The 144,179-nt window shown below is 43.1% G+C and overlaps 2 long non-coding RNA genes across 2 annotated transcripts; one reads left to right on the top strand and one right to left on the bottom strand.

Annotated features, from left to right (window-relative positions):
• The first annotated feature begins 73,296 nt into the window (after positions 1-73,296).
• LOC137334394 (uncharacterized) lies at positions 73,297-142,873 on the top strand. Its single transcript, XR_010966135.1, has 4 exons — positions 73,297-73,486; positions 110,565-110,677; positions 112,354-112,424; positions 142,209-142,873. It is a non-coding gene; the product is annotated as an uncharacterized lncRNA (long non-coding RNA).
• On the bottom strand, positions 100,554-105,475 carry LOC137334393 (uncharacterized). The gene is made up of 3 exons (XR_010966134.1): positions 105,403-105,475; positions 104,583-104,685; positions 100,554-100,930 (listed from the first exon to the last, which is right to left on the bottom strand). It is a non-coding gene; the product is annotated as an uncharacterized lncRNA (long non-coding RNA).
• Positions 142,874-144,179: the final 1,306 nt, after the last annotated feature.

Here is a 144,179-nt window from a genome sequence, read left to right as displayed (position 1 = left end):
GGGAAAGCAAGTAGGCTTTTAGGTTGTTTTGCTAGCATGACAAATTGGGTTTTAGATTGTATAGCTAGAATCATTGAGTACACATAAAGAGGACTATACTTGGGCTATATAATGCTCTGGTACGTCATCACTTGGAGTACTGTGTACCATTTTGGTCCCCACACATGGCGAAGGGTATTGAGGCTCTGGAGAAGATGCAGAGGAGGACAGCCAAAATGATATCTAACTTTAAGGCTCTTAGTTATTAGGATAGGCTCCAAGAGTTAGGGCAATTTACTTTGGAAAAATGGAGGGAATATGATTAAGCTATTTATGGATTCACTATAATCATTTAAAACGGAACTTGAGAGAAGAGATATTTCCGCTAATAAAGGGTAATTTGCTAGTTAGCTAGGATTTTTTAGGAGTTGTGGTTTAGAATGGTGTCCTAGAGCCTTGATTGACTTCTTTATTATTTGTTCTTGGGATGTGGTTGGCACAGGCAAGGCCTCATTTACTGCCCATCCCTAATTGGCTGGAGAAGGTAATGGTTGGTCTTTAGGGAAATGGAGAGGAATTTCCTAAACTGGCTGCAGGTTTTTCTTCCCTCTGGGTTTTTATCTCTCCCAGGAGATTGTATGGTTAGAGGGTGATCCAATCCTGTATGTGGTCAGCTTTTCCTGTCGTTCTTTTCATATGTTCGTATAAATGCAAAGAGATGTTGTTGAAGGAAAAAATGGGGAATGAGAGTGTCCATCTGAGTATAATCCTGCTCTGAGTGAAAGATACCTATTCCCTGGACTCTTAAAGTGTATGCTAGAATGTGATATAATTAATAAACATGGTGTGATTTTACTGGACCTCTTATCCAAAGTGTAGCCTACCACAAAAGCTCCTATTTATTCTGTCAGTGGATGGATGCAGGAATGAATGTTTAGGTTTACATCAGCATTGCTTCTATAATAACAGATACAGCTGCTGATGTGCCGCTAGCGGAACTGTGGAAAGCATTTTCATGGATTATTTCCCACATCTGTGGTATAGGTTTAGAATACTGTCTGACTGGTGTGTAATGTGAAAACTATTTCCTTGATTAGCCTAAGCTGATAACTCATAACTCAGCAGTTCTTTGATGAAGTAACGGAGTGGGTTGATGAGGGTTATGCGGTTGATATTGTGTATATGGACTTTCAAAAGGCGTTTGATAAAGTGCCACATAAGAGACATGTTAGCAAAATTAAAGCCCATGGGATTAAAGGGGCAGCTGCTGCCTGGATACGAATTTGGCTAAGGGACAGAAAGCAGAGAGTAGTGGTGAATAGTTGTTTTTCAGACTAGAGGGAAGTGTGCAGAGGTGTCCCCTAGCAGTCGGTGTTGGGACCACTTCTCTTTTTGATATATATTAATGTCCTGGACCTGAATATACAGGGCATAATTTCAAAGTTTGCAGATAACACGAAACTTGGAAATGTAGTAAACAATGTGGAGGATAGTAACAGACTTCAGGAGGACATAGACAGATTGGTGAAATGGGCAGACACATGGCAGATGAAATTTATTGCAGAGAAGTGTGAAGTGATTCATTTAGGTATGAAGAATGAAGAGAGACAATATAAACTAAATGGTACAACTTTAAAGGGGGTGCAGGGACAAAGAGACCTGGGGATATACATACACAAGTCTTTGAAGGTAGCAGGACAAGTTGAGAAGTCTGTTAAAAAGGCATCCAGGATCCTGGGCTTTATAAATGGAGGCATAGAGTACAAAAGCAAGGAAGTTATGCTAAACCTTTATAAAACATTGGTTAGGCCCCAGCTGGAGTATTGTGTTCAATTCTGGGCACCACACTTTAGGAAGGATGTCAAGGCCTTAGAGAGGGTGCAGAGGAGATTTACTAGAATGGTTCCAGGGATGAAAGACTTCAGTTACGTGGAGAGACTAGAGGATCTGGGGTTGTTCTCCTTGGAGCAGAGAAGGTTAAGGGGAGATTTGATAGAGGTGTTCAAAATCATGAAGGGTTTTGATAGAGTAAATAAGGAGAAACTGTTTCCAGTGGCAGAGGGGTCGGTAACTAGAGTACACAGATTTAAGGTGATTGGCAAAAGAACCAGAGGCAACACGAAGAACATTTTTTTTATGCAGCGAGTTGTTATGATCTGGAATGCACTGACTGAAAGGGTGGTGGAAGCAGATTCAGTAATAACTTTCAAAAGGGAATTGGATAAATATTTGAAGTGGAAAAATTTACAGGGCTTTGGGGAAAGAGCAGGAGAGTGGGACTAATTGGATAGCTCTTTCAAAGAGCTGGCACAGGCACGATGGGCTGAATGGCCCCCTACTGTGCGGTGTCATTTTATGATTCTATGATTCTATGAATGATTTACAGACAGCAGCTCTGTACAGCACTTTGCTTCCACCACAGCTTTACTGAGCTATAGGACGCAGGTTTAATGAGAAATTTGACTGGTTTGATGAGAAATTTGAAGATTTCTTCCCCAGAATCGTGGAACAACTCCCATCAAAAGCAATTGATGCTGGATCGATTAACTCATTCAAAAAGAGGCAGATAATTGTCTGGTTGGGAATGGTTATCAGGATTCATACAGATGGAGATGATCAAATGCTCCACAAGGTACAATGTTTTCTGCACTGCTGGGACAGAGGCTTGGGAGAAGAGGACCTGTAGACGACAGCCATCCATAGTGGAGACATAAGGATGAATAAAAATTCTGGTATTTCATTTGATTACCTATTGAACATCAGGTGGTATTTATGGAGATTTTTTTCCCTGTAGAGGGAGAGTCAATGATTTTGGTGTATATTCTGCATGGTGTTTGGAAAGAGTGGGTCTAATGGGCAAATGCAACCAGAATTTCCATGGAGGTTCTTCCAATCTCCTGCAGTAACCAGTGGAAGATTGGTGGAAGTCCTGGTTATGCTGAATAAGCAAACTATTTTCATTTTCCAAGTAGCAAATGTAACATTTAAGTATCACGCCTTTGTTGCATTATTAATGGACTCATCAACGAGACTGTATAAGACCATTGCATTACAAACATGCCCAGTTAAAACATCAATAACTGTTGGAAGATCAGTTCAGTTGGCAAAAGAATTATATAAAGCAGGTTTCAAAATGCTGTGAATTTCTATTCTTTCAATCCATTTCTCTCTATTACTGATTACTACTGAGTTCCAAATGGATTCCTTTCTATGTGTGATAACCACTCACAAATAATCCATTGCCAGTGCAGACATGCCACTTGCATATTTCAACACTCCAAGATGCCAATTTAGTTATGATTAATGCCACAAGCCTGGATTTTCCCCTGCTGGCAATATCTCTACCTCCTGAATACTTGGTCCATTTTCCACTAGCTTAGAACATTCAAATGACAGCCTGGCAGTGCCTATCAGTGTTTAGACCAGAGCACTACAACCACCCATGGTAAGAAGAAAGTAATTGTAAACAATTTTACAACACCAAGTTATAGTCCAGCAATTTTATTTTAAATTCACAAGCTTTCGGAGGCTTCCTCCTTCCTCAGGTGAACGAAATGAAGGAGGATTTCATTTAGTTCACCTGAGGAAGGAGGAAGCCTCCGAAAGCTTGTGAATTTAAAATAAAATTGCTGGACTATAACTTGGTGTTGTAAAATTGTTTACAATTGTCAACCCCAGTCCATCACCGGCATCTCCACATCAAGAAGAAAGTAGGAAGTCTGCCCGAGGAGCTTAATAGGGATAGGTTACAAACACAGAAATTACTTTGTTCCATCTTCCCTCAAATGCAAGTGGAAAACATGGCTGAACCTTGGTCCCACTAAAGTTAGGATTTCAGTTGTGTCTGAAGTGAGATGAGCCTTATGAGAAAAACACCTTTTAATTGGCCTTATCTCTTCCTATGTTTAAAAATGTTAAATTGTCAGGTTCTGCCAACCCATTCTGGAGTATCCTATTGCACCCCTTTAGCTGTAATGGATCACAACCAGCATTAGTGACAGCGGACTATCAACAACAAAGTATTAACCTTCCCCCTCAGAGCAAAGCTCAGACCTCAAATTCTGTTTGGAATATTGGTATCCGGCAGCTAAATGCAACTAACATTAATCTCGGCCTATTTGTGTCTGGGTGCAAAAGCACTCCCTTTGAATTTATAATAATAATGGGACCTTTGCAATCTGAAGACTACCTTTGTTTGTGTAGTCGATGGGAACTGAGGCTAGAATCCATTTGATAACCTTGTTTTTTAGATGATAATCTCTAACTCTGCGTTGTGCATTCTATGGGTTGTACTGTAAATGAAGTATGAGTCATTCTAAAACCTTGCAATCTGTTTACAAGATTACAGTGTTCAGTGCTGTCCCTCCCAATAACCAGTTCTGCCACGTCAAAAACTGTATTGACTCACTACCTTGTACTTCTTTTCTTTCTCTCAATTTTACCAGGTTCATAGCATGAAAATAGTTCAAAGCAGCTCGTGGCTTTATAATTCAAACCAACATTGGAGGGAGCAAAAATGTAAATAATCTGTCAATAGAACTGTATTAGAACATATAAATGTTCACTCAATAGATGGTTGCTGACTTCATCCTATTCTATTAAATGCTACTACATTAGGAAAAAAGAAGAGGTCAGGGAGAAATCTTTTTTAATTGAAATAGTACTTTGTGTTTTCAGATTAATTACTTAAGGTACTGGAGGTACCTGGATGCACAAAAAAAGCTACTACTTAGACTCTCTCATGTACACTGCAGCAGGCTAGGGGATGTGCCTAGTGAGAATAGGGAGGCTCCCATTCCTTGGGCAAGGAAAATATTTCCTCTCTTTCATTTGTCTATCCTTCCCAAGTACATTAGTTGGATTATACTTACATGTATTATTACACACTAGCAAATTCTTCACCATATTCAGTGTTCTTACATATTTGAAAGTGTGAAACGGATTGACAATCCCCAAGAATGTATGACATGGAATATTGAATCCGATTTAAAAAAACATCACTCTAAGTATGCGTACACAGATTGGTACCTCTGACAGAGAGTAGAGGCATGATTTTAGCGCGGAGCCAGGAAGGGGGCAGGGGTGTGGAATTCCGACAGGAAACCCGGAAGTACCGGTTTTCCGGACGTCGTTACAATTTTGACATAAGGATGTTGTTTTTTTTTTGCCGGTTTCTGCCCGACAGACCAGCCTGGTTGACAGGCTGGCTCTCAGTCAGACGGGAGAAGAGGGAGGAAGAGGACGTAAGTGTTAGATTTGGGGGGGGGGGAATCAGGGGTCACCAGGGGGCTCGGGGGTCACTGGGGCTGGGGATCACCGGGGTGGGAGGGTCAATCATCAGAGGGGGTCAGTCATCCGGTGGGGGGGGGGGGGGGCGGTCAGTCATCGGGGGAGGGGGTCAGTCATCGGGGGGCTGTCAGTCATCGGGGGAGTCAGTCATCAGAGGAGGTCAGTCATCGGGTGGGGGGTCAGTCATCAGGGGGTCCGGAGTCATCACAGGGTCGGAGATCGTAGGGAGGGCATTAGATTGGCAGGGTCATTGGGGGGGTCGCGGGTCACTGGGGTCAGAGGTCACTGGGGCCAGGGTTCATCGGAGGGGGAGGGGGTTTAGTCATCGGGGAGGGGATTTAGTCATCGGGTGGGTGGTCAGTCATCGGGGAGGTTGGGGTCGGGATCATCCCAGGGTCGGAGGTCATGGGGGGGTGGGGGTGGAGATCATTGTGGGGGGGATTGGAGATCGTAGGGTGGGTTGGAGATTGTGGGGGTGGTTGCTGCAGGTAGGCTTGTTGGGCCTAGGGGATCAACTCCTGATCTTCCGGGCCCACCAGCTGTGCTATAAAAATCTGCAGTTTCGGGCCTTCTCACCTCCTCTCGTGTGGCGTGAGGTAGAAGGCCCAGGAATCCCGGCCACCAGGAGCTAAAATCAAAAAGGCTTTGAAAATGGAGGCCCGCAGCGTCCTTAAAAGCTTTTAATACCCGACCCGTCTCCTGAGAGCGGGTTGACCACCCACCCCTCATCCCGCGCCCCCCCCCCCCCCCCCCCGTGAAGTCCCGTGAAATAGGCGGGTTGGGGGCAGGTTTTAGATTTTTGCACTTGCTACTGCCCCCTCACGCCCCCAACCTACCTTTTTTCAGGCTAAAATCATGCCCTAGGTTTGCATTGGTTGATGATAGTTAACTGAGTTATTACATGACAAATTAGAAGGTTGTGCCAAATCTATTTAAACAGTTAGGGACATAGGAACAATAAGAACAGGTGTAGGTCATTCAGTCCCTCATAATTCCATTAACTGTACCTAGTTTTTACCTGAATGTTACTGAACAAAATGAAATTCTAAACATAAAATGTGCATGAGAACTGAATTCAATTTCTATCTGCTGGAGGGTCTACATGAAGTAAAGGATGAATGACAGCATTGTTTTACGAATAAATCAGGCCCAATGTAATAATATATTTATGAGTTAATTCACAGTTTTTCAATCTCTACATTTGTGAATAAAAGGTTTTTTTTAAATTATATTTTATATATTGGTAGATTTAACCGGCTATGATGTAAGGTGTTCATACTGGTACTGTGGCAGAAAGTTGAGAATAGGCTAGACGTGCTCAATAGTCTCAAAAATCCTCTGTGTGTTATTTGTCACAAAACCATCAATACCTTCTGATCTGAGTCACTCCATCAGAGGCAAGTATAAAATAAGAACACATTTTCCAGAAAATTAGGAAAGAAAGCTCACCTTGTATTTAACAATGGTGTTACCTATCAAAATAAAAAAAACACACTGAACCACTTATCCACTATTAGGTGGACATTGCCTTTTTAATGTTACCATTCAGCTGAAGCTTTTGTTGTTTATCATTCGGCTAAGGATAGTCTACAAGAGAAAAGCATGACCAGCATGCATGTATTATTTCATTGATTCTTTCAGTGTGAATGAACACTTTGGACACAGTCACGTGACCGCAGCAGCAGGCTCCAGCAGCAGACTTGGACCAAGGCCAGCGTCATTATGTAGCAATCAAGTTACTGTGGGGGGGGGGGTTTCACAGGAAGCATGCTCTGCTAGAGATAAGATGGGTTTTACAGTGACTGGATCAAACTGGTTTTAACTTGTAGGGTTTAAGTGCACAGGGACTGGGACAAGTCGATTATGTTACACGTGTAAGAAGAAAAGTAGGATAGAAGCTCAAAGAATTTTTTCTCCACGAGGTTGGTTCTAAATGAATAACCGTAGGACTCTTTTACATTCATGAGTATACACATTTGCAAATGCAACACAAATGTAGCAGGAACTAAAATTTTAATAGTTTATACATAGTTTCCCTACTATTCAGACAAAACCAGAAGTGTGAAACACAATAGTAGCCAGTTGGGAATTTTCTGGGTGTTAATGAGCATAAAACTTTGTAAGTTCAAAGGCAGGGGATTACAATGACTTCTCAGATTGGTGGGTATATTTAGAGGATATATAGTACAGAATGATGCATGTAGCTTCAGAATCTCCCTAACTCAGCAACATTGACCAAAGGCCCTTATTTGAACCTTTGATCCTCTGCAATGAAGTCATGGAAGAAACAATGCAAGAGTGGTAAGGGTTGAAAGTTCCACAGTTTTGCTAAAATAAGTTTAAAAGCTGTGAAACAGTATTTGAGTCCAACTCCAGTTTAGTTAGTAACTAAGGATTTGTTAAGAACCTGAAATATTCTGATTAAGTTTCAAATTTCAGCTGAAAAACAACCGAAGTTTGTACTTTAGGAGAACAATGATAATTCAAATATGAAAATAGGATCCATTTGTCACTTTCCCCATGAAAGCGCTATTTCTATCTTCACGCATTATAAATTTCATTTAAAATTTCATTACATTGTTCTGCCGTTTTGTACTTTATTTTCTTCCTCTCGTTAGGCCTACTTACCAATACAGAACCAATTCCAGATAAGGTGTGTCAGTTCACTCTCTATTTTTCTTTCCGTTCCCCTCCACTCTATCCTCCTTAGATGATGGGAGGAATTGCAAAAGACAATCTACATCCTATCACCCTGCAATGTGCTTGTGTGGTCTTGTAAATAAACTTGGGCAGTTTTACCATTGAATTGCCTGTGGACTTGTCAATGTTGTTTGAGGTACAACAAAAATAATGTGCTACAGTATTGACATGTGTACCCTTATCACATAATAGAAGCTGGAGACAATTGGTTAGTTTAATGTTTTTAGTGAACTGAATGTTACGTGTCCATTTATAGATGCATCTTTAACATGGCTATTGTAGTCTTGCCACTGATGTCAATCTAATTTGTTACACTGATGTCAAAATGTTCTTTTTATGCCAAAATAAAATGATCTCCTGCTGTGTAAAGCCACTTTCTAATGTGGATAAATTCCAACAAAAACTTCTTTTGGGTACAAAGTTCAGTTGTTCTAAACCAATTCTTTCAAAGTGTCAGAGATAAAATCTATGGGTTTTTTGTTTTTATTTTTTGCTCCTTACAAGAAGGATCAAGAGATTTGAATCTATAAAGTTTTGATTGATAAATATGCTTCGCTGATTGACCCCAATGATTAAGCCATGTAGTTGCTATTAGCTTTGCAATAAGGAAATCCGGTTTTCTGCAAAACTTATGTGGTTGGCAGTTGTGGTTTTACAATAAACACAGGTTTTTCTTTTCACCTGTTCACAATGTATATTTTAACAGTAACGGATTGAGCCCATCTCACATCCTACCCCTGTGGTTTGAGTGAATTCTTGGGTTTTGCACTAATCTGTGGACCACCAGCCTACTTATTTTTCTAGGAAAGGGTGGAGTGTTGCAATTTGTCAGAAGTAGGTTGAAAGGTTGGAAGTGGTCATAATCTACACTGTACGTGAACAGTGAACATGAAAGAGACAATATTGTATCTGGGTGAGCATTTCAGTGGCGATACAACAGGCCTGTGTATGTTGTTGTTACATTTCACATTCAAGGGTTATGGGTCTATTTCTATCACTAGAAAATATTTGAACTGGATATGTCAAACCATTTACAAGCCACTTCCTCAGATTGGTTTCACTTGTTAGGTAGGTAACATAACTGCATTTGTGATGTTTCCCCAGAAACCTGCTTTACAATGTTGTCCATCAATACCAATAATCCTCATGAACAGCATTAGCTCACATTACTTTCCATGTCGTAGGTGTTCTCTTAATATGAAGATGGAAGTGCAGTTAAATTCAACATCATTTAGCAGTTTAATTATCATTGAACACTGTAACATGAATTTTCAGTGAGTAGAAACATTAACAAAAAACGCAGCAAAAAGCCAACCACTAAACAAGTTTTAGAAATCAATTAGAAAAACAATGAAGAAGCTTGTATTTATTGCTGATATAAAGCTAATTTCAAAATTAGTACATGAGCGGGGCTTCTGCCAAACCTCTGCTAAAGTTACGACGGTGAAGCAAGAAAAGCTCCGATTCACCCCCTCTAGTGTAAGTAAACTATAGCAATGGGCTAAAAGAATGCATTTTAATCAACCTCGCTCTTTAATTGTTTTTGCCCATTTTCTTTTCCAATGGTGCAGCTTGCTTTCATGCATTTGCCTTCAGCTGGGGGGGATGGCATGGTCCAGCTTGGACTGTTATCAATGTTGCTCTATAATCAGTTGTCCATGGGCACTATCTAGGTTGAGCAATTTAGTTGCATAGTGCATTGGTGTACTAACATATCTTACTTTGGAGAGGTAGGAACAGCAAGTCACCAATCTCAGACAGGCCATCAGTGAGAAGCATCAAGGATAGGCTTGGGTCTCCTCTACGGTTTTTCCATGTTTTCTCACTCTGCTCCAAGTGACTGGTTACAGAATGGCATGTGCTTGGAACCAGCTTATTTAGCTAATCTCTTGGGTGGGGAATTGTAAGTGGTGCATGGGTGTGGGTAATTAATACCAGACTAAGACGAAACAATTACCTGAAATGCTGAGAACAACATTGCCAAAGGAAAAGATTCTTTGGAATGTAGTAATTACTGGCCCAATTTACTCATTAGTTCTTACTATAAAATTATGGCAAAGATGATTTCCTCAGGGCTGGATGTATTGGTTAGTCCATCCACAATGGGTGGGGTTTTGTAAGAGGAGAGAAGTAACCTCCATGGATAACACAATGAGGCCCTTTAATGTTGTCCTAGCATATGTTCTTGGTGCTGTGGTTTCCTTCATACCAAAAACCATTTGACCAAATAAAATGACACACCTGAAAGAGATTTGGATTTGGACAATCCTTTCTAGGATGGACCTAAATGCTGTATCATAAACATTTGCATTTGTTGTCACTGGAAAGGTCATTTATTATCTTTTTTGATTAGAGGAAGGTGCCCTGCTGTTCCATGTTCATACTCTCATTGAAGCTACTGGAGGTTTCCCTGAGTCACCTTGGGATTAATGTAGTCCATCTCAAATAGCCCCAAGATCTCCCTATAGGTAGATGATAGTCTTTTATTCCTTTCTAATCATAAAGAACCTATAGAGAACATTTTGCGGGTGATGAAATCCAGATGAATTTCAAGACATGAAATTAATTGAAGTCCATTCCCCAAACATACATGTATCTTTTCCACGTTAGGATCCCTTGCAATTAAATGGTCCAGGGATGAAAAATGGGAGGAAATAACTGGGGCTTCAGCTCATATTGGAATTTACAAAATGGTCCGCAATGTCATTTCTAGTTGGGTAAAATACAAGCAGGTCTGCATAAATTGGATGGCCTCACCATTTCTCTATAATGCAAATAAAATGCTGAAAATGATTGTACTTCTGACATTAGACCACCCATGATTCATTAGATTGCTTATACTTAAAAGTTATTTAGAAAATTTATATGAAGGTACCAGAAGCCTTGGGTACATTTTGAGAGTGCTTATGCCACTGCATGCAGTCAGTGCGATTCAGATAATTGTGGGCACACAACCCACAATTTCAACAGATGGCAAATTGCAGACAGTGAGCCCCTGATTTTCCGATTATGCACTGACTGTGTGAGGCCCTGCCTGCAACATGGGACCCGCCTACATTTCACCCAACATGTATTGCAAATCGTGCCTTTAATAACCCCTGTGTTTTGCTTCTACTATGTTGCTTGCCAGGTTATGCCAAGTATTCATTGAGTAAATAGATACTTTCCTAATATCTGTTCTAACTTCACTCTTCACTAATTGCTACTTAGATCCTTTGGCTCATCTTTCTGTAAGGGTTGAATTTTCTCTGTCTACTCTTTTTAGTGCTCTGGTTAGCATATTCCTATCAAATTCCTGTCTGCTCAATTTCAGTATAGTCATTAACCTGTTTATTTTAAATAAAGTAATGATTTATTGAAATAGAATGAACAATCTGGAATTTTCCAGGGGTGTCATAACTAGAGAGCTAAAAATAGTGCACAGACGAAATATAATTCCTTGTACTTGGAGGGGAGAAGATTTGGCCTTCTGAACTTTGAGCTTTACTATTGGGTATACCAGCTCATTCTAGTACTGATTTGGTAGTAGACACCTTCCTCTTGTCCCCTAAGACTGCCCTAGTTGTCTGCAATTGGAAAAAGTATCAGCAGAAGAGAAAGGAGGTGCAGGAACATGATTCCTTGGCCTGTGAGGAAATTGATCCAATCATAAGAACATAAGAAAATAAGACCATAAGAAATAGGAGCAGGAGTAGGCTATACGGCCCCTCGAGCCTGCTCCGCCATTCAATCAGATCATGGTCGATCATCAATCTCAACTTCATTTTCCTGCCTGATCCCCATATCCCTTGATTCCCCTAGAGTCCAAAAATCTATCTATCTCAGCCATGATTATACCCAATGATTCAGCATCCACAGCCCTCTGGGGTAGAGAATTCCAAAGATTCACAACCCTCTGAGTGAAGAAATTCCTCCTCATCTCAGCCTTAAATGGCCAACTCCTTATCCTGCGACTATGCCCTCTAGTTCTAGACTCTCCAGCCAGGGAAACAACCTCTCAACATCTACCCCATCCAGCCCCCTCAGAATCTTATATGCTTCAATGAAATCTGCTCTCATTCTTCTAAACTCCAGAGAGTATAGGCCCACTCTACTCAACCTCTCCTCATACGACAACCCTCTCATCCCAGGAATTAATCTAGTGAACCTTCGTTGCACTGCCTCTAAGGCAAGTATATCCTTCCTTAGGTATGGAGTCCAAAACTGTACGCAGTATTCAAGGTGAGGTCTCACCAAAGCCCTGTACAATTGTAGTAAGACTTCCTTTCTCTTGTACTCCAACCCCCTTGCAATAAAGGCTAACATGCCATTTGCTTTCCGAATTGCATGCTAACTTTTTGTGTTTCTTGTATCAGGACATCCAAGTCCCTCTGGACGCCAACATTTAATAGTTTCTCACCATTTAAAAAATATTCTGTTTTTCTATTCTTCCTACCAAAGTGAATAACCTCACATTTCCCCACATTATACTCCATCTGCCACTTAACCTCTCTATATCCCTTTGCAGTCTCTTTGCATCCTCCTCGCAGCTTACTTTCCCACCTAGCTTTGTATCGTCAGCAAAACATAGATACATTACACTTGGTCCCTTCATCTAAGTCATTAATATTGATTGTAAATAGCTGAGGCCCAAGCATTGATCCTTGCGGTACCCCACTAGTTATAGCCTGCCAACCTGAAAATGACCCATTTATCCCTATTTTCTGTTTTCTGTCCGTTAACCAATGCTCTATCCATGCTAATGTATTACCCCCAACCCCATGAGCCCTTATCTTGCGTTAATGCCGGCTCTATGCAAGAGCAATCCAGCTAGTCACATTCCCCCGCCTTATCCCTGTAGCCCTGTAAATATCTTCCTTTCGAGTACTTACCCAGTTCCCTTTTGAAGGCCATGATTGAATCTTCCTCCATCACTCCCTCGGACAGTTCATTACAGATCCTAACCACTCGCTGTGTAAAAAAGTTTTTTCTCATGTCACCTTTGGTTCTTTTGCCAATCACCTTAAATCTATGTCCTCTGGTTCTTGACCCTTCCGCCAATGGGAACAGTTTCTCTCTATCTACTCTGTCTAGACCCTTCATGATTTTGAATACCTCTATCAGATCTCCTCGCAACCTTCTCTGTTCCAAGGAGAACAACCGCAGCTTCTCCAGTCTATCAACATAACTAAAGTCCCTCGTCCCTGTTTGCATCCGCATTCTATGAACTCGTCCTCCAAACTACCTTTGCCAATTTGATTTGCCCAGTCTATATGAAGATTAAAGTCCTCCACGATCATTGCATTTCCTTTGTTACAAGCTCCTATTTATTTCATAATTAATATCTGTCCAATAGTATAGCGACTATTAGGGGGCCTATAAACTACTCCCACCAGTGTTTTCTTCCCCTTGTTGTTCCTTATTTCCCCCCATACTGATTCTACTTCCTGATCTTCTGAGCCAAGATCCTTTCTCACCACTGTCCTTATGTTATCCTTTATTATTAGGGCCACACCCCCTCCTTTTCCATTCTGCCTGTCTTTTCTAAACATCATGTACCCTGGAATATTTAGTTTCCAATCTTGGTCACTTTGCAACCATGTCTCCATAATGGCTATTAGATCAAATCCATTTATCTCTATTTGTGCAACTAATTCATCTATCTTGTTACGAATACTCCGTGCATTCAGATAAAGAGTCTTTCATTTTGACTTTTTACCAGTTTTTCCTGCTTTGACCTTACTTGTTGATGCTCTATTATTGGTAAACTCTCTTTCCCTTCCTGCCACACTCTGCTTATCTTTACCCAAATCACTACATTGCTCCGTTGCCTTGACTTTTCTCATTAGATTTCTAAATTTCCCCTCATCTGACCCCTCCCCCCGCCTTTTTAGTTTAAAGCCCTGTCTACAGCTCTAGTTATTCGATTCGCCAGGACGCTGATCCCAGCCCAGTTTATGTGGAGCCCATCCCAAGGGAACAGCTCTCTCTTTCCCCAGTACTGGTGCCAGTGCCCCATGAATTGAAACCCCTGTCTCCCACACCACTCTTTGAGCCACACATTTAACTCTCTGATCTGTTTGTCCCTATGCCAATTTGCACATGGCTCAGGTAGTAATCCAGAAATTATTACCTTTGAGGTTCTGCTTATTAATTTAGACCCTAGCTCCTCAAACTCCCTCAGCAGAACCCCATTCTTAGTTCTACCTATGTCGTTAGTTCCTACGTGGACCAGGACAACTGGATCCTCCCCCTCATGCTCCAAGTTCTTTTCCAGCCGCGAGGAGATATCCTTAACCATGGCACCGGGCAGGCAACATAAGCCTTCAGGACTCTCGGTCGCAGCTGCAGGGAACAATTTCTATCCCCTCACTATGCTATCCCCTACCACTACCACATTCCTTTTTACTCCCCCCCCCCCCTTGAATGTCCCCTTTACCACATTGGGTGGTAAATTTGCCCATCCTCCCTGCAGTCTTTGCTCTCATCCCCACAGGTAGCAAGTACCTCGTACCCGTTGAACAAGGTCAAAGGCCGAGGCTCCTCCATCACTACATCCTGAGTCCCCATACCTGCCTGACTCACAGTCACACCCTCCTGTCCCTGAACAATGAACAAATCTAAACTACTCCCTAATCTAAGGGGTGTGACTGCCTCCTGGATCAAAGTGCCCAGGTAATCTCCCCCTCCCGGATACATCGCAATGCCTGCAGCTCGGACTCCAGCTCAACAACTCGGAGCTGAAGTTCCTCGAGCTGCAGGCCCTTACTGCAGATGTGGTTGTCTGGGATCACACTGCTCTCCACCAACTCCCACATGCTGCAGTTACAACACACCATCACAATACACTGCTTTCGCTTGTCGAAACAGAATTTATTTATTTACTTTATTAGAGTTTTTACTCTCTTGCTAATCTTAGTTTTATTAACTAATTAATTTAAGTTATTGATTTAAGCTCTTAGTTAAACCCTTGCCCTAACTTAGAGAGAAAAAAACAGTAATACTCACTAACTAATCACCTTGCTGATGTCCTGTGACGTCGCTTTTTCCAATTTCTGCCTGTGGTGAGTTGACCTCAACTGTAAAAACCACGTCTCCGCTTTACTGCCCCCTGCTCTCGCCCCGCTCTCGCCCCGCTCCTCGGCCTCCTACCATCGCTTTACTGCCCCCTGCTCTCGCCCCACTCTCGCCCCGCTCTCGCCCCGCTCTCCTGCCTTCTACCATCTCTTTACTGCCCCCTGCTCTCGCCCCGCTCTCGCCCCGCTCTCCAGCCTTCTACCATTGCTTTACTGCCCCCTGCTCTCGCCCCGCTCTCGCCCCGCTCTGCGGCCTCCTACCATCGCTTTACTGCCCCCTGCTCTCGCCCCGCTCTCCGGCCTCCTACCATCGCTTTACTGCCCCCTGCTCTCGCCCCGCTCTCCGGCCTCCTACCATCGCTTTACTGCCCCCTGCTCTCGCCCCGCTCTCGCCCCGCTCTGCGGCCTCCTACCATCGCTTTACTGCCCCCTGCTCTCGCCCCACTCTCGCCCCGCTCTCCGGCCTCCTACCATCGCTTTACTGCCCCCTGTTCTCGCCCCGCTCTCCGGCCTCCTACCATCGCTTTACTGCCCCCTGCTCTCGCCCCGCTCTCGCCCCGCTCTGCGGCCTCCTACCATCGCTTTACTGCCCCCTGCTCTCGCCCCGCTCTCGCCCCGCTCTGCGGCCTCCTACCATCGCTTTACTGCCCCCTGCTCTCGCCCCGCTCTCGCCCCGCTCTGCGGCCTCCTACCATCGCTTTACTGCCCCCTGCTCTCGCCCCACTCTCGCCCTGCTCTCCAGCCTTCTACCATTGCTTTACTGCCCCCTGCTCTCGCCCCATTCTCGCCCCACTCTCCAGCCTTCTACCATTGCTTTACTGCCCCCTGCTCTCGCCCCACTCTCGCCCTGCTCTCCAGCCTTCTACCATTGCTTTACTGCCCCCTGCTCTCGCCCCACTCTCGCCCTGCTCTCCAGCCTTCTACCATTGCTTTACTGCCCCCTGCTCTCGCCCCACTCTCCAGCCTTCTACCATTGCTTTATTGCCCCTGCTCTCGCTCTACTCTCACTCTATTCTCCAGCCTTCTACCATCGCTTTATTGCCCCCTGCTCTCGCCCCGCTCTCCAGCCTTCTACCGTTGCTTTATTGCCCCTGCTCTCGCTCTACTCTCACTCTATTCTCCAGCCTTCTACCATCGCTTTATTGCCCCCTGCTCTCGCCCCGCTCTCACTCTACTTTCCAGCCTTCTACCGTTGCTTTATTGCCCCCTGCTCTCGCCCCGCTCTCGCCCCGCTCTCCAGCCCTCTACCATCGCTTTATTGCCCCCTGCTCTCGCCCCGCTCTCACTCTACTTTCCAGCCTTCTACCGTTGCTTTATTGCCCCCTGCTCTCGCCCCGCTCTCCTGCCTTCTACCGTTGCTTTATTGCCCCCTGCTCTCGCCCCGCTCTCACTCTACTTTCCAGCCTTCTACCATCGCTTTATTGCCCCCTGCTCTCGCCCCGCTCTCGCCCCGCTCTCCAGCCCTCTACCATCGCTTTACTGCCCGCCTGCTCTCGCCCCACTCTCCAGCCTTCTACCGTTGCTTTATTGCCCCCTGCTCTCGCTCTACTCTCACTCTACTCTCCTGCCTTCTACCATCACTTTATTGCCCCCTGCTCTCGCCCCGCTCTCCTGCCTTCTACCGTTGCTTTATTGCCCCTGCTCTCGCTCTACTCTCACTCTACTCTCCTGCCTTCTACCATCACTTTATTGCCCCCTGCTCTCGCCCCGCTCTCACTCTACTTTCCAGCCTTCTACCATCGCTTTATTGCCCCCTGCTCTCGCCCCGCTCTCGCCCCGCTCTCCAGCCCTCTACCATCGCTTTACTGCCCGCCTGCTCTCGCCCCACTCTCCAGCCTTCTACCGTTGCTTTATTGCCCCTGCTCTCGCTCTACTCTCACTCTACTCTCCTGCCTTCTACCATCACTTTATTGCCCCTGCTCTCACTCCGCTCTCACTCTACTCTCCTGCCTTCTACCATCGCTTTATTGCCCCCTGCTCTCACTCCGCTCTCACTCTACTCTCCGGCCTTCGACCATCACTTTATTGCCCCCTGCTCTCGCCCCGCTCTCGCCCTGCTCTCGCCCCGCTCTCGCCCCGCTCTCCTGCCTTCTACCATCACTTTATTGCCCCTGCTCTCGCCCCGCTCTCGTTTTACTCTCCTGCCTTCTACCATCACTTTATTGCCCCTGCTCTCGCCCCGCTCTCGTTTTACTCTCCTGCCTTCTACCATCGCTTTATTGCCCCCTGCTCTCACTCCGCTCTCACTCTACTCTCCTGCCTTCTACCATCGCTTTATTGCCCCCTGCTCTCACTCCGCTCTCACTCTACTCTCCGTCCTCTACCATCACTTTATTGCCTCTCACTCTCGTTCCACTCTCGGTCTTTCTGCCAGCCAGTCACCTACCTGTCCTGTGACATCACTGCTTGTTTTTTTTCCGATCCCGCCGAATTTATCCAATCAAGAAACACAGTCTAGTTTTCATATTGTTCTGCCCTGAAGTTCAGCTATTTCATAAATTTACTTCACACTGTGAGATGGATATTCAATGTAACAACAACAAAAACAACTATTCGATGTAATGCAGATTTATTTTTAAGATGGAGGACTCACTGATACATATTGAGAAAAATATGAGGACATGAAGGTACTTATCACTGCAGACTCTTATGTCCTTTAAATCAGCAAATAAAAAAATCTGAGCATTTTTTGTGGGGCATGCAACTAAGAACTTGTGTGATTGTGTGCCAGTGAAGGCTGAAGAGGTTTGCATAATCCCTGATGTCTCCTCATCTGGAGGTCGACTGCAAGAGCTGTTGGCAGCAGCCTGGGAGGAGGTCAGGTGTTTTCCTCTTGGCTCCAGGTGTTAGGCTCGGCAGCTGAAGAATAGAATAAGAAAATAGGAAAAAAGGGGAAATTACTTTAATGCTCCCACAAAAATAAAATAGCTACTGAATAGGCTCGACTTCATTCTCAAGTGACTTATATACACAGGGCTATGAGGCAACTGAGTGTCTGAGGTATGAAATGAGATAGGCATGTCAAGGTATGTCCTTTGGGACGCTCCAGAATCAGCAGATTCTTAAAGGAAATACTGATATTTCTACAGAAGAATATCAGGATTTACTGCCCATTAAATTCTGTGCAATAAGACCCTGCCAAAATTGAAATAATATTCTTGGGTGTGCTGGTCGCCATAAGATGGATTCTTTCATGTAGAAGTGCACTGCTCTCACTTCCTAGTGAATGAGAATGAGATACATAAAGTGTTGGAGCATGATTGGATCAACTGTATTTCAAGAAACTTAGAGATAATTACAATATGCACTCAAAGAGATTTAAATGTACCATACTGAGAGTAGGAATCATAAAGAAATTAAAACACAGTACAGCTCCAAACACATCTGGGGATAACTTTAACCTAACTCACCAGCTGGGAAACTCATGGGATCTCCATTAACTTCAATGGAGAGTAAAATCAGGTCAGGTGTAAAACCAGCATTGCACTCAATCCTGTCAGTTTCCCGCTGGGCGGGTTAGGTTAAAATTGCCCCCTCTGAGAGTTTGGGTTACTGTCAGCAGAACAAACAAGAACCATGACCTATTCAATAATGATTATTGCTGTCGGTGAAGATGCTTTAACATGCCACTTTAGGGTTAATTTCTGTACAAATATTTTGCTGACAGGGTTTCACAATCCTTGTCAACTGTTGACCCCAGAACAGCCCTGATGATCAGATAAGAATCTTTCTTTGTATAGCCCTAGAAACAGAAGTTCTTGAGCTGAGGTAGAATCAAAGACTAATAGAATATGACAGCATAGAAGGAGGCCATTTGGCCCATCGTGCCTGTGATGGCCCTCTGAAAGAGCTATTTACTTAGTCCCATTCCCTGGCCCTGCTTACAACAATTAATAGCCCTAGTTGCTCGTTTGTTACGTATCAAAAAAGTGTTTGAAAAATAGTCTATGATCTTCATAAAATCTTTAATTGGTCAGTTTGCCTGAAGTAAAGTTTTTTAATCTTGATAAGCTAGAAAGGGGATTTTACATATTATTTTTAAAAGTTTTAATTCGGAAGTCAAAATTTGAAATTAGAAGAAGTTATTTTAATTCAGAAGAAGTTGAAGGGAAAAAAAAGATTGTACATCGTAACGTTGTGTTCAAACTCAGTGGTTGTGGCAGTTTTAAGAACTGTATTACAACAGTATAAGTGTTGCAAGATGTTAGTTGAATGTAGAAGAGGAAGATGAATGAGGAAGGAAGAGGACTACAGATATCTTGCTGAAGGCCTACCACAGAGGCTGAAATCAATATATTGCTGAGAAAGGCAGAACTGTTTACATATAGCAATTAAACTGCTACCAGGTCAAAGAGGTCATAAATTAACGTCGTTCAAGACTTAAAAAAGGAAGAGCACAATTGCTACCAGTTACTTCTCTTTAAATGGTGAAAAGGGTTCACTTTGCTAAGCACATACTGTGGCCCCAAAGCTAAATATTTTTGATATTAAGTTGGACTCAACTAAAGCTGTGATATTGTAATTCTGAACTGAGATATGCTAAATTCAGCACAGTTAATGTTTTGGTAATATAATTCCTAAGAAAAGTTATTGTTCTGTTTGTGGAGATTAAGTTAGCAATTATCTTATCTTCTACACAGAAGTAAAATAATTGATTGCACACTGAACTACCGCATTTGGTCCTTGATATCTTCAGGAGTGCCAAGATTTAAATGGGTCCTTTTAATTGAGCCAAATTAGGTCACATGTAAAAACGACAGACACCAATCTAAATCTCAATCCATTATTTTTAAACTGTTAAATGTCTATAAATGTAATGTGATGTACTTTTATGCTGATATTTGATATCCTTTTTACACTCTGCATAATGTGAAATGTTTAATAGCTTTTGATTTGAAAAAAGGGATAAAAACATGCTTACAAAAATAAGTAGGCAATGTTAATCTCCATTTTCTTCCTTTCTGAGATAAATGCGTCATATTGAAGCAGATCGATTAGTTACCAAATATTTTCCTAGTTGCAGGTTTCTTATTTCATTCACCTATAGTACACGGCCCTCTAAAATATGAACAGGAAAAAATAAATTCATCCAAATATTTCAAATAAAATTTGATAAGTGGCCATTTCTTTGTGAAGCTTATGTATAATCATCCATTGTCTCTCACCTCAGTTGACCCAAGTTCTTTAGTGATGCTGAATGCTATTTGTTATTGATCCTAACTGCTTTCACAGCAGATCTAATGTAAAGCTCTTGTCTCAGCTGCTTCCAGAATGTGGCTCAGATTTCCCTTGGTCCAACTTTCACCAGGATAAAGAATGAGGCATTAGGTAGAGTGAAATACAATTAGCTTCCTAATCTTTCTCTTTTATTCCTCTCCAAAGAAGTGGTGTTGATTAACAGAAGTGATGCAGCGTCTGAATTTTTCATTCTTATGTCAGTCTCTCTATTCTATGCATCTTTTTCTCTAATGATACACTTGCACCTCAATCCACTTGTACTTTCAGCATAAAAAGATCACAATTACAGAACATTTCTATTGAACATCACATTGAGCAAGTGCTGAATGGCCTTTTGTTCTTCCTGTGTACTTATATGTTTTTATATTTCAAATATGAATTAAAAAAAAAAATTCTGTCAGTTTTGCTCTCCTTGCCTCCTTCTCTGCTGAAGACATTGGCCTAGAAACTGGATCGTGCTGTGCCCATTTTACAGGCATAATATGAACACCTAATGGTCCAATAAGGCAGGGCAATGCTGGAAGTGCACCAACCGCCATATTGGATAGTGCTCTTCTGTAGTTGTCCAAGGTGCACCAGAATTATTAAAGACGCTCAATATAATATTTAAATAAGAGTGCTACACTTGTTGTACCATCCTTTTGTGAAATTGGTTTGCTCTAGCGCCTGACTCGCCATGTGGTAAACCCGGTCGACAAATCACTGCACTAACAGGCAGCAAGGACCCTACAGGAGTGCTGCTTAAAGGGCTCATCCACTCATTACTGGTTAGTTGCTGGTTTGTCCTTTAAGGCGGCTTGTTAACTTCTGTGTGCTTTTTTGCCTATTTTCTACATTCCACACATGAATTGTGACTTCTGCGAATAACTTTTTGCTGGTGCTGGACTGATTTGTCTGTCTTCAAAACAATTTTATTGCAGTCATCGGTGGTCTGGTAGGTCTGCCTGTGGGGCTGGAGGATGAGGGGGAACAGTGAAGAAGGTAGGAGAGACCAGGAGAAGCGAAGAGGGAGGAGGAAGCCATACCCACAGTGGGTCTTCAGGTAGCACCTCCCAGACCTCAACTTCACGGACAAGTGATGTGTTAGGGGCCTTCACTTCACCAAGGAGACTGCCACCGAACTATGTCACCTGCCGCAGCCACACCTGGAGCCCCAAACCAGGGCATGGACAGCAGTGCCTGTGGCTGTCAAGGTCACCGTGACGCTTAATGTTTATGCAACGGGGTCTCCCAGGTTGCAACAGGTGACATCAATAACACCTCACAGTTTGCTATTCCCTATTGTATCAGGGAGGCCACCGGAGCTCGCTACACCAGAAGGAACAGCTACATCTCTGTCTCAATGGACAGAGCAAAGCAGAATGAGAGAGCACCACATCTTGCATACATTTTAGGCTTCCCCAGAGTGCAAGATGCTATAGACTGCACCCACATAGCCTTGCATGCTCTGAATGGAAAAGGATTCTTCTCCTTTAATGTCCAGCTTGTTTGCGACCACAGGCAGCGCATCATACAGATCTGTGCCTAGTTCCTTGGCAACAGTCATGATTCATTCATTCTGCGCCAGTCCTCTGGGCAGCTTTTATTCCATCCCCCATTTCCCCAACTCCCTAAACAGGTGTGCAGCCAATAAACAGCACAGGTAGTACTGACTGCACACCTGACTCAGGATAATGAGCTAGCAGCACCAGTCTCATGTGATCCCTGCGGCCACATGAACAGGTGTATTCAGCACACGTCCTGCCCCTGGCGCCCATTTTCAGGCACGATCGAATTTCTAGGCCATTGAGTCCATCCGTTGGCACGGGTTGTCCTCCAGTACCCAACCCGAGTGTTCAACCTTCATGTGTGAGCCTCAGTAGTGATTGTCAGCAGGCTATCCAAGGAAAGTCCAGCCCAGTCCAGCCCAATCCAGGCCTCGCAAAATTCCACATACATGCACCTCCAGTAAGGATTACTGAACATCAGTCAGGCGTGGGAACTTGGCCAATTTGATCCTACCTAACCAAAGGGTACTGAGGCAAATTGTAGTTCCAAATGAGCTAACACAGCACAGTCTGGGGATCCAGCCTGGGATACTCCTCATCTATATGGCTCATTTCCTAAATCAACTGAGTCACTGAGAAGCCCGAAGCCATGTTCAAGAGGTATTTTTTGGCAATCACAAGTCATAAGCCAGGAATCTAGGGCAAAGGTTAGTCCCACTCACCCCAAAGTTAGACACAGAACAATAACTCTTACATTTCACACTGGTTGCGCAAAATCCATCTTTGGGAGATCCAATTAATATTATGTCTTTCCTTATTTTTTTGCTTTTTTAGCACCATTGAATTTCCCTGATAAGGTCACGTCTAAATAATCAGTTGATTGAATAAACCTAACCTGATTTTGTTTAGTTGTTTGAACTACTTCACTGAACAATCCTTCTACACAGAGATATTCAATAGCTGTAAGAATCCATTTTATAAAACATCCTGTCCCACATCCTTTTAGTCTTTTCACAAACATCCTGTTGGTGCTTTTTTTAATTTTTAAGATTTTGTAGAGCTCAGTAGCCTGATAGATTAATATTATGGTCATCTGAGCTTTGCACGCTGTGGTTTAGTTTCAGAGTCCGTTTGTAATCTATATATAAAAGTTTTGCATCTAACACATTTGTCACACTTCAGGCACCACACTTCAAAATGTCTTATTTTGTTACAAATGCAAAACAATCTTTAAAAATGTATCAAAGCAGGAAAAACAAATCCAGTCACTTCCTCCTAGCTTTTTGACCTTGGGGATGAGGCAGGGACTTATTAGCAGCTGACAATCTACAGAGGAGCAATTACACCCGAACTGACCCTAGCATATGCCTATTTACAGCCACGAGTCTCGTGGCCTTAAAGGGACCAGACAGGTTACACGTAGCTCCATCTCGGAGTGAGGGAGAAAGAAAAGAAAAGGAAGGAAGGAAGGAAAGAAAGAAAGAATCATAGTACGTTACAGCACAGAAGAAGGCCATTTGGCCCATCTAGCTTGTGCTGGCTCTTTGAAAGAGCTATCCAATTAGTCCTAATACCCTGCCCTTTCCCCATAGCCCTTCAAGTATTTATCCAATTCCCTTTTGAAAGTTATTACTGAATCTGCTTCCACCACCCTTTCAGGCATTCCAGATCATAACAACTCTGCATAAAAAAATGTTTCCTCATATCGCCTCTGGTTCTTTTGCCAATTACCTTAAATCTGTGTCCTCTGGTTACCGACCCTTCTGCCACTTGAAACAGTTTCTCCTTATTTACTCAATCAAAACCCTTCATGATTTTGAGCACCTCCATCAAATCTCCTCTTAACCTTCTCTGCTCCAAGGAGAACAACCCCAGCTTCTTCAGCCTCCCTACGTAACTGAAGTTCCTCATCCCTGGTACTGTTCTAGTAAATCTCTCCTGCATCCTCTCCAAGGCCTTGACATCGTTCCTAATGTGTGGTGCCCAGAATTGAACGCAATATTCCAGCTGAGGCCTAACCAGTGTTTTATAAAGGTTTAGCATAACTTCCTTGCTTTTGCACTCTATGCCTCTATTAATAAAGCCCAGGATCCCATATGCTTTTTTAACAGCCTTCTCAACTTGTCCTGTCACCTTCAAAGATATGCCTACATACACCCCCGGGTCTCTCTGTTCCTGCACCCCCGTTAAAATTGTACCATTTAGTTTATCTTGCCTTTTCTCATTCTTCTTACCAAAAAGTATCACTTTAAGCTTCTCTGTGTTAAATTTCATCTGCCATGTGTCTGCCCATTTCAACAGTCTGTCTGTGCCCCCCTGAAGTCTGTTACTATCCTCCACATTGTTTATTACATTTCTGAGTTTCGTGCCATCTGCAAACTTTGAAATTATACCCTGTATACCCAAGTCCCAGGTCATTAATATATATCAAAAAGAGCAATGGTCCTAATACCGACTCCCGGGGAGCACCACTGTATACTTCTCTCCAGTCTGAAAAACAACCGTACACCACAACTTTCTGTTTTCTGTCCCTTAGCCAATTTTGTATCCACGTTGCCACTGTCCCTTTAATCCCATGGGCTATAATTTTGCTTACAAGTATATTATGTGGTACTTTATCAAATGCCTTTTGAAAGTCCATGTGCACATCAACTACACTACCCTCATCAACCCTCTCTGTTGCTTCATCAAAGAACTCAATCAAGTTAGTCAAACATGATTTTCCTTTAACAAATCCGTGCTGACTTTCATTTATTAGCCCATACTTTTCCAAGTGCTAATTAATTTTGACCCGGATTATTGTCTCTAAAAGTTTCTCCACCACAACATTAGGCTGACTGGCCTGTAATTGCCAGGTTTATCCCACTCTCATTTTTTGAACAGGGGTTTAACACTTGCAATCCTCCAGTCCTCCAGCATCATCCCCATATCTAAGGAGGATTGGAAGATTGTGGCCAGAGCCTCCGTAATTTCCACCCTTACTTCCTTCAGCAACCTAGAATGTATCTCATCTGGACCGGTGACTTTTCTACTTTGAGTACTGCCAACCTTTTAAGTCCCTCCTCTTTATCTATTTTTATCCTATCCAATATCGCTCTTATCACCTCCTTTACTGCTACAATGGCAGCATCCTCTTCTCCAGTGAAGACCGATGCGAAGTATTTATTTAGTACCTCAGCATTACCCTCTGCCTCCACAAGAAGATCTCCCTTTTTGTTACTAATCAGCCCCACCCTTCCTTTGACTACCCTTTTACTATTTATAAAGACTTCTGGGTTCCCTTTTATGTTAGCCACTAATCTATTCTCATACTCTCTCTTTGCCCCTATTATTCCCTTTTTTAGATCTCCTCTGTACTTTCTATATTTAGCTGTAGTGCTGAAGACTTGTGCTCCAGAACTAGCTGCGCCTCTAGCCAAGCTGTTCCAGTACAGCTACAACACTGGCATCTACCCGACAATGTGGAAAATTGCCCAGGTATGTCCTGTCCACAAAAAGCAGGACAAATCGAATCCGGCCAATTACCGCCCCATCAGTCTACTCTCAATCATCAGCAAAGTGATAGAAGGTGTCGTCGACAGTGCTATCAAGCGGCACTTACTCACCAATAACCTGCTCACCGATGCTCAGTTTGGGTTCCGCCAGGACCACTCGGCTCCAGACCTCATTACAGCCTTGGTCCAAACATGGACAAAAGAGCTGAATTCCAGAAGTGAGGTGAGAGTGACTGCCCTTGACATCAAGGCAGCATTTGACCGAGTGTGGCACCAAGGAGCCCTAGTAAAATTGAAGTCAATGGGAATCAGGGGGAAAACTCTCCAGTGGCTGGAGTCATACCTAGCACAAAGGAAGATGGTAGTGGTTGTTGGAGGCCAATCATCTCAGCCCCAGGACATTGCTGCAGGAGTTCCTCAGGGCAGTGTCCTAGGCCCAACCATCTTCAGCTGCTTCATCAATGACCTTCCCTCCATCATAAGGTCAGAAATGGGGATGTTCGCTGATGACTGCACAGTGTTCAGTTCCATTCGCAACCCCTCAAATAATGAAGCAGTCCGAGCCCGCATGCAGCAAGACCTGGACAACATCCAGGCTTGGGCTCATAAGTGGCAAGTAACATTTGCGCCAGACAAGTGCCAGGCAATGACCATCTCCAACAAGAGAGAGTCTAACCACCTCCCCTTGACATTCAACGGCATTACCATCGCCGAATCCCCCACCATCAACATCCTGGGGGTCACCATTGACCAGAAATTTAACTGGACCAGCCATATAAATACTGTGGCTACGAGAGCAGGTCAGAGGCTGGGTATTCTGCAGCGAGTGACTCACCTCCTGACTCCCCAAAGCCTTTCCACCATCTACAATGCACAAGTCAGGAGTGTGATGGAATACTCTCCACTTGCCTGGATGAGTGCAGCTCCAACAGCACTCAAGAAGCTCGACACCATCGAAGATAAAGCAGCCCGCTTGATTGGCACCCCATCCACCACCCTAAACATTCACTCCCCTCACCACCGGCGCACTGTGGCTGCAGTGTGCACCATCCACAGGATGCACTGCAGCAACTCACCAGGGCTTCTTCGACAGCACCTCCCAAACCCGTGACCTCTACCACCTAGAAGGACAAGAGCAGCAGGTACATGGGAACAACACCACCTGCACGTTCCCCTCCAAGTCACACACCATCCCGACTTGGAAATATATCGCCGTTCCTTCATTGTTGCTGGGTCAAAATCCTGGAACTCCCTTCCTAACAGCACTGTGGGAGAACCGTCACCACACGGACTGCAGCGGTTCAAGAAGGCGGCTCACCACCACCTTCTCAAGGGCAATTAGGGATGGGCAATAAATGCTGGCCTCGCCAGCGACGCCCACATCCCGTGAACTAATAAAAAAAAAGCTTGGTTCTCTACTGTATTATAAACTTTACATTTGTCATAAGCCTCCTCCTTTTTCTGTTTCATTTGAAGCTCTATATCTTTAGTCATCCAGGGAGCTCTAGCTTTGGATGTCCTTTCTTTCCCCCTCGTGGGAATGTTTCTACTCTATACCTGAACTATCTCTTCATTGAAGGCCTCTAATTGTTCAATTACAGTTTTGTCTACCAATTTTCTAACTTACTGAAATTAGCCCTCCTCAATTAAGTATTTTTACACTTGATTGTTACTTGTCCTTTTCCACAACTATTCTAAACCTGATGATATTATGATCACTGTTCCCCAAATGCTCCCCCACTGAAACATGCACCACTTGCCCCAGTTCATTCTCCAGAACTAGATCAAGCACTGCTTCCTTCCTTATTGGGCTGGGAATGTGCTGATCGAGAAAGTTCTCTTGTATACTTTTCAGGAATTTCTCCCCCTCTTTCCCTTTACACTGTTACTATCCCAGTCTATATTAGGGTAATTGAAGTCCCCCATATCACTGCTCTATAGTTCTTGCATCTTTCTGTAACTTGCAAATTTGCTCCTCTGTCTCTTTCCCACTATTTGGTGGCCTATAACATACAGCCATTAGTGTACTAGCTCCTCTATTGTTCCTTAGTTCTAACCAAATAGATTTTGTCTGAAAGAAAGAAAGAAAGAAAATAACTTTATATAGCTCCTTTCATGATCTCAGGATGTCCCAGAGTAAGTACTTTTGAAGTGTAGTAATCATTGTAATGAAGGGAAATGCAACAGGATCCAGACCAGGACACAGGGTGGAACCCTCAGGCATCCTCCACTGAACAAATATGTTTGCTTTTTTTCTCCCCGAGTATCAGCAGCTCGCCAAAGCCGAGGAAATTCCCAATCTGACGCAAGGGGCCATATTTGGGCAGATGGAGGATCCACCCCAAAATAGGTTCCCCCCTACCCCTGCTCAGGTACTTAGTGACTCGGCCCATATCAGTCCTAACCTAATTCCCGGGGATTACACAGCGCGCCTGATAGAATTACGTCAAGAGTGTGGCGGAAAGGCCCCTGGAAGTTTGGGGTCAATACCTCTTCCCCAATGGTTTGGTGAGTAAATGCACTGCCTGATGTGCCATTGAGCCGTACAGACCAGATATATCCATGATTCAATCACAGTTGGTACACTGCTATTGCCCTAGGTGCCCTTGTGCTAGGGGCAGGAGAAAAATCAGGAAAGATTCTCACTCCTGATTGCTGTCTAGTGATTCGAACTGGAAAGTCCACCGTGTGATGTCATCCATGATTGACTAGCCTACCAGTGCTTGTTGTCTGAAGAAGGACCATTTAGGTAATGCCATAGAGGACTACTGGTGCTCCTGAAAATGTACTGCAGCATGAGTTACATCTTCAGAGGACGACAGGACCAAACTGGAGGGGAAGGAACAATAAACTATGGCTGAATGGGTAAATGCACCATTTGGCGTGGGAGTACACCAAAGAACTAGGATGAGTGTACCAAGCAGAAAATAGACCAAAGTTTAGATCTATCTTTTCTTAATTGAGAACTTCTCAATGTAGCTAACCCTTATGTTTAACCCTTATAATGGCATCACCAACTAACACGTTATACCCTGGGATGGCACATTTCTCATTGAATTCTTTGGACAGCCAGCAACGCATAATTTGAAATGGGGCATCCAATTGGGTGAGATCAGTTTAAGGTATATTTTTCAGCCAATCCAAAAAAGATTTAACAAAGTTTGACCTGGTCACACTCAGCGACACGCTAAACTTTCTGACATGTTATTTGTGGGCCATGAGGATGTGAAGAATGCCGAGTTAAACAACAGGTCAGATCGTTTCACCAAGTTGAGTTATCTGAAATTGCTGGAAGGATTAAGAGAGAACAATTTACTCATTCAGAAGTTGATTTGAAATTGAATTGGTTGTGTAATGTAGGATGAGATGGAGTCCTGCATCATTGCACTTTGTAAAATAAGCATTGATTTTGTAATCTATGCTTTATTCAAATTCAGAACTCCATCCTTATGAGTTTGGCAAATACGACACTCATGCTGTACAGCCCATGGTTAACAGTATTTACTTCCTAACCATATGACTGGAGCATTGAGCTCCAAGACTGATTCTCACTTCAATTGGCTACATGAGTTGGGACAAATTTTAACAGTGGTGCCTAAGACGTGTATATTGCAGGTTGGTGCACCCCTAACAGCTGGGCTGAAGGAAGATGTAGATAGTGAGAGGTGAAAGATGGTCAGCACGTATTTCCAGTCAGATCTTAACAAGCAGGGAGCTAGATTAATGGATACATACACACCCACATTCCAGGAGGAAAAGAACATACATTCAAAACTTGGTGATAGATTATTTGGTGCAATTATGCTGATACAGCATGCAATGAGCGATGATTTTACACAGTTTATACAATTCTGACAAAGGGTCGACACCTGAAACACTAACCTGACAAATCAGCCATGTACTTCCATCACCTTCTGCTTTTATTTCAGATTTCTAACATTTGCAGTTTTTGCCTTGTCTCAATTATTTACTTAGCACAATATCTTAGGGTGGTACTTTATTCTGTTGACTTTGTAGTGTTGCTATGTAAATATATGTTTATGCAATGTCATAGAAAAAATAATGATTGTGTTTGCTCCACTAGCAACGGTCTGCAATTGTGTAATAAATACAAGGCAAAAGCTACAAAATAATATGAGTGCTCTTCTTCACCTCACCCCAGTTATATGGAGGCCAAGTCTCACAACAGCCCATTTTCAGCATGAATGGGGTATTAGTGAGACAATTTTTTTTTAAAACCTAGGTGTCACCCTTGGCTCAGTGGTAACACTCTTATCTATGACTTAGAAGGTTGTGAGTATCAGCCTCGTTTCAGAGACTTGAGCACATAATCCAGGCTGACACTTCAGTGCAGATGTTAAACTGAGGCCCTGTCTACCCTCCTAGGTGGATGTAAAAGATTCCATGGTACTATGGGAAGAAGAGCTGGGAGTTCTCCCAGTGTCCTGACAAATATTTATCCTTCAACCAACAAAACTGAAAAAACAGATTATCTTCAATTATCTCATTGCTGTTTGTGAGACCTTGCTGTGTACAAATTGGCTGCCAGGTTTCTCTACATCATAATTGTTCAAAAGAACTTAATTGGCTGTGAAGCGCCTTGGTACATCCTGAGCATGTGAAAGACACCATCTCAATGCAAGTTTGTTTCTTTGTTCGTACTGCTCACTTGCCACCGGACGCCACCCAATGCAATTTTGGCATGGGCCTCGGTTTAGGCGGCCAACGTTCTCACCTGAAATGGGAGTGAGCCTAATGTACATATGTAAATTAGGGTCCTAACAAGTGTTTGGGATCCAGATGCCATCTTGGTCTCCACCCGCGTTTCTATCGCCAATTCCTAAAGCCGCCTGCAAACCATGGGTACAAGTTGGGGGAGGCCATTTCCAGCTATAGTTAAAGGGATCCTCAGCTCCTCTCAGGTAAACCGATGGAAAGTTTTGGGAGCCATTTTGCTTCTATTACATTGTGGTTTTTGGCTATTTAAAAAATGTCAAAGTGAAAAGAGTGGCTGCAGAATGTTTTCGTATCTTAAAGAGCTCCTGGAAATGCACTTTTTTCTTCATGGGGATCTTCTGACAATTCCACTCTGGCTAGAGGATGAGGAGCAGCCTCAGGAGAAAGGAATAATATACAAAAAAACATCAGACAGGAAAAGACCAGCTGGTCCATCTAGCCTGTCCCATACATTTGTAATGCCTTATGCATCATGTCAAGGGACTCCCTACCCCTTAGGTGCCATGTAATCTCCTGGGTGGCGAAAAACTGATCAAAAACCCAAGGTTAACTGGAAGGGAAAAATCTGGAAAATCCCTCTCTGATATGGGTGGAGCTAAGAAATAACAACGGGCAGAAAACACTGGTGGGAGTAGTTTATAGACCCCCTAACAATAGTTATAGTGTTGGACAGAGTATAAATCAGGAAATTAGAGGAGCTTTTAACAAGGGTAATGCAATAATCATGGGGGACTTTAATCTTCATACAGGCTGGGCAATCCAAATTGGCAACGGTAGTTTGGAGGACGAGTTCATGGAATGCATTCGAGACAGTTTCTTAGAACAATATTTCAAGGAGCCAACTAGGGAACATTTTAGATCTAGTGTTGTGTAATGATTCAGGGTTAATTAGCAATCTTATAGTTAAGGATCCTCTGGGGTAGACTTATTATAATATGATAGAATTTCATATTAAGATAAAGAGTGATGTAGTTAAGTCCGAAACTAGGGTCTTAAATTTAAACAAAGCCAATTACGTAGGTATGAGGGGCGAATTGGCTAAGGTAGATTGGGAAATTAGATTAAAAGATATGACGGTAGATTAGCAATGGTGAATATTTAAAGAAATAATTCATAATTTTCAACGAATATATGTTCCATTGAGGAATAAAAACGCCATAGGAAAAGTGATCCATTCGTGGCTAACTAAAGAAGTTAAGGATAGTATTAGATTAAAAGAAGAGGCTTACAATGCTGCCAAAAAGAGTTGTAAACCTGAGAATTGAGAGGGTTTTAGAAATAAGCAAACGATGATCAAGAAATTGATAGAGCGAGAAAATTGAATATAAGAGTAAACTAGCAAGAAATATAAAAACAGATTCTAAGAGCATCTACAAGAATGTAAAAAGGAAGGGAATAAGAAAGGGAAGGTCTGCAGGTTTTATAGCAGGTAGTGTTTTTTTTTTAGTGAACCTAGGTCCCTAGTATAGTTAACATTTTCTAATTTCAACGTAATTTAAAAGGGGTAACTAAGCTAAGGCAAGTCATGGCAGCAGACCTCGCACCCGTGATATGCCCCTCCTGCAAGATGTGGGAAGTCATGGACACTACCAGTGTCCCTGCCGACCATGTGTGCAGGAAGTGTGTCCACCTGCAGCTACTGACCGATCGTATCTCGGAGCTGGAGCTGCGGGTGGATTCACTGTGGAGCATCCGCGATGCAGAGAAACTTGTGGATAGCACGTTTAGCGAGTTGGTCACACCACAGGTAAAGCGTGTACAGGCAGGAAGTGAATGGGTGACCACCAGGCAGAGTAAGAGGTGCAGGCAGGTAGTGCAGGGGTCCCCTGTGGCCATCCCCCTCTCAAACAGGTATACCGTTTTGGATACTGTTGGGGGAGATGGCTCATCAGGGGAAGGTGACAGCGGCCAGGTTCATGGCACCGTGGCTGGCTCTGCTGCACAGGAGGGCAGGAAAAAGAGTGGCAGAGCTATAGTGATAGGGGACTCGATTGTAAGGGGAATAGACAGGCGTTTCTGCGGACGCAACTGAGACTCCAGGATGGTATGTTGCCTCCCTGGTGCAAGGGTCAGGGATGTCTGCATCTGGGCAGGACTGGAACCAATGTCCTAGGGGGAGTGTTTGCTAGTGCTGTTGGGGAGGGTTTAAACTAATGTGGCAGGGGGATGGGAACCGATGCAGGAAGTCAGTGGGAAGTAAAGTGGTGACAGAAACAAAAGGCAGTAAGGGAGAGTGTACAAAACATGACCGGACAGATGGTCTGAGAAAGCAAGGCATAGACCAAGGGAAGTCTAGATTAAACTGCATTTATTTCAATGCAAGAAGTCTGATGGGCAAGGCAGATGAACTCAGGGCATGGATGGGTACATGGGACTGGGATGTTATAGCTATTACTGAAACATGGCTAAGGGAGGGGCAGGACTGGCAGCTCAATGTTCCAGGGTACAGATGCTATAGGAAAGATAGAGCAGGAGGTAAGAGAGGAGGGGGAGTTGCGTTCTTGATTCGGGAGAACATCACGGCAGTAGTGAGAGGGGATATATCCGAGGGTTCGCCCACTGAGTCTATATGGGTAGAACTGAAAAATAAGAAGGGAGAGATCACTTTGATAGGATTGTACTACAGACCCCCAAATAGTCAATGGGAAATTAAGGAGCAAATATGTAAGGAGATTACAGACAGCTGCAAGAAAAATAGGGTGGTAATAGTAGGGGACTTTAATTTTCCCAACATTGACTGGGACAGCCATAGCATTAGGGGCTTGGATGGAGAGAAATTTGTTGAGTGTATTCAGGAGGAATTTCTCATTCAGTATGTGGATGGCCCGACTAGAGAGGGGGCAAAACTTGACCTCCTCTTGGGAAATAAGGAAGGGCAGGTGACAGAAGTGTTAGTGAGGGATCACTTTGGGACCAGTGATCATAATTCCATTAGTTTTAAGATAGCTATGGAGAATGATAGGTCGGGCCCAAAAGTTAAAATTCTAAATTGGGGAAAGGCCAATTTTGATGGTATTAGACAGGAACTTTCAGAAGTTGATTGGGAGAGTCTGTTGGCAGGCAAAGGGACGTTTGGTAAGTGGGAGGCTTTCAAAAGTGTGTTAACCAGGGTTCAGGGTAAGCACATTCCTTATAAAGTGAAGGGCAAGGCTGGTAGAAGTAGGGAACCTTGGATGACTCGGGAGATTGAGGCACTAGTCAAAAAGAAGAAGGAGGCATATGACATGCATAGACAGCTGGGATCAAGTAGATCCCTTGAAGAGTATAGAGATTGGCGGAGTAGAGTTAAGAGAGAAATCAGGAGGGCAAAAAGGGGACATGAGATAGCTTTGGCAGATAAGGCAAAGGAGAATCCAAAGAGCTTCTACAAGTACATAAAGGGCAAAAGAGTAACTAGGGAGAGAGTAGCGCCTCTTAAGGATCAACAAGGTCATCTATGTGCGGAACCACAAGAGATGGGTGAGATCCTGAATGAATATTTCACATCGGTATTTACGGTTGAGAAAGGCATGGATGTTAGGGAACTTGGGGAAATAAATAGTGATGTCTTGAGGAGTGTACATATTACAGAGAGGGAGGTGCTGGAAGTCTTAACGCGCATCAAGGTAGATAAATCTCCGGGACCTGATGAAATGTATCCCAGGACGTTATGGAAGGTTAGGGAGGAAATTGCGGGTCCCCTAGCAGAGATATTTCAATCATCGACAGCTACAGGTGAGGTGCCTGAAGATTGGAGGGTAGCAAATGTTGTGCCTTTGTTTAAGAAGGGCGGCAGGGAAAAGCCTGGGAACTACAGACCGGTGAGCCTGACATCTGTAGTGGGTAAGTTGTTAGAGGGTAGTCTGAAAGACAGGATCTACAGGCATTTGGAGAGGCAGGGACTGATTAGGAACAGTCAGCATGGTTTTGTGAGTGGAAAATCATGTCTCACGAATTTGATTGAATTTTTTGAAGGGGTAACCAAGAAGATAGATGAGTGCTGTGCAGTCGACGTGGTCTACATGGACTTTAGCAAAGCCTTTGACAAGGTACCGCATGGTAGGTTGTTGCATAAGGTTAAATCTCACGGGATCCAAGGTGAGGTAGCCAATTGGATACAAAATTGGATTGACGACAGAGGACAGAGGGTGGTTGTAGAAGTATTCAATTTATATAATGAATGGTGTTTCTTTTTCTAGATATACCAGGGTGCATTTAGCCTTGACTTGACAAAAAAAGCAGTGGTCCAAGTACCGACCCACGGGAAACACCACTGTATACTTTCCTCCAGTCCAAGAAACAACTGTTCACCACTACTCTCTGTTTCCTGCCACTTAGCCAATTTCATATCCATACTGCCACTGTCTCTTTTATTCCATGGGCTTCAATTTTGCTGATGAGTCTATTATGTGGCACTTTATCAAACGCCTTTTGAAAGTCCATATACACCACATCAACCACATTGCCCTCATCAATCCTCTCTGTTACCTCATCAAAAAACTCAATCAAGTTGGTTAACACGATTTGCCTTTAACAAATCCGTGCTGGCTTTCCTTTATTAATCCACACTTGTCCAAATGACTATTAATTTTGTCCCGGATTATTGGTGGTGGAAAAACTTTTAGAACCAAGGTTAAACTGGTTGGCCTGTAGTTGCCGGGTTTATCCTTATAACCATTTTTGAACAAGGTGTAACATTTGCAATTCTCCAGTCCTCTGGTACCACCCCTGTATCTAAGGAAGATTGGAAGATTATGGCCAGCACCTCTGCAATTTCCACCCTTATTTCCCTCAGCAACCTAGGATGCATCCCATCCGGACAGGGTGACGTATCTACTTTAAGTACAGCCAGCCTTTCTAGTATCTCCTCTTTATCAATTTTTAGCCCATCCGGTATCTCAACTACCTCCTCTTTCACTGTGACTTTGGCAGTATCTTCTTTCTTGGTAAAGACAGATGCAAAGTACTCATTTAGTACTTCAGCCATGCCCTTTACCTCCATGCGTAGATCTCCTTTTTGGTCCCTAATCAGCCCTTCCCCTCCTCTTACTAGTATGGGACAACTGAAAAGATGTCTATAAATCATTAGACCAATAAGAAATAATTGCTAAAATGTATTAAGATTCCACTGCCATTATTTGTATTAGTGTCAATATTTACACTAATTACAACAATAATAATAGATATTTTCAGAGGCACGACACAATTCAAAGTGCCTCTATGTTCACATCCAAAGAAAACTTACATCCATTTTCAGTATGTTGCTGCACACAGCCAACATGTTCTGTGTGGAATGTTGGGACAAAAGACTCATTAAAGTGTTGAGAACCTCAGAGCCGCCCGGTCTCTGCCCTCATTTTTGTATTCATTTGACACTCTTCTGGATATTTGATCCATCGAGAGCTGAAATCCTTTCTTAGCTGTTTTTTTTGTAAGTGTGTTCCAATTTAAGATACAGTGGCGTAACACCAGTGACCATTTTAGTATATTGCGCAAATTGGGCTGGCAATGGGTCTACTCTTTAAAAGTTCATGGCCAATGCAGAGAAGCTATAGCTAAAGCAAATAGGGTATTGGGCTGCATTCACAGAACTATCAATTACAAAACAAAACATACTATTTTGTCATTGTACAAGACATTGGTTAGGCCTCAGTTAGAATACTGTGTCCAGTTCTGGTTGCCTCACATGTTGGGTGATATTGAAGCTTTGGAAAAGGTTCAGAGGAGGGCCACAAGAATGATTCCCCCAGAATGGCTAGAGTGGAGATAGCATCATACAAGAGGTAGGTACCAAATAATATAAGTCACGGTCAACAGGTGTCCTGGTCTAATTTTGATTGCCTAGAGGGATCATAAGAACATAGGGAATAGGAGCAGGAGTAGGCCATATGGCTCCTCCAGCCTACTCTGCCATTCAATAAGATCATGGCTGATCTTCTACCTCAATTGAATATAAATTGAATACTTCTAGAAAAAGAGTGGTGGGATTGTAAAGAAAAAGAAACACTCCATGTGAATGTCTGTTCTGTTCTGTCTTGAATTTATACTCAGACATTTAACAATTGGATTTGTTCTATTGTCAGTTTAATGTCAAGAAAAGACAATTTTCCTACAAGCCTTCCATTCAGGGGCCTCTTTCAAACTACTTCAAATAGAAGTTTGTTTCAAAATGTACACAGGTGAGAATTATAAAAGAAATTGAAACATTTTTTTGAGCAACAATCAACAACCTCAATCAGTTGGATAATTATTCTCATCCTCTAGCTGCTTCCCACAGCTGGGCTAAGCATCAGTACAATTGGATTCAGATAGTTATCTCAAACTGCCCTGACATTAAACTTGCTTTGCTCCAGTTCAAGCCTGAGGCAAGTTGGGTTAACACTGTAGCAAACCAAACATTTGAAAGGGCTGAGTTTAATTCATTCTGCCTGGCAGGAACGTGGCGGTAGCAGCCCTAAAATAGGAGTGCTGTGTATGCTGCCCCATTCCCGGTCCATTCCCACTAATCGCCATTTTGCCCGGAGCCATCACAAGCGGGAGCTTCATTAAAGTATGTAAATCGGGATCCTATGACGTTAATAGGTGGGCCTTCCACTTGAACTGCTGCTGTCCTAGTGGTAATGGTGCTCTCTTAATAGTGTTTGGTAGGGAATTCAAGGGTTTTGACTCAGCGACAATGAAGGATTGATGGTATATGTCCAAATCAGGATTGTGTATGACTTGGCAGAAACTTGGAGGTGACGGTGGTAGAGATCATGGGCTCGATGTTAGCAGGGCTGCGGGTTCGTGGCGGGGGGGCTATCGGGCGTGTGGGTAACGCGCCCGGTGAAATTAGTCAGCCACCCGCGCAATCGCAGCCCGATTGGATCCACTTACCTTGTCTTCCGGGTTCCCCACTGCTGATCTGCGCGTTGGGCGGGCTGTGCATGCGCAGTAAGATCTGTCAGTTGGAGGAGCTCTATTTAAAGGGGCAGTCCTCCACTGACAGATGCTGCAACAAATGGAAAAAATTACAACATGGAGCAGCCCAGGGGGAAGGCTGCTCCCAGTTTAATGATGCAGTAGGCAGCGTAAGGCAAACGTGTCGTGAGCATGAAGAGGATGCACAAGGGTGTTTGAGGGTTTGTCATGGTTGTTACTAATATTGAATTTCTGACCAACTCACATTACATATTATATTGGCACCACTACTGCCATGTCTTTGCGAATCTTGTCTGGTTTGTGCAATAATGCCCTTTCCTGAGGATCACTATGAAGACCCACAACTGATGCCACCCATTGTGTCACTGCAGAGTGGGTGTAGGTGTATTTGCAGGGCTCTTTTGTGCAGACGTCGGCAATGTCCCCGGTGGCACCCTGGAAGGATGCGGAGGAGAAGTTGTTGAGGGCAGTGGTGACTTTGACAGCGACAGGTAAGAAGATGGTGCTTGGGCCAGCCAGGAGCAGCTCGGCATGAAGGAGGCTGCAGATTTCCACGACTACATGTCGAGTGACTCTGAGCCTCCGTGTGCACTGCTGCTCAGAGAGGTCCAGGAAGCTGAGCCTCGGTCTGTGGACCCTGTGGCGAGGGTAGTGCCCTCTGCGACGCATCTCTCTCTGCGGTTGCCCTCCCTCCTGCTGTACAGGTGGATGTGTCACAGCACTCTGTTGTGGAGCTCCACGTGTCAGAGATGGCCGGCGTGGATGGCGAGGCTGGTGAGGCTGGTGATGCTGTTCGCCCTCCGAGGAGGTCATGACTGCAGCTACGGCGGCCCCCATCCGGAAGATGTACATCTGAGGGGGTCCGCAAGGTAGGTACATGTCTCTGGACCCCGGGGTAAGTGTGCAAGTTGGTGACTTTGATTGTCAGGAGGAGGGTGGTGGAGGCCAAACTTTGTCCCAAGTGACAGAGTGACCTCCTGCAATGAGTGAGGGTCTCCCCCCCCCCCCCCCCCCCAACCTGTCAAATGGACCTTTGCAGCTGCCACAGGCTGACAGCTGCAACACGTCCATTTGAACTGGGAGTGTTTCCCCCAGTGTGGGAAACAGTCCCAGTTTGCTATAAAATCCCACCCCTCCTCACATAATCCCTTAATCAGGTCAGTTAATGACCTGAACAAGCAAAATAAATACCTTCAAGTGGAGCCCCGCTGGCTTTAATTGCCTGTGGGATTCCCACCACCGGGTGCTGCGCGCGCACGCTGGCGCGTCTGTGGGGAACCCGGAAGTGGGCAGGTTGGAGCCGGGCTCCCGACCCACTCCGGGATTCTCCAATTTTCGGAGCCCCCCCGCCAGGAACGCACCCGATAGCGGGTGCTAAAATGATGCCCCATAAGGCTGGGGTTGTGCTTATCATAATAAGTTTGGTAACAATATTTAAGAGCCGCAGCATCAGCTGTGGCTCAACTGGTAGCACACCCGCCTCGGAGTCAGAAGGTCATGGGTTTAAGTCCCACTCCAGAGACTTGAGCACAAAATCTAAGCTGATACTCCAGTGCAGTACTGAGGGAGTGCTGCATTGTTGGAGGCGCCGTCTTTCATATGAGACATTAAACCGAGGCCCTGTCTGCCCTCTCATGTGGATGTAAAAGATCCCACTGCACTATTTCAAAGAAGAGCAGGGGAGTTATCCCCGTTGTGCTGGCCAATATTTATCCCTCAACCAACATCACTAAAACAAATTATCTGGTCATTATCAAATTGCTGTTTGTGGGAGCTTGCTGTCCGCAAATTGGCTGCTATGTTTGCTATGGTGACTACACTTCAAAAATACTTCATTGGCTGTAAAATGCTTTGGGACACCCTGAAGTCGTGAAAAGCACAATATAAATGCAGGTCTTTTGAGGACAGTCACGTAAGAAAATTTTCAAGGTTGGGCTGACGCTCCTTTATTTGGATAACTTTGAGAAACTTAGAGTTGCCATTGGGTCTATATAGTGATACTGAAAGATTGGCCGTTGAATGTAAGCTAATAAAAGGATTTGACTCACCACGCTGTCATCCTCACTCCCCTCCCACATACGCACACGCAGTTGAGTAAGGATACAAACTAAGTCCTCCTACGCTTTGTGTTACCTCTTATATATCCTGTTAAATACACAAGGAATCCTGCTTGTAAAAGTGAATAGTATTCTATAAACAAACCAAGGCATTTTCCATTAATAGCTTGATGACACACCAATGAATGTTGTATTTCTTCACTGAAATTGATTTGGAGATTGTTGTAAGGCTGTAAAAACAAAACTTATTTCGATTTCTGAATTCATTTTCACAACAGCTATGATGCTACCTAAATCAACACCAAAACTGTAAAATATACCCACTGAATAGGACAATGCTAAATTAATTGATGACAGACAATGATTCCGCGTGACGGTTATTAACTTGAAAGTAAGCTGGAGAACAATGAGGTGTCGATAAGTATGATATAGATTTGTATCATTAATTTTTCATAACTTTACACTTCAAAAAAGTGATATGATAATTCAGGACCTCTACATTGGTTGGTTTGAGTAGTATTAATATTTAAAATTGCAGTTCTTACAAAGCTATAGTCTGAAGTGTGTGAATTTTGCTTGTGTGCTAAATTAAACCCTTCAGAATGTGAGAGAGTTTGGCAGATGCTACTCTCACACTTGGGAGCTTAAAAGGTATTTGTTTATTTAATTGAAAACTAGTAAGCTACAAACCAATGAACATCTTTTTCTTGTTTTATAGGTTTTTGATTTGCATTAAAATGAACCCCCTGTTTGATGGATGGCTAAATGAATATGCAACTGTATGAGGTGTGAGCAGAAAGAGTTGCCCAATAAGTTGCTTCAAGGCACCTTCTCCAGAGGACATCAGTGAGCTATTTATGGCAGCAGTTGGTAAGCAGGGTCAATGCTCTGTACAGTACCGTCAGAACCTGGGATCAGATATAGAAGGAAAAAGCTCACTTATGGGAACCTAGCAAAGAAACACCACCCAACATTATCATGCATATTATCAGTGGCCCAAAGATTGCTTGCCACAAAATTTTGCCAGTTCCACCTGCAGTCCTCACCTATTCCAAGCCCTTACACCACCTTACAGTTTGCTATTTACATCTCATGCAAATCCAAGCACATCTTAAACTTGAAAAATACAGTTGAAAACTTTGCCGCACACATTCTTCAAGGTCATAGCACCGTAAATCATTACAAATCAATCTACATGAAGCACAGTCACTTACTGACCCCAGGTTGGCAAGCAGATTGTGCACATGTCTGTCACTGTGACTTCTCATGGTGACTATACCATGCGATACAACTATTTTTACAGCTGCCCAGCAATAATGCAGTGTTACAAGTGCCCCATTTGCATTGTTTTTGATTTCTAATGAGGCTTGCACACTAAGTGCAGTGCGGGCTGCTTGCTCCTCCAGAAAATACCAGGTAGTGGCGCTTTCGTGTTACTCCGACCTTTCCTCCAACCTTCCCTCTCTCTCCCTGCCCCTCCCAACACCCACCGAGTGCTTAAAATGCCAGTGCATGGGGGTGGAAAATATACCCAAATGTAATTACAATGGATGAACAAGAAAAATTGGGAGACCATGGAATAGAGCAACATAAACAATAAAAGTCATAGGACATATCGCTCACTGTTCTTGGATAACTCATGTTGCATCTCTTTAGTGTCTGACCACTCGAGGGTGGTAAAAGGGTGGCTAAGAGCAATGCGAGATGTGTCCTCAAGTTCAAGGAGTGTTGAGACAGGTGAGAAAAACACAGTGGGGGTAATCTTGACTTTCAGCGATAGTGTAAGATGCTATTGAAGTCAGTAGAAACAAAAATCGGGAGAGGTGTTTAAAGGGCAGTGGATCCAATATTGCACGTTGTACACTGTCGACAAAAGTCAAAATTACCCTCAGTGAGTGCAACCAACTGAGATTAACACCAGAATTTTAAAAATTAATTCTCAGGATGTGGGCTCACTGGCAAGGCCGGCCTTTATTGCCAATCCCTGGTTGCTCTTGAGGAGGTGGTGACAGAAGGGAAAGCAAGCCAAAAGAGACCTAACGGTAAAAGGAGGTCGGTATCTTGATTTCTAGATCTGACACTCAACCTGTAGGGGTGGAGAGTCCACAAAAACATTAAAAACTGCTTTGTAGGTAAAATTGAAATCTCTTAATTGATTGTGACTAAACTACTTCACACAGTGTTTAGTATAGATATGTACTGAGAGAGGACATTGAGATGAAGACACGTTTGATCAGTTTGTCACTCCACCAAACATGTTAACAGTTGTAACCAGTTGAGGCCAGATTTTTTTAACTGGTGATAACATACAAAGGTGCCAAAACAGTGGCAGCAATGACGTACAAGATATAAATCATACAATGAATCCACTGCTGGTAGGGCCACACTGATGACAGATGGTAACATAAACACACTTATTCAAAGTGTAGAGCCTGTGATTTTAAGCATACCTGCGTTAAGCTCAAGTTAAAGTTTAATAATGGTCTGAAAGAGCTTTCTCTTTTTGCTCAGTAATATCTGATATAACAAGTTTTAGATATAAGTTCACATAACATGTGATGTATCATTTGGGTCCATACTTCTGCTTTATGAATATAGCTCCACGTCACTAATTCATGAAAAAGGTTTGGTTGAGGACAGCTCTTCACTATTTGTGATGCTGATTGCAAGTTGGAATACGATACTATTTACATCCATCTTGTGTGGCAAGGGACATTACACGACAGCAAAAAAGAAACATCTGAGCCCTGTAAGGAATCTCCTGTGACTACATTAAATGCTGCAATTTACTTGCTATTCCTAATTGAACAAAGCAAAAATCTCCCAGGTACATAGTTGTATGTGTCAACAAGGTAAGAAAAAAAAAGGCACCGGACTGTTGGGTATTCGTCAGAAAGAAGTGTGAGAAAAGAATAAAGCGATTTATCCATTGACCTGAAAAAAGTATTTCATGCTATTAGTGAACTTTTAAATCTCCAGCTACAAAGAAAGACTGTGAGACCTTTCATCAGAAATAATGCCATAAATCTGTCTAGACTTAATTTCTGCACTTACTAATAACTGCTAAAACTTTAATGCAGACTTCCGCTTTTTACAAGCTGTGATTAATAAGCAAGGCCGTCTTATCTTCCTGGGAAAGTCTAAAGCCCTACCCACTTGGTGGCATGGAACCATGGGAATTCTAGAGCACCTTAACACATAAGTAGAAAAGATGATTTTGTTGAAATAGCTTTAGGTAGAATTAAATTCTCAGGACAGTTTCTGATTTCCTCATTGCAACAATCTGGAATATGAGCTGTGAAAGTGTTCGTTGTTAAAATAATACCAAGAATGCGCCATCTGTACCAAACAGCTGGCTCTGACAACAGGCTGCTCTGTGCCCATCAGCTGTGCGATGCCCTTCACTGTGTGTAGGTGATAGTTTCCATAACAATCGCAATTCTCAGTTTGCATCCATTCAGCTGTTCAACGCTTCTTTTAAGTTTAATGGTGGGTTTACCTACTACAACTGGGATACGTATGGAACCGCATTTAATTAAGAAAGTTAGCTGATATTGGAAAAATTCAGGATGCTGCCCCTATGAATAACACAGGGTCAAAATTCATGTGGCGATGTCTAAACAAGCAGTGAAGTGCGAAAGGGCAATGGCCCTCTTTACCTTAACCAATTGTACTCCTGATCCACAGATCACATGAATACATTTGTAGGGGCTGACCAGATAACTCATAAATGGAGATATTTATTGTATGTCATGGCTGACTTCTAGGATTAGAACTGAAAAATTAATTCAAATATTTCTACAGTTAATGAAAATCGGTTGAGGATGCTTTGTGATATAATTTTGTAATTACGATCACATGTATATGGAAATACAATTTTTAGTTTCAGTGGTGTTTTCTCAAACATTGTAAATGATGCTTTTGTACATATTATAAAGTCAGAATAAACAGAGACACAACATCAGCATTCAGTCCTTTCACCTCTGAGATCTGGGATTGAATCCATACAGATGGGATACACATCTCTCCTCTCTCTGACAGATGTTAAGAGTTCCAAATTAAATGTTCTTCCTTCAATTCCAACTGGACATGAGCCACAGCACAAAACTCACCACAAATTCATCACTGATTGTTAACGATTTAGTAGTCTTGTTTAAACAAGCTATAAAGATAAAGCATAGGAAATAATATTGGGAGGGGGAATCTGATGCCAAGTTTGAGTATCATAGACTTATAAAGTCAAATAATAGTGAATTCCAGTTGAGTCCTTAAACTAATTTATGGGTCCAAAAACTCAGCTGTAGAATTAACTTTTGTTTTCCCTTATATGTGGTATCTACATTTTAACTACTTATATTTTTCACTTAATTTTATCCTGATTTTTCTCCCTCTTAAGGGTATCATGTAAACTTTTTTTCTAGTTGGCAACAGGACATTCTGGGTGCCACAGCTTTTCAATAACGAACTGACAGCAGATATGAATCATGTAGTGAGGCTCTGGTTCCAATACTTTTCAACCTACCCTCTTCTAACCCTCCCCCACCTAAACTAAGGATGAATTTCTTAACTAACAGAATTCACCCAGCACTGAAAGCATCCTTAATTAAAAAAGAATACTGAAACCTGAATCTCCCAGCTGCTGGTCAGGAATTTATCATTCAACTATTTTAGATACCAAGCTGTAGGAACGTACCTCAGAGCAGTTGGTGTGCCAGGTTTCTTGGATGGTAAATGGTGTGTAATACAGGGAACTTAAAGAAAAAAATCTATATTCTAGTTTCAATTTTTCACATTGTAGATTAGCTTCATGCACAGGACCATATGCAAATCCCGTTAGGTTTGTATTACCCTGCTGATCAAAATGGAGTAAATAAATTAATGAACAGATCTTGGTTTTTTGGGTGTTGAGATAGTTCATTCCACATAACTTGTATATAATCATAATTGATGGTCTGTTGGCCAGAAGAGGGTTAAGAATAATACTACTTTTTTGTGTGACCTTTTTGTACTCCTCTAGGTGATAAATGTTAGTATAGTGCAATTAGATTTAGAGTAAAGTTCCTTCTACTCTGCCCTAACAACGTGACTCAGCCTTAATCTCAGAAAAGTAGCCCCGACTGCACACCAATGTGTCATTTCCTACACCAGCCATTCTGTGGCCTCTGAGTAAGACTGCTAATTAGTGCCGAATTAGGAGCAGCTTTGTGATGGGCATCCATGCCGACCACAAACTTGACTCAGATTGTCCAAAGTCATTTCACATAGGCTGCTTACAACCAGCAGGCAGAGAAGACTTCTGTCCAATCAGTTTGGTCCCAGAGATTGTGCCTAACCCACTGCCATGCCCAGTCTCCAGAATATTGCTTTTATAGGGATGGAATTACCACAAAAGTTCCCCAATTCCCCACTGTAAATTCAGCGGAAGATGGGTGAAACCCTAGAAAAATGGCAGGAAACTGGAAATTCCAGAGTTATGGTGGGAAATTATAGAGACGTGCAAAAGCTACAGAGTAGTGATAACTGGGGACTTCAATTATCCTAATATAGACTGGGATAACAATAATAATATAAGGGGCAAAGAGGGGGAGGAATTTTTGAAATGTGTTCTGGATAACTTTCCTAACCAGTACATTTCCGACCCAACGTGGAAGGAAGCGTTGCTGGACTTGGTTCTAGGGAATGAGGCAGGCCAAGTGGAGTAAGTGTCAGTGGGGGAGCATTTAGGGAGCAGTGATCATCGTATCATAAGGTTTAGAATAGCTATGGAAAAGGACACGGACCACTCTAAAGTAAAAATACTCAATGGGATGAGAACAGATCTGGCCCGGGTAAATTAGAGTCAAAGATTGGCAGGCAAAACTGTAATTGAACAGTGGGCGACCTTTAAAGAGGAGATGGTTCAGGTACAGTCTGGGCACATTCCAACGAGGCAGCAAAGTAGGGCAACTAAAGCCCAGAGCTTCCTGCATGACAAAAGAGATTAAATGGAAAAAAGTGACATATGACAGATGTCAGGTTGATAACACAAGTGAGAACCAGGCTGAATATAGAAAATTCAGAGGGGAAGTGAAAAAGGAAATAAGAGGAGCAAAGACAGAGTATGAAAATAGACTGACGGCCAACGTAAGGGAATCCAAAAGTCTTCTACAGGCATGTATACAGTAAACGGGTATAAAGAGGAGTGGTGGGGCTAATTAGGGACCATAAAGGAGATCTACACATGGAGGCAGAGGGCATGGCTGAGGTACTAAATGAGTACTTTGCATCTGTCTTTACCAAGGAAAAAGATGCTATCAGAGTCTCAGTAAAGGAAGATATAGGTGAGATACTGAATGGGCTAAAAATTGATAGAGAAGAGGTACTTGAAAGGCTAGCTGTACTTAAAGTAGATAAGTCACCTGGTCTGGATGGGATGCATCCAAGGTTGCTGAGGGAAGTAAGGGTGGAAATTGCAGAGGTACTGGCCATAATCTTCCAAATGACCGGAGATACGGGGGTGGTGCCAGAGGACTGGAGAATTGCAAATGTTACACCCTTGTTCAAAAAAGGGTGTAAGGATAAACCCAGCAACTATAGGCCAGGCAGTTTAACCTCAGTGGTGGGAAAACTTTTAGAAATGATAATCCAGGACAGAATTAACAGTCACTTGGATGAGTGTGGATTGATTAGGGAAAGCCAGCACGGATTTGTTAAAGGCAAATCATGTTTAACTAACCTGATAGTGTTTTTTGATGAGGTAACAGAGAGGGTAGGTGAGGGCAATGTTGTTAATGTGGTGTATATGGACTTTCAAAAGGCATTTGATAAAGTGCTGCTTGGTAGCCTTATCATCAAGATTGTGGCCCATGGAATAAAAGGGGAAGTAGCAACATGGATACAGAATTGGCTAAGTGACAGGAAACAGAGAGTAGGGGTGAAAGGTTGTTTTTCAGACTGGAGGGAGATGTACAGTGATGTTCCCCAGGGGTCAGTGCTGGGACCATCGCTTTTCTTGATATAAATTAATGACTTGGACTTGGGTGTACAGGGCACAATTTCAAAATTTGCAGATGACACAAAACTTGGAAGGGTAGTAAACAGTGAGGACGATAGAGATAAACTTCAAGAGGATTTAGACAGGCTGGTGGCATGGGCGGACACATGGCAGATTAAATTTAACGCAGAAAAATGCGAAATGATACATTTCGGTAGGAAGAACTAGGAGAGGCAATCTAAACTAGAGGGTACAACTCTAAAAGGGGTACAGGAACAGAGAGATCTGGGGGTATATGTGCACAAATCGTTGAAGGTGGCAGGGTAGGCTGAGAAAGCAGTTAAAAAAGCATATGGGATCCTGGGCTTTATGAATAGAGGCATGGGCCCCGATATTACCAGGGAAGCGGGTTGGCAGCGGGGGGTCGACTGGGCACGTAGGTAACCCGCTCAGTAAAATCGGTGGGTTCCCCACACGATCGCAAGTAAATTGAAGCCACTTACCTTGGCTTCCGGGTTTCCCATTGGAAACCTGCGCAGTGGGCAGACTGCGCACCCACATCACATTGTCAGCTGGAGGAGGCTTATTTAAAGGTGCAGTCCTCCAAGCTGCTCCTGCAGCAAACAGCCAAAATTACAGCATGGAGCAGCCCAGGGGAAAGGCTGCTCCCAGGTTTAATGATGCCTCACTCCAGGTCTTACTGGATGGGGTGAGGAGGAGGAGGGAGATCTTCTACCCGGCGGATGGGAGGAAGCGGCCTGCCTCTGCCACCAAGAAGGCCTGGCTCGAGGTGGCAGAGGAGGTCAGAAGCACCAGCAACATATCCCGCATCTGGATACAATGCAGGAAGTGCTTCAATGACCTAACTAGGTCAGCCAAAGTGAGCACACTTACCCTCATTCTCCTACACTCCGTCTTCCACATCACTACACTGCCAACATTATTCTATCACATCACTCCTCACACCCACTCAAACTTCATTCTCAACTCACCTGCACTTACTCACCTCACCAGTACTCATCCCACCACTACCACTCAACCCAATCCTCATACAATGTCATAGCTCTGTCTCATACTCACCCTCTGATGTATCTCTTTCACGGTCACCCTCACCCAACCTGCCACTACCTCTGCTGCAGCCACAGGGGATGCATCACGTATGATTAGTATGAAGCGTAAGCCAAAGGTTTTGTGAGCACAAAGGGGATGCACAAGGTTGTTTGATGCTTTGTCATGTTTTTTATTAATATTTGGTTTGTTTTCCATTCACAATAAATCTTATTATTATCACCACTACTGCCATGTCTTGCCCATTCTTGACTGGCTTGTGCAATAACTCCCTTTCATGAGGTTCACCATGAACACGCACACTTGATGCCACCCATTGGGTCAGTCTACAGTGGGTGTAGGTGTAGTTGCACGACTATTTTATGCAGAGGGCGGGGGAGGGGGTTGGTGTGGCCGCTGCTCTGTCCAGGTGGTGTGAGGACTGGACTCTTCACACTGTCTGATGTTAGGAGAACCGTTCACACATCAGTGACTCCCTGGCCTCACGAGCAGCCAGGTGAGCTGTTGTTCTGCCCATGGGTTGCTCCTCCTCCTCAGCCTCCTCCTCCTCGGCCTCCTCTTCCTCCTCCTCCTCATCCTATGGGTGGCAGATATGGATGGGGCCTCCTCCAGCGGCACCCCTCTCTGTTGTGCCATGTTGTGCAGGGCACAACAGACGACTATAATGCATCCCACTCTGTCTGGTGCGTATTGAAGCACTCCCCCAGACGATCAAGGCACCTGAAGCGCACCTTGAGCAGCCCTATAGCATGCTCAATTGTAGACCTGGTAGCGATGTGGCTGTCATTATATCGACACTGTTGCTCGGTGGTGGGGTTCCTCAGGTGTCATGAGCCACGTTTCCCTTGTCCCCGAGGAGCCAGCCCTTGCGGGTGTTGGGTGTGGGGAAGAGGGGTGGGATGTTGGACTCCCGGAGGATGAAGGAATTGTGGCAGCTGCCGGGGTATCTGGCGCACACGTGAAGGAATCTCTTGCGGTGGTCACAGATGAGCTGAGTGTTGATGGAGTGATAGCTGTTCCTGTTGATGAACAGTCCTGGCTCGTGTGGAGGTGCTCATATTGCTATATGGGTGCAATCGATTACACCCTGCACCCGTGGGAAGCCAGCCACAGTGTGGAATCCGACTTGCTTCTCCGTCTGGCTGAGGTCATCCATGGGGAAGTTGGTATAGTGTGAGGCCCTGCAAAACAAGCCGTCGGTGACCTGCCTTATGCACTTGTGTGCAGATGACTGAGAGACCCCAGCGATGTCACCGGTGACACCCTGGAAAGATCTGGAGGCGAAGAAGTTGAGGGCAGTGGTGACTTTGACAGCGACAGGTAAGAAGATGCTGCTCGGGCCAGCCGGGAGCAGCTTTGCATGAAGGAGGCTGCAGATGTCCACAACTACCTGACGACTGACTCTGAGCCTCCGTATGCACTGCTTCTCAGAGAGGTCCAGGAAGCTGACCCTCAGTCTGTAGACCCTGTGGCGAGGGTAGTGCCTCCTGCGACGCCGTTCTCTCTGTTGTTGCCCTCCGTGCTGTTGTGCAGGTGCCTGTGGTGCAGCACTGTGTTGTGGAGCTCCACGTGGCGGAGGTGGACGGCGTGCCTGGTGAGGCTGGTGATGTTGCTCGTCCTCGGATGAAGTGATGAATGCAGTCCCCCATCCTGACGGTGTGAGTTTGAGGGGGTGCGCAAAGTAGGTAAATGTGTTTGCACGGCAGAGTTTAGGGTATAAATTAATAATTTTGAGTGTGAAGACAAAGGTGTTGCAGCCAAAACTTTGTCTGAAGTGACAGAGTGCCCTGCTGCAATAAATGAGGTAATCCCCCCACCTGTCAAATAAAATTTTCTGTCAAATAAATCTTGGCATCTCCCACTGGCTGCTGGCTGAAACACGTCTGCTCCTACAGGGAGTGTTTCCCACAGCACGGGAAACACGCTGAGAATCCTTGAAAATTCCACCCCTGCCAAAATCTCCAGTCAATGAGGTCTGTCGAGGACCTCAACTAGGTAAGTAAGTATCTAAATTGTCATCCCGCCGGCTTTAATTGCTGGTGGGAGCCCCGTACGCGGGAGCTGCGCGCGCACCCGAACGCGTCACTGGGGAACCCGGAAGTGGGCGGTTTGGGGCCCGGCTCTGGACCCGCTCCAGGATTCCCCGATTTTACAAGCCCCCCCCTGCCCCCAACGCGCCCGCTCGGCCATCTTAAAATCGACCCCATGGAGTACAAAAGTACGGAAGTCATGATGAACCTTTATAAAACATTGGTTCAGCCACAACTGGAATATTACGTCCAGTTCTGGGCACCGCACTTTAGAGATGGTACAGAAGAGATTTACTAGTATAATTCCAGGGATGAGGGACTTTAGTTACGTGGATAGACTGGAGAAGGTGAGGTTGTTCTCCTGGGAACAGGGACAGCTGCGAGGAGATTTGATAGAGATATTCAAAATCATGAAGGGTCTAGACAGAGTAGAGAGAAACTGTTCCCATTAGTGGAAGGTTCAAGAACCAGAGGACATAGATTTAAGGTGATTGGCAAAAGAACCAAAAGTGACATGAGGAAAAACTTTTTTACACAGCAAGTGGTTAGGATCTGGGATGCACTGCCCGAGGGGGTGGTGGAGGCAGATTCAATCATGGTCTTCAAAAGGGAACTGGATAAGTACTTGAAAGGAATAAATTTGCAGGGCTATGGGGATAGGGCGGGGGAGTGCTGGATTGCTCTAGCAAAGACCCACTCGATGGGCCGAATGGCCTCCTTCTATGCTGTAACCTTTCTATGATTCTATATTGAAAAAGCCCACATGTAAATTCCAGGTAATGGTGTTTATCTCAACTGATGACAGAATTCTTGGTTATTAAATGAACATCTCTATTATACTGTAAACCCATTTAATTACATTGAGCCAGAAATAGCTCCCGAAATCTCGGAGGAGCTCAACAGCGCTCTCCAGTTTTCAATGGTGAATTGAAGGAGCAAGTTCCTGCGTTTGCACATGCGCAGTAAAATGCGGAAATTGTGAACTTGCTGCTAGTGGTTTGCTGGCGATATCACAACTTCGAATTAAAGGGCCATCGCACGCTGCAATCAGAGAAATCGTAGAAAATGCCCAAACTGGCTTACCTGCCCAGCTGGAAAGTAACTAATTATATGCCATCCAACAGGTACACTTAAAAACTAAGTTTTAACAGTCTTAATGACTGACAAACAACTAAATATTATTCCTTATTTTAATATTTTTTGGTCATTTAAAAAAAAGATTTAAATTATTTTTTTACTTTTCCCTTCTGTCTCTTTAATTTAATTCAATTATTTCTTTGTTTTTTTTATAAAAACAATTTAACATTTTTTAATCACAATAACATACAGAATACTAACTTTAAATGAATGAAGTCTGCTTGCCTGCTGGAGCCGGAATCTGTGGGCTTGACTTCTCTTCCTGACAGATTTTGTGGGCGTGTCTTCTCCTCACACACTTTTCCAGCCGCCTGGCAACTCACGCTGCTCAGAGGCTGCGTTGATAACGCACATTTTGTTTAAAGTTCAAATTCAAGCAATTCGACGCCACACAACCCGCTCTGCATGATTTCTGCCCCATTAAATCTCACTTTTCCATGTTCTTTGCTTCTTTGAAATTGTTATTTCCTTCCTAATTAAGTTCAAACTGTTTCTTTATGGGAAGAAATGAAAAAACTAGGCAGTGCTAGAAATGCAGTTTGTTCATCAACATTTGCAAAGTGAAAAGACAGGTTAGTGTTTGGGTGGATACTCAAAAAATTAACTAATCTTTTCTCTTTCCAGATGCTGACGGTCTTGATGTCTATTGCCAGCATTTTGTATCTTTCTCAGTTTTTTCCCCTCAATTTAAAAAAAATAAAAGCTTAAAACTGCAGTGATTCCGATGTAAATACATTGTCCGCATGTTAGAAAAACACCATTTCTTTAAATTTCCTTATGCTTCTGGAGGCAAAGAAATGGATTTCTAATTACATGAGTAATTTGTGAGTCAATACTGTTATTTATGGAATGAACAATCTTTAGAAATAATTCCTTTAGGACTATTCATTCACTGAGTGAAAGGGGAAGAACTGCCTTCACACTCGCTGGATTGGTGTTAACGGAATGCTAAGTTGTGTACTTTCAGAGGTGTTGCCCTTAATGTTCTTTTATGAATAATAAATTAAAAATTTTGATCAATGATCCAATATCCTGACAGTGTTATTAACAGTCTGATTAATTCTCCAAAATGGAATAAAACTAAAATTTGTTGAAGAAAAATTTTATATTTCATGCATAAATATATTTGTGGATTGAATTAATTATCCTTTGTGAATGCAAAAAAAAGTGGTTTTCTATTAAAAATCTGCATTTTTAAGTTTGGCACATTCTGTTGCAGCTCTTTTGTTCAATACTAGATTCTTCTGCAGACTGTGACATATACCAGCATTAATCTATATAATTTTTAAGACTAATATTAATCAATATTGCAGTCACAGGCTAGCAGGTGACATAGTTGCAATCATTGGCCTTTAGCACCTGAACACTAAGCTGACGCCCAGTGTGAAAGACCTTTCCTCAATGGTTATCAAAAGTCATGAATGAATTAACAGTTTCAGTAATGTAGTATATCAGAGAAGTTACAAAATATTGATCAGAAACATCCAATTACTGTGCTGAATTTCTGGTTCTATTTATTGGGGTCTTCAAATCCAATTTATTGAATTGGTTAGAAAGATTTTCACAGCTATATAACTTGGTTAAAGTGATGCATTGTAATCCCCATGGATGAGATGTGAGTTAACATAACCTTATTAATCCAAGTTCAGCCATATTTGGTTCTTCATACATATCCAATTTTGGATCACTGTCATGTCATAGCGATTTCACACTACACATGCGAAACACTCAATTCCTGTCAGATTGGTGCTGATTGTATATCTAATACAAACTGGCCTACCGGGAGACGGTTATATCTGTACATCTAATTGAGGTACTGTGTGTGTAATACTAGCAATATGCTTAAGTGCTGTGCAAATATTCTCTATAAGTCTAGTGGTGAATGTGCATTTGATCTGTGTAATAATCTCTTGGCTTCAGACTTTGTGAAGACGTGAATTTTCCAAAATTGGAATCGTAAAAAGTCCAAAACCTCAACTGTAGTCTCCTGTGAATGTGATTCCACAAGAAAGGGCTGCTTTATTCAATAACTATCTACCTGAGGGATTCTTGGCTGGAAGAATGGAGAAAACAATCCAGTTATGTGGCTCTAAAAACCCTCATCCAAGTCCAGAGAGGAAAAATATTCAAAAACACAAATCAGCTTATGTAGAGGACAGAGGAAATGCTTTCATCAATACTGATTTCAATATAAACAGGAAGTGTACACTCTATCCGGGGCCTTGCAAAAAGCCTGCAGCAAGGAAGTTATCGTTAAATTGGGCTAATTTAAGATATCAATTAGTAAACGTTGGAGACAAATGCTTTCACTTTTCAAAGAATGAGCTACAAATTATAGTAGGAAGCAAGAAGCCAAATTAATTTGACCAAATAGTGTGCATGGTTTTATGGAGGGCCAATTTCCTCTAGAATTGCTCACAGGTTTGTAAAACATAAGGAAATAATGAACAAAACTGCTCCGAGTACATTTTACACTTCGGTCTGAACAGAATTTAAAAGTACCAATGCCAATAATATTTTTAACCAGGACTTAAAGAAGAAAGAGATGACCAGGAAAGTACTTTCAGTAAATACTCCTCACATGTATGTATTCTAAAACAATTATATTAAAAATTCCTACTTCATAGAAAATATTGCTGTTTTGTGGAGATCAGCCCTTTAAGGGCTCCCTTCTCATCAGGCAGCCAGTGAGAGCTACTAGATCATCAGTTAATGGCTTCCTAGAAGATCCCGTGAATTGGCATTTTATATTAATGTGTATCCATCTGCTATTGAATTTTGCTGGCTGGAATCAGCACCCAAGATCAGCTCAGTTTCTGCTACTAGAACTGTCATTAACAGAATGACTCCCTGGTGAGAGGGGAGCTCCAAGATGGACTATTTCTACAGCTTGGGAAACATAACATTTGGCGGGAATTTCAATGGTGTCAGGCTTTTGTTTCACTGTTACAGGAGAATAGCACAACCTGTACATATTCGAGCCTCAGAACACACCAACTCAACTGTTATTCTTGCACGAAGGATAGCACAGATAACATCGATGCTTGAAAATAGGCAGAACAGTCCAGTCTTTGTTTTGTTAATATTGGTGTTGGTCACATCAGTGTCTGGAAAAGGGAACAGATTGACAGAGTGTAGATAATACCACAGGTAATAGTCCCAAACTGCATTAATATCAGTTCCATTTCAGAAATGATGCACATACCAGTCATCCTGGCTGAGGAACATACATCTACTACAGTCTATGTCTGGCAGCAGCAATGAGATGAGATTAAATTTTAGACCATGTATCAGAGCCGCAAATGAGCAAAAATTCTCATTGTTGTACATTATTTACAAGTCTGCATTTATAACTTTCACTGCTGATGTGAGCAAAGGTTATTATCAAGTATATGCAACTAATTGAACGTCCAAGTGTTAATGTGAAGGGAGATAAAAGCAAAGTTTAGCACCTCACTGAAAGAATGGGATTGTAGACACAATCCAGGAAAAACTGACCCGTTCTAGATAAGTGGGTTGGAAATTACAATCATTTGTTAAAACTACTAAGGATGCATGAAAACAACCAATCAGCAAGTAGTCCACAAAAGCTACCAGTAAAAAAGGGAACCAATGAGATTGGTTCAGATAATTTTTGACAATCCTTTCAGACACCATTTTCAACTCTCAACAGCTGGAATACTTAGTACTGGAAAACAAGGGAAGGGAGGAAAGGAAGGAAGGAAATATAGAAAGTAACTGTATTTACATATTGCCTAATCATGTCCTCAGGAAGCATTTTACAACCAATGGATCACTTTTGAGGTGCAGTTGCTTTTGTTATATAAGTTGTTCATCTGTTGTATCTTCCAGTTCTGATGAAGGGCAATGGATGAAACATCAACATTTTTCTTTTCTTTTTAGATGCTGCCTGACTTGATGAGTGTATCCAGCATTGTCTATTTTTGCTTCAGATTTCCAGCACCTGCAGTATTTTTGTTGCCAGTCTCAGCTTTATCCCTCTCTTCCCTTTGATCCAGGCTGGTATAAGGTAGGTATTGTTCACAATCGGTTAAAGCTGACTCTCAAAATAGATTTCAAAGTCTCAAAGCCATAGAATGTAGGAAAGATAATGGAATCCTTACTCAAAGATGTAATAGAAAAACATCTAGAAAGTGAAAATATAATAAAGAATAGTCAGCACGGATTTCAAAAGGGAAGGTCATGCTTGACCAACCTTATTGAATTCTTTGAAGAAGTAACAGAAAGGGTAGACAAGAGTAATGCAGTAGATATAATATATTTGGATTTTCAAAAGACTTCGATAAAGTAGCTCGATGCAGGCTCATGACTAAGGTCATAGCATATGGAGTCAGGGTACAAGTAGCAGAATGGAGAACAAGCTGGCCAGAAAACAGAAAACAGAGAGTAGGGGTTAAAGGTATTTACTCAGACTGGCAAAAGGTCGGAAGTGGTGTTACACAGGGATCGGTGCTGGGACCACTGTTGTTCACCATTTACATAAATGATTTGGACTCATAATCGGAAGTACAATTTCAAAGTTAGCAAATTATACCAAATTGTACAGTTAATACCGAGGAGGACTGCAACAAAATACAGGAGGACATTAGTAAACTTGCAGAATGGGTGTGTAATTGGCAAATGAATTTCAATACAGATAAGTATGAGGTATTATATTTTGGTAGGAAGAATAAGGGGACCAAATACTGCTTGGATAATAAGAGTCTAAATGGGGTAGAGGAGGAGAGGGATCTGGGGTACAGATACACAAATCACTAAGAGTAGCGATGCAGGTTAATAAGATAAAAGCAAACCAAACACTGGGGTTCATTTCTAAAGGGATAGAATTGAAAAACAGAGAAGTTATGTTAAACTTGTACAGAACCTTGGTTAGACCACACTTGGAGTATTGTGAACAGTTCTAGTCTCCATATTATAAAAAGGATATAGAGGCACTGGAGAAGATGTAAAAAAGATTTACTAGGATGATACCAGAACTGAGAGGTTATACCTAGCAGGAAAGATTGAGCAGGCTGGGGCTCTTTTCTCTAGAAAAGAGAAGACTGAGGAGTGAACTGATAGAGATCTTTAAGATTATGAAAGGCTTATTCTAAACCTTTATAAAACACTGGTTAGACCTCACTGGAGTATTGTGTTCAATTCTGGGCACCACAGTTTAGGAAGGATGTCAAGGACTTAGAAAGGGTGCAGAAGAGATTTACCAGAATTGTCCCAAGGATGAGGGACTTCAGTTATGTGGAGAGACTGGAGAAGCTGGAGTTGTTCTCCTTGGAGCAGAGTAGGTTAAGAGGAGGTTTGATAGAGGTGTTCAAAATCATGATCGGTTTTGATAGAATAAATATTGAGAAACTGTTTCCAGTGGCAGAAGGGTCAGTAACCAGAGGACACAAATTTAATGGGCAAAAGCGCCAGAGGCAACATGAGGAAATATTTTTTTGCAGCGAGTTGTAATGCATTGCTGTGAAACGGTGGTGGAAGCAGATTCAATAGTAACTTTCAAAAGGGACTTAGATAAATTCATGAAGGGAAAAAAATTACAGGGCATTAGGGAAAGGGCAGGGGAATGGGACTAATTGGATAGCTCTTTCAAAGAACTGGCACAGGCACCATGGGCCGAATGGCCTCCTCCTGTGCTGTACCTACTATGATACTGATACTCACTTAGGCACCAATAACCGGCTCACCAATGCTCAGTTTGGGTTCTGCCAGGACCACTTAGCTCCAGACTTTACAGCCTTGGTCCAAACATGGACAAAATAATTCCAGAGGTGAGGTGAGAGCAACTGACCTTGACATCAAGACAGCATTTGACCGAGTGTGGCACCAAGGAGCCCCAGTAAAATTGAAGTCAATGAGAATCAGTGGGAAAGCTCTCCAGTGGCTGGACTCATACCTAGCACAAAGGAAGATAGTGGTCATTGTTGGAGGCCAATCATCTCAGCCCCAGGACATCGCTGCAGGAGTTCCTCAGGGCAGTGTAATAGGCCCAACCATCTTCAGCTGCTTCATCAATGACCTTCCCTCCATGATAAGGTCAGAAGTGGGGATGTTCGCTGATGATTGCACAGGGTTCAGTTCCATTCACAGCCCCTCAGATAATGAAGCAGTCCATGACCCATGCAGCAAGACCTGGACAACATCCAGGCTTAGGCTGATAAGTGGCAAGTAATATTCGCGCCAGACAAATAACAGGCAATGACCATCTCCAACAAGAGAGAATCTAATCACCTCCCCTTGACATTCAGCGGCATTACCATCGCCGAATCCCCCACCATCAACATCCTGGGGTTCACCACTGACCAGAAACTTAACTGGACCAGCCACATAAATACTGTGGTTATAAGAGCAGGTCAGAGGCTGGGTATTCTGCGGCGAGTGACTCACCTGGTGACTCCCCAAAGCCTTTTAACCATCTACAAGGCACAAGCCAGGAGTGTGATGGAATACTCTCCACTTGCTTGGGTGAGTGCAGCTCCAACAACACTCTAGAAGCTCGACACCATCCAGGACAAAGCAGCCTGCTTGATTGGCCCCCCCATCCACCACCCTGAACATTCACTCCCTCCACCACCGGCGCACGTGGCTGCAGTGTGCACCATCCACAGGATGCACTGCAGCAACTCACCAGGACTTCTTCGACAGCACCTCCCAAACCTGCGACCTCTACCACCTAGAAGGACAAGGGCAGCAGGCGCATGGGAACACCACCACCTGCACGTTCCCCTCCAAGTCACACACCATCCTAACTTGGAAATATATCGCCATTCCTTTATCATCGCTGGGTCAAAATCCTGGAATTCCCTACCTAACAACGTTGTAGGAGTACCTTCACCACACGGACTGCAGCGGTTCAAGAAGGAGGCTCACCACCACCTTCTCAAGAGCAATTAGGGATAGGTAATAAATGCTGGCCTTGCCAGCGACGCCCACATCCCATAAATGAATGTAAAAAAACTATGATAGGGTAGACGTGGAGATGACGTTTCCAATTGCGGGGGACAACAGAACTAAGGGCCATAAATATGAGATAGTCACTAATAAATCCAATAGGGAATTCAGGAGAAACTTCTTTACTCAGAAATTGGTTGGAATGTGGAATTCACTACCACAAGGAGTAGTTGAGGCAACTAGCATAGATGCATTTAAGGGGAAGCTGGATAAACACTTGAGGGAGAAAGGAATGGAAGGATCTATTGATAGGGTTAGACGAAGTAGGGAGGGAGTAAGCTCACGTGGAGCATTAACACCGGCATGGAACTGTTGGACAGAATGGCCTGTTTCTGTGCTGCACATTCTACGTAATTCTATGTAATGTCAGAATAAGCCATCAGCCGCACAGTGATTAAGCTTTTAAACAAGAATATCATCGTGAACTGAAAAAGTGAGAATGACCAGTTGTCTGTCCTCTATTCCCTATCTGATTAATTATCAGATCAGAAAACCCAGTCTGGTTAATATAGGCCATCTGTCTCCAACACCGTTTTATAAAGAAGAGTGTGAGAAAACTTTCTTTTCACATAGCCAATCCATATCACACATATTTCCGCAGAATTTGAGAAGAAAATAAAAACAAAGCTACAGTATTGGAAGAGTTATGGTTATGGATACTGTGTTCACACCTTCCCCCACACAGAGAAACACAGAAGCAATCACTGAAGACAACATTAGCATTGTTACAACATTGGGAAGCTCTAAAATCCTAATAAAAATATATATGTATGAAGATGCTTACAATCTGAAAGAAGACTGATGGGTCTGTCACAACTCTCAAAAGGGAAGTGTTTTGCCTTTGGCTCAGGTAACCCCTCCCCAGCTGCCACAAGATCTGCCTTGGATTGCTGGCTGAGATCATAAATTCACTATATTGGAGATTGTGAGGAAAAACCTGCATCCGACTACTCCATAATGTTAGCATTTTAAGGCATCAATGTACTGCTACCCTGGCTTTTTTTAAAAAAATAACGTAGCCCCAAAATTCCGGGGCCCAGGGGCAGAAATTGGCCACTATCTGGGCAGGTAGGGTGGAATTTGGGGCAGGACCTAGTTATACCAAGTCCCTGCTCCGTTTTCCACATATCAGAAATTCACTTGGAGTGGGGGTGGGGGGGTGGGGGGGTGGGGGGGAGCGGGAAAATTATGATGCCATGCAAATGAGGAGAAAATGGCATATAAGCATAATGGGTAGATGTTCATCTTCACCACCTGGGTGGTAATCCAACAGAGTGAGTTAGCTCCCTTTCTGGGGCCTGCCAGATTTCCATCCCATTGATTTCAATGGAATGAAGTTCAGGTCAGTTCCATAAAGGGTGGGCGATCGTCTCCGCCAGATTACTGACCAGATAATGAAGGTGAATATACACCCCAATGTATGTCTATGCCATCAATCTATTAATTATTCATCTATATGGGCATGTTATATATCTCAATATTCATTCATCACCAGCTCAGCCAAGCTAATCTTCCAATCTTTCACCAGATCACTTATATTCTTTCTCTCGTTTAGGTTTCCCAGCACCATTTTCTGATTAAGAAGGCCAGGCAGGCATCCAGCTCACAGGTTACCTGGGAAAAGTGGCACTAGAGTAAAGAATAGTTCAGAAATAGGAGGGATCAGACAGGGGGCAAATGCGAGGCAGTCTAAGATGAGTATGGAGTGCAGCGGTTCAAGAAGGCGACTCACCACCACCTTCTCGAGGGCAATTAGGAATGGGCAATAAATGCCGGCCTTGCCAGCGACGCCCACATCCCGTGAACGAATAAAAAAAATTTTTTTAAAATGTACGTAAATGCACGTAACGTGATAAATAAGGTTGGTGAACTGCAGGCTCAAGTCGCCGCATGGGACTATGATATGGTGGCAATAGGAGTGACCTGGCTCAAAGAAGGGGAGGATTGGGTACTTAATATTCCTGGCTACAAGGTATTCAGGAAAGATTGGAGAGGAAACAAAGCTGGGGGGTTGGGGGGGTTGGTGGCTGTGTTGATCAAAGAAACCATTGTAGCACTGGAAAGGGATGATGTAGTTGAGGGGTCAAAGACAGAATCTATTTGGTTAGAATTAAGGAACAATAGAGAAGCTGTTACACTACTGGGTTAATACTATAGGCCACCAAATAGTGGGAAGGTGATAGAGGAGCAAATTTGCAGGCAAATTACAGAAAGATGCAAGAACTATAGAGTAGTGATAATGGGGGACTTCAATTATCCCAATATAGACAGTGTAAAGGGAAAAGAGGGGGAGGAATTCCTGAAATGTGTACAAAAGATCTTTCTGGAACAGTATGTTCCCAGCCCAACCAGGAAGGAAACGGTACTGGATCTAGATATAGAGATTAAAATGAATCAGTAAAAGGAGGCTTATGACGAATGTAAGGTTCATAATACAGTAGAGAACCGGACTGAATTCAGAAAGTACAGAGGAGATTTAAAAAAGAGAATAAGAGGGGCAATGAGAGAGTATGAGAATAGATTAGCGGCTAACATAAAAGGGAACCCAAAAATCTTTTATAAACATATGAATAGTAAAAGGGTAATCAAAGTAAGGGTGGGACCGATTAGGGACAAAAAAGGAGATCTTCTTGTGGAGGCAGAGGTACTAAATGAATACTTCGCATCAGTCTTCACTAGAGAAGAGGATGCTGCCATTGTAGCAGTAAAATAGGAGGCAGTAACAATATTGGATAGGATAAAAATAGATAAAGAGGAGGTACTTAAAAGATTGGCAGTACTCAAAGTACAAAAGTCACCTGGTTCAAATGGGATACATCCTAGGTTACTGAGGGAGGTAATGATAGAAATTGCGGAGGCCCTGGCCACAATCTTCCATTCCTCCTTAGATATGGGGATGGTGCCGGAGGACTGGAGGATTGCAAATCTTACACTCCTGTTCAAACCCGGTAATTAAAGGACAGTCAGCCTAACGTTAGTGGTGGGGAAACATTTAGAGACTTTGGGCCACAAATTACTCATCCGAGGACACAGTATTGCAACGGCGTCCTCTCTGACTGCTGGCGAATCAATGGAGTAAGTTCGCAAATGTGCACCTATGCAGTAAAACCCCGAAATCGCAAACTTGCTCCCATTGGTTCACTGGCGGTTTGACAGTTATGAATTAAAGAGCCACCTACGTCACTATCAAGGAAACATTCATAAACTTACCCACCTGCCTAGCTGGAACGAGGATACTTACGCCACCAAAAGGTACTCTGGAAAATACCAGTACTACACTTCTTTTTGAAAGCACAGTGACTGTTAATGACAGTGAAACAACAAAAATTTACATTTTAAAAATGTGGAATGTCAAATTACTCTTATTTGAATAATTTCTGAACATTAAAAAAAATTAAAATTTAAAATTAAAAAAATTATTTTTTTACTTTTAACTTCTGTAAGTTTCAGTAAATTAAATCATTTCCTTGGCTTTTTATAATAAGGTATGTTACATTTTTATTTACACTAACATAAAGAATGTCACTTTAAATGAACGAGTTTTACTTGCCTGCTTGTAGGCGGGGCTTCCATTCACACAGCCATTTTCTATGCGCATCAGCCCATACTGTTCAAGACTGGGCTGATCTCCCGATTTATTTCCAGCCTCTCAATTCAAGCAATTCCACGCCATGGATATGGGGTAAGTTAAATTTGTTCATTCTATTCGTAGGGGCTGCTGCTGCGGACTTTGACATGCCAGTCACAGCAATTTACGGCCTAATAATCAGGGACAAAATTAATTGGCACTTAGGGCTAATAAATGAAAGTCATCATGAATTTGTTAAAGGAAAATCATGTTTGACTAACTTGATTGAGTTATTTGATGAAGTAATGGAGAGGGTTTATGAGGGTATTGTGGTTGATGTGTATATAGACTTTCAAAAGGCATTTGATAAAGTACCACATAATAGACTTGTTAGCAAAATTGAAGCCCATGGGTTAAATGGACAGTGGCAGCGTGAATACAAAATTGGCTAGGGGATAGAAAGCAGAGTGTAGTGGTGAATGGTTGTTTTTCAGACTGGAGGGAAGTATACAGTGGTGTTCCCCAGGGGTCAGTATTAGGACCACTGCTCTTTTTGGTATATATTAATGACCTGGACTTGGGTATAGAGGGTGTAATTTCAAAGTTTGCAGATGACACGAAACTCGGAAATGTAGTAAACAATGTGGGAGGATAGTAATAGATTTCAGGAGGACATAGACTGGTGAAATGGGAAGACACATGGCACATGAAATTTACTGCTGAGAAGTGTGAAGTGATGCATTTTGGTAGGAAGAATGAGGAGAGGCAATATAAAATAAATGGTACAATTTTAAAGGGGTTGCAGGAACAGAGAGACCTGGGGGTGCACATACACAAATCTTTGAAGGTGGCAGGACAAGTTGAGAAGGCTGTTAAAAAAGCATACGGGATCCTGGGCTTTATTAATAGAGACATAAAGTACAAAAGCAAGGAAGTAATGCTAAACCTTTATAAAACACTGGTTAGGCCTCAGCTGGAGTATTGCATTCAATTCAGGGCACCACACTTTAGGAAGGATGTCAAGGCCTTAGAGAGGGTGCAGAAGAGATTTACTAAAATGGTGCCAGGGATGAGGGACTTCAGATATGAGGGACTGGAGAAGCTGGGGTTGTTCTCCATAGAACAGAGAAGGTTAAGGGGATATTTGATAGAGGTGTTCAAAACAATTAGGAACTATGAGATTTAACTATCAAGGAATATAAAAAGAAATAGTAAAGTAGGCCAGAGACACATAAATAACAAAAGAAAAATCAGAATAGGAATCGGGCCACAAAGGGTGCACAAGATAAACTCACAGGTAATGACAGCGAAATGCCAGAAATATTGAATAGTTACTTTGCCTCTGTATTTACCAGGGAGACTAACAAGATGGGAATGACATTAGAAGAAGACTTCGAAAAAGATATTAAAACATTTAAGATAGAAAGGGGGGAGATAACTGAAAAACTAATCAAACTTAGGGAGGTTAAGACCCTTGGACTGGATGGATTGCATCCGCGAATAGTGAAAGACGTTAGGGAGGAGATAGCAGAGGTACAATGACATATATATAAAAATTCACATGAAAAGGGAATAGCCCCAGAGGACTGGCGGACAGCTAATGTGAATCCTATATTTAAAAAGGGAAATGGAACAATCCAGGGAACTATAGACCAGTTAGCTTAACGTCGGTGGTAGAAAAGATAATGGAATCTTTACTCAATGATGTAATAGAAAAACGTCTAGAGAATGAAAATATAATAAAGTGTCCTCAGCACGGATTTCAAAAGGGAAAGTCATGCTTGACCAATTCTTTGAAGAAGTAACAGAAAGAGTAGACAAGGGTAATACAGTAGATGTAATATATTTGGATTTTCGAAAGGCCTTCAATAAGGTACCGCATTGTACTCAAGGCTAAGATCAGGGCATGTGGAGTCAGGGGACAGTTAGCAGAATGGATAGAAAGTTGGCTACAAAATAGAAAACAGATAGTAGAGGTTATGAGTAGCTACTCAGACTGGCTACAGGTTGGAAGTGGCGTTCTACAGGGATTGGTGCTGGGACCACTGTTGTTCACAATTTACATTAACGATTTGGATTCAGAAATCAGAAGTACAATTTCTTTACCCAAAGAGTGGTAAGAATGTGGAACGTGCTACCATAAGGAGTAGTTGAGGCAATGAGCATAAATGCATTTAAGGGGAAGCTAGATAAGCACCTGAGGGAGAAAGGGATAGAAGGGTATGCTGATAGGGTTAGATGAAGTAGGGAGGGAGGAGGCTCATGTGGAGCATAAATGCTGGCATAGACCATTTGGGCCAATAACCTGTTAATGTGCTATAGTTTTGATGTAACTCGATGTAAAATCATGAACGGTTTTGACAGAGTAAATAAGGAGAAACTGTTTCTAGTGGCAGAAGGGTCGGTAACCAGACGATACAGATTTAAGATGATTGGCAAAATAGCCAGGGGCAAAATGAGGAAACATTTTTTTACCCAGCGAGCTGTAATGATGTGGAATGTACTGCCTGAAGGGGTGGTGGAAGCATATTCAACAGTAACTTTCAAAAGAGAATTGGAGAATGGGACTAATTGGATAGCACAGGCATGATGGGCCAAATGTCCTCCTCCTGTGCTGTACCTACAATGATACAATGATGAACTGCTCTCAAGGTGGTGTGTCATCCTTGTCTGAAGTCGTTCTTCCTCTTATTTTCCCTCCCTAACATGGAAAAGATCCTGGTGTTTGCTTCGGCCCTGAACCGCCTGTCAAGCTTAAGGACTCACTGTGAGAGCACACAGTCTAATGGCGCTCCTATACAGTACACCATTAGGCCAACAAGAACTCCTTTCAACTAATCAATGACATTAATTCTAAAGTAACTTTTAATTCTGCAGAATACTTTGTATGTGCTCTATTTACATTTATACTCCAAATAAATATATAAACATTATCAAAACATCAGTTATGTATTTTAAATTGAGGAGACTACACAGTGAAATCCCTCAACATTTATCGCAGTTGTTCATTTGAATATAGATCAAACATATAACAAATTCTGACAAAATTGAAATGAATCCTACAGTTGATGTTTACAGTTCCTATAAATGTCCATTTTTATCTTATTCATTCATGGGATGTGGGCATCGCTGCCAAGGCCAGCATTTATTGCCCATCCCTAATTGCCCTTGAGAAGGTGGTGGTGAGCTACCTTCTTGAATCGTTACAGTCCATGTGATGATCGTTCTCCCACAGTGCTGTTAGGTAGGGAGTTCCAGGATTTTGACCCAGCGACAATGAAGAACGGCAATATATTTCCAAGTCAGGATGGTGTGTGACTTGGAGGGGAACCTGCAGGTGGTGTTGTTCCCATGTTCCTGCTGCCCTTGTCCTTCTAGGTGGTAGAGGTCACAGGTTTGGGAGGTGCTGTCGAAGAAGCCTTAGCGAGTTGCTGCAGTGCACCCTGTAGATGGCACACACTGCAGCCACGGTGCACCGGTGGTGAAGGGAGTAAATGTTTAGGGTGGTGGATGGAGTGCCAATCAAGCAAGTTGCTTTGTCCTGGATGGTGTCAAGCTTCTTGAGTGTTGTTGGAGCTGCACTCATCCAGGCAAGTGGAGAGTATTCCATCACACTCCTGACTTGTAGATAGTGGAAAGGCTTTGGGGAGTCAGGAGGTGAGTCACTTGCCGCAGAATACCCAGCCTCTGACCTGCTGTTGTAGCCACAGTATTTATGTGGCTGGTCCAGTTAAGTTTCTGGTCAATGGTGACCCCCAGGATGTTGATGGTGGGGGATTCGGCGATGGTAATGCCGTTGAATGTCAAGGGGAGGTGGTGAGATGCTCTCTTGTTGGAGATGGTCATTGCCTGGCACTTGTCTAGCACAAATGTTACTTGCCACTTATGAGCCCAAGCCTGGATGTTGTCCAGGTCTTGCTGCATGTCTTGCTGCTTCATTATCTGAGGGGTTGTGAATGGAACTGAACACTGTGCAATCATCAGCGAACATCCCCATTTCTGACCTTATGATGGAGGGAAGGTCATTGATGAAGCAGTTGAAGATGGGTGGGCCTAGGACACTGCCCTGAGGAACTCCTGCAGCAATGTCCTGGGACTGAGATGATTGGCCTCCAACAACCACTATGATCTTCCTTTGTGCTAGGTATGACTCCAGCCACTGGAGAGTTTTCCCCCTGATTCCCATTGACTTCCATTTTATTCGGGCTCCTTGGTGCCACAATCGGTCAAATGCTGCCTTGATGTCAAGGGCAGTCACTCTCACCTCACCTCTGGAATTCAACTCTTTTGCCCATGTTTGGACCAAAGCTGTAATGAGGTCTGGAGCCGAGTGGTCCTAGCGGTACCCAAATTGAGCATCGATGAGCAGGTTATTGGTGAGTAAGTGCCGCTTGATAGCACTGTCGCCGATACCATCCATCACTTAGCTAATGACTGAGAGTAGACTGATGGGGCGGTAATTGGCCAGATTCGATTTGTCCTGCTTTTTGTGGACAGGACAAAACTGGGCAATTTTCCACATTGTCGGGTAGATGCCAGTGTTGTAGCTGCACTGGAACAGCTTGGCTAGAGGCGCGGCTAGTTCTGGAGCACAAGTCTTCAGCACTACAGCTTGGTTCCTACAATGGATGACATGAAGGAACTATTTGAGATGAACAGCTGAGGAGCATTTACAATTAGTCCTGTGACCTGGTTGATTTGAAACTACCACGCATTATTGGAACAGAACCAAACTTGCTTTCTTTGCAGAAAAGAAGAAGGTACATGATCTAGTACTTAAAATGCTAAATAAAAAAGGTCTGGATAATGTGAATGTAAGCAAATTAGCTAATCTGGACTATGAGCACTAAAATAGGGGACATGAGTATAAAAGTAACAAGTTTCAAGTGGGACTACAAATTAAACCTGATGTTTTGTGGAATAGACTTTGAATGAAGAAATTAATGCTGCTAATGCACAATTAACTCATTTAAAAAAGAACTGGGTAAATGCTTGTTTATGAATGATTGCTCCACCGATGGCTCACTGGAGAAAAGCCCATCCTGTGTGGCAGTCGTTTTAAAGGTTTTACCTTTGGCTGGCTACCCCCTCCCCAGGGAGATTAACTGTGTTGGCAGAACCAGTGATAGGGCAAATTGTATCATGGTCTGTGGGAGAAAAGCCTTAATGGGCCGTATGTGCTTTTTGATTCATACTTTATGTTTTTAATGTGACAACTCTGCTCTATCTATCTATATCTATCTACACATATACACAAAGCAATCTTGTGCAGTAAGTGCTTACAAAGTTTCTTGGTTGCAAAAGAAACTAAGACTGGAAGGTTGTCAAGAGGAAATTAAATAGCAGTTCCGGTGGTTGACATAGCATGATAGCTATCGCCTCCACAGGCAAGAACGAGAAGGATGTGGTTTTCTGGTGGTGAATAGGTAGCTCAGAGGAATACACAACATATGAGCCAACTATGGAGAAGGTGAGTCAGCTGTGAGCTGTCTGTGCCTGACTTCAGTTTAAGCAGCAAACTACTTGAAAACATTTAGATTTATGCCAGATTTGAGGATAAAGGGGGTGAACAAAGTAAGCTGCTATGGCCATTATCCATTAAAGTGAACATATAACATAGAAAACCCGTTATTACATTATTATCAAACCACCTAAAGCCCACTGCACTCTCACTGAGAGCCAAACATTTCTCATGTTGTAACAAGAGCCATGCTATTGCAAATGTAGCATAAAATCAAGCAGGAAATTTTGGAAACGAAAGTCCAGTATCTTTATGAGAAGAGTCAGTGTTATAAGTGAGGGTGGAGTGGATTGTATATAGTTTCAGTATTAACTGTACAAGCAGTTTGCATTACTCAGACACGTTGTTATAACCCACACATTACTCAAGTTCTGTGTGTGCCTTGGCTACTTACCAGTGTGGCCTGATTTAACCCAGGCTGTGGTTCTCTGACAAAATATCCAATAACCCTTTGTTATCTAAACTTTATTCAATTTTTCAAATTATGGAACATAAGGGTTTCATAAAATTGTGCCGTACATTAATCATCAGACTATATGTGGGAAGCGTAATTCCTGAAGAAGGAACAAGAACAACTTGCATTTATATAGTGCCTTTAATGTTATTAAACAGGAGCGTTATAGAACTAAATTTGGCACTGAGCCACATAAAGAGGTATTAGGACAGGTGATCAAATGCTTGGTCAAAGAGGTAGGTTTTAAGGAGTGACTTAAAGGAGGAGAGGGAGGCAGAGAGGTGGAAAGATTTAGGGAGGGAATTTCAGAGCTTAGGGCCTAGACAGCTGAAGGCATGGCCGCTAATGGTGGAGCGAAGGAAATCGGGGATGCACAAGAGGCCAGAATTGGAGGAGCGCAGAGATCTCGGAGGGTTGTAGGGCTGGAGGAGGTTACATAGAAAGGGAGGGGCGAGGCCATGGAGGGATTTGAAAACAAGGATGAGAATTTTAAAATCAAGGTGTTGCCGAACCGGGAGCCAATGTAGGTCAGCGAGCAGAGGGTGATGGGTGAGTGGGACTTGGTGCGAGTTAGGATACAGGTAGCAGAGTTTTGGATGAGCTCAAGTTTACGGAGGGTGGAAGGAGTGAGGCCAGCCAGGAGAGTATTGGAATAGTCGGAAAAAACATCAATTAACAGTTTATCCATGGCATTGTTGTTTGTACGGTGTTGGTGGGGTAGAATGGCTGCCATGTTTGCCTGCATAATAACAGCAAAAGTAATTGAATATTTGAAGTACTTTTAGATATTTCAATATGATAAAGCATTATGTATATTTATGAAAACTATGGTGTAACGGTTTTATATTTGCAATAAATTACAGTCCAATACTGCTTAAAAGCTTACAGTATAATTTTTATAATAGCTAGCACATAAATGAATAATTAATAGATCATCATGTGTACTGGTGAGAATGAGCATGGAATGTATAATTCTACATTTATAGCCCTTTATTATTATCCACAGGCTTTCACAGAAAATCGATGGTGGGGAAATTTGGCCTTTTAAAAGCACTATGGGAAAAATAAACATTATAGAGGAATAGAGTTAAGTGGAGTAAAATAATTTTTCACCAATCATTTCTGATTATATCTCATTTCAATTAAAGCTGCCTGCATGGAAAAAAAATAGATCTACCAGTATCATCCCACCATATGGACTGTTACTTGGCAGCTAAAAACATTCCAACAGAAGGGAGAAATACTAATATGTTTTTTTTTAATGGTGCAATGAATTGTCACAAATTGTGCATGTGTTAATAAGATGATATTTTGATCAGCGCAGAAGTGTTGCCATTCTTTATTCAAATATTAATAGGACTTACAATAAATGAATAGTGCTTGTTTCTGGCAGAGTCTACATTGTAGCTAGTCAAGGGGCTATGTGACAAGAAGTACCTGTTTAGATGGCATGGCTATTCATGGCATGATGCTCTGCCCATGATGCCATAGATTTGAAGTATGTGGATTTAAACCTTCAGTTCCCAGAAGGAGCTCCCTATCCGGGTCAATGGGAGCAAGGTGCTATGTCATTTCTTGTGCTGGATTAAGACTTGCATTGCAAATGGGCTAGGAGGGATCAACAGGTCAGTTGCCCAGGGAATGGTGTGTGGCACGAGGAAGACTGAAGAGATGGAAAAGATAGATTAGCCAGAATTTTTTTTAAGTCTCCTATTGGCATCTTGTAAGTAATAACATTCAAAAGTGTAGTTTGAGGTATGAATATATATTCTAGTCCAGTTTGACTGTTCTAGCAGCTGGGCATTGGACTCCAGTTCAGAGAATTCAATTGGGTATAAGCCCAACTGTATGTGCTAGAATCCCACCTTCCTGACCCATAGCGCAGAACCTACACACATTTCTGGGGTCAGCCTAATTTTAATATTGTGGGTGAGCTCCAGACGTGGAAAATGCTTGAGATTGGGAGTTCACCTATCGGTGATCAGGAAATCACATGTTGCTGCAGGATTTGTAGACTACAGCAGCTTTTCCGATTGGAAATCACTAAGCCCAGAGCAAACGCCATTTCTGGAAGGAGTGGACTAGGCCACAGGTTGGCCTGTTTCTCTGAGGGGGTCACAGGGATTCTTCAGTAAAAGTGAGGCAATGGGGGAGATCCCTCTTTAGCAGCAACTGCCTTAAGCTTCCAAGAAAAGCAGGCCAGGAAAAGTGGGAGGTGTTGAATACTCTAGAAAGAGTGTTGATAAAGTTCAATGACTTTACTAGGTTAGCCAAGATAGGATCTTCAATTAATGCAAAGTACTAAGAAAGTATGACCCTTACAATTTCCTTTCCCTCACACTGTCTTAAAGTGCTTTAAACCATACCAGGAATGACAATGAAGCAATTAGCATATCCTTTACACCCTCAGCCTTCACCTGGCAGTGTTCCTTCACTCACAACATTATATGCATTAGCCCAAAGGAAACTTACCATCTAATGTAGCTAAATTTTGCATGTCATCGTGGGCACTATGAGATGCATGCTGACATGTGGGCAAGTTGCCGGTCATCTTAACTGCAACTTCCCACTATTTTTATTATGCTTGGAGAAGACAGCCCATTACAACCCTAAGAGAACACCCAAAGGAAGAGGAACCTGAAACCACTATCCCCCTATGAGGATAAGTCCTTGAAATCCTGGGAAGAGAGGTCAGAAAGGGTGCCAGAGGAGAGGAAAGAGGAGGTTTGTTGCCAACTGAATAGTTACTATAAACTTCTGCTGTTCTTCCTTCTCATCCTATTTTCTAATTCATTTAACTGCCAGAAAAACACATACTTAAGCTCTCTACCATTTCACATCTACCGAAAGCTCATCTGGATACCACGATACCACCTGCTTCGCTTTTCTCTTTCTTTTGGTGTGCCACGGAAAGTGCGCCAAACTCACTGCATCCAACCATGCCAGAGCTCCACATCACGTGTCATCGCTTGTTCTGTCCTTCTCAGGCAGCAAAGCCATTACACTCACCCTGCAATTTAGAGAATGAGCCAGAGAGGAATGCACTGTGTGAGATACACAGCACGAGTGAGCAGGACCAGGTGGTTGTGGTGGCAGAGGAGGAGGAGGAACCTGTTGTCCGGAGGGTCAGCTTGCATCCCACCTTGGTTGCTAAGCCTGGGGACCTCATGGAATCTGTTTGATAAGGAGAATACTATCTGAACATCAAGCAATGATGCAGTCATGAGGGACTTTGCCAAGCAGCGTGAAGCTCGGGTGAAGAACTCTACTAACTGCATCACAGCTTTGCAGATGGTTTCACCACATTACAGTCCACTGTGAAGAGTGTGGCAACTTCAGGGACCTGTGCATTGGAGCCCTATCCATGCCAGGGCTCTAAGGGCAGTCAGTGCTTCTCATGAATATTTACACTGTTTTCATAGAGGATCCCAGCAGGGAATGGCTTATCTCCTGCTGCTTCAAGAGGCTTGGGGACCAATTAGAGATTACCCTGAGGCAGGACTTCAGTGGTCTTATTGGTGCTATCAGATCTGCTGTTATGCCAAATCAGTGGGCATGATGAGACAATGCCCAGTAACAGGGGCATTGTGGGCATGGATGATGGTGCTAGCTCTCAGAATATCAGCACATCCAGTTTCTCCTACAAGTCCTTACCAATGCCTGAACAGGTGTCAGAAAGCATGCAATCTCAGACTGCCCATTCAGTTGCAGAAGTGTCATAGAAACATAGAAACATAGAAAATAGGAGCAAGAGTAGGCCATTCGGCCCTTCGGGCCTGCTCTGCCGTTCAAAATTATCATGGCTGATCATCTAACTCAGTACCCTGTTCCCGCTTTTTCCCCATATTCCTTGATCCCTTTAGCATTAAGAAATATATCTATCTCCTTCTTGAATATATCTAATGACTTGGCTTCCACTGCCTTCTGTGGTAGAGAATTCCACAGGTTTACCACCCTCGGAGTGAAGAAATTTCTCCTCATCTCGGTTCTAAATGGCATACCCCGTATCCTGAGACTGTGACCCCTGGTTCTGGACTCCCCAGCCATCGGGAACATCCTCCCTACAACTAGTCTGTCTAGTCTTGTTAGAATTTTATATGTTTCGATGAGATCACCTCTCATTCTTCTAAACTCCAATGAATATAGGCCTAGTCGACCCAATCTCTCCTCATACATCAGTCCTGCCATCCCAGAAATCAGTCTGGTAAACCTTCGTTGCACTCCCTCCATGGCAAGGACATCTTTCCTCAGATAAGGAGACCAAAACTGCACACAATACTCCAGATGTGGTCTCACCTAGGCCCTGTATAACTGCAGTAAGACATCTCTGCTCCTGTACTCAAATCCTCTTGCAATGAAGGTCAACATAACATTCGCCTTACTAACTGCTTGCTGCACCTGAATGCTCGCTTTCAGCAACTGGTGTACAAGGACACCCAGGTCTCGTTGCACCTCCCCTTTTCCCAATCTATCACCATTCAGATAATAATCTGTCTTTCTGTTTTTACAACCAAAGTGGATAACCTCACATTTATCCACGTTATACTGCATCTGCCATGTTCTTGCCCACTCATCCAACTTGTCTAAATCACATTGGAGCCTCTTTGCATCCTCCTCACAGCTCACATTCCACCCCAGCTTTGTATCATCTGCAAACTTGGAAATGTTACATCCCGTTCCCTCATCCAAATCATTGATATATATTGTGAATAGCTGGGGCCCAAGCACTGATCCCTGCAGTACCCCACTAGTCACTGCCTACCACCCGGAAAAAGACCTGTTTATTCCTACTCTCTGTTTCCTGTCTGCTAACCAATTCTCAATCCATGCCAGTATATTCCCCCCAATCCCATGTGCTTTAATTTTGCACACTAACCTCTTGTGTGGGACCTTATCAAAAGCCTTCTGAAAATCCAAAAACACCACATCCACTGGTTCTCCCCTATCTATTTTACTAGTTACATCCTCAAAAAACTCCAGTAGATGTGTCACGGCCTGCAGAGGTCCACCTCACAACCCAGCTAAAGGGAGCTAAGAGCCAACAGACTCCTATGGGCAGAAATAAAGGAAGAACTTTCTTATGGACAGACAGCAGCCAGCCACCACACACACTCTTTCTACTGAGGAAGCTTCAATGTGCCAATGGTGTTTTTGATTATCACTCTGGGTTAAACTCGGGGTTAGGAAATACAATAAGTAAGTAAATACTCACCATTAGGTAGTTGCATGGAATTAATGAAGAAGTCTCAAAAATTTACCATCCATTTATCAGAATACCATGAACAATCTGCCCACAATTTACCATCCATTTATCAGAATACCATGAACATGCTGCCCACAATTAACCATTCACTTATTTCAATGTGCCTACGATTCTCTGCTATGCACTGATTGTGTGCAATGCCCTGCCAAAGGCACATGACCTCACAAAATTTACACAATTGGGTTCTGATGAAGAGCTTGCACCTGAAGCACAAATCCTTTCTTTCTATTTACAGGTGCTGACAAACCTTCTATGTAGTTCCAGCACTTTCTGTTTTTTATTTATAATATATGATTATTTTAAGCAATCGCGAGTTAGTGTTCTCCATTGGCCTATAAATGATATGGTGGTAGTTTTTTTTAAGTGTGGCTTTTAGCTCAAAGTAGAGGTTCCCATCTATTATTGCTCAAGAGCAGACCGATTTTCCGAACCACAAGATTGTAGGCCCAGATTGTGGCATATAGGTATGCAAAATATGTTAATTGTGGATAATTTTCAGATACAAATCCTTAAACACATGCCTGCTGTCTTTAGATGAGCAGTTGTAGTGTTTTTCAAATCTATGCAGTTATTACAAAATAGGATGAAGCAAGTGATATTTCATCATTTTCTACTAGGGAAGCTTGTTAATAATTTAAAAAAAGAGAACTGGAACTGAACGGCATCCCACCCTATTTATGTCTATTTTAGCCTGCTAGCATTAATACTATGCTTGGGTGATCACCCAGATTACAAAACAACTAAATTTGTATAGTCTTATTAGGACTGAAAAACGCTTGGAATACATTTGGAAAGGAGCAATCGGCTTTCAAATAGTTTCTAATCAAGCCTAAAAAAAAATTGAGATATTTTCAATGGTGAAAGTTGTGTTCTTATCTTAGCTCCCTCTCTAGTCATAATCCAAACTTTACATGAATAAATTGAGATATGCAATTGGATATGGTAGGGCTGGAGAGTTTTGCTCTGATCTGTTGGTTGTAGCTCTATCCATAACCTACTGCATTTGGTGTTTAAGATGCAGATAGCCCTGTGGTGTAGCTTCACTCGGTTGCTGCCATGAGAACACCCATTGTGTGATGGGAGTAATGATGACTAATGTCCAAGCTGCCTAGATAGCCCCTTGACCCACAAAGTTAAGAAAAAGGGGAAAAAATGGTTAAAATAAAAACCTAGGATTGAAGAAACTAACTTTAAATCGATGCTGTAAGTTGCTGGCTGTCCCTTTAACTAGCAACTGTCAATGTCCAATTTATATTATCATGGTTAGGAAATGACATTGTACCACCTTAAGGGCTGGAAAACAATGTTGGTGTCACTTCTGCATTATTATAATATTACCATGAAGCTCCCGTCTGTCCTCATTCCCACTGGAGCTGCATGTGTTGCAAATTTGGGTCCGTCATAGATGCCTTCTCAAGTTCAGTGGAGTCAGTCACTCTCATAAGTGGATTCCATGGGGATGATATTGGTCAACGGCATTAGCACAAAATGGGCTGATAGCGAATCGGAAGCCTGCTTTACACCGCACACAATTTTATTTTCCTTTGTCAATGGAAAAGAAAATCAGGTAAGGTGGTACAATATCACTTCCAAATCATGTACAATAGCCTTGACCAATTTTACCCTCCACGTTCCTTACAGTCCAGAGTTGACGTATACTTCCCAATATTTACTTGTATGATAGCATAGCCCAGAGGATGTAACCAAAAGCAAAATAGTGCGGATGCTGGAAAACTGAAATAAAAACAGAAAATGCTGGAAAAGCTCAGCAAGTGAGACAGCATCTGTGGAGAAAGAAACAGGGTTAACGTTTCAGGTCGAAGACCTTTCGTCAGAACTGGGATAACTACAAAGGATGTAACAATGTGTCCCCCTTGACAAACAAACTGGATATTGTGTCATTCACAGGTGCCCTCATGTGTCCTGATCCACATTTTTCAGTAGGTGGACTGTTTGCAGTTTAGTGAGATGAGGCTAGAATGAAACATTAAGCTATTTTGTTTCTCAGACAGCAAGTGAACATTCAGAGCAACAGCAGTTATGATCGGACTCACTGAATTCAATCAGTACAACTTGTCTTCTGTAATAATACAAAATAATGAGCATATTGTGCTTCCCTGTATTAGTGGGGCATCATGCTTGACTTAAACAAAACTAACTATCGTCCTGCATCCCAACCTACTGAGTCTGCGCTAGCAGCTCTCTGGTTGAAAGCCTGATTGTCAGTCTGTATGTGTATCATTTTATCTCCTTCTGCTCACAGCCCTGGCAAAGGGCCTTTGCCAGATGACCCTGACCGAGCTCCCAGGACCAGTGATTTCCCAACACAATGGGGGCAATTTTAACCTAATTCATTGGGTGAGAAACCCACTGGATTGAGCATAATGCTAGTTTTACACCTCGCCTAATATTACTCTCCATTGACTTCAATGGAGGGTAAAATCCGGTGGGGTGTAAAACCAGCGTTGCACCCGATTTGCCAATGGGTGGGTTAGGTTAAAATTGCCCCCAATGAGTGTGAAGTGTTTATCAATTATCATGACTGGCTAATGAATTGCTTATTGTCTTCGATCTTTGAGGAAACAACTTCAATGCCCAGCTCATCAGCAATTCCATTTTAAAACGTGTGTGAATACACTTTGTTTTAAAGCCCATCATTTAAATGTAGCCCTTTTCCGAACCATTTCTGTGGAAAAATGGTCAAAAAAATCCCACAGCGTGACAACGCATGACGCAGGAAAGGAGTGGAAACCCAATATTACTGGCACACATGCTGCATAACTGACATGAAAATCAGCCCAGTACACTTTCCATAACTGCTGGCTTTGTCTCATCTAACCAGAGGAATTATTTAATAGGTGACATTATAAATGTGTTTCACTTGGGTAAAATTCAGCAAAATGCTACAAAATGCAGCTAAGCGACAGAACACGTGTTGGCTTTGATGATGTCATTGTATCCAGAATGCACTTTAGACAGAAGCAGCTACTTCCCAGCAGCAATGTGAAAATCCAAATTGAAAGGTTGGATTTTTTCACATCATAACTGGATGCAGATCAGAAAAATTGTAAAAGGTTTGATTTTGAGTAAACATTCTTGACTTTGTCCAATTTTTCTCACAGGCTACAGCTCCCTTTTTGAAATAATACGTACAAAGCAGCCCTTGAACCACAGGGTGGTGTGGCTGCCCCAACTTCCTCTTGGCACCAAAAATTATTTTTTTCTTAACAAAACGATTAACAATAGTAATTGAAGTACATCAACTCTCGCCAATGCTAAAATGCTATTATTGGCCATATTTTTTAGTGAAAAAGTAAAGGTGTATAACGGTGGTAAATGACAGTGCAACAGGTAACAGACTATTTGCATTTAGCGCTGCTTGGAGAATTCAAAAATAGAATCAGGGTAATTAGAAAAAAGAAAATACTTTTTGCTTGATAAAGGGCACTCGTATAGAGTTGTATGGGGGAAAGAAGAACGGATAATCAAAAAGTGAGCATTTAACTCACTTTAGAAATTCAGGAGTGCCCATTTTTGGGCACCTGGGTGGGGGGCGCATAAAGTACATACCCTGTGCCAGAATGGTGAGGTCCAAGGCGCCCAGATATTAGGCCTCAGAACTTATTGTAACAGAGCCGGCACAGCGCAACAGCCCACCGGCGAAGACTAGAGAAAAACCGGCCCACTGCCATTGTCTCATCGGCCCTCAGGTAAGAGATCTGTGACCTGGGGTCAGGAGAGGTGGCGATTGGGAGGGGGATAAAATGTGGGGTCGGGAGGAGTACTTCTGCTCCTTCCAGCTCCACATTCAGGTGAGTTACGTACCTTCTTCGTTCCAGACGATCTCAAGGGCTGGTTTCTGGGTGCAGCCTATGATGGCGCTGGCTACCTCAGGGCAAACCAATCTTGGAGAGGGGACCTCAAGCAGAAGTTAGACCCCTTATTTGCATTTGCAAAGGGACTAACGCATGTTTCAAGTGTGGGTAAAGGACGCCACCTGTTTGTCCTTACCCAATATAGCTGAATGCACTCTTCCGGCCGGAGGTGCGCGCACACATCCTGCCCACCATGTTGGGGCCTTAAGTGTCTGTGCAGCGCCCGAAATACGGGCACAGTGTAATGAAATTTTTAGGCCAGTGAGTTTAACTGATTTCAAAGTATCACCACAATTGTAGAAATACTGAAAAGATAAGCAAACCAGAAGGGCGTGATCAATTCCATGTCATTCTGAATGATCCCCAGTCTTAAAAGTTTTAGTCATGAGAAAAAACAGGAGAAACTTATGCTCTCGGCATTGATGGGAGATGACTGAGAGGTAATTTTATAAAAATGTACCAGATTGTAATTAGTACGGAAATGATAAATCTGGAAATTAACTTTAAATTATGAGAATAGTACAAGAGGTCACTGGTTTAAACTAGCAAGAGGCAAATTTAAGATTGATATCAGGAAGGTTTTCTTTACACAGAATGATGAACACATCGAATGGACTCTTGGTTAGAGTAATGGAGGCAAAAACCCAAGAATCATTTAAGAGCCATTTGGATGTTACAGTGGGGTGATTCTGGATGGATGAGCTGAAATGGCCTGAATGGCCTTCCTCATCTGTAATCTAAAATTTGTGATAGTCAACATCTTAAAATGTGTGATTGGCTTACCATCCTAGAGCCTATGGCCCCTCCTATGATGAACAAAGTGTATATGATGGAATAGACATCATAAAGCAAATAATGGGCTAGAATGGATTTTATTCAGAGGAAAACTCAAAAAATACTTCCACCTCTGAAGCAGGTGTATTATATATCTCTCAAGTTCTGAAATTGCTGCTACAATTATTTGTGTTCCATAAAGACCAAAGAGAGACTTTTCGTTTTTTCAAAGGTAGCATTGTTGTTCGCGTAACAAGCATGACCTTCTAATGTAATGGGTTAAATAAATGTACTTTGTATCTTGAGCATAATGTACGCATAATGTAATGCAAAGATTGTAAGTTTTAATTTGCATGGATTAATTAGGATACATTGAATGACCATCCTCATCTGTATTTATCTGTAATCTTATGAGTACGTCTATTTAAGTCCTAGTATTTTAAAGATAGCTGTGAAAGGCTGAGTAGGTGAATTAAGGGAATGTAAAGGTAAATTATTTCCTTTATACTGGAGTTTATTTCTAGGATATAGACTACATGAGATGTGGCCCTTCTTTAGGGCATCTGAACTACCCCATTATCGACAGATATTCCTATGTCCCCAGTTGGTGCAATGGGGTGAGACATATTCCCATGTGATTTAGGTTCCCCATTGTGCCTCTGAATTTCTGAGGGGCAAGGTAATTGAATCTTCTGTCTTAATACTTACCAATTGAATTTATTTTTTCCACTTTATCTGTAGTGCAACCATTTTAGAAAGGATATAAGAGCCACCGAAAAGGTGAATTGTTGATTCACTAGGATGATACCAAAGATGAGAAGATGCAATTTTGAAAGACTCAAACTAGGCTGTAGGCTGTATTTATTTCAGCAGGGAAGTTTAAATGGGGACCTAATAGAAGTGTTCAAAATTATGCGATGGTGTGAGGGGATAAATAGTGAAAGATTATTTCCACGAGTTGATGAATTGTAACGAGGGGGTAGATTTTTCACCCCAGTGTGAACTTCGGATGTCCAGCCAACGGAACTGCTTGATAGCCCAGCAGGAGGTTCAGTGCATTTTGAGGGGTGGGCCTCGTTAGTATTCAGCTGGTGAGCTGCGGGCAGAAAACGAGCACCTCGAATCATCCGACTGGCTCCAGACTGCAAGAAGGTAGGTCAATGAGGGCACGTCACCTCGGCAGGAGAGACCCAGAGCGGCAGAGGCCCAAGCTGGTTTTGAGGAACCCAGAGGAGCACTCCCATTCCTCACGGCCCCACAAAAATACAGTAAAACTTATCTTTGGGCTCCTCTTTGGCTAGGACACAGGGCAGAGCATGAGTCAAGCAGGCGCCACCCACTGCTGTATTATATTGGTAAACGGAGTCCTATGCACATTATAGGACACTGATTTGCATATTAAAAGGGCCCACCATCTGACTCAGGATCACAAAGTATCACCAAAAGCATAAGGGTCAGGTTAGAAAGAATGCAAAGAACCATTAAGATGTGGGACGCTTTACCACAGTTAACTACTGAAGCCAAGTCAATCAAAACATTTAAAAAAGAATTTGAGGGGAGATTTTCCATTTCAGCACTACTGACGCATACCGGAACATTTATTGGGAAAGTGCAACCGTCCAGTCCAATCATTAATTTTAATGGGCAGAAAATCATGGGCAGGGGTTGTGTGATTTTCTGATATATGCTCCCAGGATGCACTGAAGTGAAATATCTCCCATTAAACAATCACAAGGGGAGATATTCATGGAATCATACAGCACAGAAGGAGGCCATTCGGCCCATCGTGCCTGTACATGGCTCTTTGAAAGAGCAATCCAATTAGTTGCACTCCCCTGCTCTTTCCCCATAGCCCTGCAAATTTTTCCCATTCAAGAATACGTCCCCATTGAAAGATACTATTGAATCTGCTTCCACCAGTGCAATCCAGGTCATATTAACTCGTTGTGTAAAAATGTTTCTCCTCATCTCCCCTCTGGTTTGATTGCCAATTATCTTAACTCCGGTTACCGACCCTCCTGCCTGTGGAAACAATTTCTTCCTATCTGTCAGCTGTGGTTCAGTTGGTAGCAGTCTCGCCCCTGAGTCAGAAGGTTGAGGGTTGAAGTCCCACTCCAGAGACTTGAGCACATAATGCTCCAGTACACTGTTGGAGGTGCCGTCTTTTGGATGAGACATTTAACTGAGGTCCCATCTGCCTCCTCAGCTGGACATAAAAGATCCCATGGCACTACTTGAAGAAGAGCTGGGGAGTTCTCCCTGGTGTCCTGGCCAATATTTATCCCTCAACCAACATCACTAAAAAAACAGATTATCTGGTCATTATCACGTTGCTATTTGTGGGGCCTTGCTGTGCGCAAATTGGCTGCCGAGTTTCCTACATTACAACAGTGATTACACTTCAAAAGTACTTCATTATCTTTAAAGTACTTTGGGATGTCCTGAGGTCACGAAGGGCACTATATGAATGCAAATCTTTATTTGTTTCTATCAAAACCCTTCATAATTTTGAACACCTCTATTAAATCTCCCAGGAGAACAATCCCAGCTTAGTATCATAGTATCATAGTATCATAGTAGATACAGCACAGAAGGAGGCCATTCAGCCCATTGTGTCTGTGCTGAATTTTGGAGCTATCCAATTAGTCCCATTCCCCTGCTCTTTCCCCATAGCACTGTAAATGTTTTCCCTTCAAGTATTTATCCAATTCCCTTTTGAAAGTTACTATTGACTCTGCTTCCCCACCCTTTCATGCAGTGCATTCCAGATCATTACAACTCACAGTTTAAAAAAAACGTTTCCTCATTTCACCTCTAGGTCTTTTGTTGATCACCTTAAATCTGTGTCCTTTGGTTACTGGCCCTTCTGCCACTGGAAACAGTTTCTCCTTATTTACTCTATCAAAACCCTTCATGATTTTGAACACCTCTATCAAATCTCCCCTTAACCTTCTCTGTTCTAAGGAGAACGACCCCAGCTTCTCCAGTCTCTCCATATAACTGAAGTCCCTCGTCCCTGGTATCATTCTAATAAATCTCTTCTGCACCTTCTCTAAGGACTTGGCATCCTTCCTAAAGTGAGGTGCCCAGAATTGAACACAATACTCCAGCTGAGGCCTAACCAGTGTTTTATAAAGATTTAGCATAACTTCCTTGCTTTTATACTCTATGCCTCTATTAATAAAGGCCCGGATCCCATATGCTTTTTTAACAGTCTTCTCAACTTGTCCTGCCACCTTCAAAGATTTGTATATGGGCACCCCCAGATCTCTCTGTTCCTGCACTCCCTTTAAAATTGTACCATTTAGTTTATATTGCCTCTCATCATTCTTCCTACCAAAATGCATCATTTTACACTTCTCTGCGTTAAATTTCATCTGCCATGTGTCTGCCCATTTCACCAGTCTGTCGATGTTCTCCTGAAGTCTGTTCCTATCCCCCACGTTATTTACTACATTTCTGAATTTCATGTCATCTGCAAGCTTTGAAATTGTACCTTCCATACCCAAGTCCAAGTCATTAATATATATCAAAAAGAGCAGTGGTCCTAATACTGACCCCTGGGGAACATCACTGTACACTTCCCTCCAGTCTGAAAAACAACCATTCATCACTACTCTCTGCTTTCTGTCCCCTAGCAAATTTTGTATCCACGCTGCCACTGTCCCTTTAATCCCATGGGCTGTAATTTTGCTAACAAATCTATTATGTGGTACTTTATCAAATGCCTTTTTAAAGTCCATATACACAACATCAACGATGCTACCCACATCAACCCTCTCTGTTATTACATTTCAGGAATTTCTTCCCCTCTTTGCCCTTTACACTGTTACAGTCCCTGTCGATATTGGAATAATTGAAGTTCACCATTATCACTACTCTATAGTTCTTGCATCTTTCTGTAACTTGCCTGCAAATGTTTCCCTCTATCTCCTTCCCACTATTTGGTGGCCTATAGTATACACCCAATAACATAATAGCTCCTCTATTGTTCCTTAATTCTAACCAAATTGATTCTGTCTTTGATCTCTCAACTACATCATCCTTTTCCAGTGCTAAAATAGTTTCTTGATCAATACAGCCATCCCCCCACCCACACTCCTCCTCCTTTCTTTCCTTCCCTATCTTTCCTGAATACCTTGTATCCAGGAATATTAAGTACCCAATCCTACCCTTCTTTAAGCCAGGTCTCTGTTATTGCCACTAGTCCCATATGGCGATTGGTGCCTGCAGCTCACCAACCTTATTTTCCACGCAACGTGCATTTACGCACATGCACTCCAAACTCATCTTAGGCTGCCTCGCATTTGCCCCATGTCTGATCTCTCCTATTTCTGAACTATTCTTTACCTTAGTGCTACTTGTTCCTCCCAGTCCTCTGTGCACCTTGTTTCTCCTCTCTAATGTTTCAGCCTGATGCCCAATCCCCAGCCAAATTATTTTAAACCCTCTCCCACTGCACTAGTTAACCTCCCCGCAAGGACATTGGTCCCAGCTCTTTTGAGGTACAACCTGTCCATCTGAACAAATCCCTTTCTGCCCCAGAATTGGTCACAATGCCCCAGGAAGCTGAAGCCCTCCCTCCTTCACCATTGCTCCAGCCATGCATTAACGTGTCTTATCCTACTATTCCTATACTCACTAGTGCATGGCATTGGGAGTAAGCCAGAGATTACTGCTTTTTAACTTCCTGCCTAGCTCCTGAAACTCTGACTGCTGGACTTCAACCCTTTTCCTTCCTACGTCATTGGTTCCCACATGGACCACGATTTCTGGTTGTTCCCTTTCCCCCCTCAAAATGTTCAGCACCCTCTCAGTGATGTCCTTTACCTTGGCACCAGGGAGGCAACACATTGACCAGAAACTTAACTGGACCAGCCACATAAATACTGTGGCTACAACAGCAGGTCAGAGGCTGGGTATTCTGCGGCGAGTGACTCACCTCCTGACTCACCAAAGCCTTTCCACCATCTACAAGGCACAAGTCAGGACTGTGATGGAATACTCTCCACTTGCCTGGATGAGTGCAGCTCCAACAACACGCAAGAAGCTCGACACCATCAAGGACAAAGCAGCCCGCTTGATTGGCACCCCATCCACCACCCTAAACATTCACTCCCTCCACCACCGGCGCAAAGTGGCTGCAGTGTGTACCATCCACAGGATGCACTGCAGCAACTCGCCAAGGCTTCTTTGACAGCACCTCCCAAACCCACGATCTCTACCACTTAGAAGGACAAGAGCAGCAGGCACATTGGAACAACACCACCTGCACGTTCCCCTCCAAGTCACACACCATCCCGAATGGGAAATAGATCGCCATTCCTTCATCATCGCTGGGTCAAAATCCTGGAACTCCCTACCTAACAGCACTGTGGGAGAACCTTCACCACACGGGCTGCAGTGGTTCAAGAAGGCGGCTCACCACTACCTTCTCAAGGGCAATTAGGGATGGGCAATAAATGCTGGCCTTGCCAGCAACGCCCATATCCCATGAACGAATAAAAAAAGAACACCATGCGGGACTCATGTCGGCAGTTGCAGAAATGCCTGTCTATCCCCCTAACTATCGAATCCCCTATAACAACTGCATTTCTTTGCCCCCTCTGTGCAGCCGTGAGTCCCACAGTGCCGTGGATTTACTCCTGACTGCACTCCCCCATAGTGTCAACCCCCTCACTGGTATTCAACACTGAATACCGGTTTGTGAGTGCCACATTCCCAGGGAACTCCTGCACTGCCTGCCTGTTCCTCCTAGTCTGTCTGCTAGTTACCCACTCCCTCTTTGCTGTAGCTGTGACTATCTCCTGAAACGTGCTATTCATGAAACTCTCAGCTGCCCGTATGCACTGTAGTGACGCCAGCCGCCCCTCAAGCTTAGAAACTCTGAGCTTGAGCTCGAGCAGCTGGCGGCACTTCCTGCACATGTGGTTTTCCAGGACACACAAAGTGTTCTGGAGTTCCCACATGGCACAGGATGTGCATGCAACAGGCCCCAGCTGTCCTGCCATGTTAGCTAATAGTTATTTAAACTGTTTGTTTAGCTTTAAGTCACTTTACTGTTTATCTGACACTAAAACACTAACCACTAAAAGACATTAACCAATGAACTAAATACTTACTGACTTACTCTTGGCGCTCCTCCTTGCCTTGTTTTGATTCCTCGTGTAGTTCCCTTTATGCTCTGTTCAGTCTTTGTCTGTAGTTCTTTGGTTTAAATCATTTAGCACCTCCTTCCCCCCTGCACCAAATTCCCACACTCACCAAATTCCCGGTTGAATGTTCTCACTCGGTTAGCAATTCACTTTGTTAGCAGTTCACTTTCTGTCCTTACCAACCTCTGTGCTTTAGTCTTCTTTAGTCTCTCCACATAAATGAAGTCCCTCATCCCTGATACCATTCTAGTAAATCTCTTCTACACCTTCTCCAAGGCCTTGACATCTTTCCTAAAGTGTGGTGCCCAGAACTGGACACAATGGGCACGATTTTAACAGTGTAAAACGGGTGGGTTGGGGGGCGGAGGGGCATTCAAAATTGCAACCATTTCAGACCTGCCCCCAATCCACCTCCAATCCACCCATTTCCTGTTTCCACCAGGGCGGGATGAGAGGTGGGCGACCAACCCGCTCTCAGGAGGCGGGTCGGGCCTCAAAACATTTCAAGGAGGCTTCGGGCCTCCATTTGCCTCCATTTTCCGATATCAACCGGGGTGTGGGGGGCTGGGATTCGAGAAAGGATGCGAGAAGGCCCGAGACTAACAGGTAAGAGCCTTTCTGGCACAGCTTGTGGGCCCAGAGGAGCAGGAGTACTTCCCCCAGGCCCAACAAGCCTACCAGCAGCGACCCCTCAACAATCGCGGAACCCCAACCCCGATCCCCGATCACACCACCCAATGATCACGGACCCCCAACCCCAATCTCCAATTGCGGACACCCGAACCTGATCCCCCCCAATGATCGCGGACCCCCGCAATGATCCCCAATCCCGACACCCCCCCCCCCCCGTGACTGACCCCCGATCCCTCCCCCATGACTGATGACCCCATGCCAACCTATGCCCTCATGAAAACCTATGCCCCATGCTACCCTATGCCCATGTACCGACCCATGCCCCATGCCAACACACACCAACTCATGCCCACCCATGTCCCCCATGCCCCTCCCCCCATCCATACAAACAAAAACTTACCTGAAAACTTACCTGAAGACGTCCTCTCCCTGGCTGATTTCCCGTTCGACTGAGACCAGTCTGTCAATCAGGCCGGCCAATTGGATGGCAAATCGACAAAATAAAAGGCTTCCTTATGTCAAAATCGTAAGGACGTCCAGGAAACCCATACTTCCGGGCTTCCCATCTGCAAGTTGACCCCCCGCTCCCTTCCTGGCTTGGGGTCAAAATCATGCCCAATATTCCAGCTGAGGCCTAACCAGGGCTGAGTAAAAAGCAGGGAAATGGGATTTGAGTGGATGTCCATCATTATCTGCTTTTGTGCTCACCAGCCCATGATTTTTCAGTCTAGTCATTGCAATGAGCGGAAAGTTGTGGTATGGCAAGTGCAGAAGTGGAAAACCCCAGGCAATAGTTCCAATGGGAGAGCTTTCACTGGCATAATGTGAACGGCTTCTATTCTGAAGTTTCTACGATTTTAGATCCCAAAAGACCCAGGAAAATTTTGGAGGAAATCAGTTAAAAAAATCACTTTTTATTTTGAACGTCACTAAAACTCAAGAAAACAAGCAATGGACTTAAAAGAAAAGGACAGTCAAGCTAAATGACAATCCACAATTTATTTACACAGTTCACGGACCCCACTTTTGTGGAGGTTTCCACCTGACTTTCACTTCACCCCGAGCGTTTTTTCCAAAATAAAAGTAAAATTGACGAGCCTTGCCTGGAATTTCCATGGGGATTCTCCTGGTCTCCTGTCACAACTTCAGTGAAAGGTTGGTGGAAATCCTGGAGAAATGGCCTAAATGGCTGTTTACACCGTTTTTCAGAGGTTCCCAATGATCTTCCGTCAAAGTTACAACAGGAGATGGTGAGAACCCCACGGAAATTCTTCCCCCTATGTTTATTCCAGCCACTTAACTATCACTATTGTGGTGGGGTATTACAAACTGTTGGAGAACTTGCACAGAGAAACAGTTGCAATCTTGCTTTTAGTTGTTCCCATGTGCCTGCTGCTCTTGTTCTTCTAGGTGGTAGAGGTCGCGGGTTTGGGAGGTGCTGTCGAAGAAGCCTTGGCGAGTTGCTGCAGTGCATCCTGTGGATGGTGCACACTGCAGCCACAGTGCGCCGGTGGTGAAGGGAGTGAATGTTTAGGGTGGTGGATGGGGTGCCAATCAAGCGGGCTGCTTTATCTTGGATGGTGTCGAGCTTCTTGAGTGTTGTTGGAGCTGCACTCATCCAGGCAAGTGGAGAGTATTCCATCACACTCCTGACTTGTGCCTTGTAGATAGTGGAAAGGCTTTGGGGAGTCAGGAGGTGAGGCACTCGCCGCAGAATACCCAGCCTCTGACCTGCTCTCGTAGCCACAGTATTTATATGGCTGGTCCAGTTAAGTTTGTGGTCAATGGTGACGCCCAGGATGTTGATGGTGGGGGATTCGGCGATGGTAATGCCGTTGAATGTCAAGCGGAGGTGGTTAGACTCTCTCTTGTTGGAGATGGTCATTGCCTGGCACTTATCTGGCGCGAATGTTACTTGCCACTTATGAGCCCAAGCCTGGATGTTGTCCAGGTCTTGCTGCATGCGGGCTCGGACTGCTTCATTATTTGAGGGGTTGCGAATGGAACTGAACACTGTACAGTCATCAGCGAACATCCCCATTTCTGACCTTATGATGGAGGGAAGGTCATTGATGAAGCAGCTGAAGATGGTTGGGCCTAGGACACTGCCCTGAGGAGCTCCTGCAGCAATGTCCTGGGGCTGAGATGATTGGCCTCCAACAACCACTACCATCTTCCTTTGTGCTAGGTATGACCCCAGCCACTGGAGAGTTTTCCCCCTGATTCCCATTGACTTCCATTTTACTAGGGCTCCTTGGTGCCACACTCGGTCAAATGCTGCCTTGATGTCAAGGGCAGTCATTCTCACCTCACCTCTGGAATTCAGCTCTTTTGTCCATGTTTGGACCAAGGCTGTAATGAGGTCTGGAGCCGAGTGGTCCTGGCGGAACCCAAACTGAGCATCGGTGAGCAGGTTATTGGTGAGTAAGTGCCGCTTGATAGCACTGTCGACGACACCTTCCATCACTTTGCTGATGATTGAGAGTAGACTGATGGGGCGGTAATTGGCCGGATTCGATTTGTCCTGCTTTTTGTGGACAGGACATACCTGGGCAATTTTCCACATTGTCGGGTAGATGCCAGTGTTGTAGCTGTACTGGAACAGCTTGGCTAGAGGCGCAGCTAGTTCTGGAGCACAAGTCTTCAGCACTACAGCTGGGATGTTGTCGGGGCCCATAGCCTTTGCTGTATCCAGTGCACTCAGCCGTTTCTTGATATCACGTGGAGTGAATCGAATTGGCCGAAGACTGGCTTCCATGGTGGTGGGGATATCGGGAGGAGGCCGAGATGGATCATCCACTCGGCACTTCTGGCTGAAGACGGTTGCAAACGCTTCAGCCTTGTCTTTTGCACTCACGTGCTGGACTCCGCCATCATTGAGGATGGGGATGTTTGCAAAGCCTTCTCCTCCCGTTAGTTGTTTAATTGTCCAGCACCATTCACGACTGGATGTGGCAGGACTGCAGAGCTTTGATCTGATCGGTTGGTTGTGGAATCGCTTAGCTCTGTCTATAGCATGTTGCTTCCGCTGTTTAGTCCTGAGTTGTAGCTTCACCAGGTTGGCACCTCATTTTTTGGTACGCCTGGTGCTGCTCCTGGCATGCTCTTCTGCACTCCTCATTGAACCAGGGTTGATCCCCTGGCTTGTTGGTAATGGTAGAGTGAGGAATATGCCGGGCCATGAGGTTACAGATTGTGCTGGAATACAATTCTGCTGCTGCTGATGGCCCACAGCGCCTCATGGATGCCCAGTTTTGAGCTGCCAGATCTGTTCTGAATCTATCCCATTTAGCACGATGGTAGTGCCACACAACCCGTTGGATGGTGTCCTCAGTGCGAAGACGGGACTTCATCTCCACGAGGACTGTGCGGTGGTCACTCCTACCAATACTGTCATGGACAGATGCATTTGCGACAGGTAGATTGGTGAGGACGGGGTCAAGTAAGTTTTTCCCTCGTGTTGGTTCGCTCACCACTTGCCGCAGGCCCAGTCTGGCAGCTATGTCCTTCAGGACTCGGGCAGCTCGGTCAGTAGTGGTGCTTCCGAGCCACTCTTGGTGATGAACATTGAAGTCCCCCACCCAGAGTACATTCTGTGCCCTTGCTACCCTCAGTGCTTCCTCCAAGTGGTGCTCAAAATGGAGGAGGACTGATTCATCGGCTGAGGGAGGGCGGTAGGTGGTAATCAGCAGGAGGTTTCCTTGCCCATGTTTGACCTGATGCCATGAGATTTCATGGGGTCCAGAGTCAATGTTGAGGACTCCCAGGGCCACTCCCTCCTGACTGTATATCACTGTACCACCACCTCTGGTGGGTCTGTCCTGCCGGTGAGACAGGACATACCCAGGGATGGTGATGGAAGAGTCTGGGACGTTGGCTGAAAGGTATGATTCTGTGAGTATGGCTGTGTCAGGCTGTTGCTTGACTAGTCTGTGGGACAGCTCTCCCAATTTTGGCACAAGTCCCCAGATGTTAGTAAGGAGGATCTTGCAGGGTCGACTGGGCTTGGTGTTTTGCCGTTGTCGTGTCTGGTGCCTGGTGGTCCGATGCCGGGTGGTCCGTCCGGTTTTATTCTTATTATGACTTTTCGTAGCTAGATTTTACAACTGAGTGGCTTGCTAGGCCATTTCAGAGGACAATTAAGAATCAACCACATTGCTGTGGGTCTGGAGTCACATATAGGCCAGGCTGGGTGAGAACAGCAGGTTTCCTTCCCTAAACGACATTAGTGAACCAGATGGGTTTTTACGACAATCCGGTACTTTCATGGCCATCATTACTGATACTCGTATTTTAATTCCAGATTTTTAGTTAATTAATTGAATTTAATTAATTAATTGAATTTAAATTCGCCAGCTGCCATGGCGGGATTTGAACTCATGACTCTGGATTTTCGTCCAAGCCTCTGGATTACTAGTCCAGTAACATAACCACTATGCTGCCGTACCAATTACTCATATACTGTATCTCAAAATGTTATTTTCGGAAAGTAATATTGATGATCCCTACGTATTTTAGAATGCAGGACATTTTTATGATTCTCAACTTCTTTAATATGCCGGTGAAATTGAATTATTTTGACACTCATCAGTTTGTACTGTTGCATTAAGTTTTAGTGTGGGCTTTTTGATTGACATCTAAAGTATTATCATATTTGATTTATTGAACGAATAGGGACCCAAATGTCCTCTTGAGCATAGGATCTATTTCAGGGAGTTGTAACTCTCTCAACACCACCAGTACCTGAAGGTTGTTGATATCCATCTATTTTCCAAAAGCAACTCTCTTTATAAAAGGTCATTCAACCCCCACCAGAATTTATTTTCTTTCACATCCTTCCTTTAGGATTCCAAGAAGCTTTTAACTTTGCCATTTCCATACTCCATGTCCATGAAGAAAAGACAAGATCAACATACGATACGAAAAAGCTGTACAATTCACTATCCTACACACATTGATTCAAGAATTTCAGCAATTCCACTGCATCTGGTTCTGGGGAAGGTGGGACCTGTATAAACCAGATGGGTTGCACCTCAACAGATCCGGGACTAATATCCTCGCAGGGGGGTTTGCTACTGCTGTTGGGGAGGGTTTAAACTAGAGTGGCAGGGGGATGGGAACCTGAGCGGGGAGTCAGAAGAGAGTAAAGTTGAAAGCAGCAAGAGAGGGGAGGACCCAGGGGAAATTTACAATACAAATAGTACAAATAGTTGTTCAAGAACAAGTGAAAGGGAAAAGCGTAGAGCAGCAGAAAGAGAGTGTACTTTAGGCACTACAGATAAAATGAAAACTAGAAGGTGTAAAGCGATTTACCCAGCATCAAAGCTGAAGGACAGGTTGGGGTGTGTGGCCCAACTAAGAGTTCTATATAGAAGTTACAACATAGAAGTTACAACATGGAAACAGGCCCTTCGGCCCAACATGTCCATGTCGCCCAGTTTATACCACTAAGCTAGTCCCAATTGCCTGCACTTGGCCCATATCCCTCTATACCCATCTTACCCATGTAACTGTCCAAATGCTTTTTAAAAGACAAAATTGTACCCGCCTCTACTACTGCCTCTGGCAGCTCGTTCCAGACACTCACCACCCTTTGAGTGAAAAAATTGCCCCTCTGGACCCTTTTGTATCTCTCCCCTCTCACCTTAAATCTATGCCCCCTCGTTATAGACTCCCCTACCTTTGGGAAAATATTTTGACTATCGACCTTATCTATGCCCCTCATTATTTTATAGACTTCTATAAGATCACCCCTTAACCTCCTACTCTCCAGGGAAAAAAGTCCCAGTCTGTCTAACCTCTCCCTGTAAGTCAAACCATCAAGTCCCGGTAGCATCCTAGTAAATCTTTTCTGCACTCTTTCTAGTTTAATAATATCCTTTCTATAATAGGGTGACCAGAACTGTACACAGTACTCCAGCACGGAGTATAAGGAGTAAATTAAATGAACTACAGGCACAAATTCAAATTGGAGGGTATGATACGATAGCTATTAATGAGACTTGGCTGCAGGATGGTCAGGATTGGGAACTAAATATACCAGGTTATAAGGTCTACAGGTGAGATAGGGAAAATGGAAGAGGTGGAGGAGTAGCCTTAGTGATTAGAGATGAAATTACTTCAATGATAAAGGAGGATATAACGAGAGGTAAGCAGCCGACGGAAACCTTATGGGTTGAATTGAGAAATAAGAAAGGATCTAAGACTATAGTAGGAATTGTGGAAAGGACCCCTGGCAGCAGCTTTGAAGTGCTAGATTGTATAAATGCAAAGTTTAGACAAGCGTGTAACAAAGGCATAGTGGTCTTAATGGGGGACTTTAACCTTCACATAGATTGGGAAAAGCAGACTAGCAACTGTCAGAAAGGTAGTGAATTTCTTGAGTGTGTCCGGGATAGTTTTCTACAGCAGTATGTCCTAGAGGCAACAAGGGGGCAAGCCATATTAGATTTAGTAATGAGTAATGAACCAGATTTAGTTAACGGCTTAACTGTACGCGAACATCTATCCAATAGCGATCATAACATGATCAAATTCAAGGTAGTGATTGAAAGGGGAAAAAGTGAATCAGCTGCTAAGATTCTAGACTTGGGTAAGGCCGACTTCAATGGGATGAGACAGAGACTGTCCACAGTAAACTGGGCAAATCTGTTAATGGCTAAAACGACTGATGATCAGTGGGAAATATTTAAAGAAATATTTAACGTGATACAGAATCGGTTTATACCCCTGAGGGGCAAGAACTCTACTTGCCAAAATAAACAGCCATGGACAACTAAAGAGGTGAGGGACAGTATAAGACATAAGGAAAGGGCATACAAAAAGGCAAAAAATGGCTCAGATCCTGGCAAATGGGAAAGATACAAAGATCAACGAAGGGTCACAAAACAGATAGTAAGAGCTACAAAAAGAGAGTATGAAAAGAAACTTGCAAGGGATATCAAAACCAATACGAAGAACTTTTATAGTAACATTAGGAAAAAGAGGGTGGTCAGGAGCAGTGTTGGCCCCTTAAAAACTGAAAGTGGGGATATTGTCATTGATAATGGGGAAATGGCGTACATATTGAATAATTACTTTGCGTCAGTATTTACAGTAGAAAAAGAGGATAGCATGCCAGAAATCCCAAGAGAACTAATATTGAATCGGGGACAGGGAATCAATAAAATTAACATAAGTAAAACAACAGTAATGAAGAAAATAATAGCACTAAAGAGTGACAAATCCCCAGGACCAGATGGTTTCCATCCCAGGGTTTTAAAGGAAATAGGTGAGCAGATTGCAGATGCCCTAACTATAATCTTTCAAAGTTCTCTAGATTCAGGGACCGTCCCTCTAGATTGGAAAATTGCACATGTCACTCCGCTTTTTAAGAAAGGAGAGAGAGGGAAACCAGGGAATTATAGACCAGTTAGCCTAACATCTGTTGTTGTGAAAATGCTGGAGTCTGTAATTAAGGATAGGGTGACTGAACACCTCGAAAATTTTCAGTTAATCAGAGAGAGCCAACATGGATTTGTGAAAGGTAGGTCGTGCCTGACAAACCTGATTGAATTTTTTGAAGGGGTGACTAAAGTAGCGGTCAGGGGAATGTCAATGAATGTCATTTATATGGACTTCCAGAAGGCATTTGATAAAGTCCCACATAAGAGACTGTTAGCTAAGATAGAAGCCCATGGAATCGAGGGAAAAGTACGGACTTGGTTAGGAAGTTGGCTGTGCGAAAGGCGACAGAGAGTAGGGATAATGGGTAGGTACTCACATTGGCAGGATGTGACTAGTGGAGTCCCACAGGAATCTCTCTTGGGGCCTCAATTATTCACAATATTTATTAACGACTTAGATGTAGGCATAGAAAGTTTCATATCTAAGTTTGCCGATGACACAAAGATTGGTGGCATTGTAAGCATAGGAACATAGGAACAGGAGTAGGCCATTCAGCCCCTCGTGCCTGTTCCGCCATTTGATAAGATCATGGCTGATCTGTGATCTAACTCCATATACCTGCCTTTGGCCCATATCCCTTAATACCTTTGGTTGCCAAAAAGCTATCTATCTCACATTTAAATTTAGCAATTGAGCTAGTATCAATTGCCGTTTGCGGAAGAGAGTTCCAAACTTCTACCACCCTTTGTGTGTAGAAATGTTTTCTAATCTCGCTCCTGAAAGGTCTGGCTCTACTTTTTATACTGTGCCCCCTACTCCTAGAATCCCCAACCAGCGGAAATAGTTTCTCTCTATCCACCCTATCTGTTCCCTTAATATCTTGTGAACTTCGATCAGATCACCCCTTAACCTTCGAAACTCCAGAGATTACATCCCCAATTTGTGTAATCTCTCCTCGTAACTTAACCCTTGAAGTCCGGGTATCATTCCAGTAAACCTACGCTGCACTCCAAGGTCAATATGTCCTTCCGAAGGTGCGGTGCCCAGAACTGCTCACAGTACTCCAGGTGCGGTCTAACCAGGGTTTTGTATAGCTGCAGCATAACTTCTGCCCCCTTGTACTCTAGTCCTCTAGATATAAAGGCCAGCATTCCATTAGCCTTATTGATTATTTTCTGCACCTGTTCATGACACTTCAGTGATCTATGTACCTGAACCCCTAAGTCCCTTTGGACATCCACTGTTTTTAACTTTTTACTATTTAGAAAGTACCCTGTTCTATCCTTTTTTGATCCAATGTAGTGTAGATGAAAACATAAAATTACAAAGTGATATTGATAGATTAGGTGAATGGGCAAAACTGTGGCAAATGAAATTCAATGTAGGCAAATATGAGGTCATCCACTTTGGGGTTGTATTCTCTAGAGTTTAGAAGGTTAAGGGGCGATCTGATCGAAGTTTGTAAGATATTAAGGGGAACGGATAGGGTGGATAGAGAGAAACTATTTCCGCTGGTTGGGGATTCTAGGAGTAGGAGGCACAGTCTAAAAATTAGAGCCAGACCTTTCAGGAGTGAGATTAGAAAACACTTCTACACACAAAGGGTGGTAGAAGTTTGGAGCTCTCTTCCGCAAACGGCAATTGATACTAGCTCAATTGCTAAATTTAAATCTGAGATAGATAGCTTTTTGCCAACCAAGGGTATTAAGGGATATGGGCCAAAGGCAGGTATATGGAGTTAGATCACAGATCAGCCATGATCTTATCAAATGGCGGAGCGGGCTCGAGTGGCTGAATGGCCTACTCCTGTTCCTATGTTCCTATCTTTGCTAGCAACACAAATATTAGGCTGACTAACAAAAGCATTGATTTGGTTAAGGATTTTACACTGTTCAATTTTATGTGTAGATACATGAAAAGCAAATAATTATATCCAAAAAGTACATATTAGATCATCAAATTTCACATGCAATTGTATTTTAATGTGGTGTGCTCCATACCCTTACTTGTTGAACTGAACTAGCAAAGCACATTGCTATAGTTACACAGGAAATTCTACAGGTAAAGGCAAATAATAAACCAAGTTATATTTTATCTCAACAGTATTATTTTTTTCCCAAACTGAAGTAAACAACACACTATGCAGAAAAATGATCTGCAATGTATTCAGAAAAATATTGACAGCGATGACAAACGTGAAGGCATCTGTGCAATGCATTGTGGGTAAAAATGCTTTTTCTACTTCGTTCTTAGCCATCACTCCTAAATTTTGCACTGTCCACAGCTGGATTACCAAACTTTTGATCCTTCATACCTTCTTATTGATTAAGTAGCTTGTTAACTACTTCAGAAATATTAAGATGTCCCATGGCTTGCTGATTTTTGGCATTCCTAAAATTGCACTATAAAAAACTGCCTGCTTCAAAGCCGTGTTCACCCATCAATTTGTAAATAGGTCGTAAAAAAAACTGTTACTAACCCCTATTTTAAATTAAAATATAGCTCTACATGCCCATGAAGTCGATGTACCATTGGGACGGGCTCCACCAGAACCGGAATGGGACCAGTGTCCTAGTGGAAGTGATAAATGGGGCTGTCGATAAGACTTTAAACTAGTAAGACGGGGGTGGGGGGAGGAATCTGGTGAAGATAACATAAGTCTGAAGAAAAAAGAAATAGGAAATGAGAGTACAGTTCAGACCAAGGTAAGGAATAAGGGTAACATAAATGGTCAGGGAACAAATACAGTTATAGATCATGAGTGCAAAATAACTGTTCAAAATAAAGTGAGGGGAACAATTATTAAAAACAAATTAAATTGCCTGTACAGCAATGTGCACAGCATCGGAAACAAAATGGGGGAATGGAGGCAATAATTTATAACGAGGAGCCAGATGTAATAGGGATAACTGAAACATGGCTGCATAAAGAACAGGACTGGCAGTTAAATATTGCAGGAGATAATGTATTTAGAAAGGATGGAGAAGGAAGAAGGGGGTAGGGTTGGGGGTGGGGGGGTAGCTGTACTAATTAGAGACACTATAATGGCCATAGAAAAAAGGGAAATAAGTAACATTAAGATAGAAACAGAATCCAAATGGATTGAGACAAAGGATAAGAAGGGATTGGTCATGTTAATAGGGATATTCTACAGATCACCTAATAGTGGAAGGGAAGTGGAGGATGAAATATGTCGACAGATCTATGAAATGAGTAAAAAACATTGAATAACAATCATGAGAGATTTCAACTACCCCCAAATAAACTGGCAAAAACAGGTAGGGAAAGGAGAAAAGGGAATGGAGTTTTTACAGTGTTTACATGACTCCTTTCTTACCCAGTGTTTGAGAAGCCCAACAAAAGAGGAATCACTGCTTGATCTAGTAATGGGAAATGAACCAGAACAGATATGAGAAGTAAGCATTGGCGAACATCTAGGCAATAGCGATCATAACATAATAAGGTTTAAAATAATGATTGAGAGAGACATAAGTAAGACAAAGACCAAAGTAATAGATTGGAAAAAAAAGTTATTTGATGGGGATGAGAATGGAACTATAGAAGGTAAACTGGAAAAAAAGTTGGCAGACAAAGAGATAGAAGAGCAGTGGATAATAGAGTCATAGAGTCATAGAGTTATACAGCACGGATAGAGGCCCTTCGGCCCATCGTGTCCGCGCCGGCCATCAAGCCCTGTCTAATCTAATCCCATATTCCAGCATTTGGTCCGTAGCCTTGTATGCTATGGCATTTCAAGTGCTCATCCAAATGCTTCTTGAATGTTGTGAGGGTTCCTGCCTCCACAACCCTTTCAGGCAGTGAGTTCCAGACTCCAACCACCCTCTGGGTGAAAAAGTTCTTTCTCAAATCCCCTCTAAACCTCCTGCCTTTTACCTTGAATCTATGCCCCCTTGTTATAGAACCCTCAACGAAGGGAAAAAGCTCCTTAGTATCCATCCTATCTGTGCCCCTCATAATTTTGTACACCTCAATCATGTCCCCCCTCAGCCTCCTCTGCTCCAAGGAAAACAAACCCAATCTTCCCAGTCTCTCTTCATAGCTGAAGCGCTCCAGCCCTGGTAACATCCTGGTGAATCTCCTCTGCACCCTCTCCAAAGCGATCACATCCTTCCTGTAGTGTGGCGACCAGAACTGCACACAGTACTCCAGCTGTGGCCTAACCAGTGTTTTATACAGCTCCATCATAACCTCCTTGCTCTTATATTCTATTTAAAATGGTGATCAATAGAGCTCAGGAGAAATATATTCCTCTAAAAAACAAGAACAAATGGGCCAATAATGAAACAACATAGATGAATAAAAAGATAATGGTAAAATTGAAACTAAAGAAAAAGGTATGCTCTAAGTACATAGACAATAAAGGAGTGGATGACAAATGGGAATATGAAGAGGTTAGGAAAGAAGTGGAAAAAAATTAGAAAAGCAAAAAGGAACTATGAAATTAAATTATCAAGGAATATAAAAAGAAATAGTAAAATAGTCTACAGACATGTAAATAACAAAAGAAAAATCAGAATAGGAATCGGGCCACCAGGGGATGCACAAGATAAACTCACAGGTAATGACAGCGAAATGGCAGAAATATTGAATAGCTACTTTGCCTCAGTATTGACCAGGGAGTCTAACAAAGTGGGAATGACATTAGAAGAAGAGATCAAAAAATATATAAAAACATTTAAGATAGAAAGAGGGGAGATAATTGTTAAACTAATCAAACTTAGAGAGGATGAAACCCCTGGTCCGGATGGACTGCATCTGCGAATATTAAAAGAAGTTATGGAGGAGATAGCAGAGGCACTATTACGTATATATAAAAAATCATTAGAAAAGGGAATAGTGCCAGAAGACTGGTGGACAGCTATGTGATTTCTATATTTAAAAAGGGAGATAGAACAAGTCCAAGAAACTATAGACCAGTTAGTTTAACATCAGTAGTAGGAAAGATATAATAAAGAATAGTCAGCACAGATTTCAGAAGGGAAAGTCATGCTTGACCAAATTTATTGAATTCTTTGAAGAAGTAACAGAAAGAGTAGACAAGGGTAATGCAGTAGATTTTTGATGCAATAGATGTAATATATTTAGATTTTCAAAAGATCTTCGATAATGTACCGCATTGTAGACTCATGACTACGGTCAGAGCATATGGAGTCGTGGGCAAAAGGTAGCAGAATGAATAGCAAGTTGGCTACAAAACAGAAAACAGGAACAGAAAAGGGAGTAGGGGTTAAGGGTAGATACTCAGACTGGCAAAAGGTGGAAAGTGGTTTTCCACAGGGATCGGTGCTGGGACCACTGTTGTTCAGAATTTACATTAACGATTTGGATTCGGGAATTGGAAGTAAAATTTCAAAATTTGCAGACGGCACCAAATTGGGGGGTGGAGTTAATACAAAGGAAAAATGCGTCAAAATGCAAGAGGACATTAATAAACTTGCAAAATGGGTATGTAATTGGCAAATGAATTTCAATATAGATAAGTGTGAGGTTCTGCATTTTGGTAGGAAGATAAAGGGGGCCACTTACTGCTTGGAAAGTAAGAGTCTAATTGGGATAGAGGAGCAAATTGATCGAGGGATACAGATACACAAATCACTGAAAGTAGTGATAGAGGTTAATAAGGCCATAAAAAAGGCAAATCAAGTACTGGGGTTCATTTCTAGAGGGATAGAATTGAAAATCAGTGAAGTTATGTTGAACTTATATAGAACCTTGGTTAGACCACACTTGGAGTACTGCACACAGTTCTGGTCCCCATATTATAGAAAGGATATAAAGGCATTGGAGAGGGTGCAAAAAAGATTCACAAGGATGATACCAGAAATGAGAGGATATACTTATCAGGAAAGGTTGAACAGTCTGGGGCTCTTGACTCTAGAAAAGAGAAGGCTGAGGGGTGACCTGATAGAGGTCTTTAAGGTAATGATCGGGTTTGATAGGATAGACATAGAGAAAATGTTTCCACTTGTGGAGGAGTACAAAACTAGAGGTCAGAAATATAAAGTAACACTAATAAAGCGAATAGGGAATTCGGGAGAAACCTCTTTACCCAAAGTATGGTAAGAATGTGGAACGTGCTACCACAAGGAGTAGTTGAGGCGAATAGCATAGATGCATTTAAGGAGAAACTAGATAACACATGAGGGAGAAAGGAATAGAAGGGTATGCTGATAGGGTTAGATGAAGTAGCAAGGGAGGAGGCTCGCGTGAAGCATAAATGCCAGCATAGTCCAGCTGGGCCGAATGGCCTGTTTCTGTGCTGTAGTTTCGATGTAACTCGATATTGTAGCACAATTGAATTTATTTCCATATGTCTATGTTTTTTTCCTTTTCTCATTATGGGAAAATCTGTTAATAATAGAATTTTCATACTGCATATTTAAACTTGTCTACACTACATTTCCTTATCATGCGTTGACAGAAAAAGCTGTAAAGTATTTTAGCTTTATTGTACGTGTTGTATTGACTTCGAACTGCAATTCCTTGGGGTGTGGTTAGATTTGTCAATCAAAACAACATGGAAACCATATGGTACAGGTTGCCTTCTTTGTAATCACACACATGCCTTTAATCACTTTATATAGCATCTGTTCTTAGGTTCCTGAATCCACACCCCAAATGCCTGTGCGAACAAATAATAAAATTACGGTTACCATAGTTACATGTTTTCCCCCAAAGGGAGTGTATTATTATGTTAAATGGGAGATTAATCTATTGGTGCAAATAAAGCTCCTTATGTCCCATCTATAATCAACAAAGTCCTCATTTTGAAAGAATGATCAATTTTCACAAGATACAGATAAAACAAAGGACGTAAAAGAAATTCTTTGCATTTTGAGAAATTCTCATTATGTTTTGTCTATAGGGAGGTGTGAGTCTATCTTCTTAAAAGGATCAATTAATCTTGTAGGTTTTAGTTTAAGACAGATGCTTGTCTTAAATTACTAACATCAGGCTGAAAATGAATGCAGACATGTCCAAGCAAGGCTTTCTCCTTTCAGCCTAAGATTATTTCACAATGCAATCAAAAAAACACCTGGACAAAAGTTGGTTGCATAATTCTGTTGCTTAGTGACAGAAATGTGTGTTTCTCCTACACTCACAGAAAACTGTGTAAAGATAGATTAAAGCACTCCTGTGGTCTGGCAACTGTAGAAATAAAAGTCATAATTCCACAGTTGCCAGGACAACAGCCAGCCTTCTAGCACAATTTCTCCACAAGACAGCCTATCCAGTAATTGAAGATTCATGCAACTGCTCTACCATTTGTGTGCTCTGCAGTAATGTTACACTTGTGTGCTGTCCTGGAAGATTGATGTGACACTGGAACCAATGACAGTCGACTGCAAACAATTCTTATTAGCTCCGTGATCCACTAGTGAACAAATACTGTTTAGAGCCAAAATGTCCCTATGAATTCAATACTCCATCTCCATTAAAATAGTGGCAGTCATTTCTGGAGCAGTGTGAGAGGCAATTCGTCTAACTGGGACTATTAGAGTGTCTGTAAATAAAATAATTAATGAGTTCAGAGAACCAAGGTTAATAGGGCCAAAGTAAGTTTCACTTCATTCCTCAGAACTGCTCAATGTTGCTTGTACCAGTGACAAGAGGAAGGAAAAGCAAGATGAGATTGCCCATTCAGTTGAGTAACGAACCATTTAGATAAGAACAAGAGCATCGAAACTCTGCATTCAGCAAATTAGTTTGGCATCAAAACAGATCTTGTGCCATGTTTGAGTCATAGACTTCAAACTCTGATGGATATGCTGGACTGCAGTTGTGTTATGCTGGTCTAGGCTTTCGACACACCTTCCTTTTTTGATTCGGACAGATCTCCAGCAGGAAGGGGTTTCCGTTCACCCTGAGTAGCCCCGCTGACCCCAGAGTTGGGGTTATTTACATACAGGAAGCGGGTTCCCTGGACTTTGCCGCGAAGTCATGCCACTCTGGGGGTTTGCTGCAGTGGGAAGAGGAGGTGAAGAGCAAGCTGTCTGTTCAAAATAAAAATGCTTTATTTATGGGACTTGTGTATGGCAGCATTTGCCCTGGGGTCTCCTCTGCTGATCTCTGAACCCTGGACACTTGAGCCCAACAGGCTCCTGCATCCAGCATTCCAGGAGTGCAAATGGTGCGAAAAACAGCAATCTGCTCTGATGTGATTGACCCCCAGAGAACAGCAGGGAGGCCAAGATAAAGCAGAGTGTGCACCTAAGTTGAGGTGGAAAGCCTAGGCCGCCATCCATAAAAACATCCATATATAGTGACCTCAGAGGTTGCATTTGAAACAACTCTGTGCCAACCAAATTTCTGCTAGCTCCTCCTTAAAGTGAAGGGCCAGGACAACCGGGGGAGGGGGAGTGGGAAACAAGTGACAAGATGGCAGATAATAAAGCAATGTCTGGCAGTATTTTTGTAGAGGGGCAGGGAGAGCAATTATGCTCATCCTAGCCCCAAAACATGCTCCAAAAACTATTCAACAATGGTTTTGCAAGCAGCCACCAGCAATCTCTTTAAGGGAGCCTGGTTTGGCCACATTCTGCACTGTGTCAGTAGGCAGGGCTTGCGCAGTGTGGGTGCTGCGTGTTCACTGATGAAAATGGCTTCTGGGTCCTGTCTGTGCCATAAGACCCCAATTTGCATATAGCAATGAGGCTCCCGCCTGTTTCCAGTGGAAGCCCTGGCTGCTTGTTTCAAGGCCCGGAATAAAGTGGCAGCCAAGTTTTTTTTTTAACGATTTTAGTCTCATTATTGCCTCACTCCTGCCAGAAAATGGGGCGTGAGAGGGACCAAAGTCGACCCTCATTGATTAGGAACTTCAGGGAAGACAAAAACTGACAAATCCGCTGACAATGGAAGATGAACAGAAAGGAAACCAATATCATGTTGTATATCTATATAAGAACACCTGAAAAAATAGCCTCCTGACAATTCTCATATGTGAGATAAAATGGGTTCACTGGACACTTTGAACATGGGTGAGAAGTCGGCTGGTGGAATTTAAATGAGGCTCGACCGTTAAGATCGTCTGGATCTCATTCTGTCGCGGGGACGTGGGAAATTAACTCGCCTGTTCGGTTTACCCACCGGAAACCTGCCTGGAAGTTAAAATCCAGGCCCTGGTCTTATCTGATCATTGAGTTATTCTCATTTAAATAATCCATCATATTACTTTCTGAAGGCTGTATAATGAGAGTAAATAGAGCTGATCCCAAATGTTGTAACAATAGGATGAATTGCACACAATTTTAGTGAAAAAGCAGATGTGAATAAAAAACTATGTCTACATGTTCATTACCATTGAAAGAAAGAAAGAAAGAACTTGTATTAATATAGCACCTTTTGTGTCCTCCAGTTGTCCCAAAGCACCTCACAGCCAATGAAGTACTTTTGAAGTGTAGTCACTGTTGTAATGCAGGCAAATGCAGCAGCCAATTTGCACACAGCAAGGCCCGATAATCAGCAGTGAGATAAATGACCAGATAATCTGCTTTGTTGGTGTTGGTTGAGGGATAAATGTTGGCAAAGACAACAGGAGAACTCCCCTAGTCGTTTTTGAATAGTGCTATGCCAACCCGAGATTGCAGACGAGGCCCCAGTTTAGCATTTCATCCGTAAGATGAGACCTCCAACAGTGCAGCACTCCCTCAGTACTGCACTCAAGTGTCAGCCTAGATCATGTGCTTAAGTCTCTGGAACTATCTGGTGGCTTGAATCCACAACCTTCTGACTCAAAAGTGAGAGTACCAGCACTGAGCCAAGGCTGACAGAAAATATAGTCCTTGGTGTTTTGAAATTTAATGACAATAAATGGTTCATGACACAAAATTAAATCTTATTTAAGTTTTTCTTATTCATAATATGATTCCTTTAGGTTATGTAATAGAAACTTACGTAGGAACTAAATAATACGACTTTGGAATATTACTGGAGTGTGTTGAACCTACAAGGCCCATTGTTCAATCCTCTGTAGTAGTTTACATTGGATCTGAGCTGGTTTAACTGTAATAAGTCTCATCAGTTTTCAGCTAGCAGCTGGAAAAAGTGTCATCACCGATTTTAAAAATTACGACCGCCCCACTTATTGATCCACAGAGTCGCATTGCCAGGGAAGTCCATGAACTCGTTCATCTTGCCCTCTCAACCACTCATTGGGGGTGAATTACTCTACAAGGAAAAGGGAAATTAGGGAAGCAATTAATAAAACGCTATTTTGAAAGTAAACTTATCAGACACTCTAAACAAAGAGTTATTCAAATTTTTAAAGAAAAAAATTGGTTCAAAATGATCAAATGCAAAGCTATTGCACCCTTTTCAGTCCAAATGTATGATTTGACCCAAATATAATCACTAGTATTCTGACAGCCTCCAATGGGCAAATATTGGTAATGCATGACCATTGTAAAAATGCAGAGTAACACTTTTTTCCCCTTCCTTTATGCTTGCCTTTTGGTTGGAAAAATTCCTTACTCTCGTCAATGGTAGCCTGTTAAAACTTGACTTATTCTAATAAAATTCCTCGTTTCCTCTCACAGGAACTGTTCATCACTACAGGGTTTTCTTTGGCTAAAAACACAGCTTAGTCTAGACTACGGATTCTCTATAGCTGATGCCAATTCCATTGTAAAAATTGGCTCACTGCAGGAGTGTTGTGGTAGGGCAAGAGATGCCATTTGGTTTTTCTATCCCCCAGGTCATGTGTTCCACCTGCACATGATATCCAGTAGAGTTAAACAGAGGAAGTTCAATTCAAATTCAGGTTTGGATATGGATTTAGGTAGCTCAGACCCCCAGGTCATGGATTTGTTTCAAATCTTTTCTTTTAAAGGGTGAAAATATTTATCGTGTGGGCTTTATTATTCAACCTATGAGATTAGACCTATCATCAGGTCCACTGATTAAATTAAATTCTGCTTTTATTACATGGGAGTTTTATCGATGCTTTGGGGATCACATTCCGTGATTCTGTAGGTTTTCTCTGCAGGTTGAAAACCAAAGGCCTTTCCCATCAATACTGTATTTTCATGGAACTACTTTTATTCTTTTCCATGACTATCACAGAACATGCTAAACATTTAAACTGAACATCATTGCTTCTCCTTTTTCCAGGCCCTGCAGAACATTACACACTAAACAAACATTCCCTCAGTGATTGTAACATCACCACTGAAGCCTAAAGACTTAATGGCGACATTAACAGATGAGCACTTAAAACATTCGTATTCTGTCCACTGTTTTAATGCAGGCACAAACCTGTTTATTTTAAATGGATTAAGTCTTCTGTTAAAATAACGGATAGAAGAATGAAAAAAGATCTTCATTTTTAGAGCACCTTATCACATCTCTCAGGAATAACCCAAAGCTCTTCACATAAACTAATTACCTTTCTTTTGAGTGTAATGACTGTGTTAAGCAGACAAACGTGGCAGTCATTTTGAACACAAGATCCCACAAACAATAATGATATGGATGACAAATTAATCTATCTTTAGTGGCTAGGGGAAGAATGTTGGCTAGGACACTGGGATAATTCATGGAAACATAGAATCATACAGCAAAGAAGGAGGCCATTCGGCCCATCGTGCCTGTGCAGGCTCTTTGAACGAGCTATCCAATTAGCCCCACTCCCTTGCTCTTTCCCCATAGCCCTGCAAATTTTTCCTTTTCAAGTATTTATTCAATTCCCTTTTGAATGTTAATATTGAATCTGCTTCCATCACCTTTTCAGGCAGTGCATTCCAGATCATAACAACTCTGCGTAAAATGATTTCTCCTCATCTCCCCTCTGGTTCTTTTGCCAATTACCTTAAATCTGTGTCCTCTAGTTACCGACCCTCCTGCCAGTGGAAACAGTTTCTCGCTATGTACTCTTATCAAAATCCTTCAAAATTTTGAACACCTCCATTAAATCTCCCCTTAATCGTCTCTGCTCTAAAGAAAACAATCCCAGCTTCTCTAATCTCTCCACATATCTGAAGTCCCTCATCCCTGGTACCATTCTAGTAAATCTCCTCTGCACCCTCTCCAAGGCCTTGACATCCTTCCTAAAGTGAGGTACCCAGAATTGGACACAATACTCCAGTTGAGGCCTAACTAGTGATTTACAAAGGTCTAGCATAACTTCCTTGCTTTTGTACTCTTATGGGGCAAATTTTAATCCCCAAGAATGGGTGGGTTGTGGGCGGGTGGGGAGTAAAAATACTCTGTTTTCAGAGCAGGACAGCATCCCAGCTCCAACACACCTGCTTCTGGGTTTAACCCAGGCAAATTTGTCCCAGGAAGTCCAGCCCCCACTTAAATCCGGCAGGGCGATACTTAAAAGGGCAATGTACCTCATTGAGAAACTTGAGGTACTTAATATCTTGTGTATTGGAATAATAAAATGAATTTAGCCTTACCTGTTCTGGTTTCCCATCGCTTCCCATTCACGTCAGGTGAAGGTAGGTGGGAAGGCTGGATCCATGAGGTGAGTGCCTTTATTGCATTATTTGTGGACCCAGAGGAGCAGGAGTGCTTCATCCAGGTCCAACAAGCTCACCTGGCTGAAAGGACCCAGCGATCGGCTAACCCCTCCTCCCATAATGCCCCCCCAGCAAGGAAGACATCCCCTCCTCCTCCCACCACGATGGTGGACCCCACCTGCCTCCAACTCTTCACCCGATCTCCGATTTTCTTCTCAGCCCCCCAATCTCTTCCTCGGCCCCCTCAATCTCTTCCTCGGCCCCTCCCTGAGCCTCTCCCGGCCTCCCCACCCATCCTCTCCCCGCCACTCCCCCCCCACCCCGGATCCTCCCCCAGCCTGTCAATCAGGCTGGCTGCCGGGCTGGAAACCCGGACGTGCCATTGATGGTCTCATTAAGGTCATGATCTGCAATCACGACCTGCCCACTTACCTTCCGGGTTTCACACCCGGAAAACATACCCCTCACAGCTCCCTTCCCGGCTCTCAGGTACCATTTACCCATTTGCCTTTATTTATAAAGCCAAGGATCCCATATGCTTTTTTAACAGCCTTATCATCTTCTCCTGCCACCTTCAAAGGTTTCTGTACCTAAACCCCAAGGTTTCTTTGTTCCTGCACCCCCTTTAAAATTGTACCATTCTGCTTATATTCCTTGCTATTCTTTGAATAGTGTCATGGGACCTTTAATATTCACCTGAAGAAGAAGATGGGACCTCAGCTTAATGCTTCATTCAAAGGATGACACCTCCGACAATCTAGCTCTCTTTCCATACTGCGCTGAAGTGTTACCCTAGGTTGTGACAGTATCACAGGCACGTGTAGGATGATTTCCAACCTGCTATCTGAAAGCTAGTGGCACACTGGAGTGGCCTAGCATGACATTCCCTGTGATTTCTTTCTCCTTTCAGGTTGAGAAATGCCATGGCAACCCCTAAAGGTATCCCTTAAAAACCTCACTGGCAATCTTCTAACCTGTGGCTAGATAACGCAGTCAAAAAAAATCCCTAGCTGAAACAGAACAGTAAAATTAAACTGACTAAATTAATGTGTGAATGTTTGGTCTGCTAATATCACCAATAAAAATATCTAGGATTAGGGGACCTATAATAATCTAATACTGCCCCTGAAATCACACAGTGACAACTAATATATTTTGTGATGTCTCCTTTGACGTTAAGTACATGGAACATAACCTGTTGGTGCAGGGAGCTTGCTTTAATAATAATTCTTTCTTAATTGTTTCTTATACAGAAAATCCATATTTTTTGTTTAAACCATTGTCTTACCCAGAACTAGATACTACATTTAGCATCATCCTACCTAGATACTATACTTATTCACTCCTGAGATACTTACAGTTTTGTCATGTGTACGTCTGGTTTGCCAACTGGACGCTCTCATATCCACCTGTAGGTCCCGGACAACCATCATCTATACTGGATTCCAGCCAATGCAGCTGCTGATTTAGAAAATCCATGAAAAAGTATAGTCATACGAGGGGAATTGCTGAAGCAACTGACAACTGATTTAGACATAGTTTCCTATAATGCGCCATTTGTTGTACAGGCTGATCCTTACCTATACTTTAAAATGCACAGATCACTGGTCATGGTGAAAACCAGGTGCAGCGTCTGAGCCAGAAAAGGCTCTTGTGAAATAAAGTTCCCTCATTTGGAAATACAATCTCTGACTTCTCTTTGATGATGTAAAGAATTACGCAGGTAAAACTGGCTCTTTTAGCGGTTGCAATATGGCACCACATATTCACAGACTGAGTAATACAATACAGTGCATACATAGATTGGAGACTAGAACAGTATATGCATAGATTCAGAAATACAACTCAGTTAATGCACAGTCCGGGAAATATAACACAGTACGTGCATAGATTGGAGAATGCCGCACATTGGATATGCAGACTGGGAAATGCAATGCAGTTGATGCACAGACTGGGATTATAACACAGTCCATGCATAGACTGAGGAATACAACACAATACATGAAGAGGACACAGAAGAACAGTACAGTGTGCACAAGCTCGAAACTAGGGCAATGTTCACACAAGCCAAGGAGCAGAGCACCACAGTGGATATTTCTAATCCATATAGATTTGAATGGGAACAGTCAGATTTTTTATCAACGTGTTATTTCAGACAGATTTTAATATCTGATTTACCTGGATGGGAAGCAAACAAAACTCGTCTCATCTGAGAACAGATTCTCATAGCAGAACCCCCTGGGACTCAGAATCCTGGCTGTGTGGCGGGGACAAAGATATTATCCATCACTATAATGCTGATCCATTGCTTTTAAAGCTGGGACATGCATTTTGAAATGTCAGAAATGAGATGTGGTTTTAGCAGCAGACAATGATTTATTCCCCACTAACAGGAAGGTAACATGATATTCAGTCAACTATTAGCGCAGAAAATCTACGGATAATTGATTCTTTACACAAATGAAACCATCTAGATTTGTTTGAAGGCTGATTTCCAGCAGTCAGTCATCTGTGAAGTGTAAGATAACCATCACAAAGCCCCCTGGTTACAGTGTTATGTGGATGGATTATGAAATGTGATATGGCATCCTTAATCAAACTGCTTGTTTAATCATTTCAAAAATATCTCCTCGGCAAAACCTTTGGACAGTTTTTAAGCTGATCAGCTCAAGGGCGCGGTTCAATGGCCATTTCCGTGGAAAACCACAATTTGTATTTACACTGTTAACGTTGAGATTGCTATCAACGCAGGAAATCCTGTTTTGTCAAAAAAACATTTGTCTACATAAAAGTATCCAACATGCTGCGTAGTTTCTAGGAAGAGGAATTAATACGTAACAGTAGGATTCTTTCAGGGAAAGGAAGTGCTACGTGATTCATGCCTGTAACCCTTGGAATTAGTGCAACTTTCTTGCAATTGTAATCTATTAGGGTGCCATCAGCTTTATTTTACATTGCAGTCTACTTCATTTCTTGGGTCATGAAAATATCTATATTTGATATCTTTTGCTCAGATGAAGATATCAGCAATTAAGATCTTTGGCTCATATCTAATTTCTACAGAGAGAAAACAGTGCAGTTCTCCTTGGGTTTTCCCAAGTGTCATAATATTAGAATATGTCCAATTTGTAACTATGTGAATTGGCAAAAGTAAGAATCTATTTATTGCTCAGCTCAAGTCCTGGTTTAAGAACAAATGTGGCTTGTGTGGTGCAAATGATAGAGAAATTCTGCATACAAGAGTTTTAAAATAGCATCAAACCAAAAAGCATTCTGCTGGCAGGAATCATTGGTTACTCCTTACTCTCTTAAAGAGAGCTCGGGTTTTAGCTATATATTAATATGGGCAATTCTGAAGTATCATCTCCACCAAGAATGGATTTGCTCCCATCTGGGAAAGTAAGATATATAGAAATCCCCATGTAAGAATAAATCACATACAGATTTTTTACCCCCCTCAAGACAATTTAGTGCCAAGTGATGATTTCTGGATCTAACAGCAGTGGTAGAAAGGTTAAATCTCAGTGAGAATCCTTTTGGTTAAAAGCAGTTTTTGTGTCAGAAAATCCTACTTATTCCTAAGAAGAATTGAATGAATTTCAACTGAAGTAGGATTCAAATGATGTCACATCCTATGGGAACATAAAGAATGCACTGCGTGAAGTTAGCCTGTCCTGGGGTTTAAATGTCAAATGTCTGCAGATTTGTTCATGGTACATCAGCACTGTTTACACTGATCGTGCTCAGAAGACTTTATTTCTAAAGAATAGCGATTGTGTGTCCTTGTAGCTTTTACAGTGGCTGGTTTTCATGCTCACGCTCGCCAGTCTGAACATAATCCATACAAGTTAAAAAGATCTTTGTCTCAAAATGCAGCTGGGCCGAACTAAACATCTTTCCGTGGGTGGATTTGCTAACTGATCTGTCACGGTCTGATGTGGTTACAGTTGGTCTGCTGGATACAAGCTATAACTCATTACTGTTAAACAAAAGATAAGTGCTTTGTACATTAAACATACCAGGCAATAGCTGCTTTGTTGATCTACATCGATTGGATTTGCAAACTGACAGATATCAAACCTACACGTCATTCTGTTCTTGACCTGATAGGTTAGAGGTCAACTGCCATTCTTCTTTTAGCTGGTTATATAGAAACCAAAGTCCTATCATTTGTGTCTTGTGAATTTCTCAAACTCCTTGCAAGTTCCCATACATTCCCATTCCATGATTTTTCAATCCCCAAAGAGTTGTATAGCGGTACTGTACATTCCCATGCAAAATGTCTACATTCCTCACTTGTGGAAACAATAAGCTGTCAATGGAAACATCTGGGATTATTAGTAGGAATTCCCTGATAGAGTAATACAAATGCTAAAAAAAAAGCCTTTTCAAATACTGCAGTGCATCTAAACGCAATATCAGATGCTGTCGAGAATGTTTCCATCACCAATGAACAGCTATAAATTCATTTTAGTTTTAACAGTCTGATGCACCAACGGAGTGTGTGATAGCTTCCAAAGAAGCGCCCAGCGACCAGTGAGTACCTCCGTCTCCATGGAAGCACAGATTCCAGCTCTGGTGGAGCTAAGGGAGAGAATAGAGAGCAGCCTGCATAATGGCTTCCAGAACATGGCAGCCGTGATACATGCCACTGTCTCTCTCAGGCCTTTCGGGATCAGGTTGGGGGGCCTGAAAATCTGCCGGTGGTCTGATCCTGTTAGAAGCAGTGAGAAGTCCAGGGGCATGATTTTGACCTGGAGTGGGGAATAGTTCAGATGGGTAGATTGTTGAGTGGGAAACCCGGAGGTGAAGTGTGTACATCGGAATCTGCGATCGCAACTCAATTGAAGGCAATTAATTTTTGCTTCTGGGTTTCCCGCACGACAACCAGCCAGACTGACAAGCCGGCTGGCTGTCGGGCGGGAAGGCCGGGGATTGGAGAGGAGGGAGGGAGAGATCATGGGCCGTGGAGGAGTTTGGGGGGGGGGAGGGTCTGATGCCAGGAGGAGATCGTAGGTGTGGGGGGTGGGGGGGGGGGGAGAGGAGTCTGGTGCTGGGAGGAGATGGGGGAGGGGGCGGTCTGATGCTGGAGGTGGAAATCGTGGGGTGGGGGTGGGGGGTGCTGTGGAGGACTTTGGGGTGGGGGGGATTGTGGTGGAGATCAAAGGCAGATGGAGCAACAACTATATGAAGATATTTGCCTAGCTCTCTCCAAAGCAGCTATCATATGACTGACATTCTCACTCCACCTTCCTATATAATAGTTTCATCCCATAATCAATACAAATCCTTCCAGTCAAACCTATTCCCAAATCTTCAGGGAATGAGTCGGAGGTTGGGGGGGGTTTGGGTACGGGGGGGGGCTCGGCCGATCGCGGGGGTCCGATCGTAATACGTAAGCTGGTTGGGCTTGGAGGAAGCACTCCTGCTCCTCCTGGCCCACAAGCAGTGCAATAAAGGCACTTACCTCCTGGACCGGCCCTCCTCGTCTCCTTTCACCTGGTGAGATTCAAGAGCCCTGGGAAAGCCGTCCTGGAGGCGTAAAATTTAAAGGTGAGTAACATTAAATAATAAAAAACCTACTTTTGCTATTTCCCCGCTAACGACACGCCCGCAGGGGCTAATTGGGAATGCGACATCCGCCATTCGGCTGCGTGCGTACATCCAAACGCGCCCATGTTAAACTCGTTCTTGGGGATTAAAACTCCCCCCAAGGTGTCTGTAGGCAGAATGACAAAAAAAAATTATACTGCAGAAAGGGTTTCCCCGCTTCAGAAACCGCTGCTCAAACTCTCCAGACTCTTCAGGCTCAAAAACTCCTCACTTCCGCCTGACTCAACTGATCCAGGCAACAGCTGCGACTTATAATTACCCTGAGTGGGTTGCGAGTGCAATATTAGGAAATTTAGTGCAGCAGCACCGGCTCTCATTCCATATATTTAAATGAGGGCATTCGGGAAGGGCAAAAAAGCGTGAGGGATCTTGGGGAAGCAAGTTAATGGTGGAAGCACCTTCTGCCCAATTTTTCTGCCACAAAAATTTACTTGCCATGATTATATGCCAGAAATATGTTAAAAATAGCGAGGAAATTCATTCCACAGTATTAGCCAATTGCTCAAACCAGTATTTCTGGAAACGTCAGGGGCACTTCCATTGGTGTTTCAAATGAAATATTGTGTGAGGATGGCCTGCAGATAAGTTATAACTTTTAAGAGTTAAATTATTGCTTTTGACATTGTCATTGCTATTGACCTGTAAAACAGGCTTACTACAAGTTTGCTAGCAGTACAGACATTTTTCTACATGTAATTTTTAACATTCAGTGATTTGCCTTAAAGTGATACTACCTCTTTGTGCAATTTTAAAGCATTTCAACCTGAATATGTTATTAGAATATGCTTTCAGTTTTACTATTAAATATCTTGAAGAATGATAAGATCAGGTCAAAGGAGAAAGATCGACTTGATGTTGCCCACCCACCTTTATAAGGTTGCATATTTCTTCAGTTCCAAATGCTAAGTTCCTTGGTTCGATGATTACATCTGCTTGATTCTAAGGTAATCCAGCGGTGAAGGAGGTTATGGAAATGTGGGATCTTCTAGCAAGCTCTAACAAACCATTGGAAACTTTAGTGTTCTTCAAAGCCCATTTTCACCCATGGTAGAATATTGACAGGCTCCAGAAGGTAAATCAATCTCTTACCCCTGGACTTACTGCAGCTCAAAGGCATGCAGGCCAGTGGTCTCAATGATGATGCCTACTCAATGCCAGAGTTCACACAATGCAACATCAAGCAGATCTTTGGCCAGGCCATCAGTCCTTTATGAGATTACAACAATGGCAACATTACAAGGTTTGGTGATGCTTATACCCAATACTATTGGCGGGAGCAGATACACTTCACAACCAAAAGTCTGCATGGATTACCATGTTTCATGTATTGCTTCTCCCATATGCCATTTAAACCTTGAACTCTGCGACTTATGTCCAAAATTCTAAACATCACTTGCTGAACCAGGCTTGCTGGAACATGCAGTCAGCTATGGGGAATCTGTAACTTGCCTGTTGCTACCTCAACACAATTTCTTTCAGGTTTTTATGTTCTCAACCACAACCTAGATTAATTTTGTGACACACCTGTCCTTGTGACAGATCTCTCGAAGTATGTGCCATTACTATGTCACCGAAAAATACTAGAAAACATCTTTTAAGTATAAGGAAGGTAAAGCATTGGAATTTTTTTAGAAGGAATTAACCACAAAAAATATTTACCTTGGCGTTCAACATACCTTAACATAAGATACTCAACCATTGTTGTGCAATTATGTGATTTATCTTAGCTGAGAGAGGAAATACCTCGCTCGAACTCGGATGGGCATGACTAGGTTTTTTCCACTAGTGCTTTGTCAAAGACGGATAACAAGAGAGCTTCAGGGCATAAACACAGTGGCAGGTAAGAGATAAATTCCTTGATGAATACAAGTAAAATCATGTTATACTAAACACTGCAGCTGTACTGCTGCATGTCATTAGCCACCTTTGTGTGTTGGAGGGGACTCTCCATTCTTACCTCTCCCAGAAAACATGTGCAAGGAGTCACGTTTTGGAAATTTTGTCACTCATATTACAACCAGAGTTAAAAAAGAATTGACATAAATAAAAGTGCAAGAATAGGTACAACATTAATGTGAAACATGAAATTAATTTTTAAAACCAGCCAGCACTTAGAAAGCTGAGGACATTACATCACACAAACAGCAAAACCACTGCTTGCCCCATCACACAGATCATCAAGTGTTGCCAGGTATCACAAGATAAATAGAGAACAGGGAAACCATTCAACCCATCTAATTTAGTCCATCCAGAAAGACCCTACAGTCCCCCATTATTGCATCCAATTATTTATAAATGATTCTGGGATTTTGCTTCCTCTACTTACCAATCTCAAGTGTTAGTCACTCTTTGTGTGAAGATGATCCTCCTGACAATAGTCCTTTTACTAGTTTGATCCTGTGTCGTCTTGTCTATTCTCATGGTTTATTTCGAATTCATTTCCTGGATCTATCTTTTCCATACTGTTTATATTATACATCTCCACATACCTCCTGTCAAGGCTGAAAAGTCCACATTTCTCCAATTTATCCTCATAACTCAATCCTCTGACAGCAGGGATGAGTCTCATGGCTCATCTCTGACCTGCCTCCAGTGTTTGATTGTTTCCCTTGTGTCTCAGTGGACACGGTACTCAGAGTGTGGTCTGACCAGGGTACTATAAAGTGACCTACTCTCACTTGTACTCTGCGGTTTTGTCTATATAATGTGGACATTCTATTTACTTTGTTGATTCCTACTCCAGAGTGGTTGGACTTGCTGAGCATTGAGTCTATTAAGGACTCCCTAGATCTGTTTCAACTTTGTCCTTAGCTGTTTCAACACAATTCATGGGGAGTACTTGTGTCACATTTTTACTGTTATCTTCCTATGTGCAGTATTTCATACTTGTCTGTGTTAAATGTCATTTGACATTGTACTGCCAACTTACATGTTTTTGTCGGACTCTTTTTGTAGTTCCTGAACTGCCCCCTCAGAATCAACTGCCTCTTCTAATCTGCAAATTTGACCAATTTCACTGAGTTTCTGAATCTAAATTGTTGATGTGAATTAGAAATGGGAGGGGCCTCAACATCAATCCCTAGGGCACTTCTCTCTGCACTTATCCCACTCCCACCCCAACATAATATTTCGAACAGTACCCACTGCATTTTCCCTTCATACAATTACTTATCTATTCCCAAGTGTTATGTTGAATCTCCACTGGCTATCATGCAGAACTTTGTCAAATGCTTTTTGAAAGTGTGGGTACACCCCATCATAGGAATTTCCACACTCCATTTAGGATATCACTTCCTTAAAAAAGTTGGCCAGCCAGGATCTTCCCCTCCTGAATCGATGTTTCCTGTTGTTTATTAAATTAGTAACGTATAGGTAATCTTCAAGTTTACCCCAGATAATTGATTTCATTATTTTACCTGGCATTGAAGTAAGACTAATGGGTCTATAATTATCTGTATCTGCTTTGTCACCAGTTTTGAAAATGAGTAACAAATTAACCGTTTTCCAATCTATTAGGACCTCCCCAGTGTCCAGTAACACCATCCTGATGACTGCCAGCACGTCACAAATCTCCTCCCTGTTCTGTGGCAAGTACCATCTATCCTTCTGGATTTATTTAGTTTGAGACCGTTTAGGGTTTCTATTTTATTGCTATTGAAGTCATTAATTCTAATTGGATTATCATTACTATGAAGGACATGCTGCTCACATATACTTCGGAGTGGTTATTCAGATAAACATTTAATATACTAACTATCTCGTGCTCATTCTTAGTTTCAGCCCTGTTTGCATCTTTTAGGATTTTCAACTTTTCTCTGACTGTCTTCTTACTGTTATAATACTGAGAGAATTTCTTACTGTTATATTTTTCCAGGTGCTTCTTTGCCCCTCTGACCATCCATTTAACCCGTTTCTTTACTCATCCCTCTGCCTTTCTTCCTACAGGATTTGTAGAGGGTGCCCTTCCCCCTTATTTTGTTCCAGATTAATTTGCTAATTCATTTAAAGTAATGCTTTTTTAGTCTACACTTGCTGCTCCAAGGTATCGTTTATCCTGCATGCTCAGCATTACGGAAGCGAACTTGAACCTCATTGCATACGTTTGCTGGGTGGAAAATGGGCCACGGAGGTCCAATTTAGGGGGTCAACCTCCCGTGCCCAAATAGAGTCAGAAACACGTCTGACGCCAGGCTGGTTTGGGAGCTCTAGAAGCGTCCCTGGCATCAGCATAAAAGATGCGTTAAGCTCCTTGAATGTGCTAATAAGGGGCCCAGCACTTGTTTTAGGACCCCTTTCCCAAAATTGGTCAAAAACTAGGTGGAACTTACATCATGCAAGCTCTGACTACTTTTTGAGTTGTACAGCAGCCTAACCAACGGTCCTTAAAGGGGCTACTGGAGGCCGCCGATGACCAGGTAAGTTTCAACTTTTGAACTTATCTTAATGTGGAGCCAGGAGAAGTAGGATCGCCTTCCCCCGCTCAGAACCTACCTGAGGGCCGCTGCTGTTGTCGCAGCAACCTGAAATTCATCTCCGCTTTGCCGGCAGGTTGCCTGGGGATGTGCAGTAAGTGCCCGCAGCTCTCCGGACTTATTAAAATGAGGCCTGAGGCCTGAGGCCAAATATTGATCAAGCCTCAGGCCTACCTGTACTGGAGCAGTGAGTGATCCCTGCTGTCAGTTCTCGCCGAACAAATTTCTATCCTATACCTTTAAAGGCGTTCCATTTGACCACTACTGAAGAATTATTGAATCGCCCTAGTCAATTTGTTGAAGCTGCTCGCTCATTTCTTTGAACTTAGCCCTTTTAAAATTATATATTTGGTTGTTGGTCCTTGTTATTCCTGATTCTCATATCAAATCAAACTTGATCGTTCTGTGGTCACTGTTCCCCAAGTGTGCTACAACTTCCACGTCCTGTATGTTGTCTGGGTCACTTACCATTATCAAATCAAGATGTGCATTACTTCTTACATCTTCCCTGATGAGTCATTTACCTGTCATGCATTACATTTATCAACTTATATCCTTACAAGACTACCATTCAACCTGGGTGGCCAGCTAATGGGGGTATTGCGAAACATCTTTAGCAACTCTGTTCAATTATTCTTGCTCTAAATCCTTTTTCATGAAAAAGTCAGCAATCCACCCAGTACCGTCAGAATTACACTTCCAATCCTCCCATTACACTATTTAGATTTTGTTCTTCTTATCTCCAACCTTTTTTAAAAATCTCCTTATCCATGCTTCTACAAATTCCAGACACCCCACCTCCACCCCATGCACCTCACACTCCAAATATGATTGTTAATAATTATTTCCCTAATTAAAAAAAACAGGTTATCTGTTGGAGGTGTCAACACTGTGGAGTCATTTTCCAAAGTACTCTACATTGTTAACAGCTCTTTACTGATTGAAAGACTCTATCTACTGGATGGCTAACATATAACCTTCTGTATCTTTCATTATGTTCAGATTTCCCTGAAAACTCAAACTGTGTTACATTGGAAGCTGTATGAGAGAGAATTCAAATATCTCAATAAATTAGATAGTTTTATGCAGTTAATTAACTATCAGGGATATATAAAATACAAATTACAGCTGAAAACAAAAAATTATCAATCTCTTTCTGTACCTCTTCTCCTGGCAATCGTGTTAACTAAAATGCAATGCTGATTGTATAATTTGTCTGTGATGCACACTTAAATATTTTTATATTGAGCAATGTTCTTTATGCTAGAATGTACACAGGCAAGAAAATAGGGTGTCATTTTAACTTTCGGCGATGGTGTAACATAGGCGATATTGGATTTGTCATTCATTATACACCCCGCCTGGTTTTGCTTCCCAGTGTAGTCAATGAAAAGGAAAATCGGGAGAGATGTATAATGGGCAGCTGATCCAACATCACCTAGAGTTAAAAGAACTCCCTCAGAGTTCAAAAAGGCGGAATTGAAATTTTCTTGACAAAAATTTTGTACTAGGACCTTGATTGAACTGTAGTAAATCACACATCGTTGATATTCTGAACGCACGGTGACAAAAATCATCAGGTACTCCAAGAATAGTCCGAAACTAGGGTCTTAAATTTAAACAAAGCCAATTACGTAGGTATGAGGTATGAGTTGGCTATGGTTGATTGGGAAATTAGATTAAAAGATATGACGGTAAATAAGCAATGGTGAACATTTAAAGAAATAATTCATAATTCTCAACGAATATACATTCCTTTGACGAATAAAAACTCCACAGGAAAAATTATCCAACTGTGGCTAACTAGAGAAGTTAAGGACAGTGTTATATCAAAAGAAGGGGCTTACAATGTTGCCAAAAAGAGTAGTAAGCCTGAGGATTGGGAGGGTTTTAGAAATCACCAAAGGATGATCAAGAAATTGAGAAAGAGGGAGAAAATAGAACATGAGAGTAAACCAGCAAGAAATATAAGAACAGATTCTAAGAGCATCCACAAGGAAAAAGGAAGAGATTAGCGAAAGTAAACGTGGGTCCCTTAGAGGCAGAGACAGAAATAATATGAAATTATAATGGGGAATAAGGAAATGGCAGAGACGTTAACCAAATATTTTGTATCTGTCTTCACAGTAGAAGACACAAAAAACGTACCGGAAATAGTGAGGAACCAAAGGTCTAATGAGAGTGAGAAACTTAAAGTAATTAAGATTAGTAAAGAAAAAGTACTGGAGAAATTAATGGGACTAAAAGCTGACAAATCCTCTGGACTTGATGGCCTACATCCTAGGGTTTTAAAAGAGGTGGCTGCAGAGATAGTGGATGCATTGGTTTTGATCTTCCAGAATTCCCCAGATTCTAGAACAGTTCCTGTGGATTGGAAGGTAGCAGATATAAACCCACTATCCAAGAAAGGAAGAAGAGAGAAAATAGGGAACTATAGGCCAGTTAGCCTGACATCAGTTGTAGGGAAAATGCTAGAATCTATTATTAAGGATGTAGTAACAGGGAACAGAGTCAACAAGGTTTTATGAAAGGGAAATCGTAGTATATTTGGATTTTCAAAAGGCATGGATAAGATGCCACACAAGTGGTTGTTAGACAAGATTAGGGCTCATGGGATTGAGGGTAATACATTAGCATGGATTGAGGAATGGTTAATGGACATCAAACAGAGAGTAGGAATAAATGGGTCATTTTTAGGTTGGCAGGCTGTAACTAGTGGGGTGCTGCAAGGATCAGTGCTTGGGCCTCAGCTATTTACAATCTATATCAATGACTTAGATGAGGGGACTGAGTGTAATGTATCCAAGTTTGCTGATGATACAAAGCTAGGTGGAAAAGTAAGCTGTGAGGAGGATGCAAAGAAGCTGCAAAGGGATATAGACTGGTTAAGTGATTGGGCAAGAAGGTGGCAGATGGAGTAAAATGTGGGGAAATGTGAAATTATCCACTTCAGTAGGAAGAATAGAAAAGCAGAATATTTTTTAAAAGGTGAGAGACTAAGAAATGTTGGTAGTCAGAGGGATTTTGGTGTCCTAGTACACGAATCACAAAACGTTAACATGCAGGTACAGCAAGCAATTAGGGAGGCAAATGGTCTGTTAGCCTTAATTGCAAGGGGTTGGAGTATAAGAGTAAGGAGGTCTTGCTGCAATTATATAGGGCTCTGGTGGGACCACACCTGGAGTACTGTGTACAGTTTTGGTTTCCTTACCTAAGGAACAATATACTTGCAACGTAGGTTCATTAAATTGATTCCTGGGATGAGAGGGTTATCCCCTGAGGAGAGATTAAGTAGAATGGGCCTATATTTTCTGTAGTTTAGAAGAATGAGAGGTGATCTCATTGAAACGTATAAAATTCTTAGAGAGCTTGATAGGGTAGATGCTGAGAGGCTGTTTCCCCTGGCTGGAGAGCCTAGAACTAGAGGTCATAGTCTCAGTATAAAGGGTGGGCCATGTAGGACCGAGATGAGGAAAAATTTCTTCACTCAGCGGGTTGTGAATCTTTGGAATTCTCTAGCCCTGAGAGTTGTGGGTGCTCAGTCATTGAGTATATTCAAGACTGAGATCGATGGATATTTGGACACTAAGGGAATCAAGGGATATGGTGATAGGGCGGGAAAGTGGAGTTGAGGTTGATGATCAGCCACGATCTTATTGAATGGCGGAGCAGGCTCGAGGGGCTGCATGGCCTATTCCTGCTCCTATTTCTTATGTTCTTATGAACGACACTGACTGTACCTTTGCTGTCAGTTTCATTCTGCCTCAGTTGCTGGATCATAGTCTGGGTCGTGATATGTAAAGTTCAAATGGGAATAGTTGTTACTGAGGCTCCAGAGCATGTGTGAAACGACTCCATATGGCTCATAGATCATTCTCTTCTGAGCCAAGAAGCACATGATATACTCATCAAAATGTTCTTTCTTCTTATCCATGCTCCTTATTGGGACTGAAATTGCTGGAATAGACTTAAAGAGATGGTGCACCTACCGTAAGGAGATTGGGTAAGAAATATCGCCATTAAGCGTTCAAAATGAAATGATGAAGCTCTGTAAGATGTATAGAAGCGTTGAATTAAATAAACCAGCAACAATTCAAATAAAAGGGATAAAGTAAAATAGAAAGGGAGAGTGACAATTGATGTTTTTTTAGCAGATATAGCGAGAACAGAGACCATGGGAACTGTTCCCCGATTAGTCTGGACCAGAGTATTGTCTATGGATCAGTAATTGTGAGGTAATGGAAAGTAATCTTTAGACACTTGCTGCTCTTAGACTAGTGACCCAGTTCTACAACATTTTATTTCTGATTCCTCCAGTTCCTATTTTGTTTTCTTCCTTTTATTGCCTCATTCCTTGCCCTCCTTTCCTCTTCCAACTAATTCCTTGTTGCCTACACAGATTAGTAAGTAAGCTTGTAATGTAGTTGGCGGCGATGGGACTGGCAGCACATCACACTCAGTGAGGAGTGTGACACAGAGAGGAAGAAAGAAACAGAAAGAGAGCACGAGCTCTCAGATACAGTGAGTACAGCGACCATGGGAACCGTTGCCAGGTTAGTCTGGACCAGAGTATTGTCCACGGATCAGTAATTTTGAGGTAATGGAAAGTAATCTTTAGTCACTGCTGCTCTTAGACTACTTTCAGCTGGTCTGCGCATAGTGTTTTGAAAGCAAAGAACAGGAATAAATGAGGTAGCAGTAAGGTTTGGAAAAACAATCCAAAGGAGTAGGACAGTGCAAATTTTTAAAGTTGCAATTATTTTTTTTCATTGAGAAATGAAAGGAGATAATGGGCTCGATTTTCAGACCTCCAAGCGGGGGAGGGCTCCGAAAATCGGGGATTCCCGGGGCGGGTCTGGAGCCCGGCTCCAACCCGCCCACTTCCGGTTTCCCCAGTGACGCGATTAGATGCGCGCGCAGCACCTGCATGCGGGACTCCCACCGGCAATTAAAGCCGGCGGGATGCCACTTAAACTAATTAAGTAGATACTTCAGGTTGTTAGCAGACCTGTTTGACATGATATTTTAGGAGGGGTGGGATTTTCAACTCAACTGAGACTATTTCCCGTACTGGGGGAAACACTCTCAGTTCAAATGGACGTGTTGCAGCCACCAGCCTGTGGCAGCTGCAAAGGTCCATTTGACAGGTTTGTGGGGAGTGGGGGGAGACCCTCACTCATTGCAGGAGGACACTCTGTCACTTTGGACAAAGTTTGGCCTCCACCACCCTCCTCCTAACAATAAAATTCACAAACTTGGAACCTCAACCCCGGTGTCAGACACATTTACCTACCTTGCGGACCCCCTCAAACGTACATCTTCCGGATGGGGACCGCCGTAGCTGCAGTCATGACCTCCTCGGAGGACGAACAGCATCACCAGCCTCGCCGGCCACGCCATCCACCTCTGACACGTGGAGCTCCACAACACAGTGCTGTGACACATCCACCTGCACATCAGGAGGGAGGGCAACCACAAAGAAAGATGCGTCGCAGAAGGCACTACCCTCGCCACAGGGTCTACAGACCAAGGCTCAGCTTCCTGGACCTCTCTGAGCAGCAGTGCACACGGAGGCTCAGAGTCACTCGACATGTAGTCGTGGACATCTGCAGCCTCCTTCATGCCGAGCTGCTCCCGGCTGACCCGAGCACCATCTTCTTACCTGTCGCTGTCAAAGTCACCACTGCCCTCAACAACTTCTCCTCCGCATCCTCGCAGGGTCCCACCGGGGACATCACCGACATCTCTCAGTCGTCTGCACAAAAGAGCCCTGCAAATACACCTCCACCCACTCTGCAGTGACACAATGGGTGGCATCAGTTGTGGGTCTTCATAGTGATCCTCAGGAGCGGGCATTATTGCACAAACCAGACAAGATTTGCAAAGGCATGGCAGTAGTGGTGACAATATAATATGTAATGTGAGTTGATCAGAAATTAAATATAAGTAAAAACCATGACAAACCCTCAAACACCCTTGTGCATCCCCTTCATGCTCACGACACGTTTGCCTTACGCTTCCTACTGCACATCTGTGATGCATGCCCTGTGGCTGCAGCACAGGTAGTGGCAGGTTGAGTGAGGCTGACCGTGAAAGAGATGCATGAGAGGGTGAGTATGAGACAGAGCCATGAGATTGTATGAGGATTGGGTTGAGTGGTAGTGGTGGGATGAGTACTGGCAAGGTGAGTAAGTGCAGTTAAGATGAGGATGAGCTTTGAGTGGGTGTGAGGAGTGATATGATAGAGTTGTGTTGGCAGTGCAGAAGGAGATGTGGGGTGGGGCCGGTGATGTGGCAGACGGAGTGTAAGGGAATGAGTAAGTGTACTCACTTCGGCTGACCTACTTAGGTCATTGAAGCGCCTCCTGCACTGTATGCAGGTGCGCGATATGTTGGTGGTGCTGGTGACCTCCTCTGCCACCTCGATCCAGGCCTTCCTGGTGGCAGAGGCAGGCCACTTCCTCCCGTCCGCCGGGGAGAAGATCTCTGTCCTCCCCCTCCTCCTCACCCCATCCAGTAAGACCTGGAGTGAGGCATCATTAAACCTGGGAGCAGCCTTCCCCCTGGGCTGCTCCATGCTGTAATTTTGCCTATTTTCTGCAGCATCAGTCAGTGGATGATAAATAGGGCTCCTCCAACTGACAGCCTATGATGCGGCTGTGCAGTCCGCCCTCTGCGCAGCTTTCCAGCAGAGAAACCCGGAAGCAAAGGTAAGTACCTTCAATCAGGCTGCGATCGCATACGGAGCACCCCGAATTCACTGGGCGCGTTACTCACACGCCCAGTCGACCCCCCCGCTGCCAAGCTGCCTCCCTCCTAAAATGGGGCCAATATGTTTAAATCCTACAATAAAGTGTGTTCATTCAACACTACCCTCCTCCACCAGTGTCCTTAAGGGGTTGGCCAGCAAGCTATTAACCTAGTAGATGCTAGATTTTAGTAGTAATTGGGTACGATTTTCATGACCTTTTTCTCCCTGGGGAATGCTCATTTCCTGGTTGCAAAAGTCAGGGAAAAAGGGTGGGCAGTCAATTTGCTGAATTTCCCTCCTCTTTATATTGTCCCAGGATTTCTGGGGATTCCCAAAAGCAGGGTGCTTGCAACTGAGTCAGCACCTGCCAACATGTAAATGAGACAGGAAGGGGCGTCGCCAGTCTCACACTTCACTTTGCTTCACGTCAGCCCGTTGAGTGCCCAATAATGGGCGGTGGGGGGGCGCCTGAAGAAATCGGGCACTGCAGCTAGTGCTGCGACCCCGGCAGGTCAATGAAACAGAATGAAAACAAAAATTATTTATGTCAAATCCCACTCCACCCCTAGAAAGATCTTAGGATCTCTGGGCCTTTGATTGATGTTCTCCTGCAGTAGCCAGCTGGGGTAGACTGGCCTTATGGGAAATCGGGAGATTTCCCAAGTGCCCCTATGAATGGATCCATAGGTGCCCCCCCCTCTCTTTTTCTGTGAAAATCCCCTCAGAGGCCTCCAGCTATGGTAGAACCTCTTTCTCCTTTTGCCAGTGCTGAGCCAGGTGGCAAGCCTGCACAGGAGGTGGGAAACAGCAGTGCTCTTGCGTCTGGACATTTGCAGTGCACCTCAGATGTGCTGCTCCTGTCTAGTGCTGGGGCAGAAGGGATCCAGGAAAATCAGCCCTAACGTTTCTGTTAAACTTTACCTATATTACTCTCCCCTTACCTCTTTATTTTGGTTAGTCCTATAAAGGGGTTGACCCACTTTCCTTTATCAGTTCTGATGTAGGGTCTCTACCTGAAGCAGTAATCTATTTTTCCCCTTCTCAGGTACTGATATATTCCCAGCAATTTTCTGGGTTTTTTTTCCAGACTTTCATAATTTGTGGCTTCATTTTTTATCTCTAGCAGAAAAAAACTGCCAGAGTCTTCCAGAGAACCCAATTTAAACCTTGAAATAGGACAAGATACTGTCCTCATTATCAAACCCTTTGAGTATCTTAGCACATTTCTGTACTACTTAACCTGTATCACTTCACTCCATTTGCTACATGCAAAGACTTTTTCTGACAAACAGTGGAAAACCAAATCTTGGATCAAGCACAATTTGCTTTGTGTTTATGCTTCCATTTTGGCCAAGAACAATTTAGCACAGTTTAGTGCCGTGCATTCCTCCTGTAATAACACATTTAGCACACTAAACTGCATACAAGTGATGTGCAAGCTTGATTGGATGCTCATTAAATGAAAGACTTTGGAAAAATTGAGAGATCAGACTGAGTATAGCTCAAGGAGCCAGAGCCTGACCTCCTGAAAGATTAAATGTCACATAACATACTGAAATATTTTTGGAAGAAACAACCCGCACACCCAAGAAAGAGAATTGAAAGTAACATTACCCCACAGGCCAAGAAGAACGGGCCTTTCCCCACTCCAATTTTCTCCTCTCTTTTCTCTCCTGAAGGCGTTGATGCCTATTGGGGTACAGTTCCACAGGTGCCATCCAGTACTTCACCCTAGTGACTGTTGTTCATGTGTGAGCCTACATAGTGAGTGTTGGCAAGCTATTTAATTGTGTTTAGGGGCGGAGTTGGAAGACAAGAATGATTCCAGGGATGAGGGACTTTAGTTACGTGGATAGACTGGAGAAGCTGTGGTTGTTCTCCTTGGAAAAGAGACAGTTGCCAGGAGATTTGATAGAGGTATTCAAAATCATGAAAGGTCTACACAGAATAGATAGAGAGGAACTGTTCCCATTGGCAGAACGGTCAAGAACCAGAGGACATAGATTTAAGGTGATTGGCAAAAGAACCAAAGGTGACATGAGGAAAATCTTTTTTACACAGCAAGTGATTAAGATCTGGAATGCACTGCCCGAGGGGATGGTGGAGGCAGATTCAATCATGGCCTTCAAAAGGGAACTGGATAAGTACTTGAAAGGAAAAAAATTGCAGGACTACGGGGATAGTGGGACTAGCTGGATTGCTCTTGCATAGAGCCGACGCCAACTCGATGGACTGAATGGCCTCCTTCCGTGCTGTAACCTTTCTATGATTCTATGTATCACAACTAAGCCCGGTTCTGTCCTCACCTAATGTCCGCACATGCACAAGATCCAGCAAAAGTTAGTGAATAACAAAAAGGAAGAGGAATTACTGCCACACCGTCCAAGAGCAACTAACTCAGCAAGCACAGACCAGGAATCAAATCTGGGACCTCTGGTCCATATGATTCAGTTCTTTTACCAATTGAACCATTGTGCAAACCCAAAGACTGTAGTTGACTGCCTTGTGCTGTTCAGTGATACCTTCAAAATAAGAGGGTAACTACCAAGTAAGGCCCATGAGAGAAACTGGGGCAGACCAGACCCTACCAATTTGACCTCACTGCTTCAAAGAACAAGGTCATCTATATTTCAATTGTCATAGTGACTCCTAGGATAGCAGGATAATGGCCAACAAGGTAACGGTCAGCAATCATTCATGTTTTACTTTAATGTGAGTGAAGCCAATTGTTGACAAAACAAATCTAATCTAATCATAAAATAAAAAATCTGTCCCATGCATTGTGAAAGTTAATCAATAATGCTTTTCTTAATGTATTTAGTGACATAAGTCTAGATGGAAATTCCATTGAGGTGCATAATAAGGCGGCAATTAAATCAAGCCAATTAAGGCAGCAATCAATATTAATGTAAATATTAAACATATCTGGCCATATAATTAGGACATACATTGAGAAAGAGAGAATATTGTTAAACATGGAAAATCTAAGATGACATGTGGCTGTAAAACAAGAATATACAATTAGGTATTGACGAGGTCCAGTAACTGAGATTGTCTATGAGAATCCAAGGTCCACTAACATTTCACGTTAATATTTATTAATCAGTTCCTTGAAACACAATACAATGCTCAATTCAGGAATTAAAATGTATTATGCTTTCATATCGCACCAGTCATAAAAACATCAGTGTTGCATCATGGTCTTGGGCTTGGATGGTAAGTAGCTCCTATGAGGGGTCAAAGGGTAAATAGTGCCTTCTGGGGCTCGAAGGATAAATAATGGCTTCTGGAAGGTAAATAGCACCTCCTGCGTTAGCTGCCAGGTTCCTCATCCTGAGCTAGCCTGTCTCAGTTTGATTGACAGCCCCTGGGTTCCTCATTTGTGACTGTGATCAATGAATTGAATGTTAATGAAAAATATAAATTAAGTCCATCAAAGATTTCTAGAGAAGAGACCCTAATAAATCCTTTAGAAAGAATTTTTTAAAATGCGGAAAGTTGAATCTGTTTGTGCTTGACGTGACTCCACTGTAAGACAGTGCCATGAATTGTTAGTATCAAAGTAACCTGTCACTGTCATTCAACTAATTCCCAGGGTTACGGTTAAGATCCTCAATGTGTAGGCCAAAGAGGTATTCCTTCTTGCCTAATCCCTCAGAGACCCTTACAATCAATCATCACTGTTCTGGCGTGCCAATACCAAAGAGCTGATTGGGATCAAATGGTCAGATGAGTGATGAGCGCCTAGAAAGCCATGTACACTAACCCCCGTACCCTGCAGGGCAGTCTGCAATCAATAAAAATACTTTTGTTTCTTCAAATGCAGAACCAGAGGCAAAGGGCATTCTTCAGCTATGTGCTGTTCCCCTTTAAACAGTTTAATTTCCATTAAGACCAGGCTTCAGCTGGAGTTACTGACTCAAGGCATTTGCTCCAAACCAAACCATGGGTGGGGGTGGGGGGGAGGAAATAGCACTTCGAGCACATTTTGATCTGACATACATCCTCATTATTGTATTCAGAGCTGAAAATACTGTGCCTTTGCTTGGTGTATTATCACAGCACTGATAGGAGACAATACAGTGCCAATAAACTGATACGAAAATAGGTCTGCGTTAGCACAGATTGTATTTCCTGCCACATACATATTATTGGTTAAAACTTCCATACAAACCACTTGTGAGGGGAAAAAAAATCAGTTTCAAAAAATAGAATAGGTTCCATTTTCATGCTGCCCATTAGCACGTGTTCATTTGCACAGGATTCGTGGTACTCTTAAATCCCAGCTTGTCCACAGTGATTGCCATATCATGGACATATCCAATAAAAATGAAAACATTTGGAGGCCTGTGTGATATTGCCCTAAATTAGACATTGGCCTTTCTAGGACCAGAGTTCAAATTCAGCCCCCTTTCATAGGATCAAGACCTCCTCTATCTTCAGTTCCTAGTGGGTTTGGGCTCACAGGACAAAACTGGCCCCTAATTTTGGCACTGAATTGACATTTCCACTTAGAGATGCCACAGGATGGCAGGTGTGATAAAAGAAAAACGTCATCCTTGCGCAATAAGGGGTCCTCTTCTGAAGTTGAAGTTGAGGCACGTTGTAGAGCAGAGGTGGGGCAGCTTTGCTCTGCATCTAACTGTGCTATATCTGACTTCAAAGTGATTGATGCTAATACTGGGTGGGGGCAATTTTAACTCAAGTCGCCCGTAGGGAGACTGATGAGATCGGGTGCAATGCTGGCAGCCGTCATCGTCATTTTTTACCAGCCCATGAACTACCAAATTTTTTAAAATTTCAATTTCACAACTTGCCATTGTGCGATTTAAACTCACAACTTCTGGGTTGCTAGTTCCACTACCATAGCCATTAGGCTATTATACTGTTTGAAACTAGTCAGCACTAAATTTAAGGCAGGCAACTCTCGCTCTCTGTGTCTGTTTTTATTTTCAGCTTTGTCCAGACAGTTTTTTCATTTTTTGGCTAGATGGGAAGTCAAAGGCTTCACCCTTGACCCTCCTGCAGCTTGCCTTGCTCCGGGGATTTGCCATTCGAACTGCCAATTAAACCTGCCATGGCCTCCTAGGACTGGACTTCTCGCAGCTGACTTCCACTGAGCTCACATGAATGAAGCCATTCTAATATATTATTTGTGAATCTTTACTGGAATGGCTATAACAAACCTCCATTGTCTCAAGCTGATGCGGGGAGCACCATTCCAGATAGGCACTTCATCTGAATCTACTCTGCATTCCTGAAAGCTGTGAGCTGTGGATTTAACTTCTTGTGAGACAAATTTAACTTAACAGCACATTTTAACGTAAACTTTTCCTAAATTCCTCCTCAGCCAAATAGCCAAAAATCCTGAAATGTGACAGCATCCAAAATCGAAAAGTGTTCCATTCCATTTCCCAGTGCGAATATTCCTTTGATGAGCAGAAAATTTACAAAATACTCCCCAGATGGGATACATAACCTTACAGAATATATTATATAATACGATACATGATGTAATAGCATCATCTCTGAAATATTTCCAACAGAGTTGACATCACATCGAAAAACAGGCACCATTGCTGTCACAGTGACATCACTAGAACCTTTCTACATTCGTGCATCAATTCAGTTCCAATATAAAAGGAAAATTTATATCCAACTCTTAGCATTTTAATTTGAATAGGGTACGGTAGCATAGTGGTTATGTTACTAGACGAGCAATCCAGACGCCTGGACTAATAATCTAGAGTCATGAGTTCAAATCCCACCACAGCAGCTGGGGAATTTAAATTCAATTAATTAAATAAAATCTGGAATTAAAATAAAACTAGTATCATTAATGGTGGCCATGAAACTACCGGATTGTCGTAAAAACACATCTGGTTCACTAATGTCCTTTAGGGAAGGAAACCTGCCGTCCTTACCCGGTCTGGCCGATATGTGACTCCAGACCCACAGCAATGTGGTTGATTCTTAATTGCCCTCTGAAATGGCCTAGCAAGCCACTCGGTTGTAAAATCTCGCTACGAAAAGTCATAATAAGAATAAAACCGGAGGGACCACCCGGCATCGGACCACTAGGCACCGGACACGACAAAGGCAAACCAAGCCCAGTCGACCCTGCAAAGTCCTCCTCACTAACATCTGGGGACTTGTGCCAAAATTGGGAGAGCTGTCCCACAGACTAGTCAAGCAACAGCCTGACATAGCCACAGTCACAGAATCAAACCTTACAGCCAACGTCCCAGACTCTTCCATCACCATCCCTGGGTATGACCCATCCCACCGGCAGGACAGACCGACCAGAGGTGGCAGTACAGTGATATACAGTCAGGAGGGAGTGGCCCTGGGAGTCCTCAACATTGACTCTGGACCCCATGAAATCTCCTGGCACCAGGTCAAACATAGGGAAGGAAACCTCCTGCTGATTACCACCTACCGCCCTCCCTCAGCCGATGAATAAGTCCTCCTCCATTTTGAACACCACTTGGAGGAAGCATTGAGGGTAGCAAAGGCACAGAGTGTACTCTGGGTGGGAGACTTCAATGTCCATCACCAAGAGTGGCTCGGTAGCACCACTACTGACCGAGCTGGCCGAGTCCTGAAGGACATAGCTGCCAGACTGGGCCTGCAGCAGGTGGTGAGCGAACCAACACGAGGGAAAAACTTACTTACTTGACCAATCTACCTGTCGCAAATGCATCTGTCCGTGACAGATCTTGGTAGGAGTGACCACCGCACAGTTCTCGTGGAGACGAAGTCCCGTCTTCACACTGAGGACACCATCCAACGTGTTGTGTGGCACTACCACCGTGCTAAATGGGATAGATTCAGAACAGATCTGGCAGCTCAAAACTGGGCATCCATGAGGCGCTGCGAGCCATCAGCAGCAGCAGAATTGTATTCCAGCACAATCTGTAACCTCATGGCCCGGCATATTCCTCACGACTACCATTATCAACAAGCCAGGGGATCAACCCTGGTTCAATGAGGAGTGTATAAGAGCACGCCAGGAGCAGCACCAGGCATACCTAAAAATGAGGTGCCAACCTGGTGAAGCTACAACTCAGGACTACATGCATGCTAAACAGTGGAAGCAACATGCTATAGACAGAGCGAAGCGATTCCACAACCAACGGATCAGATCAAAGCTCGACAGTCCTGCTACATCCAGTCGTGAATGGTGGTGGACAATTAAACAACTAACGGGAGGAGGAGGCTCTGCAAACATCCCCATCCTCAATGCTGGCGGAGTCCAGCACGTGAGTACAAAAGACAATGGTTGAAGCGTTTGCAACCATCTTCAGCCAGAAGTGCCGAGTGGATGATCCATCTCGGCCTCCTCCCGATATCCCCACCATAACAGAAGCCAGTCTTCAGCCAATTCGATTCACTCCACACAATATCAAGAAACGGCTCAGTGCACTGCATACAGCAAAGGCTATGGGCCCTGACAACATCCCGGCTGTAGTGCTGAAGACTTGTGCTCCAGAACTAGCTGCGCCTCTAGCCAAGCTGTTCCAGTACAGCTACAACACTGGCATCAACCCGACAATGTGGAAAATTGCCCAGGTATGTCCTGTCCACAAAAAGCAGGACAAATCCAATCCGCCCAATTACCGCCCCATCAGTCTACTCTCAATCATCAGCAAAGTGATGGAAGGTGTCGTCAAAAGTGCTATCAAGCACTGTTGACGACACCAATAACCTGCTCACCGATGCTCAGTTTGGGTTCCGCCATGACCACTCAGCTCCAGACATCATTACAGCTTTGGTCCACACCTGGACAAAAGAGCTGAATTCCAGAGGGGAGGTGAGAGTGACTGCCCTTGATATCAAGGCAGCATTTGACAGAGTGTGGCACCAAGGAGCCCTAGTAAAATGGAAGTCAATGGGAATCAGGGGGAAATCTCTCCAGTGGCTGGAGTCATATCTAGCACAAAGGAAGATGGTAGTGGTTGTTGGAGGCCAATCATCTCAGCCCCAGGACATTGCTGCAGGAGTTCCTCAGGGCAGTGTCCTAGGCCCAACCATCTTAAGCTGCTTCATCAATGACCTTCCCTCCATCATAAGGTCAGAAATGGGGATGTTCGCTGATGATTGCACAGTGTTCAGTTCCATTCGCAACCCCTCAAATAATGAAGCAGTCCGAGCCCGCATGCAGCAAGACCTGGACAACATCCAGGCTTGGGCTCATAAGTGGCAAGTAACATTCGCGCCAGACAAGTGCCAGGCAATGACCATCTCCATCAAGAGAGAGTCTAACCACCTCCCCTTGACATTCAACGGCATTACCATCGCCGAATCCCCCACCATCAACAACCTGGGGGTCACCATTGACCAGAAACTTAACTGGACCAGCCATATCAATACTGTGGCTACAAGAGCAGGTCAGAGGCTGGGTATTCTGCGGCGAGTGACTCACCTGACTCCCCAAAGCCTTTCCACCATCTACAAGGCACAAGTCAGGAGTGTGATGGAATACTCTCCACTTGCCTGGATGAGTGCAGCTCCAACAACACTCAAGAAGCTCGACACCATCCAGGACAAAGCAGCCCACTTGATTGGCACCCCATCCACCACCCTAAACATTCACTCCCTTCACCACCGACGCACTGTGGCTGCAGTGTGTACCATCCACAGGATGCACTGCAGCAACTCGCCAAGGCTTCTTCGACAGCACCTCTCAAACCCGCAACCTCTACCACCTAGAAGGATAAGAGCAGCAGGCACATGGGAATACCACCACCTGCACGTTCCCCTCCAAGTCACACACCATCCCGACTTGGAAATATATCGCCGTTCCTTCATCGTCGCTGGGTCAAAATCCTGGAACTCCCTTCCTAACAGCACTGTGAGAGAACCTTCACCACACAGACTGCAGCGGTTCAAGAAGGCGGCTCACCACCACCTTCTCTCGGGCAATTAGGGATGGGCAATAAATGCTGGCCTCACCAGCAACGCCCACATCCCATGAACGAATAAAAAAAAGCAACTTGTGGCATAAATAGCACATGTGATATAGCATGTGGAATATAATTTACCATCATTTAATCCTTGCTTTGTCACTCATGAATTATCATTTAACAAATTGAGTTACATCCTATAAATACCCTTACCCTTTGTCTTCTATTTTCACCTCTGAAAGTGAAATAAAAGGTTTGTCAATTTATTCTGGATCACTTAAAAAATCTCAACGCTTTGGTCATACACTTTCTCATTCATATGAACAGGACATTAACCACATCAGCATAAGCTGACAGGTAACTCAAATCTGGCGTGCACAGTTTGTATCGGAATCCCTCATATACAGTGGAAATGGGATATATGTTCCAGGAAGTTTAAGGGGCCATTTCCTTTCTGTTTGCTGAAAATAAGAAAAAAAATTCTCAAATATAGTTCTAAGGCCAATTGGAACCTGGCCCATTTGTGGTCAGGGCCTGCAAGTCCATAGGAATGTTAGCAGTGGCGCAGAGCTGAGAGGCTTGTTCAGAGGCGGAACTACTTTATTTTTAAAATCAGTTGAAGCTTGAGGGATTATACTAATAGCGACAGTGGAACAGAGAGGAAATCCTATGTGGGTGCAATTTAATTCCAGTGTTATTTTAGTGTACTGTTATATAATAGCACATTACTTTTACCATAGCTGCATTAAAAGTAACCAATGGGCTTTCACAGCACATCTGTGGTATGAATGCGAGCTATTACTCTGGGTCTTTTATACGATGCAGCTGCCTGGTGGAAGGTCCATTGCACGATATGGGATGCTCCCAGCAGCGACTTTTTAATTTCTTCACATGCCATCAATAAAATGTAGTGGGCCTTTGGTGTTGTTTGATTATATGTCTGTTAAATAAAGAGAAGTTTTCTGTTAAAAAGAAATCTATTTCAGTTTTCTTTCTGCTTCTTGTTAAATTGAAAACATATGACACATCCATGGCTCAGCATTATGTGTGGGTTTGTGCTTTCATCCCACTTGTGAGTAAGACCCACGTAACTCATTGGTGACTACTAAGTACGTTACATGTGGTTGATTTTGTTTTGGTCTAAGATTTCATACATGACTATCAAGTGGGGGTAGAAACTAACTAATGCAAGGCCATACACTGCATAGTTATCTGAATGTTATCCTCACATCTCTTTTAAATGCCAGTATTCCAGGAATTTTATCGTAAGGATACTAGTTGAGCTAATCATAGGGAAATCAATAATTTAATGAAAGTCATAACCGATACCATATTTGACTGGATATAAGATACAATTCCTATTCCCATTTCCATGGGAAAGTGACTCTTAGTCATTATTACACGGCTTCGGCACTGCAATTGGAAAGCAGCTGTTTGTTAACAGTGGGTCAGTGAAGCTCCATCATCAACCCCTTTGGAATATCCTTTATCTGAGATGGTCTTGCATTGTAATATGGAAACTGCTGACTGCCAATGACTTCATGTGGGCTTGCTTGGAAGTCATCTTGTTTCTCCCGCAGCCAAATAGCTAGTCTTTCAACCGCTATATCTCCATTAATACATTCCACCATTATGCTGATCACAAAGCAAAATCTGTGTACCAGGTACACCTAATGCTAAAATGATTATAAGATTTACACTTGGCAGGTTTATCAGAGAAGTGCACATCAATTTTGATTTTCATGACATCAAACTTTTTGTTGGTTAAACTTCAAAGTTTGTGGAGGAAGAATACATATAATTAGTGTGGAGTGAGATGAAGCAGGGCAGGTTAGACCTTAAGCAGGGCTTGTCAGAACTGAAAGGAAGGAACGCCCTATGCTGATTCATTGCTGTCTCATAAAACAGGTGCTGATGTTTGGCAAAGATAAATGTAAGAAAACACCAAGGTATGTCATCTAAACCAAATAAAGTTAAATATTAGGTTTTTCACAATTTCTGTTCTTGTACTTTTCCATACAGTGTATTGTTTAAGAATCAAAGGCAACAAGGTTACAGACTCCCTTTAAATAAAAATGTCACTGACTCAAAGTCAGCAATTATCATTTTATGTTGAAACACGCTCCACCTTGAAAACGAATGTAAAAACAACCAAGAATGTTGATCATAGATGATAATTAGATCTTTTAAATTTGTAAAAATACAGTATGACTCAATACAGGATTGTAATTCTACTGTTGCAGGTACACGTGCAAGTCTTAACTCAGCCAAAATTCAAACTGCAAGTCATTAGGCCTTTCATTAGAGGCCACAGAGAGCTGCTTGGGACTATAAACAAAAGGCTCAAGGATCAAGAGAAGTATTTCCTGCTGTCTGCCTAATGGGGTGCAGGCCCTAGGCTTCAGGCATCTCTTGCTGGCTGTCAAACAGTCTGCTTAGCTGATAATTTGCAGCATTCAATTCTAACTAATATATAGGAGATTGCCACTTAGAATACTTGGATGCATAAAAAGGCCCTGCAAACTACAAATAGAAACCAGATAAAGGGGAAATCCCATGCTCCAGATCTTTGACCACCCGGTGCGGTGGTGGTGGGGGGGTGGGGCGGGCACGTCGGAGGACCTCCTCGAGGGTCTGCTCCTAGGCCTGGCCAAGGTGGCCATTTACAGGTCCAGGTTGGACGTGGCCCATAGAGGTGGTTGCTTTGGATGCCTGCCTCTCTTCCACAGCCTTGTCTGCGCTCGGGTGGCCCTGGGGAAGGAGCATGCGGTGTCCGCTTGAGGCCTTCCGCGACTGGTGGGCACCGCAGGAACTGGAGTGTGTACTGAACACAGACAATAATATTATTTAAGTTATAAGTGTCCTTTGTTTCATGGTTTAGTCCTTTGTTAGTTGTGCCCCTCTAAAAGGGAGCACTTTTGCTTGGTTTTTGTTCAATGACACTGGGGCAACCCAGTGTCTCCTTATAGGTTCACTAGAAAAGGTATACTTTTGAAGCTTTAGAAAGAAAAGATAAAGGGAAATTCCACAATAGTCAACAAGTTAAAGAGACAGAATAGCATTCGGTTTCTTCTTGGTTGAACATGCCTTGAATCTTTAAATCCATCCACAAACAGACCTAAGCATCATTCTCTTGTACATATCCAGGCCTTCATCATAAAAGTCAACATATTTCAGGTAAACTCATCACAAAAGGGTGACATTAACACTACAAAAATAAAACAGACCTATTTGTACATCTGTAAAATTATATTATAGTCTGGTGCTCCAAGGGCCCTGTACCTAGCAAGAGAACTCATGGTTTGCTCTATTCACACAATACCAAAACATTTTAAATCTTGGGAATTCCAGCACCCACGACTTCGACTCCACGCACGGATATGACAATTTAACAGAAACAAAATGGAACATTTCACACTTTTTTCAGGTGGACCAACCTATTTTCCTGAAACACTGGACTTGAACATTTTAGAAATCTTTTTAAGACATACTGGCCTAGATTTCTGGCTGATTTCTCAATGGATCTGGGATGTAGAAAGGCTTTGGGATGCAACTCTCCTACTGCATCCCCCATTTCCCAGGTGCATTAAAAACAACATATTTACTTTTATGCATGTTGTTTGTACACTGGATGCAAGGAACATCCATTAGGCCCAGGTGGCAGGCATTCTACCGTCAAAGGAGAAACATTTTTATTCTGCCAGGACCAGTGCAACCAGAGTATTACGTTGCATAGGCTGAAGAGAAGCCGTAAAGTTAAAGACAACATTTTTCAATCTTGGAAGTAAGATGGAGGCAGTTTGCATCTCCAACGGAGACCTGCCACAGCAAAACCCTGCCCCCCAATTTGGTGCAATTCCCTGGCAAAGGCAAGGGAGTCCGCCTCCAAAATGTAAATGATCTCAAAGCGGAACGATCAGCCAAGGTCAGAGGCATATCTCTGTGGCCAGCAGAAGCCCTGCTACCACCCTCTTCCTCTCAACCCCCAGTTGAAGGAGAGTACAAGATCCCGTCCACTGATTTTCCCAGATGTAAGAGTACATTGCAGCAAGTTACACCTGAACAAATGTCTTTTGATCTTGGACCATGCATCAAAGGGAGGAATCCTTTAGCTCATGTACAAGTAATAACCGATTTTATCAACACACTGCACCAGACTAATAACAATACATTTCATCTGATTTCATTCTGCTCAAAGTTATCTTCCAAATACAGTTCCCAAATTGCTATTCGTTGGCGTCAGTAAGGGTAATCCTCATGAACGCTGATCACATGATAAAATTGAGCCGATGATATAACAAAGGTGAATGAAATCAGAAGCGGACTGACCATACGGGAAATCGGGAGATTTCCCTGAGTGCCCCCATGAATTGTTCCATTGCTCTGTATTATCAGTGACCCCCTTTTACTGTGAGAATCCATGCCTTTTCAGGAGAGCCAGTCTGCCCTTGAATGAAATAGTTACAATTGGATCACAGTAATAACTAGCATGTTTGCAAATCTTAATTGATTATAGTTCTCAGTAGAATCACAGGCTCCAAATCGATCATACACTCATCATTCTTCTTAAACAGACAACAGCTATTACCATTACTGTGTGTCCAGAGTCTAAAACAAGATTAGCAAAGGAAATACAGTGCAGAACTTGTCACCATGATAGTGATGCAGAAACATGCCAGATTGTTCACCTTGTCAAGCAGAAGAATTCCAATTTTACTTTGTACATAGAAAAGAGTATTTAGATAGAGCTAGGAATTGAAATCCTGTCAACTAACAATCTTTTTATGTTTGTTAAGCGATCAAGTAAAGCAGAAATACCATTAGCTCTTGTGCGGAGATCAAAAGGCGACTTTGTATCATTACATTTTACCAGTTAAATTGTACCTACAGGACAGCAATTGCTCACCTGCATGTAAAGCAACTGTGAATCGAAGGAGGGACTGAGATACAACACTTGCACATACTGTACTCAGCTAACAGAACATTCTATTATTCAAATATTCCATTCATTGAGGTTGTATGGTGGTTTTGCCTCTCTGAAATGTTGCAGTCATATGGATATATTACTGTATGCACTGCTGTGAAATGTGTGCGGTCTATTTTTATTTCTACCCGCTGAGCAAATGTGTTTGAATGCAACACTTTTGAAATTAATTTTCAGTTTTCACTATACCGAATGAAGGTGCTTTGACAGTTCATGCGGCCATTTGTGACTCCTCATATCTGGAGCATGCTTTTGCAATGCTGGTGACATTACCATAACACCAGTATATTGTGAAACTCCATCTGTCATTCATGTCAATGAGAAGTGGAGTTAATTGAAAACATTTAAATATTGGAATTCCCAATAGTATTTAACACTTTGAAGTCAGCAAGTGATTGGAGGTTTCAGTGTCTCCAACAATTTTCTTTCATTGAGTCGATCAGTAAGCTCTTGTGAGGTGCAGAAGAAGTGAGGGGCACTGCACTGCCATCACACGCTTTGTCAAGCACTTGTGCACAGTCAACGGGGCCGACTTTCACTTTGGGGCAGCCAAACAGCAGAGCGTTCACCTGCCCAAGTGATTGAGGAGGCCTGGACCATTTTGAACTTGGGCCTCATTTAAATCTCACTGGCGAGATCCACTTCCTGAATGGGCATCCTGCTACAGCTCACTGGATCTGGACCAGTGCAAAAGCAGGTGGCTCGAACGCAGCGATAGCCTGCAGGTATGTCCTGGGGATAGGGAGGTGAATGCAAGGGTGGGGGAAGGACAACCCAGGCTGGCAGCGACCTGCAGTATTTTTGTGGAGCACACCTCCTCCTCTTGGTTCCACAACAATATAACCCAGAAACTTTTCTAGACCGTATTTGGTGCGGCCAGCAGTAGTCAATTTAAGGACAGTTGGTTTGGCTGCTCAACGCCGGGACACATGGGCGGAGAGTGCCCTGCAAATTTTTCCTTTTCAAGTATTATCCAATTCGCTTTTGAAAGTTGTAATGAATCCTACCAGGAAACCTCTACTGTATTAACTACACGTATCCTTCACCCACCAGTCAATGGAAAAGAAAATCGGACACGGTGCAAAATGAGCTGTCAATTTGCTTTCAGCCCGTTTCGCTCCACTGGCACAGATCAATTTCATCCTCATTACGTCTTGCTGCATTTCAATTGGAATCAAGTCTTAGAATTGTCCTTGAGTCACGCACAGATTGTGTTAGCTAAGATACTTTCCACTGACTGGAACACAAATATCTATTAAAATGGAGCTGATGAACCACAAAAACTGTGTAGAACTGGTAATTTTCAGTCTGTGACTATCTTAAACATGTCTGGCAACTTCTAGTGGAGTGGATTCACGTATGAAGCGGAAGTGCAGCAAAGTCTGCTAGATGAATTCATGTGAACCGCAGTCAACCTATAATATATGGAGTTGGTAACGCTGTTGCATCCCAGTCCATTGACATCAATGAGTAAAGCTGTAACAGTAATGGCAACGCCTGTTGTTACTTTCTCCAGATGTGCATAGAAACATAGGAATATAGAAAACAGGAGCAAGAGTAGGCCATTCGGCCCTTCGGGCCTGCTCCGCCATTCAAAATGATCATGGCTGATTGTCTAACTCAGTACCCTGTTCCCGCTTTTTCCTCATATCCCTTGATCCCTTTAGCATTGAGAAATATATCTATCTCCTTCTTCAATACATCTAATGACTTGGCCTCCACTGCCTTCTGTGGTAGAGAATTTCACAGGTTCATCACCCTCTGAGTGAAGAAATTTCTCCTCATCTCGGTTCTAAATGGCATAAGCCATATCCTGAATCTGTGACCCCTGGTTCTGGACTCCCCAGCCATCGGGAACATCCTCCCTGCATCTAGTCTGTCTAGTCCTGTTAGCATTTTATATGTTGCTTCGATGAGATCACCTCTCATTCTTCTAAACTCTAGTGAATATAGGCCTAGTCGACCCAATCTCTCCTCATACATCAGTCCTGCCATCCCAGGAATCAGTCTGGTAAACCTTCATTGCACTCCCTCCATGGCAAGGACATCCTTCCTCAGATAAGGAGACCAAAACTGCACACAATACTCCAGATGTGGTCTCACCAAGGCCCTGTATAACTGCAGTAAGACATCCCTGCTCCTGTACTCAAATCCTCTTGCAACGAAGGCCAACATGTCATTCGCCTTCCTAACTGCTTGCTGCACCTGAATGCTCGCTTTCAGCGACTGGAGTACAAGGACACCCAGGTCCCATTGCATCTCCCCATTTCCCAATCTATCACCATTCAGATAATAATCTGCCTTTCTGTTTTTACAACCAAAGTGGATAACCTCTCATTTATCCACGTTATACTGCATCTGCCATGTTCTTGCCCACTCACCCAACTTGTCTAAATCATATTGGAGCCTCTTTGCATCCTCCTCACAGCTCACATTCCACCCCTGCTTTGTGTCATCTGCAAACATAGAAATGTTACATTTAGTTTCCTCATCCAAATCATTGATATATATTGTGAATAGCTGGGGCCCAAGCACTGATCCCTGCGGTACCCCACTAGTCACTGCCTGCCACCCAGAAAAAGACTTGTTTATTCCTAATCTCTGTTTCCTATCTGTCAACCAATTCTCAATCCATGCCAGTATATACCCCCAATCCCATGTGCTTTAATTTTGCACACTAACCTCTTGTGTGGGACCTTATCAAAAGCCTTCTGAAAATCCAAGTACACCACATCCACTGGTTCTCCCCTATCTATTCTACTAGTTACATCCTCAAAAAACTCCAGTAAACTTGTTAAGCATGATTTCCCTTTCATAAACCAATGCTGACTTTGTCCAATCCCGTTAATGCCTTCCAAGTGTTCTGTTATCACATCTTTTATAATAGACTCTAGCATTTGAATCATCGACAGCTACAGGTGAGGTGCCTGAAGATTGGAGGGTAGCAAATGTTGTGCCTTTGTTTAAGAAGGGTGGCAGGGAAAAGCCTGGGAACTACAGACCGGTGAGCCTGACATCTGTAGTGGGTAAATTGTTAGAGGGTATTCTGAGAGACAGGATCTACAGGCATTTGGAGAGGCAGGGACTGATTAGGAACAGTCAGCATGGTTTTGTGAGAGGAAAATCATGTCTCACGAATTTGATTGAGTTTTTTGAAGGGGTAACCAAGAAGATAGATGAGGGCTGTGCAGTAGATGTGGTCTACATGGACTTTAGCAAAGCCTTTGACAAGGTACTGCATGGTAGGTTGTTACATAAGGTTAAATCTCACGGGATCCAAGGTGAGGTAGCCAATTGGATACAAAATTGGATTGACGACAGAAGACAGAGGGTGGTTGTAGAGGGTTGTTTTCAAACTGGAGGCCTGTGACCAGCGGTGTGCCTCAGGGATCGGTGCTGGGTCCGCTGTTATTTGTTATTTATATTAATGATTTGGATGAGAATTTAGGAGGCATGGTTAGTAAGTTTGCAGATGACACCAAGATTGGTGGCATTGTGGACAGTGAAGAAGGTTATCTAGGATTGCAACGGGATCTTGATAAATTGGGCCAGTGGGCCGATGAATGGCAGATGGAGTTTAATTTAGATAAACGTGAGGTGATGCATTTTGGTAGATCGAATCGGGCCAGGACCTACTCCGTTAATGGTAGGGCGTTGGGGAGAGTTATAGAACAAAGAGATCTAGGAGTACAGGTTCATAGCTCCTTGAAAGTGGAGTCACAGGTGGATAGGGTGGTGAAGAAGGCATTCAGCATGCTTGGTTTCATTGGTCAGAACATTGAATACAGGAGTTGGAATGTCTTGTTGAAGTTGTACAAGACATTAGTTAGGCCACACTTGGAATACTGTGTACAGTTCTGGTCACCCTATTATAGAAAGGATATTATTAAACTAGAAAGAGTGCAGAAAAGATTTACCAGGATGCTACCAGGACTTGATGGCTTGACTTATAGGGAGAGGTTGGAAATAACTGAGACTTTTTTCCCTGGAGAGTAGGAGGTTTAGGGGTGATCTTATAGAAGTCTATAAAATAATGAGGGGCATAGATGAGGTAGATAGTCAAAATCTTTTCCCAAAGGTAGGGGAGTCTATAACGAGGGGACATAGATTTAAGGTGAGAGGGGAGAGATACAAAAGGGTCCAGAGGGGCAATTTTTTCACTCAAAGGGTGGTGAGTGTCTGGAACGAGCTGCCAGAGGCAGTAGTAGAGGCGGGTACAATTTTGTCTTTTAAAAAGCATTTGGACAGTTACATGGGTAAGATGGGTATAGAGGGATATGGGCCAAGTGCAGGCAATTGGGACTAGCTTAGTGGTATAAACTGGGCGACATGGACATGTTGGGCCGAAGGGCCTGTTTCCATGTTGTAAACTTCTATGATTCTATGATTCTATGATTTTCCCCACTACTGATGTTAGGCTAACTGGTCTGTTATTCCCTGTTTTTTCTCTCCCTCCTTTTTGAAATAGTGGGGTTACATTTGCCACCCTCCAATCTGTAGGAACTGTTCCAGAGTCTATAGAATTTTGGAAGATGATCACCAATGCATCCATTATTTCCAGGGCCACTTCCTTTAGTACTCTGGGACGTAGATTATCAGGCCCTGTGGATTTGTCAACCTTTACCCCATTAATTTCCCTAGCACTATTTTTTTACTAATATTGGTTTCCTTCAGTTCCTCCCTCGCACTAGACCTTTGGTTCCCTAACATTTCTGGGAGGTTATTTGTGTCCTCCTTTGTGAAGACAGAACCAAAGTATGTGTTTAATTGTTCTGCCATTTCTTTGTTCCCCATTATAATTTCCCCCATTTCTGACTGTAAGGGACCTACATTTGTCTTCACTAATCTTTTTCTCTTGACAATTTATAGAAGCTTTTACAGTCAGTTTTTATGTTGCCTAATAGTTTACTCTCATACTCTATTTTTCCCCTCTTAATCAATCACTTTGTTCTCCTTTGCTGAATTCTGAACTGTTCCCAATCCTCAGGCTTGCCACTTTTTCTGGCAATTTTATATGTCTCCTCTTTGGATCTAATACTATCCCTAATTTCTTTTGTAAGCCAAGGTTGAGCCACCTTTCCTGTTTTATTTTTGCGCCAGACAGGAATGAATAATTGTTGTAATTCCTGCACACGTTCCTTAAATATTAGTCATTGCCTATCCACCATCATCCCTTTTCGTAAAGTTCCCCAATCTATCATAGCCAACTCGCACCTCATACTTTCGTAATTTCCTTTATTTAGATTCAGGACCTTCGTTTTGGATTCAACTACTTCACTCTTCATCTTAATGAGGAATTCTATCATGTTATGGTCGCTCTTCCATAAGGGATTCCACACAACAAGATTGTTAATTAATCCTTTCTCATTGCACAATACCCAGTCTAGGATCGCCTGGTCTCTAGTTGGTGCCTCAACATATTGGTCTAGAAATCCATCACGTACACACTCCAGGAATTCCTCCCCCACAGTATTATTGCTAATTTGGTTTGACCAATCTATTTGTAAATTAAAGACACCCATGATTATAGTTGTACCCTTCTTGCATGCGTCTCTAATTTCCTGTTTAATGCCCTCCCCTACATGTCCACTACTGTTTGGGGGCCTACAGAAAACCCCCACCAACGTTTTCTGCCCCTTGGTGTTTCTTAGCTCCACCCATACAGATTCCACATCGTGATTTTCCGAGCCAATATCCTTCCTCACTATTGCATTGATTTCCTCCTTTACTAACAACGCTACCCCACCTCCTTTCCCTTTTTGCCTATCCTTCCTAAATATTGAATACCCCTGGATGTTCATTTCCCATCCTTGGTCACCCTGTAGCCATGTCTCCATAATCGCAACTATATCATAACCGTTAATATCTATCTGCACTGTTAATTCATCTAGCTTATTCCAAATGCTCCGCACATTGAGACACAATGCCTTTCGACTTGTCTTTTAAAGATTGCTAGTCATCTTAGTTTTATTTTGCACTATGGCCCTATTTGTTTTTCGCCCTTGTTTTCTCTGCCTTCCACCAATGCTTCTTCTCTTTCTGTCTTTTGTTTCCATCCTTGTTTCCCCCTCCTCCGTCTCCCTACTCAGGTCCCCATCCCCCTGCCATTCTAGTTTAAACCTTCCCCAACAGCACTAGCAAACACCCCCGTGAGGATATCGGTCCTGGTCCTGCTCCGGTGTAATCCGTTCCGCTTGTACAGGCCCCACCTTCCCCAGAACCGGTCCCAATGTCCCAGGAATCTAAATCCCTCCCTCCTACACCATCCCTGCAGCCATGCATTCATCTGGTCTATTCTCCTGTTCCTATACTCACTAGCACGTGGCACTGGTAGTAATCCTGAGATCACTACCTTTGAGGTCCTGCTTTTTAATTTTTCTCCTAACTCCTTAAATTCACCTTGCAGGACCTCATCCCTTTTTTTCCCTATGTCGTTGGTACCAATCTGGACCACGACTACTGGCTGTTCACCCTCCCCCTCCAGAATACCCTGCAGCCGCTCCATGACATCCTTGATCCTAGAACCAGGGAGGCAACATACCATCCTGGAGTCACGTTTGCGACCGCAGAAACACCTATCTGTTCCGCCTACAATTGAATCCCCTATCACTATAGCCCTGCCACTCTTATTCCTCCCCTCCTGTGCAGCAGAGCCACCATTGGTGCCACAAACTTGGCTCTTGCTGCTTTCCCCTGATAAGCCATCTCCCCCAACAGTATCCAAAGAGGTATATCTGTTTGAGAGGGAGATGGCCCCAGGGGACTCCTGCTCTACCTCCCTAGTCCTTTTACTCTGCCTGGCGGCACTCATTCCTTTCTGCCTGTGTAATCTTTACCTGTGGTGTGACCACCTCACTGAACGTGCTATCCACGATAGTCTCAGCATCGCGGATGATCCACAGTGAATCCACCCGCAGCTCCAGCTCCGAAATGCGGTTAGCCAGTAGCTGCAGCTGGACACACTTCCTGCACACATGGTCGCCAGGGACACTGGTAGTGTCCATGACTTCCCACATAGTGCAGGAGGAGCATATCACGGGTGCAAGCTCTGCTGCCATGACTTGCCTTAGATTTACACTGCGTTCACCTCTCAGACTCTCCTCCTGCTCTCGGACTCTCCTTTTACACTGCACTCACCTCTTGGATTCTCCTCCCGCTCTCAGACTCTCCTTTTACACTGCGCTCACCTCTCAGACTCTCCTCCCACTCTAGGACTCTCCTTTTACACTGCACTCACCTCTCGGACTCTCCTCCCGCTCTCGGACTCTCCTTTTACACTGCGCTCACCTCTCGGACTCTCCTCCCGCTCTCGGACTCTCCTTTTACGCTGTGCTCACCTCGGAACCACTTTCGGGTTTGGGCCTCATTGAGATACCGCTAGTGTGCTGCAGGCACCAAGGGGGCACTCTGCTGCAGCTCACGGTTGTGGAAGGACGGTTCTCACACTAAGTCAGCTGGCAAGGTGGGCCTAGGGGATGGGAGGGCCAATCCCAAAAGGGGATGAGCATGTGCTGACAGCGGGCTGCAGTATTTTTGTGACTCCTAAACGGCCACCAGCAGACATTTTAAGGACCACTCACACCAAGTACAAATGGGCAGAGCTTGCATAGCATGTGCTCCATCCATTTGTATCTGAAAATTGCAATCGGGGCCCTACAACTGGTATAGGGCCCCGATTTGCATATTTAAGCAGCCTGAAACAGGCAGACGTGCTGCTCGCCCAGTTACCGGCCCACCTGAAAATTGCATCAGGTGGGCATTGGGTTTCTATGGGGTGGCCAAGGTGCCCCCAAGCCCCCAACAGCGCCTTCCAGCCATCGATTTTTCAAGCAAGAATCGGGCAGCCAGCAGTTAAAAATCAGCCCCCATCATTTCCTCCAACTAATGGCGACTGATGCCATGGAAGATTGAGTAGTATTAATAAAAGTCAACAAGGCCATAAAAAATGCATAGATGTAAGCATAATTTAGACAGAATCATAATACACGTAAAGCAACAATGGCCTAACAGGTCAAATTAAAAGTGTTTTCTACTGGGCCAGAAGATCATGGGTTCAAGTTCCTAATCTGTCTGTCATTAAAACCATTTGGCCAGATTGGGTCCATGTTGTCAGTTCTTTTCTGGGTCACTAGATGGAGAGGTACATGGAAGTGAAATGTTCCATCAGATGACGTGAGGATGTAATGGGGTGGGGTGGACTGAGGAAGACTAAACTGATATTAGCCCAGTCATTCACCTTGAATCATATTTTTTTCCAGCCAAACACTAAGTGCCACTGAGAGCAGCCATGGAGAAATCCAGGACCTAGACCATCCCATCCTCCAGAATGACTGAGAGGACACCAACGAATGATCGGCCCGTATGGAGAGATTGCCGAAGAAAAAAATATAACAATCTATAAAATATCTTACAACTTTGTTAAATAAGCTAATATTAGATAATGATATAAGATACCTCATGTGATCTCTATTAGGAACATAAGAAAAGTGAAGGATGAGAAAACATAATTTGGCCTATTGATGCTCATCCTTATAGTAGTCCAACTCTCTCAGCTTAACACTCAACTGCATTTTGAATGCCTATTAATATTGTTTTCCAACACCTTGCCTGACAGAATATTCCAGCTCTTTGAGAAAAGAAATCCTTTCTATTGTCTGTTTTAACGGTACGTTTCACCAATTTAATTTAAGTAATCTAGTTCTACCATCTGGGCTTACATTGAGGTAATACTCTGGGTTACTTTATATATACACTATTTCATATTTTACATACCTCAGTGAAGTCGTCCTTAATCTTGTCTCTAAACTGTACAGCCTGAGCTTCTCTAATATTTCCTCATCCTCTCCAATGAACGTACAACCTTTTTGTAACATAGTGTCCAGTATTAAACATAGTACTCCAGTTGTGGTCTGACCTTTATAAAGCCTTTGTGTGATCTCTGCAGGCTTGTGTTCTACTGTTCTGGCTTTATATCCCAATGAAGCCCCATATCAAGAACCTACATAATCTCTGCATGGGGGAATAATGAAGCCTTTCCAGTATGTTGATTCATTTTTCAATGAGCTACAAGCAGGAAATACCCATTTTGATCACAACTAAAAGAATTGGTTTTACTTGGTATAGGAATTGCATGTTCTACACAGTTTAGATTTATTCTAAGAATGAACAATATGAACATTTGAAAGAAGATAGTTTTGTTCCTGTTTGTAACAGTGATCACAGAAATAGACTAAGGAAATAAGTTAAAACTCTTTATTCTTTACAAATTGGAAGAATAAACTAAAAAAAATGTGATTTTCAGCATTCAGTCTGCCACATTCACCTAACTAAAGTTAACAGTAAAGATGAATCATTTGTGTTTTGGGAGAGGCCAGGGATTTCTGAGAAAAGGAACAAACTGAGCTAAGTTCAGATCGGTTTAGGAACTTAACCCTTTCATCAGCTCATCCTGTGCAGGCGAGAGCTCAATTAGTACATAGATTTGCATAGAATTTACAGCACAGATGCAGGCCATTCGGCCCAACAGGTTTATCCTCCACCCAAGCCTCCTCCCACCTAACTTCATCTTACCCTATCAACATATCCTTCTATTCCGTTCTCCCTCATGTACTTTTCTAGCTTTCCCTTAGTTGCATCTATGCTATTCGCCTCTATGGGTAACAAGTTCCATATTCTTACCATTCTCTGAGTAAAGAAGTTTCTCCTGAATTTCTTATTGCATTTATTGGTGACTATCTTATAATTATGGCCCCTAATTTTGGACTCCCCCACAAGTGGAAACATCTTCTCTACATCTACTCTATCAAACACCGTCATAATTTCAAAGACCTATATTAGGCCACCTCTCAGCCTTCTCTCTTTTTAGAGAAAAGAGCTCCTGCCTGTTCAGTCTTTTCTGATAGTTATAACCTCTCAATTCTGGTATAATCCTTGTAAATCTTTTTTGCACCTTCTGCAGTGCCTCTATTTCCTTTTTGTAATATGGAGACCAGAACTGTGCACGGTACTCTAAGTGCGGTCTAACCAAGGTTCTATATAAATTTAATGTAACCTCTCTGTGTTTGAATTCTAGTCATCTAGAAGTACCTGGTTCTGTTGGTTGGGAAGTTGTGTTAGAATGTTGCTAGTGTTTATTTGGTTAAGAATCCAAAAATTTCCCTTGCGTCTTGATTCAATTACACCCATTGCACTCACAAAATGCCGTACAGATCTGGAATGTTATTGATTGA

Source organism: Heptranchias perlo, chromosome 17 (genome assembly GCF_035084215.1).
Source record: "Heptranchias perlo isolate sHepPer1 chromosome 17, sHepPer1.hap1, whole genome shotgun sequence".
Taxonomy (NCBI): domain Eukaryota; kingdom Metazoa; phylum Chordata; class Chondrichthyes; order Hexanchiformes; family Hexanchidae; genus Heptranchias; species Heptranchias perlo.
The sequence above is the reverse complement of the archived record's forward strand: the minus strand, read 5'-3'. Positions and strand labels throughout refer to the sequence as shown.